The sequence below is a fragment of the Ambystoma mexicanum genome, chromosome 5p (assembly GCF_040938575.1).
Source record: "Ambystoma mexicanum isolate Mex_15411 chromosome 5p, UKY_AmexF1_1, whole genome shotgun sequence".
NCBI classification, from domain to species: Eukaryota; Metazoa; Chordata; class Amphibia; order Caudata; family Ambystomatidae; genus Ambystoma; species Ambystoma mexicanum.
The window spans coordinates 234,475,229-234,619,407 of NC_090930.1; positions in this window are offsets into that span (position 1 = coordinate 234,475,229).

The following is a 144,179-nucleotide window of genomic DNA, read 5'->3' on the forward strand; positions in this document are numbered from 1 at the left end:
CACTGTCTCTAGAGCCGTGGTAAACTCCAGGCAGGACTATTGCAACATCCTCTTTCTAAATCTGCCTGTCTCTACACTTCGACCTTTACAACTCATCCAGAACAGGACTGCAAGACTTGTCCTTGGCCTCAAGCCCAGGGATTGTATCTCTCCAGCTCTGCATTCTCTGCACTGGCTTCCTCGCACTGCATGGATCAAATTCAAGACCCTTTGCATTGTCCACAAGGCTTTCTGGGGCCTGAGACCACACTACCTCCAACTTTCAGTTCCTAAACATCTTCCTTCTCAAGCTCTCTGCTCATCTACCTCCAATTCTCTGAGGGTCAGATGCTTTTCCAAGCATAGAATTGGGGGCAGATCTCTTTCCTCTGCTTGGGTCTCCCTCTGGAACAGCCTCCCTGCCTCTCTCAATCTTGAGCAGAACCATCTCTGGGTCCCGAAGCAACTCAAAACCTTCCTTTTCTGCTTCCGCTTTCTCTCTTCCTCTCCCCTGCTAATGTCCATGATAGCTCTGCACACTGGTCACCCCTGAACACATGCCTAAGCTCCTGCATGCCCAGTTGCCCTTGTACTGCCTCCAGGCTCCCTCAGCACTTAAGGGTCTGTAGATGCAACCCTACAGTCCCTTCTGTTTACACTTCAGAGCCACCCTCAGGCAGCACTTATTGAGTCACCCACACTTCTCCTCACCCTCACACCCCATTGGCACTTCTCCCCTCCCCCCTACATGCGGGATCTGATTGACACAATGCCTAGTAAGATCATTGTTTGTCCTCCTTCTGTTTCCCCTCCTTGTCTTGTCAAGCCTGGAAATACTTGTGTACTGTTACGCTCACCTGATATCCACGGGGACGCCACTCAGCCCTGCCTAGAAGATTAGCACTCTCAAACCCTCTCCCTTGATAGTGTGTTGGATGTGGATAGTGCCTGCAATAGAGGATAACTGGATTTAAAGCTTAGATGTCTCTCCTGTATTGATCACCACCTCCCTCAGCCTCAAATTCCTCCCTTAAGAGTAATCTCTCTCCTCACCTTAATATTAGGTATGGTGTGCTATCCGTCCTCCGTCTCTGTGCAGAGGCGCGTTGGAGGTGTGGGCGTTCTGCGACCAAGTTGCTTCACTAGTGCATTGCCCCGTGTTCGGGTTCAGGCCTGCTGTGACTCTGATTTGCTTGATGAGGTAGGTACTACTGTTTTACAGTCTTTTATCTTGCCCTTTTCCTCCTTGACCTTTTTGTTGTTATGAATGTCTCTAGATTCTTTCCCTCAGATGAGTTGGAGAGTTTTGGTGTTGCGTGCTGTATAGGATGAGAATCCCAGCAAGGCAAGTGAATGCACGGTGCGCAGCGCTTTCTTGACTTTTCTTTTTGCTGAGCTGTGCCTGTGCCTCTTCCTTTGCATGTCGTTATGATGTTCCGGGCCGCTGTGATGTTCCGAGATCAAGGAGAGACTACACCTGGTAAGTGGTTTTCGTTGTCCTTGCGTGGCCGTGAGCGAGCACTCACTAATAATGTCTCATTTTGTCTTTTTCAGGTTGCTGCAGCGTTCCGAAGATGGATGCAGCGTTGTGATGAAGAATCCCCGGATCGCGTGTATTCGGGTGAGCTGCTGGTTGTAGTTTGAAGATGGAAGATTCAAGACCAAAGCCAAGCTGCTACTTAGCGGTAAGCGCTGAATAATGGTGTTATTCTTCTTCCAGATACAGGATTCGGCGTGTGGCAGGATGCAAGAAACACTGGAGATCAGAACTGGACACAGTGAGTGTTACGCTGCTAACTGCAGAATAACGTGATGCATGTGCTGCTGTTTTGGTGTGCTTATATAGCCCAAGTAAAGTAGTTTGAGGTAAAGTAGTCCCTGGTCCCGGTACACCCGAAATACTAGACCACATAGCTCAGTTCTTTGGTACTGAGGTATGTGAGTGCCTCCATGTTAACTGAAGTCCCAATCCAAAGGTTGTCCTTCACATAACAGTATGAGCCTGGCACCAAAGGCACCAGGACTGGCTCCAAGAGAGTCCCTGATGGTGTTTTGTGGCCCTTGACGCCACAATGGAAGTCTGTAATGTGGCCCCAACCGAAAGGCTGGTATGGGCATGATGACCAGGGGCATGAATCGTGACATGTACAGGCATGTTATAAATTACATATCATATCATATCATGTCATATCATTTGCATATATGCTCCAAATGTATAATGGATACTAAGACATGATTGTGGTAGTATTCACCTTTTCACACTCGATAAAAACATGACCATGTACCCATGCAGATGCCAGGGTGGCTGCTTAGTTCCTTGAACAATGTTTTCCAGATTGGGAGTATGCAAAGTGTTGCGATCAGATGATGGACCACACATCACAAATTAGTTATTTTCTGAAGTAGCATCCCTGCTTGGCATTAAGCACAAGCTTTGTTCGGTTGATCACCCCCATGCCAATGGCATTCTGGAATGTCTAAACAGCCTTTTTGAAGGAATGCATTGCAAAATTGCAGGACACTTTAAATATAAATTGGCTGTACTGCCTTCCATGGCTCTCTTTGCCTTATGAAATCAGCCAGGTTCTGACACCCATCTTATGCCCCAAGAAGTGGTGACGGGTAGAAAAATACATGACCCTATTGCTCCTGCCACAAGTGCTCAATCAGATGCAGAAAATTCAGCAACTGTGCTTTATGAAGTATTCCATGCTTATTTGACTGCTATGACTAGATCACTGAACTTTATTTTTTGACAGGTCCAGGAGCAAGAGGGAGGCCCGGCAACAACAACCAAAAATTGACAACAAATAATGGATCCAAATGTTGTAATCTCACCCCTGCAGCTGTTCCCAAATGATCTCATGTATATTCACAATAACATTAAAAAATGGAACAAGCCATGATTTACTGGCCCCTAGTATAGAATATGGCACACCCTCATCTGTAAAATTAAGAGGGCGGAGGACATGCCTGCAAATAACTGACATTAAAATATTCAATGTAACGGCCTTCCCCTGTTAGAAGAAACAGGGGAAGATGAGCAAGAAGAAATGACGGGGCCCCTGACGAGAGCAAGCGCTGACCAGCATTCTTACACGTGATGTCACACCACCGAAGAATGTATTTTGTAAGACCAAAGGACACTGTCTTTTTAATATCTCAACATGTGCCTAAGAAGAGATATTTGGAGCAAATGCACTCTAGAAGCAAAATTATTGCCGCTTTTTTCTTTTCCTTTTGTTTTTTTGGTTTGCATATACTATGGTAGTGAGATTATTTAGTAATGATAGTGTAAATGTAGCTGTTAACAGGAGTGAAGTAATGACATAAGTTAGGAGAGATGTGATTGATGACAAACACCTCCTGAGACACGCATTTGAAGTTTATAGCAAAATAATGAACAACCTGTGGTATCACCACATGGTTAATGTAGGAAGGGAGACATCGGATGAAAATTGCTTTGTATACTATCTCCTTCTGTATGTTTTGAGTTGTTTGTGGCCAAGCAACTACCAGTAAATAGGGCACATTGCGTAACTCATATTGCAATGTTCAAAACTATAGTACAATTCCAGGGAAGTTGAGCTTTCCTCAAATATGAGATGAAAGCATAAACCCTTTATGAATATCATGTTATCAAAGAAAAGAAAATGATGAACAAAGTGATGAAATACACTTTGTCAGGGCCACAACGAGGTGATGTAACAATAAGTGAACATCCATTGCTGGAATGTACTGATCTACAAGGAAATGAGATGCCCCTATGTTGGGACAGACCCCAGTTACACATAATAGGTGAGGCGTTTACCTCTCCAGGTTGGGTGCAAGGGAGGATGGGTCAAAGAGCAGAAGAAGTTAAAGGATCCCTGTGCGGACCTGTAGAAAATGCTAATAAGATTAGCCTGTAAGAATGGATAAAATATGCCAAAAATTTAACATGGGTTGAGAAAGAAGAAGGGTCAGCGCATATAACAAGGATAGTGTATTCATCCCTGTGTTTTAGAAACAATGGGCCTCATTATAACCCTGGCAATGGCCGTGCCTGTAAAACAGGCATGGCTGCCGCCGGAGTTGCATTTTTTCCAGCACCTGTCAATGAGGAATTACCAGATAATTCCGGCATTGCTGGACCCGGTAATTCCTGCATTGTCAGGTGCCGGTGCCTGTTAGTCCCCATTCCCATTTGAGCCCTATAGGGCTCAAAGGGAATGGGGATGTTGAATGCACTGGCAACGTCAATGACGTGCTGGTGCATCCGACATGCTGCTCTCTGAGGTACTGCTCTGCCCGCCAGGCCAGACCTGGCGGGCTGACAGGAGCCCGCGAACACAACTCGTAGTATGGCGGTCCAGGAGCTATGGTACCGGCATGCTTACCGGTAACATAGTTCCCGGACCGCCATGCTTATAATGAGGCCCTATGTGTCAGTGAAAGTAGGGAACACTGAAGGATGTAAACACATCACGGATGTGCCAGGCATGAAAGTAGGCACAGCCATATTAATGGACCACTACTGGCATGTGATACATGGGCCCACATGCAACTCCCCCCAAACTAGGGTGGTATATGTTCACTAGCAGTGTTATTACATGTACTGGTGATTCCAAACACTTGTGTGGTGCAAATAGGAGACTACCCTATGGCAAAAAGTGACCAGAAAGAGAAAAGATGCAAAAAACTAAGATGCACAAAAAGAGACAATTATTTCTCAAAGATATTTAAAGATGCAATAGATGCAATCCCACTGAACTCAGGCTGTTTAGCAAGGCATATATATATATAGCCCATAAATGCCACTGAGAAAGGGCTCAATGTGATAAGGAGGAGCTTAGAGCTATAAGATTGATGACTCCCCAAAACAGGAATGTCCATGGAAGAGTGCTTATGAACAAAAATGGACACAAGTTTCCTTAGATGTATACCACCACACGATTAACAGAATGGGAGCTTGACTGAAGCAATAACTTCCTAGCAAAATTTGAACACAAAGTTGATCCAGGAAAGTAGTGCAGCTGAAGATGAGCACTGGTATGAGGGACTGTTCTCATGGGTGGCTGCCTGGTTTGGTAACACGTTTAAAATGATAATAGCAGTTCAGGAATTAGTACTAACCGGTTTCTGTGTCTTATAGATAATACTAGCATAGAATAGAAAAACAGGGAAAAAGGTTGTAGAGCAGCACATGATGACAGTAACGTTGGGCAATGATAACGTGGTACACGTCCACACTCAAACAGACAAAACTCCTCAGATGCACATCATCGAAAGACCTATTAGAACCCCTGGCTCCAGGTTCATTCCCACTTTCGACCATGACATTTACACACAAAAATGGTTTGATTGTGAAGCAGATAGGGACTGATGCTTTATGACATGTGGGCGAGAGGAGAATGTTGAACAAGGAGGTAGCTTGAGGGGGTGTGTGAAATATGGATACCCAAAAATGGATTTAACAGGATGAAGGAGAATGGAGATGTGTTCAATAAATGGATTGTAGGGGGGAGTGGGATGGTGCAGATGCCAGTGGCACCGGGTCTGAGCATGAACGGAAGTACAAGCTGAGAAACGTTCAGCAAAACACTAATGGTCACACAGCCCCAATGAAGAATATAATAGGCAGAAGTAGGGCGAGAAGAAGTTTGCATTCACGGAAGCAGGGAAAGGTTGCAGAATACCCAGACATTGTTACATAAGCAGTATAGAGATGGGCAGATAGGGAGAGGTTGCAGCATACACGGGCAGGTAATAATGAACAGCGGCATGCAAGACACAAAGAACACTAAAATGGTGGAGAAAGAACTAAAGTACCATCATTACTCAGACTGAGCCTTGCAAGGCCTCAATCTTGAAATAATACAGCTCAACAAAAAATTCTAGGCCTCACTATGCTCAGACAACACCCCAAATACCAATGTTAGTCTGCAAAAGGGAGTTATGCCTAACACTCAATACCGCACCAGATAACATTTTCCAAGGCACAACATATAATCATTAAGTTCATTTGTTTCTATTGGTAATAGCGAGAAAACAGGCATGTCTTTGAATGCCAGGTGCAAGCAGCTGCTGTGCCAAATAATCCCATAATGAATGAACATATAGCGCCCATAGTGGCCACTAAAGAAAGACACACACATGTTAGGATAGTAGAAAATCCAATAAATGGTCAAAAATGATTTTAGCACTGAGGTCCCTCTTCACATGGTCAGAACAGAGACCATTTATTCCATGCCCAAACAGACAGCACACCTCCTAGGCTCATTGCATATCTTGGGAGGGGGACAACACACCAAGGACACAAGCATGTCTGGGAGATAGAAACGGTGCATGGGAACGAGATGAGAGTAATTATCAAAGCTGGTTCACAGAGGTTATCCCTTACCTCCTTCTCCACAACGTACCTTGGCACCACATAACAGAGCCCAAGGCTGGATGAACAAGTAACTAACCAATCAGAACATTCTTCACCTTATTGACTAGTGCAGTAGAATGCCAACCAATGGCAAGTTAGATTCAAATGTATCATTTTTTAGAAGGGGGAACCTACACGTAGTTATTAGTTGTGAAAAAATGTCACTAATAGAAGTTTACTAATATATAACTATATGTTCTATATTCCATTAACCAATTAAATAAGATAATTGAAGTTGTTATGATAAACACTAACCATATCATCAGCTGCAATGTTCTAAGTAAAAATCTTGTTGTTCTTAACACCCTTTTGAGATGGTCTTTTGTACGCTCTCCTGGCCATTAATATCTGAATAAAGTTGGGTTTTCTCATGCACTTGGAGTCACTCTGTTTGTTGAGTTTTTTCTCTTTATTGGTATACTTGGGCCTATCATAGCAACATGGAGAGAGAATCAAGGAGCTGCCCAAGTTCATAGACAAATGGTCCAGTGGGGCCAGGAGGGTGATAGATAGAACATTAAGTGAGTATAATGAGTAAGAGCAATAGTTTGGACGAGGTATGAGGGGATGTGACATTGGGGGCGTGAGCTGTTTAATTGGGAAGAAAATAGGTGCCTGACACCAATGTCTTTGCCCATCAGATAGGGAGAGTGAGAGAAGGAGAGTTTGATGTCATCCAGAGCTGCCAGGGTAGCAGTGTCAGAGGGAGAGATCCAGATCTCATAGACAGCAAGTAAATCAACTGGCAGAGAGCTAGAGTAAAAATAGTCAGTGTCGAAGGAAGTCATTTTGCAAGCAGACTGACCATTCCCAAGTGCAATGTTCAGATGATGCGGCATGTAGGAGTAGAGTAGTTTCGATTCAGAGTAGGAGAGGTGAGGTCGGGTGGCTAGGTAATAGGCACGGATCAATCTGTTGGCTGTTGTTCTTTATTAGAAGTGGGGGTGGTATGGAGATGATTGTAGTGAGAGTGACAAGTTGTGAATATTATAATTGGAATAGGAAAAGTGGAGGATGTGGACTGATTGGAGAAAGCATAAGGAAAGAAAAGCATGATGAGAAGTAGGAGGATAAAGAGAAAATGCATTGTAGTTCAGTAGTAGTCAGGGGTAGCTGGCAAAGTACTTGGTCGTTTTAAGGTATCACTAGGTGCAGCAGGAGAGGAGGTGGTATAAAGACTCATAGGCAAAGAGGCAACAAGACAAAGAGGCTGAGAGATTGTCTTTAGCTGTGGCTAATTCCCCCAAGTAATGAGGAGTAAAGTAGGAGGTATGGTAACGGGTGACGAATGGCAGGAGTAGGGAGGCATAACAGCAGGCAGCAGGTCGGGAGCAGGGTTGAGCTTGATGTTGCTCTCAGTATGGTTGAAGCCTTTTGCAGATGGAAAGGCCATTCAGATATAGCAGTTTTGGGGCCAGAATTCACCTGATCAGCCCCCAAATTGACATAGGATTATTCATCCAGCCTTCTGGCTCTGCAGCTAACACCATAGCGACCTCACAAACAAATGTATTTTGCTGTTAGCAGCAGAGATTTTCTTATGCCTGATAGGACATTGCCAGACAGAATAAAAGCCCCTTTAAAGATTCATTTATAGCCATGATGTCTACTAGCTTGGAATGCAAAAAAGCAGGTCAAATATTCCTGACATCATTCATAACACGAGCTTGAAGTTTGTGGCAAGGAATCTCCATAGTTAATTTAGTGTATTAAACAACTTCTGGTCCAGTGCTTAAACTGTAGAGTGGGTTAACATCCCTGCTCCAGTGTTATCTAAATTGTTTGATGCTGGGCAAAATATGTACTCTCACACTAATTTAACTGCAAATATACGTGATTACCATTACACTATGTAAAAAATGACACCCAACAGTGATGTAGATTTTAGGATTTTAGAGACCAAATGGTGAAACATCAGGTTCCTTTGTTAGTGGCCCAATGCCTTAACCTAGAATTGTAGTATTGTTGCATCGGTCCTCTCTCATTCCCATTTCACTTAATTTGACAAGCAGATACATAGTCTACCCAGCCATTCAGTGCACCAGAGGTTCATGTATAGCGCAGGGACTACATCAAAACTCTGTCTCATCATGCAGTCATGCTTTGACTCTCCATGTGCTCTCTCTCTCTGTGCTGTCACTCTCTCTCTCTGCTGTTACTCTTTGTACCTGTGCTGTAATTCTCTCTCTCACAGCACAGCACTGTCATGCTCATTCTCTCTCACTCATTTCTCATCACTTGAAGATATCCCCTCTTGCACCTTCATTCCATCTCCTCCAACTCTCGCCTTTGCTTGCAGTCCTTACTTTTGCTCTAATCCTTCCTCTGACACCCTTGCTTTTCTCTTAATCTTCCATTGTCTCACATTCTTCCCCCTCTCAATGGCATTCTCCCTTTCTCTAGTCCCCTTCTAATTATTCTCTCAGAGTATGTCCGGAGGTCATGCGTGTTGAATTGGTAGTCGTTTAGATTAAAGTGTTCAAGTGACGCCAGCAAGTTGGGGAGGGTGAGATAGTTATCATCAGTTCAAAGGAAACATATTTACTCTCTCCCCTTCCCATATTGTTTGAAGTGTCCTTGCAAACAAAGTGCAATTATGTCTGGATTAGAAGGTCTAAGGTCAGTCAGAACCTTTAACTGATTATGTTAATATTTAACTATGTTAGGTTGTGATGATCTCACAACCTACCATGGACAAATCCCAAAAGGGGGTGTGCTGTACACACAAGTTGAAGGTGGTAGTTAAGATAATTATGACCAAAATGAACGGGGGAATAGGAGAAGATCGGATTTATTTTGTATATGTTTTGACCAATCATGTGTGGGGCTGGTTTATAATCACATATATGGGAGTGTTCTAACTGTTGCAAAACATTAATGTAATGTATCAACGTGTGTGGTTCATTGAGGCTAGTTTGGCTCTACAGTGTCATCTAGCTCCTCCCTGCTGATTGTACAATAAAGTTGCTTGAGTTGTGAGCCTGCTTTGGGTTAAGGTGATAAGGGGCTCCTCCCCACATTGCATACATATATTTAACTGGCAAACCCTGCTAGCTATCAGATTTGACTTTTCATGGGTTTGAATGCTTTAAATGTGTTTTTTAAGATGAAGTTATGTGCGTGACATGACATTACAAAAAATAGAATGCATTCATGAAGATGTTTATAATGCAATTAGAATTGTTTTTCCAGTGATAATATTAATAATACTCCTATGATATGATATGATATGGTATTTGCAACGCGCCTATACACAAGTGTTTCAAGGCGCGACGAGGCGGGGGGGGGACAAGGGGAGACAGACAACGATCCTACTAGGCCAGGTTTCATTCAGATCGCGCAAGGGTAGGGGGACTGGGAAAAGGGGAGAGGGGAAAGTGCAGTACATGGTTAGTATCCTACTGATAATGATTATCGCAACCAAGATACTTTACCGACAGGCGAAGCCGCAGAGGAGCGAAGGCCAAGAGAAAAGTCCAAGCTCACTCTCTGCAGCTCTGCTGCAAGGCGATCTGCAGCTGAATCCTACCTGAGCTGTTGGTATCATGGACGGTGCACAGGAGTGTTCCAGGAAGCCCGCCGTTCTACTACAACAGCTGAATCGTCCCTCAACTGTCCGGATGTCTGTCGACCCACATGTCAGAGGCCGTTGCACCCATTACATGCCACAAGGTTCGCAGAAATAATAAGATGGCCGCCGCCGTGGTCACCATGGTAACCCAACATCAACATGCCCACACAAGCTGTTCCAATTGGTGTCCCGGCCTGGTCCGTCCCTCCCCTCCTGCCTTTTATGGAAGGAAGGTGCACTGACAGGCGAAGCCGCAGAAGAGTGAAGGCCAGGAGAAAAGGCCAATCTCAATCTCTGCAGCTCTCGGCTGCTCAACATCGCTGACTTGTGATACTTGTACACCTACCCAAGGTAAGGGACAAGCCATATCCTTGCGCACAACTTCACTCGTTTGTAACATCGAGACTATCCCTGAAACCCCCCTCCATTTTACACCTGCGTTAAGGGCCTGGCGTAACACGCCACTTTAATTGCATACCTTCCTGGCGCCTCCCTCTCAGTTTGCTCTGCACGCTCTCAGAGAAATGCCTGACTAGGCACCAGAGGTACTAACCTCAGCTCCCACACCCTGAGCAGCCCGCTTTCACTCACCGACCTCATCTCCTACCCCCACCACTCTGCCTGCATCACTCACCCCTCATGGTACTATTGTAGGGCATGAGACCGGTGTACCAGTTCCTATTCCACGTGTCTCCTTTGTGCCCATGCCGCCTGCCGTCAAGCAGCAGCTGTCCGCACAGTTCAGCCGCTTCATGGCCATGTTGCATGCCGCCACTGTTGCAACTTCGGAGCCGCCTTGGGTGTACATGCTAAACTCGACGTCCCCCAAAGCGGATGCCGGTATTGACCTGGCACCGATGCTCACTTCTGCTTCTCCTCTCCCAGCCAACTTATTATCTGTACTGCCAAGACCCACTACCACTAACGCTGTTGCCACTTCCAGGTCCACGGCTGCTAGCCTAGACCAACATCAGCACTCCCCTGCCAAGGGGGTTGGGCTGATGAAACCACTTTGCCAACTGAACTGCCTCACACCACCACTTCACCTGGGGGACTGCCAGACTCTTATTATGTACATCTGCCCTCCAATGATGCGGGTGAAACTCTAGTGTCTCTACCCCTCAGGGAGCGTTTGCCCCGATAAGGTGCTGATGATGTAGTACTGCCTGTATCCCTTGTTGAACATATGCCCCATATGATGTTAATGATGCTTTATTGCCTGCTTCCCTAGTTAAGCATATGCCCCCACATGATGTTGATGATGCTTTATCGCCTGTGTCCCTCGCTGAACATATGCCCCCACATGATGTTGATGATGTTTTATCACCTGTGTCCCTCGCTGAGCACATGCCATGGCATGGTACTGCTGGTGCTACACCACCCTTGCCAGTTACTCCTGTCCTGCCTGCTGAGATACATGATGCCCAGGCCCGATTGCCTAATGGCCTTCTTAAGTGCGTTTTGGTTAATGTCCGTTCCCACCAGCCCATGCCGTAGACATGCATGACCTTATCATCAGGAACTACCTCGACCTGCTCATACTTAGCGAAACTTGGTTAAATGATACAACTGGCCCGTCCTTCCCCTTGCCATTTCAGCTGTTTTTATACCATTTTCAGGCAAGACCGTACCCTCCACAGAGGTGGAGGGGTAGCCCTTATCGCCAGGGAGTCTATCTCAATTAGGAGGATTGACAGAGAACTAGGCAGCAACTCTGACTACCTCTTGCTCAAAATAAGTCTGAACCCTAATTTTACCATCTCTCTCCACATTGTCTATCGACCTCCTGGTCTAGTTACAGACTTCCATAAAGCCTTGATCCTCTCTCTCTCTGACTCTAACTTGACAAAAAAAACGCCCAAAGTTATGCTCCTGGGAGATCTCAACTAAGGTTCCAATTAACTTTTTGATACCCATGCGGCTGACTTGAACAAAGCCCTATCCACCTTAGGATTTTCTCAAGCAATCTCTCACCGACCCATATGAAAGGTTGCATGCCGGATTGGATCAGCCACCACAACTGCCGACCTTACCCCTCTACCCTGGTCTGATCATCATTACATCCAATTCGACCTTGATAATTCTAAATGTCCTCCCAAGCAGGTGATCCCAATGCCGGCCGCATTCATGCGAAGTGCCCGTCAGCTTACCAAGGAAAAGATCACACCCCACCTTAACGTACTGCCACTCCGGCCACCCTTTCCCAAGGACCTCTGATACAAGTGCATTTAAACTAGCCTTCACCCAAGATGTCGAAGCCATTGCTGCACTCACCAAGAGAAAAGCCAAGAGTGTTAAGCACTCTAACTCATGGTTCACACAGGAGCTTCTTGGTCTTCGGTCGAAATTGAGATTAGCACTCTCGATATGGAAAGCTAACTCCAATGACACTTCTAAACTAGCCTTTCAGGCTACCTCTAAGGAGGACACATCTGCTATAATCAAGGCCAAAGCCGCCACTTTCAACACAAGGATAGGTAATTCAAAATCAGGGACAAAAGACATTTTTGCCATTTTTAGAGAATTGGAAAACCCTGCTACCCCACCTTCCACTATCTGTAAAGATGTAAATTGGTGTAATAAGATTCAATCTGCCATGCTGGATAAACTAAACACCCTGCAAATGAAAATCCTAGCTCATCAACAGGCTCTTACTCATCTAAGCCTTCTCATCTATTAGCCAAACCACATAGCAACCTGTCATCAGGTACCACTGTTGGTGAATTCCCCCCCCTTTGACTTTAAGGACATGAGCAAACCTAAAGTCATTGCCCTTTATAATTCCATTAAACCATTCAATTGCAAGGGGGATGTCTGCCCGGCTCAGCTCATTAAGGACTGAGGGGGTCATTACGACCCTGGCGTTAAGGGTTTAACAGCGCTGTAAAAGGTGTTGGCGCCGTTAAACCCTTAACGCCTGATTACGAGGTCCCTTTGCGGGACCCGACCTTAACGGCTGGTTTTACCAGCCATTAAAGTAGGGTGCCGCAAAGGGACCTCGGTGCTAATTGCGGTACCGCAATTTGCGGTACCGTACTTAGCGCCTTCCCCAGTCCCACTGAGCCCTATGGGGCGAAAATGGGAATGGGGAAGGGCCATGGTGAAATGGGGAAATACCGCCCCGCCAATCTTGGAATGGGGCAGTATTTCCCCATTCCACCATGGCGGACTCGTTACAACACCGGCACCAACCATGGTGTTAATAGCACCGGGGTTGTAATGAGGGCCTGAGCCTCCACCCTTGGCACATTCCTCCCTGCCTTTATCAATTCAACTTTCAAGTCTGGACCCAACTGTCCCGGGGAATTACATACCCATCACCACCGACCGTTTTTTACAAAAAATTCTGCAAAAATCAGCCTACCTGAAATTCCTTGAAGATAACCGTCACCTTGGCATTCGGCAGTCTGGCTTTTGTCCATGACATGGCACCGAAACGGCTCTACTAGACTTGAAAAATAAAATGGATGACCTCAGAGCAAACCTCCGCTCATTGATTTATCCGCCGCATTTGACTTGGTGGACCACAAGACATTATGCCACCATCCTTCTCCTGCGGATAATTCCGCCCCCAAGGCATGTGTTTGGATCACCTTGTTTTTACAGGATAGGGCTATGAAAGTCTTCTCCGGTTCAGCCTCTGCCACTCCCAGTCACTTCAAATTGGGAGTTCCACTGGGATCGTGCATTGCGCCCACCCTCTATAACCTATTCACGAGGCCTCTGTTTAACCTTCTAGATGCAATGAGTATATCATACACCAACTATGCAGATGATACCCAGGTGCGTATCCCCTCTCAGGGGACTACAAGGCCGATTTGAACACCCTCAACTCCATCTACTCTACGACCTAATCCTGGATGGCAGAAAACTGGCTTTGCCTCAACACAGAGAAAACTAAACTTCTTTTAATTGGATCCCCAGTCACCCTGTGTAAACTAGAAAAACAGTACAAATCATTTACCATTGACAATATGCCTATCCTGGTGTCTCAAACAGTCAAGTCTCTTGGCATCTATCTTTATTCCAATCTTACCATGAACAGACAGGTGAATGCCATTGCCTCATCCTCGGTGTACTACTCCAAATTGCATAATGGAGCCAGACCTTTCTTATCTCAACATAACTGCCACACCATTACAAGGGCTATAATTGGCTCAAGATTGGATTACTGCAATGTCCTGTTTATAGGGACCTCGGGCAAGAACATTGTCAAACTGCAAATGGTACAAAACTACGCCCTCAGGGCCGCCACTGGGACCTCTAAAAAAGACCAAATCTCTGAGGTTCGGAGGCAGGTTCAGTGGCTCCCAGATAAAGAGAGAATTGTCTTTAAAACCCTTGCCCTTATGCACAAATGCCTCCATGACCTGGCACCCCCTTACCTGGTCCAAAGAATAGCTAAGTCCACCTTAGCGAGGCCGACCAGGAAAGCCTATGCCAATATGATTTCCCTGCCCAAGACCCGGAGAATTTGTGCAGGAGGAACCAGTTTCCCATCCATGGCTGCACCTCACTGGAATGCCCTTCCATCCCACATTCGGATCATTGACTCACACATAGCCTTCCACAAAGCAATCAAAACCGGGTTATTTGTCTGATAACTGAGCCAGTACTAGCCACCTACCTTAGTTTGCTTTCCTCCATTTGTTTACATCCTGGACTGTACTAACCTGGTATTTCTCTGCTTACTAATGTTGTAACTATCTACTGTAATGTGTAACTAAGAAACCCACTGTTTGGCCCTTCTCAAGGTAACCCTGAACCAAGCTTACTCACAATCACATGTAACAGCGCCTCGATGCCTCTGGGCTGTAGCGAACTCCACAAATTCAAATAAATAAATAAATAAATAGGATTTGCCAACGCCAAGTAACCTCTTTTACAAAAATATCAAAATAATCCCCCAATGGCATCAAATAAGTTAACAACCCAAAGCACTTTTTCTTATAGAATATATTGGGCCTCATCACGAGTTGGGCGGTAAAAACGTGTCAGTAATAGCATGACCGCTGCATTACTGCAACACCTATTTGGGAGTTTGGGGGAACGTTGGAGGATTCACCTCCATGCTGAGATGGGAATAAATCTACCCATTTCTGGAGCAATTACTGCACCGCCATTACTGCCGCAGTAATTGCACCGAAAACACCCCATTGAGTCCAAAGGACGATAAAAAAATGGGAACTTACACCACCGGCGCCACTTGTAATCCAGCAGCAATACCGCCGGATCAAGTGGCAGTAAGTGTAATTGTGTTGGGCAGTATTACAGCAGATTTACCCCCTTGTGACTGTCTTTTTTTAATATAATGGTTTTGTAGCTTATACCGCCCAACTCGTGATGAAGCCAATTGTGTTGTCCAGACTTTTATTATGGAGGGTAACATTCAAAGACAGTACACAATGTACAAGAAAGAAGTGGAACTATGTCCCTCCACCTTTCCTTCCCCTCAGTCACCAAATACAAACCTCGTGCCTGATATACTGGCTTACCTCTACGTCACTGCATTGTAAACAATGAAAGAAATACAGTGAATGAAAATGCATCTTATGATTACCATTACGTTTAGTGACTTTTACCAGCAGCATTTCTAATCACCTTTTAAGAGACGTGCTGCAGACCATAGCCACCGTCGTAAACCACAAAGAAGCTGTACCTGCAACACTCTCTAGGCATGTTGAAATTCACAAGGCACACTGGAGCAGAGCTCTTCTGAGCTTGTCTGCCGCTGCTGGGAACAGCTGATAACACGAAGTCGTATTGTTTTGTAGCTCAGGAATGAGCTTTGTGTCCCAAGTAGGCAATTGGAATCAACTGAAGAGCTACGAGCTATGACACCAGTGAATTACCTGCAGGACACATTTTCAATGTCCAATAGGGGCGGCCATAAACACAAGTATACCTCCACCACAGTCCAAGAATGGTTCTCTGAATGACAAAGTAAGGGAACAATGGGTCATTTCATTGTATCCCTTTAGTTGCAGACCACTTTGCCGATTGATGTTGGAATGCTAAATTGATCTTGGAATGCTAAATTGATCCCTGGATGATCGTTCAATTTAGCTTCGTTCTAATCAGAGGTATTGTTTACATATATACCGCTCAAAAGTGAAGATAACCGTTAGAGCTGTTATGCACTGTAAACAGCAGGGCCCCGATGTATTGAACTTTCCCGTGCATTGTTGATGGAGGTGGTACAGAGGTTTTCCTAGATCTTACACCAATGATCATTAATGCAAAGTGCACCAAATACTTGTATTTCTTGATCAGCAGTTCGACTAATCACACACTCCTGTACTGTCTTCTAACTAACAACTAAGACATTGCTGCCAGTACTGCAATAATAGTTACTTCTTCACTGAGGATAATGGCTAATAGCACCAATGAAATAGTGTTATAGCTAGGCTACCACTTTACTTACACACTATTTGATAATTCATTGATAGCTATATAGCAAACATCCAAAATCGACATGCCACAAGACAAACAAGAATAATTGCCTCATACCAATTAAGGCTAAAGACAGAACGTTTCACCGTTAGTCATTTGGGGGTTTGGGGGTGCTCAGCTAAGTCAGATATACGGGAGACCAAGCATTGTCACAACATCTACATGCTCGTTCGTTTCACGCATGAGAAAGATGAATGCAGGCATGGTAGGCATCATTACTAACCATTCCTGTGGACTGCACCTACCGATTGATTGTCAGGTGAGGAAACAGACCACAACATCAGTCTGAATAATCTCTATCCAATGCAGTTGACCTGGGATACTGCAACATGTCATTCAGATCCATGGGCGATAAAACCTGTGGTACATATTCACTGCCAGAGTTGCTGCTCCCTGTGGGCAATTCTTTCCAGAATCGGGCAGATCAGTTGAAATCAGCAACTATTTCTATATGGATGTTACCCTTTCTGCATCAATTCAAATGAGGCTCCCTATATATCCAAAACATGTCTTCTGATTCTTGGCACACAACCAGCTCATTATATGCCTCAGGCTGCCAGGATGACCAACCTCCTCTTTCTTCACCAGCCTTATTGCCTGGATCATGCTGCTCCAGGACACGCTGGTGCACCTGCCTCCCCATCACTGCATTGTGCAACATGCAGCACAGGCTAGCACTCCTTTCAACATTGCTTGGTTTGTAGATCAGTGCACCACTTAAACGAGGGAGGGGTCAACAATATACGACTGGTTGTACTTGTCCTCCTGTTCGCTTCTGGGCTCTCGGAAGAGGTTTTTCGAGCAATGGCCAGGGTGGGTACCCAGCATCCCATATATGGCAAAATGGCATATGTACATGGAGACACATTCCACTGTCATAGGATCATAATCATCGAGCGTTATACAAGCAGTACAAGTGAGCAGCTTCTATCTTCCAGCACTGATCCCTGTATTTCCATCCACTTAACATTGCTATCATCAAGGCACATGCCAGGAGGGAATGTGTGTGTGTTAATGTGGAATTGGCATTTATTTTACTTTTGTATTTCTAAGTGTGCCGAATGCCCGCAGGCATCCGAGTGCAGAAGAGAAAGAGGTACACAGATCCACAAATTAGATGGAAAATTAGTCAAAAAGAACTGTCTTCAGCCTTTTCCTAAAAACGAAGGCCCTCATTAGGACTCCGGCGGAAAACCATGGTGCTATTAGCACCATGGTCGATGCCGGAGTCCGCCATGTCGGAATGGGGAATTACCACCCCATTCCGAGGTTGGCGGGGCGGTAATTCCCCATGCCACCATGGCCCTTCCCCATTCCCATTTATGCCTCATAGGGCATAATGGGAATGGGAAGGCGGTAAGTACGGCACCGCAAATTGCGGTACCGTACTTACTTCGAGAGTCTCTTTGCGGGCCCCTACTTTAATGGCTAGTCTAGACCAGCCGTTAAGGTCGGGTCCCGCAAAGGAACCTCGTAGTAAGGCGTTAAGGGTTTAACGCCGCCGACACCTTTTACGGCGCCGTTAACCCCTTAACGCCAGGGTCCTAATGAGGGCCGAAGTGTTTTTTTTCAGCAGCTAGGTCTTTTGGGAGACCATTCCACAGATGTGGCCCCTGTACCTGAAAAGATTTCCCCAGACCCTTTAAGTGTCTGATCTCCGGAACTGCCAGCCCAACAATATCACCAGACAGGACATCAGCACATGTGCACCATGTCATGTTACAACGGGTTGTTTATGTTACTGTTTTAGATCCTGAGTTACAATAATGGAACAAGAAAATCATTGTGGTTAAATTGTCACTTCCACATAATTTCGGTTACTTGATAATAATGGAAATCTATGCTGGGAGACACGAAACTCTTACAGTTGTTCCATGTATGAAATTAGAGTTGTGAAGTGACTATTGTGCACACAGAACCATACATGGACACAACTGAGAAGTGAGCTGCCAATCGGAGGGACACATACATAGTTGGAGTCAGTGGTGAATAGCAAGTGATAGAAGACTGAACACTTTCAATCCAACATACATGTAATGCTAGCACATTACTGTTTGCAGACTGCTCAGATAAAACATTCTGTTAAAGGAGGAAGCTGCACTATCGCTTCAATGTCTTCAATCTGTGTATGAATATGACCGTTGACATACAAAGAGGTCTTTTAACTTGGATTGGCTAGGGAGATCGAAACATTCAGTTTTACAGAGCAACGTATGCAATTGCGATTAGTCCTAGTATGGACAGGCGGTTATGATTAGATTAATGGCACAGAGACAAGTTTTAAGCGCTTTCTTTAATAATACAAAATAGCTGCAAGAAAAGAATAAGGGGCACAACACAAAAAGCTTAGATGCAGTCTTTATGCAACAATACAAATAAAAAGGTATGCAAGAAATAGTGAATACTCAACATTTTCCAGCTTCCCGGGAGTACACATTGGCCATCCAGTGAAAAGCAACTTGACACATCAACGTGACTGGTTTGGCAGAAAGTTGTTTCAGGGATAACTGCGCATTGGGCAGGAATCTTTCTTAAATACCAATCAGTCAACCAGATTTGTTTATTTCAGAATGAATACTTCCAGACAACTGTTAACAACGTAAAACAAGATTCAGATAAACCAGTAATACAAATAAAAGAATTGCATGCAGCTCTAGGGTGAAAATAAAAGGTCTTGTGCATTAAGTACACTTTTATTTATATAGTGAAGCCACCCAACACTAAGGGCACCATTCTTTTTTTTAGCAGTTCTTTATTGATGAATTCTGAGTTAACGTTGCCTTATGATTAGACCAGACCCGTAGCCAATGCGTGACTTGTTCTAATCACCATTACTCTTCAAAATAACTTGAGCCTAACTCATAGTGCGTTGCCTAGTTTGGGAAAGATCTTGACAAAGAAGCTTCTTAAGGAAATCTTGTCCCATTATTTGTAAACTAGTAACATTGCAAAAACCCCATAAAGAGGAACCATACTTGACCATTGCTTTTGCCTGTGTGCTATTCGTGTTATGGATCATGTTTAGGGGTTGTCAACTACACCTAGCAATAAAGCCTTTAACTCCCCCCAACTGTTGTTTAATCATTGAGGCTGTTTCATAATATGGCTACTCCCCATTAAATCTGTAGAGAGGTGAACTTCTAAATAATCACATTCAAAAGCCCTTCGAATGGTGCAACCATTCCTTTTAATTTGCGCATTTTGATTGTTTTCTTGCCCCTACAACAAACCATTACTGCAGTTTTGTGTGTATTCATCACCAAATACAGAGGGCCTCAATACCGGGTTCCAGTACCGGGTTCTGTGAATGAGGAATTACTGGGTCATTCTGACCTTGGAGGACCCGGTAATTCCTCATGCACAAAACCATTCCCCATTCCCATTTGAGCCCCAATCGGGCTCAATGGGAATGGTGATGGAGCTAATAATGGGCCTGTTAATAACACGCCCATTATTAGCTCCTTGGTCCCCTTGCAGGACCCAGAAGGGACGTCTGGTTTTACCAGACGTCTGTTTCGGGTCCCGCTAGGGGACCTCGTAATCAGGCATCCTGTAATGAACGGTGCCGGTCCCGTACCGGGACCCTTCATTAGGGGAGCGCCTGCCTCGTAATGAGGCCCAGAGTGTTAAAAAAAACATGTGCATTCATCAATCAATTTTTGTAGGGCCCTTAGTGTACATGTGAAGAGCACTACCTCGTCTGCGTAGGCCAAAACAGGCAAAATTAATAATCCAAGCCTCAGAAAATAAACCTTCAAGTTCACCAAGGAAATGTATAGAACACTAATATAAATTGAACATAATAAGGGGGCTAACACTCATCCCTGTAGTAGTCCAGACATCAGACGGAAATACTGAGTGCAGTGCCTCTGACCACCACTTCAAACACAGGCCTGGATGTTCGAATGAATTACCATCAGTACATTCATTTGATCTGAGGGACAGTCTAAGGCCTGAGCACGTTCCAAAGGTTCATCTTGTTAATGTTAACGCACGCTGTGCTCAGTTCCATCAAAGCCAGGTATATTGACTCTTTTTTGACATAAAGGGAGAATACAGTTCATAAATACAAATTGAAGGTGTCTTCTCCTGTTTCAAGTCCTGGCCGAAAGCTCAGTTTTATATCCATCAGGATATGTTGGGAAGATACCCACTCTTTTATTCTTGTTAACAGTGAGCTTCCAAATGTCTTCAAGCTAGTGTAAAGCAGTAATATTGGCTACAAGAAGATTTCCAAGATGCAGGCATTCTGCCTGTCTTCAAAATGGTATTAAATGTATTAGTTAATAGAGGTGCCCACACTTTCATCAAGTCTTCAATAAAATAAGCAGGAATTCGATCAGGACTAGGAGAGTGATTATAGCACTGACCAAGAAGGACTTCTGACACTTCTTTCACTGATAACTCCAGACAGCTGTGTAATTGTGTGGTCGGCCCTAACTTCCCAGTGCCTACATAAAGTGTTGAGTACATAAAGTGATCTATCCATGCCCTTTCTTTTACATTAGTTTATGGAGCGTTTAGGTTGCATTTGCACATCAGTACATTAGCCACAATATCTCAAAATGCACTGGCATTGTTGTCAAGGGAACATTCCACCAATTCTTCCCAAGTCGTTTGTTCCAGCTCTAATGTCTTATATGTTTCCCTTGCCTTGATGATATCAGTTCTAGATGAAGCAACCTTTCTTACATACACAGCATGGGGTTCAAATGCAGGCCCAAGAAAAAAAAAAGAACTGCATTTGGCTGGTAGAGGCGAAAACGTTCAGAACCTGGAGTGCTCACTGTTGGCAGGCAGACCAAAAGGCCAGCATGGAAATGTCAACACTGTCAAATACACTAACGGTGTGTCAGAAACAGGAAGACTAACATTAGGTGTACCAAATGTGTGAATGACAAAGAATTAAAATCAGAGACCTACCATTCACTACATTATGATACAAATGAAAGGCACTTTTCACAAAAGGAAAGCTGCAATGACTTTTTTTTTCAGAAATAAACACATTCCACGGCTGAGATGGAAAGGTGTGCATTTTGCAGCTTAAAACAATGAGCACATGGAAAACGAATCTGCATTGCCAGTGTAATGTGAATATATTGCAGGAAGTAAAGATGAACATTGATGGCAAGAGGCAATTACATTATATAAAAGTCCTCATGTGTGAAGAAATTGTATCTTTTAACAACACAATTTTCTGTGCATAAAGACATTCTGGGTTAGCCCATTAGACATTCTCCTATAAGTTTCAAAGGTAAGAATTGCCCCCCTTATCCCTACACTTACCTTGCATCTGTTCTTTCTCTGAAAGAAGGTCTCCTTGAAGCTAGCATAGCCAAGACAGTGGGCAGGGTTTGGCCGGACTCAAGGGTTGATGAGGTGCACAGATGGCCGTTTAGATAACCGGAAGTTTCAACTACTAGGAGTAAAAACCTAAAAATACAGGGATTAATTCATGGTGCAGCCCACGACTTAACTGATAAGTAATGGTTTACAAAATGACCTAAGGCCATGAAGGTGTAGCAATCTCGATGCTCTTCAAGATAAGCAACAGATGATCAATTAGCCCTGGAAGAAAGAATGATAATGGATTCGTACCAGGCAAAACAAACAAAGGAAGCAGATGACCAGATCACATGTCCAGTATGGAAACAGAAATGTAATGTGCAAGTGAAGGGAACATATGTATACTATTATTTAGTCTTAGGGTGACATAGAGGATATCACTTTGTTCATTTTCTCTGGAAACATAAGGCACACAGACGTCATTCAAATATCTTTTTTTTAAATTATGTTTTATTGTGATATAATTCAAATTATGAGTAATCATATACACAGAAATGAAAATGGAAGAAAGAAAAGGTTGTCCTAAAATATGAAATATGCATTTTCCTAACCAATCCTCGGACCATATGTACATTTTAACAATTATGCAACATAATGAAACCCAGAGTTTTCAACAGCTTCAATATACTTCAATAGTTAAAAAAAATTCATGACCCGAGAATAGTCTTCTCCACAAATTCTCTGTGTTCAACAAACTAGTTTGATCAACAAAACATTCCAAGTAAAACAACCATAAATTCTGAACTGCAGGACAAGAGATTAAGGTGTATTATAGGGTCTGCCTTACATTTCCACCACATAACGAGCAATCTCCCTTTACTTTAAGCCCCTTGTCCTGCATAGCCATGATTTCCCTGTTGGTGTAAGGTTTAGGCAGAAACACAAAAATTCAGCTGGCCATTTTGAATAAGGAAATTGCTTTAGGTGCGAATGCAGGACACTTCTAGGTTTATCCAGGATGGAAAAACTGTTGTGCAGCTTATAAATGTGGATTCTGTCTATTGTTGTTACCCAATATCTAACTATTGTGGCCCATTTAACACATACCGGGTTAATGTTAATGTTAAAGGATATTTGTACCGCACACTATTACTACCGGAGTGGTCCGCTGGTGCTCTGGTGGATCAGAAAAGGAAAGGGGGTATAAGTGTGTTACTGGGAATGAGCGAGACAAGTGCAAGAGAGCAGTGATGTGCTGTTGCCAGCTTCAGTTTGGTTAACACTGTTTGCTGATCTTGGGGGTGCTTTCCGGTCTGTAGCCGTCATGTGCTGTTGTGCAAAGCTATGTGTGGTTTGTTTTGTTATTGCAGTGTAGTGACGTTTGTGCAGTTTGTTGTGCTTTAGGGTTGTGGTTGTATTTGGTTAGAGTTTGTGAGTTGTACGCAAAGGGGTGAAATTGTTAGTGAGTTGGTGATTGGCCTCTTTCTAGAAGACTGCTCAGATCCATTTATGCCAGCACCATTGTTACACCTACCTCACGGAAAGTGTGGGCTGGTGGCTCCAGCTTCCCCACCTTAGCAGCCAGACATAGGAACGCCCTGCCTCCTCACCTAAGACTCATCGAGTCCGACCTAGCCTTTCGTAAGGCTATCAAAACCAGACTTTTTGTGTAATCTCAATCTGTATCCTCCATTGCTTATATGCCTGCCAATACTGTAACTAAGAGCCTTCTGGCACCTGTATGTAATGTTAAGTCTGTATGTAATCTTAAATCTGTGTATCCTCTGTAACAGCGCCTCAATGCCTTATGGGCTGCAAGTGCGCTTAACAAATGCAAATAAATAAATAAATAAAATAGATGTGCCACATTCATTTCTCCACATTTCTATCTGCATTGGCTAATATTCACAATCTTGTCTACATGTGATGCATGCCAGTATTCACAATTATATCTAAATGTGGCACTGGCCCACCTTCAAAATACTGTTTAAATACGAAGCAAGCTAGCATTAACAATTCTATCTAAATGTGGCATTGGTAATATTCCTAATGCAGTCTAGATGTGGCAATGGCTAGTATTCACTATTCTATCTAGATGTGGCACTGGCCGACATTCACAATCCTGTCTCGATGTTACACAGGCTAATGTTCACAATTCTATCTAAATGTGGCACTTTCTAACAATCACAATTCTATATAAGTGTGGCACTGGCTAACATTCACAATCCTATTTAGATGCAAATCAGGCTAACGTTCACAATTCTATTGAAATGTGGTACTTGCTTTCATTCACAATTCTGTCTGGGTCTCGTGCAGGCTAATGTTCCCAATTCCATCTAAATGTGGTACTTACTAACATTTACAATGCTATCTAAGTGTAGCACAAACTATTGTTCATGATCAGTTATCTAAAATGTCCACCACCATTCCTTCTAACTTGTGGAGAATGGACTATTGCCTTCCTCAAGTGTTACTTTAACATCTTCATACAAAGACTGCTGATAGGGAACCAAAATAGCCCTATACAGTGAAACGAACATCCATTCCAAACTGGACTTAAGTGAACCCAAGCCGAGTTTGTATCACATGCTAGCTAGCGAGAGAGACTGTGGAAGATGTGATACTTGTTTCCACATCCTGCCTTCTAGTCTTGCCCAATTAAGTTTCCAAGATTGAGACTCCACGTCCATCCCATTTAGTTAGGTTGCAACGATGTTGCCCCTATAGAAGTTGATTGCTAGGAGGATGGAGAATCTACTGTAATTACTCAATAGTTTCCTCATCTGACAATTAAGTTGAGAAAGGTTTCCTCAAATCCACTCTACACAAGTGCAGTGCTGGGATAGGATGTGATTTGGAAACCAAGGTAAATAACCTCCTTGCTCTGGATGCTATCGTGGCCAAACAGAGTTCATTTGTAGTTAGCAGCTAAGCCACGAGCAAGCGTTGGAGGCCCTGTCGAGTGTAATCTAAAAGCATGATGTTGTCTGCGTAGGCAATCCAGCTTAATTCTAAGGTTCCCACCTTCGGGCTTGCAAGTGGAAGTGGACTATTATTGATAACAAATGTGAAGGCAGCCCCCATTGTCTAAGCTTGTTCCATAGACACCCTCGATTGATGGTATCAGAAGCTTTTGATAAGTCGCTGAAAACCCCATAGAGAGGGGAACTATCCTTGACCCTGGCCTTCCCTCATGCAACATTAATAATCAAGCCATTCAGAAAGGTGGACCTTCCCTTTCGAAAGCCAATGGGGCTTTATCCAGAAGCCGTTATTCTCAGCCCAGTTTTCCAATTCTCTGAGAACTTCTCCTGCAAACAGCTTACTGTCTGCATCAACAAAGATGATAGGGTGATATTGGCTGGATCTGCCTGCTTGCCCTTCTTATAGATTGGAATTATTATGGCTGTTCTCCAACTTGTTGAAGTGAACAGCATTGGGAGCGAACCACACCATTAAAGTGGGCCAAAAGCACTGTAACCCACAAATCTATATCGGATTGGAAAATTGTGTTTGTCAGGCCATTTGGCCGAGCTGCTCTCAAAGTGGATGATTTCTTTATCAAGGTAATTATATCTTCCCTTGTCAGGTTTAACTTCCATGGGGTGTGATCAGTACATGCCCATTCCTCCCCAACCAGATTCCTATAGAGGTCACTAACGTGAGTGCTCCAGATGTTCTCAGACACTGGTTTACTTTGCAACTGGGATTGAAAGCCACCCTCTTGATTTACCAAAGCCCAGAATATGTGAGGATTTTCTTTTACAAGTGAGCGCATCCTTAACTCTCCCCATCTTTGGCTCTTAAGGAAACAATCTGCTCTAGCCCAATTTTTATATTTCAAGTTAAGCTTCTTTTCTTCCCCCACTGAATTTCAATTGTAGATAAGTGGCCATAGTTCAATGCAAGGATGTTTTTTCTTAGCTCCCTTTTCTGAGCCCAGGTTCCTTGGTCAAAGACATGTTTATGGATATTGTTGATTTTGGTCCCTGTATCTATAGGTATATCCAAGTCCCATATGTAATCTTAGAAATTGGACAGGGCGCAAGCTCGATCGAGACAATCTCCAAACATGGAGTTCACTAAGTCACCCAAGTTTTTATTCAAGTTTTGACCTCCAGCTATGAACTTAGGCATTCTGTTTCCCACTGGATGGACCACAATCTTTGAATTGGGTCTATCCCAGCTATAGATTTGGAAATGTACAATTTTGAAGTTACCATGTTGGCCCTGATTTCCAAGAACCTACTACATTCAAAGATTTCTCTTGACAGAAATAGAACATCTCGAATCAAGCTGGATAGGGCACTTTTGCACATTGTGGCAAGGGGGCTGTCTCCCTCTATTGGCAAGAGCAAATTCCACTTCTGCAAGTACGCCACTCATTTCTCCCTTTCTCCCAGGGCATTTCGCTATTACACAACACAGAATTAGGTAGTAGACAATATGAATTTAGGTTGCCCACCATTATTAATCTTGGAGACCCACCCCTCAAAGATACCTTCAGCAAGCTATCTGATAACCATTCCAAGAAAGATTCCCAGCTGGACCATGAGGGGCTCCAATATAGATTCACTATTGTCAAATTCATCATAACCCGGCTCACTTTGTAGTAGAGTTTAGCTGCTAGGATGCCTTTATGGTTTTTCGAGAGTGGTGCTAAAATCTTTCTCCTATCAAATTTCGGCAGGCAATTATTAAACCTCACAAAGGACGGCCACTGTTATTATGTGTTGCATCCTTTCCAATATAGAAAAATCTGCTATTTTAAGACCTGCCTTTAACCAGGTCTGCAGCAGCAGAATCAAATCATAATTATGAAATATGCCTGCTTTGATGATGTTATTTGTGAAGCTCTTATGGCCTATGGCCTCTTGTGTTCCAACTTAGTACATTGATGTCCCGATCAACTAAAGAGACACATCACGATCCCCCAATTTCTGAAGGACCTGGGAGAGGATCTCCAAGAACCGGGACCACAATTTAGACTTACACTCCTAAGAGGCAGTGTTCGAGTTTGCGCTAACCTCCCTCACAGTTCTACTTTCCACAGCAATCTTTTCACTTAGGTCATTCACCGTTGGATTGACACTGCTTTCCACCCAGTGTTATTACAATCTATTCTGGCAGTTCTTTTCATTTTGGGCTTATTAATCAAAATTGCTTAGCCCAAGTCGGAAAATTGTTTGCGCGTGTCTAAGAAGACTATGGCTCCTAATCAGGACTTTAAACCACCTTCTACAATATTCATGAACTCTTCATAAGGAAAGTGAATGTAATCACTGACTTTGCCCGGATTTTGCGTGGCAAAAATACACTTTGCACGGTTCCATGAATCAGGGTTTGTGTCGGCAGTGCATAGTCAATTTTTTAGAAGTGCTAATTCACTTTGAACCAGGCAATATTCCATGAATCTGGCCCTTAGTATTTTTACTATATAACAACGTAATGAATTCCCCTACAGCTAACATGGGGTGATTTTTTTTGAAATTGTAACTTAACAAAATCGCACCCAGTCTGAATAAAAAATATAGTCTGTTAATGTAAATGAGTATTCCTATTTCTCATTGTCAACCCCAAAATTCCCAAAAATTCACCATTCCTCGGGCCCTGCCTTAAAGGAGAGGGGTGCTGAATGCAAACTGAATATCTGGGTTTTTGTGGTCAGGCAGAAAGTGTCTTGTCAAAATAAAGTAAGGTGAAGTCCCTGATCTGAAAAGCACACTCTCTACATAGGTTGAGAGAATGACTCGTGATAGACGTGAGATTCTTCATTTCATCCTGGTAAAGGAAGAAGGTTTATACACATACAAAAAAATGTTTTGTTTTAAGATGCTGCTGGCATTGCCTAGTGTGCAGGGAGAATAAAAATACAGAGCACTGCATGTGTGATTTTTTTTTTGCAAATATAAAAGACTTGCATATCATTGAAATAAAATGTCATATAAGGTAGAGTGCCACCCTTGTGATCTTGTCATGTTTCAAGGTGCTGCATGTCATTCAAAGTGCACATCCTGCAAAGTTTTGACCGTACATGTTGTGGGGTTAAAGAGTTGGTGATCTGTTTTATCCTTAACCAACTAGTGGTTTCAATTTTTATAAAATGAGAATTGGTAGGGAACAAAAAGCATTTGCACCATGAAGTGAGGTGGCATGATTTTGTATAAATATTAGTTTTTCCTATTCATAAATAAATACATATTCTTTCTGGATGCCGTCCCGGTTCTTGTCTTACCTATTGCTAAGGGCTGAGGGATCTGGTAGCTGTAGAAAAAGTCAAATAGAAAATTACCTGAGGAGAAATTATCACATGTTTATAGTAGAATGTATTCAAAATGTTTGTATATTTGTATTAAAAAATAGGTGGGGTTGGGGTAGGTGTCTCCCCCCACATTATTAAAAAAAAGGGGCAAACACATAAACGTTTATTCTTGTTTTTGATTAATAAAAATGCGGTCAATTCTAATTAGGCATTTTATTTTTGGTTATTTCATGGACATCTGAGGGATATACATGGTTCTATTTAAGTCACAGACAGTGCTAGATTGAACATAAAAGGAATATTGGTTTGGCGCTTTTTGTTTAGGGAGGGAAAGAATTCCCTGTATCGATTGTTGCCACATAAATAGTTTAATTTCCAAAAGCTTGGAATACTGGGCTACTGGAGAGAACCGAATCCAAACACCTTTTAGGAGTCGACATACCAATGGATGTTCTTCCAGGGGAATACCCCCTATTAGGTCATTATAAGTGTATATTGCAGAATGATACAGGTTTACCGTAGTATAATGGGTAGAGCAAGCCAATTCTACTAGAGAATTGTCCATGACTACATGTGCCAGAAGGGGATCCAATCCCCATCCACAACACCAGCGTACCCATGTAGCCCAGGCTGATTTATAAGACAACAGTGCTACTAATACCGGACTATTAGCAGTACTGAGAGGAGGCATGGTTTAAGTGTTGGTGTTGTTGGAGTGCAGACATTTTCCATGGTGAAAACAATGCTGCTACTAATACTACGGCAGGCACAGATCACCACGGAGTGTAGAAGAGTGCTGACAGCACTGCTGACAGGCCTGAGGGGAGGCCAGGGGAGAAAGGATGATTGCCTAAAGTGGAAGTCAGTGAGAAATTGGTCTGCAGGGGCACTCAATATATTTTGATCAAGTGACCAGAATGAAGTGCGTGAGAAGCGTGAACACATCGATTTAAGAGCTCTATTGACATCAGGCCATAGTGCAAATTAATCTTGCTTTAGCATCCCCTCTTGACTCTTCATTAAATGTGATTTAAGACGTGCAAGATGCATCTGTGCCACACAGAGCTAGTTACACTGAGGTACTTGAAGACCAATCTACTGCACAAACATCTTTGTGTGAAAATCCGTTCCTGTCTGTTTCGATGATTCTAGATGCTGAATGCTGTGGCTCCTCGGAATATAATGGGACAACTGTTCCTTCATCACAGGTAGGGGGTGAAAAATTAATGGTTGTGGATGAGACTCAGAGATTTGTACCACAGGACCTGCTCTGCTGCTCCAAGCGAGCCTAGGAAGATGATTTTATTATATTGGATGCATCATTTTTAAAACTGTGGAGAGATGGTGGGGACTGTATAGCTCGGGAGGACTTTGACCACACCTGGGTGCTTCTGTAAACAGGCTACTTCACCCATTAGTGACATTGAAGAGAGGCTGGCATCTTATTTATATGCCTTGGAATGTTCACCTGAGAAGAGATTCCAATATCTTTCCTCAATTAAATTCATTGAGCCCAACTTCAAACTCGGCCCTGCATTTGGTACTGGAATCTATATTGACGTTGTATTACAATATCAAGGACATTACACAGGAGAACGCCGTAAACCTATCAGTGATAGAAGGTAAACTTATTTAACTGTTAGGGCTCCGACCCTGTGCAGAGCACTTTTCTTGGAAGCATGGGTAATTGCCTCCTTCTACCCCATGATCAACAGAGCATGTCATTGAGGAAGTGAATGCTTCCCTGGTCCTGGTTTTGAGCGTAATCAAGCTAATTTGAGCTGTTCTCCAGATCGTTTTCGACACGACTACTCCGGAATGTTGTGTGGTGCTTAATAAAGAATTGTACTTTTCCTTATGCTCTGTTGATCCATCAGCTGTTTTATTGGATGTTGAGTTTAACAATTTGGATATGCTAATTATGAGTGCACAAGCCGAGCGGGATCCAGAAGGAAGTGAGGTCTTTGGCTGTCCGAGACAGATAAAAGCTAAAAAAGTGCAAATAATTAAAAAAAGACTAAAAATAAACAGGGTGTCAATTCTCATATAAAATCCTCTAGGAAGTTCTTAAAGTCTTTGACCCACTTAAATGAAATAATTGACCATAATGAACTGCAGGACACATAGGCTCCTAATGACCCTATTATGTCTTAAACAAAATTTAAGGCCAAAAAAGGTAAGGAAGTGGAGCAAAAGAAAATATCCCAATTATTTTAAAGAATACGTATTCTATTTCCTATTCATCCAGGATACATTAACACCATTTAGATACCAGAAGATTGCACAGTAGATTGGTTGCTCATTACTATTCGAACATGGTGGCTAGAATTGTGCAGGAACAAACAAAAATATTTCGATAAATGGGCTTGACTTGTTAACGTTTGCTAATTCTAAAAGTTTGACTTTGTTTTTGGCAGGTCATTATTTTCCTTTTGAGAATGTGCTACCGTCCAAATTGTCTGTGTTACTCAAACCTACTCTGAGATCTCTCAGTGACCATATATATAATTCTGGGTCCCAGTAGGATGTATTAGTTCCCCCTATGGTGTGGCCTTGGCTAATAGCTAATTCGAATCCATCTACTATGCCGAAGGGCTCTTCAAATAGTCTTTGACATGGATAAATTAAGTTTTTTGCCATGGAACTCTTGTGGTATAACTAAAACCATACAATCTGCCACAAACCACAGTATTTATGTGGTCATGAATCTACTGATGTTTGAGGAAACCATGTCATTAAGCCCACTGTATCTGGAGGGTTTTGAAACTTACTCTGAAATCACACAACAAATAATAAATGGTGCCACACCCTCTAATGTAGATCAAGATGCATGTCCCATTGCAGAATGTTCTTGGGTTGTTTTTCTTGGAAACTCTACACTAAAAAAGAGAATACTTGCACTATCACTTTCCCAAATGATAACTACATGGCCCTCCCAGGTTTTGCTTGGTCCAAAGCGAAAGTTATTGATGCAATACGGAGTTCCAAACCATCTAGTGGGGGGGGGGGGCAATTGTACAGTACAATCTGGAGTTATGTGCTGACATTTTATTCTCAATGTTTGTTGAAGTTGTGCATACGTTTATGTTCTCCCCTTCTTGGAAAATATAATGTTTAATTCTGATTTTTCAAGAAAGGTGATCGGGCCTTCCCTTTCAGTTATTACCCAGTGGCAATAGTAAAGTATAGTTGTGTTCAGAAAGGGCATTAGCAAGGGAGGACGCAGGAATGTCGTTAGGGTCGTTGTACCCCAGGTTAAAGTCACCTAAAATGATGTTTTGTGAGAGAGGCTTAGAGTTCTCGGCTATAAGAGAGGTAATGTCTTCCTCGAAGGTACCTCTGGGACCTGGGGGTCTATATATTAGTTCCACGGTGATAGTACTCTTAGGGGTGGTTTGAATTTTAATGGTGAGGTGCTTGCATGATTTTAGTGGAAGGGAGGTAACAGATCTACACCTCCTCCGCAAGCATTAGGTCTGTCTGCCCTGAGGATAGGGTATTTGTCGGGAACGGCGAGGGTTAGATAGGGACCTGCTGCATCATGTAGCCAGGTTTCTGTAGTGGCAAGGAAGTCGAGATCTGCTGAGAGGATGATGTCAGCGATTTCGGTGGGATGAGCAACAAGGGATCTGACATTAAGTAGAGCACCCTTTAGCGAGGTGTTGTTAGTGGCGTTGATGGTGTTCTTATTAATGGCCTTAGTCATAGATGTTGTAGGCGATTTATTAGGTGAGGTGTGGAGTCTAGAGCCTAGTCTATTGTTGTGGGTAGTGAGGTTAGGGTTGGCCGGTATTCTGGTAGCTTGGGGGGGTTCTGGTTGGTATTGGTGTAGTCATCTTTAGTGGTGTAGGGAGTGTTGGGTAGGAGGTTGTCTAGAGTGGCGCTGACTTTAGCGGTGTGGTATGAGTGGGCGCTGTGGGGGAATGGTGGTGCGGTGGGCAGGAAAGGTGTGGGACAGGGGATGGGGTGGTGCCTTGGGCAGCCAAGTTTTGCTAGTCCGTTGCTGAGCGATGTGTAGCTGTTTCTGCTACATGGCGTATTATTGTGCACGACACAAAAAGGGAACATGATGAGGATGAGCCAGGGGGGCATAATTGTGAATGCAGTGTTGGTTGGGCTGTTAGGCTATGGGGGGTGAGAAATGCTGTGGGTTGGACACATGCAGGTAAGCACAATGGGGAATTGCAGGAATATGGGCGTATGCAGGTGCGACTTAGACTGTAATTTAACAGAGTGGGTAGATTCAATTATGCTAGTGGTCTAACAAGTAGGCTGATACGATTGTAGAGGTGGCATGCAAAGATAAGCAGATTCAATTTTGCTAATGCAGTGCAGAAACAGTGCAAAAACAGGCTGATTCCACTTTGCTAGTATAATGCAACAATAGGCTAGTTCGTTTTTGCTGATAGAATGCACAAATAGGTAGATTTTGCTAATGCAGTGCAAAAACAGGCTAATTTGACTTTGCTAGTATAATGCAACCATAGACTAGTTCGATTTTGCTGATAGAATGCACAAATAGGTAGATTCAATGTTGCTTATGCAGTGCAAAAACAGGCTAATTTGACTTTGCTGATGTAATGCGAGGTTAGGCTAATTCGATTGTGCTAGTGAAGTGCAAGAATAGGTTAGTTTGGATTTGCTAATACACTGCAAAAGTGGGCACGTTCAGTTTTGCTAAAGGAGTACAAGAAGCATTGGGTGTTCATATAATTCACACAGTAGATACCATATGAAGCATAAAGTGTGTGTTGACACAATAGGACAGTTGCAGGCACAATGAGTCGAGAATCGGGAGCAACAAATCAGTGGTGTGCCTAGGCATTTTAATGATCACTAGAAGTGATAATAGAGGGGGCTGTACACACACATTTGGCAATGAGTGGGTGTGTGTTGTGTAAGGGTGATGGAGCGCATGTCTCGAGGCTGGAAACTTGGTAGGAACAATCAAGTAGCATAGGCTAGCATTTCTACTGACAATCGGTCGCACATATATACACAGATCAATAGTTCAGATGTACGAGTTAATCAGCTTTGGTTCGGGCGGTAGCACGTGGATAGAGTGGGGTCACTGTAAGGATATTTGGCGTGTTACAGCACAGAGTACAGCACTAATGCACAGGTAGCAAACAGCACAGAGTACAGCACTACTGCACAGGTAGCAATTTTTTTTTTGCAGCACCACCACAAGGGTGCGGTGCATTGCTATATGTGTTACCAGATTAACAAGGAAAGACAGGCTATTCAGTCAAAAACGATTTTAACATATAAGATGCAAATCTATTTTTAGAGTTAAAAGCACACGTGCACATTCAAAAATGCACACTATTTTTTCACCTGAAATGCCTATGGTGCGAGAGACACATTTGAAAATTAATAACTAACATTACTTATAACTAACCTGACTAATGAAACTGAGGTTAACATAATCCACTAATAAAAATGTGTCTCCACTGCAGAATTACGCCTATTCTGAAAGTGAACTTTTAAACGCACATCCATTTTTTTTTTGTTTTCTCTGCTGCCCTGTCCACATAATTACAGGAAGCAAAAGAGCTCGAAAGAACAGGAAATCAGTTGGTTACAAAGTATTACTATAAAAATGAGCCATTGTGTAGAGAAGGAGGAGATGGCATGATTGATTCTGATTGGAGCAGCGTCATAGCAAGTATCATGCTAGAGGGAGTGATCAGAGTTTTGCTGGGGGGAGTTTGAGGAGGGAGAAGGACAGTCAAGATTTGGCAGAGCTGGGAGAAGGACCTTTTTCCTGGCTGGAGCATTCCTATCTGCAAAAGCTGAGAATTCCAGGCAATGACCCCGGTTTGAGAAGGAAAGGCGCTCCTTTTCACTGGGGTTAATCTTCAAGGGAGCCACATTCAGAAAGATAACAGCTAAAGAAAACTCGACTGAACAGATAAGGTAATTACATAAGTGTGGGAGCTGAGTGTGTACGAGAATATTCAGTCAGAGTAGGAAAGGAGATTCCGGTGCCTTAATCACATGTTAATGTTGCAAATTGTGTTCTGTTCTCCGCCACTCTTTTTTCAGTGTATCACAGACAATGCTGTTACAGTGCTATTTTATTTATTTCTGTAAAGAGTGAGATCGTGTTTAAATGCAACTTTTATAATACAGAAAAATATTTGAAAGCAGACGGGTGGTGTATTTTATATTTACCAATACAGTGCTGATGATGAGGGGAGATTTTTAAACAATGCAATTGTCATTTTCAGACAGATGTGTGCATGATCATATTCAGTATGGACAGTTGAGAGTGATTGTTTGTAGCATAGCTCGTTGGAGGTACATGAGCCAACGGGAAGAGGGACTCTCTGAACATAGTTCCCTACCGTATATAAGGTAGTGGAAATTACCACAAAATTACCACATATAGCTCTCTGTCGTAAATAAGTCAGTGAGATCGCTCATGGTGGCACACTAACACTAACACTGAAAATGTGGTATCCCTAAAATGTAGGTCTGAGGTCTCTCTAGTGATTACACGAAAAATATAAGCAAAGATAAGGAATTCTGGACATTGGGGCCACAAATAAAACAAGGGAATTATGCTCACCAAAATACCACCAACCACGCATACCAACCACGCATACCAAATATGCATGTCTGGGTGCTGAAATAATGCATGTCCACTGTATTATTGTTGCACATGGCCCAATCTGAATACACAGAGTGATTATTGCTAAGTTATTTTTCGGCGGTAATAAAATACCGTCAGGCCCCAAATCTCCACAAAATACCCTACATAGAAACTTGGTAGGAACAATCAAGTAGCATAGGCTAGCATTTCTACTGACAATCTGTCGCACATATATACACAGATCAATAGTTCAGATGTACGAGTTAATCAGCTTTGGTTCGGGCGGTAGCACGTGGATAGAGTGTGGTCACCCAGTGCAATGCGGTGGCTGAGGAGGGTTAGGAATGTTACCTTTAAAAAGAGAGCCAGAGGGTCTGGCAAACGGCAGACACTGCATCAAACAGGCATACAACAGGAGATGGTCTTGATTCCTTGGGCCTTGGAGAATGTGGGCCGGCTTTGCCTGCTGCGACCAATGGCAGTGAAGAAGGCTCAGTAGCCAACTGGCAGAGTGCACTGACTGCTGCTGGGAGCCTGGTTAAACAAAGGAAGCTCCAGGCGAAAATTGGACGGCCATTTTGGAAGGGGTTCGGTACTTCGTGTACCTAAGTGGCGGTAAAAAGCACAAAAATGCTCCTTTCGGCGTAATTATGCTATTTGCTGGTATTTCTTTGCTGGGCTTACACAAACGCCTGTGTGCAATAATGAGAGGCAGAAATTGCACATTTGCATAAAATAGCGCAAAGGTGGCGCCGTTTACCAGAATATATTCATTGATGAATATGCTTTTCCTCTGTAGGCCCGCTACTCCTGCAGGGTCGGGACCTATTCGGTGGAGCTCCTGCTCCTCTGGAGGGGTGTAGAACTGTTAGAAACACAAAGATAACCTTTCATATTGCATCAATTATAAAATAAAACTGTAGTATTGCATTAGGTGTGAAATAGATTTCCCTGCCTTTTCTTGTGCCGCCCCTATTTTCCACCCGCGGCTTTCTCTGTTCCAGTGGTAATCCTGTTTAACGCAAAGCCTTGCATCAAGTAACTTTGATACTGCACCCAAGTCTATGCTCCATAATTACATTTCTTTCCTATCAACCTTCTAGAGCTGCCTCTAAGCCGAAACTGTTGCCATTGGAATAAAGGTTTAAGAGAGGAGATGGCATATTAGGATGGCTACATAAATTGATGCACGGTACCCATCATTACCAACATAAGATGTGTGGGTGGAGACCTCATTGGCAGCACAACCCAGAAAAGCAACCTGTGGCTGGTGGGCTACAATAATGGAGCCTGATAAAAACCCTAAGCAAGCAACAAAAAAAACATACTTGCTGGTAGGAATGTGTGAGAAGTATTGATCAGTGCACAATAGGCTAACCCGCACAGAGGGAGAATTGCTTGTGGGTAGTAGTGCTTTGGAGGTATAGTTCCTGGTCAAGGAGGCTGCCCATGGGTGGAAGTTGAGATCATCTGTGTCTGACATATGCTAAATGTAAGGGTGGAGAAGAACTTGCTGGTAGGAGATCGACAAACAGCAAGTGGGCCCTCAACTCACGATACTTTGAGAGAACTGGAAGGTGTGCTGAGCACTATATAGCTTAGACAGAATATTAGATTAGCGAACCTCAAGGAGACCAGCATTCCTAGAAGATTAGACTTGAAGAAAATCACATGCAGTTTAGATCATTTCCAATGATCCCATAATCCATCATTGTGATCCTCCTCAGCCTTCCTCCTGTGCTTCACTCATATTGGTATGCAATTTAACCATGTACTGGATTGACGTTTGTGCTATGGACTTTTTCCATCTACTGTTCATGCACTGCCTCCCTCTCTTCTCCCCGGCACTTTCAGATCCAAATTCTTTCAAGGCCTGTGATGAAACATATGTCTGTACCATGGGTAGTGTCTCTAGTCTTTGACTAAATTTATGGCCTCCTGGAATGAGACTATTTCTGATAGCCCTATTGACCCTAACGTAATTCGACGATGCACCATTTTTTGTTTTGGCTATTAGGTGGTGCTAAACCCTACCTCTAGGCTGACACTGTTGTTTAGAGTATAGTTAGGAAGAAATGGCACATGAGGAGGGACGGAAAGCTTGTAGATGTGTTTGGTTAATTACCCACCCATTGAATGCCCATAGCCATGCAAGTCCTTATGGTCATTCCAACCTGACATAACGCGCTCTATAAATAAACAAATCAATCAAATCAATCAAATCAACCCACATCTGACTCTCACCGCCCACAACAAAACCTACTGGGATCTCTTAGAGCTAGCTTACCAAGCCACAGCATCAACCATTGCACTGTAAGTGCCTATGTTGTTTCAAACAGTCTTCTTAAAGTTAATGCCTTAATTGGAGCTGTAAACGAGCAGCTGGTGTAATTAAAATGTCTTAAGCCAGTCTTCTTTCAGCCACTTGAATTATACACAGTGTGCATGTCGTACACTGAAGTTCTCTAAAACACAAGTATTAGCAAAATCAACAGTGTTGTTTTGTGTATAGGCATTAGTTAAGCATTAGTTCCTTTATGGCAGTACCTGGAAAACGCCTTTCCCAGGCCTACTCAAAAGACAAAACTGTTGCCATTGCAAGTAGTTAATGCAGCAGAATATATACTTTGAATATCATTTGTCATGTGTACTCACCCGTTTATGCACCTGCTGCAGATATCTGTGTCCAAGCATCATCAACTGTCATTTATTGTTTGATATAGTTAAACATCATGTTAAGCATAATGGGACCAACAGTTATATGCCCACACAAAACAAATACACATTTAATTACAGAAATCAACTTGATAGTTTTGCATAAATATTTACCTTGTAACTGAGAAGTTGGAAATGTAATTAAGATTAATTTTGCAATTAAAGAAAAAAACAACACAGGATCCACAGGATCTAGCTAGATAGGTGTAGGCAGCCTGGTTGAGCAAGTGTGCTACTTCACTTAAGGTGTGAATGGCCCTGCAACTCCTTAGGCCTTTGTGTTTTTCATGGCTGTGGGGCTTACACATTGTCCAAGGCAGGCAAGCAAATTCTGGCCAAGCATCCTGCAGTGAAGCCCTTCAGAATGTCAATCCTTTTGAAGTTGCTGACGCACGTTTATAGCAAAAACCTGGGCTTGCAACCCCTCCCTCCCCCACCACTGGCAAGGATGCCTTGTCTTGTTCAGTTTATGGCTGGATTACTGTAGGAATTGCTCACATCAAATTAAATAAAATCAATTCTGTAAGGTCTCAGTGCTGCACTTCACCATGGAAGAAATATAACATGTTTTTGGGCACAAGCAGTTACCCGGTAATCCAACAATTCTTTTCAAACTACTGGACAGATTTGCACCAAACTAAATCAAAGGAATATATGTGCTGCTGTATGACCAACTTCCAACCTGTTTCTTGTTTGGCGAAAATCTGATCAGAGGTTTTTGCAGTGTGCATGTTCAATTAAGCACCCTGTTCTCTATCGGAAAATGAAAGTGGGCCACAAGTGATAAAGCTATTAGCAACAGAATTTCAAATTAGTTGTATTTTCACCTAAATGTATTACTGCTAAATATATTGCTATTCGACAGTACACATATTGTGATTTGGATGCAATCTATTTTTTTTCAGCCAGGGAATTCTCTGCTTCGCAGTGTTTTCTGTCTTATTTGTCATTCGAATGCATATTTATTAGTCGTTCTTTGCATTATTTATTGCAAGACTTCCTTGGGATTTCAGGAATGTCCTGCATGTGGTGCATTGGTGTGCCAGCCAGGGAGTCACATCGGATGCTCTAAGAACACTCTTTTTTGTTTAATGACAAAGCAATAGCTCTTCCTCCCACATCACATGCATGTCTCTTACACATCACAGCTATTCTAGATAACCGAGCATCGCATACTTATGCATTGTGTACCAAAAATATCTAACATATGTCTGTGCAATATATATGTTATTCCTTTTCATGTTCTTCCTTTTCATTTCCAAGACTTCTTCCATTAAGTAACTAAAACAAATCAGCTTACACATTAACATGCAAAACCTGCTGAATACTGGCATGAAAACGTGACATTATTTATGAAAAGAAAATAGTTTTAAACTCCATCATACCCGTGACAGCATTACAAGCCTCTTACACGATCTGCTATGAGTAAAGTACTACCATTAAAAGGCCATTTGGTTCAACATACAGCTGTTGATAGATTTGACTCGATTTGAGAGTGAAGTGGTGTGAATACTTCTGCTAAACAATGCACTTCCTTTAGTCTGCTAATGTGTTGTGTGTAATAGTGAAATACACGGAAAAACAATCTATTGGTCATCCTCATAGGGCAGATAAAATCAGGAAGATAATGTTGATGTATGATACCAGTTAAGGGGAAACATTTGGCTAGTGTATAATCTTCAAATGCGAATGCTTAATCAAAGGCTGCAGGTATGTGTGTCAATTCAAGCCAAAACACTACAGTGTCGATGATCTGTGACACAACTGTTTAACCTCGTTTTTGTATGTTTTTAAATAGTGTTGTGTATCCTGTTTGTGCGAGACTTTTCTTTGTCCTCGAGCCCTGGGATCGTATCTCTCCGGCCCTGAAATCTCTTCATTGGCTCCCAGTGGCTGCAAGGATTAAATTCAAGTCCCTTTGTATTGTCCACAGGGCTTCCTGGGGCCTGGGTCCCAAATACCTTCAACTCTCCCTCCGTAAATACCTTCAACACTCGAGCTCTTCTCTCCTCCACCTCCAAATCCCTCAGAGTCCGGTGCATGTCCAAGCAACAAGTTGGTGACAGATCTCTTTCCTCAGCAGGGGCCTCCCTCTGGAACAGACTTCCTGCCACTCTGAAACAACTTGAGGAGAACCATCTCTGGTTCCGGAAGCACCTCAAGACCTTCCTCTTTGATTCTACCTTCCCTCCCCCTCTACCCTGCTAATCTGTCTGCTCTGGCACAATGCACCTGGTTTTCCCACTGCTTTCTGGCCCACCTCCATGCCCACCCAGCCACTCACCCACACTGCCCCTGGCAGCACCTGCACTTGAGTCTGTATCTGCTACCCTACTGTTCCCTTACATGCACTTACCAGACACCCCTTGTCTGCGCTCAAAACCTGCACTTGCCACATTGCTGGTATTGAAGTGTTCCAGTTCAATAGTTTCAGTTTACAGCTAAAAGTTTAAATGGAATGAAGTAAAACCATGGTAAAAGTGAACCTCTCTGGTCAGTTGCCCCTCTGGTCCTTGGCAGCTCTGTTGAACTCTCCTCTGGTCTTTGGCTCCCTTGCAGGTGAACCTTTGGTCCATCCCTCCTTTGGTCTTTGGCTCTCTGGTGAGTTGGTGGCAAAAAAAGAAGCAATACGTTTCAATTTTCTGTCAGTCATACAAACAAGTACATTAGCTACCTGAAACGCACATAACCAGTGCTCCACACAGCTGACAAAATATCTAAAATGTTCACTGTGCAGAGCAATATCTTAGAAAATCTGCAAACATTAATGTTGTAACAAAGCAATCTTGGCCTGATCCCTCTGCCACTGGATTAGCCCCTACCCTATCACTTGCAGATTCTGAAGCTGCTAGAAAGTGTGAAAATGGCAGATGGTGTGCAATAAAAAACTCAATATCATAGCATAACAGGACATTGCAGAGTGTGAGGCAGTACTCTGGATGGCACAAGCAACTTCAATGGCTGTGAGCAACAGGGGAGAACATGTAATGTTTGTTCAACCACTGTTAGTCCGCTATGCTAGAAACTCTGGTGCACTGACTGGGTGGTGAGACTGTCTGCCTGTCAAACCAAGTGATTGGAGACGGGGGAGGGCCAGTGCAGCAACCATGCAATGATATGTGACAGTATTGGAGCCACTAGCAGAGAAGCATCAGGGTACACCAATTTGTCCCAACACATATTAAAACTGTCCTATTGTAAGGACGAACCATAATCACTGTTAAGAACTCCAATTTTTGCAGTTGAAGTCAGAGTGAGATTGCTTTATTTGCCCAGCATCACATGCTTATGCTAAACAGCGAAGCAGGGATTTTAACCCACTCTCCAATTTAGGCACAACCACCTTCTTCCATGCTTTACTTGGAAGAAATAATACAGTTTTGGGAGTCAAAACATTATGACAAGCATTATGACAACATAAATCCAAATAGCAGCATGTTGAGATAAAATAATATCAGAGTACCTTTATTTTCCACATCCTGAATTCAAAACTATAAGACACAAAAGGCAAACTATGTATTCACCCACATTATTTTCAGTGCTTTTAGACGCACAATAAAAGAAGTTGTGTAGTAAACTCACTTAGGTTTGGAGATTTGTCACAAACCTCCACCGTGTTATTTATGGTTTTAAGACCATCAACTAAGGACATCAATGCAAACTTTAATTTTTTAGCAAATCAAGCTATTAGACATTATGTATATGAACAAATATTTCAAAGGGTGCTTTATTGTGTTGCTTGCTTTAAGTGTCACAGATTAGCAAGGTGAATGGCGATTAGCTCAATGACATTGGGCGTGTGGTGCCTTGTATATTATTACTTCAGACTTTATTGCCAGACACACTATGCTTACTTCTCAGCTCCTCTGAAGTGCTTGCTTGCCTGCCTGTTGGAATCTCTCAGCGCCGCAGCCCAGTTCTCCTTTGCATGCAGTGGCGCTGCCAATCCAAAGATATTGGTAGCGGGTGTGCCGCGCACGGGCTGGCACAGGTTTGTCAGGGGTAAATGCTAGTCGCACCATGGTAGGGGCCCTCAGCCATACTCCCAATTCACCTCTGCAGGGTCTCGCGGTTTTGGCACGTGCCGTGTCTTCTTCTATCTCCTTCTGGTGAATTATTCCTCAGCTCACCACTTATGCTGGCTTTGGGTCAGTTCTGCCTCTTCACCACCAGTTACGGTCAGACCCCTGCTGCCATTGCTGACCCCCCCAGAAAGCGCCCAGGATCACTGTCTGTAGGCATCAAGACAGTCTCAATGCAGGGGGGTGCCCGCATTTGCTGTGCCCACTCAGGGCATGTATGTATGGCTTCACCCTGAAAACTGTTCCGATCTTGTGAGGTGATCAGTTCCCTCTCCCAGCGCCCCTCTAACTTTTGCGGTGTCCTGCTTACCTCCTTGATTGAGTAAGCATCACCAGGTGGGTGTGGATGTAACTTTCTCTGCTTCCATTCTATGATGAGTGGGCTGCAGCCTTGCAGTGCAGGCAGCACACAGTGCCCCCGCTAGAAGCTCCATACGATTGGGTCATACCAGTTCCAGAAATCCATTTTTGGAGGATATTTTAGAGAGAGACAGTGTAATATGCTGTAGCCTGAATGTTGTAGCACAGTCCTGGAGAGCTACATGCGGTTCCTGAATGGGTGTATTCTCTAAGCTCTGGATCCCATTCATACATTTTCTGACCTCTTTCTCAGGAGGTCGCTCCTCTCAGTGTGCGTGATAAATAGCCCCTGTGGAACGGGAGCCCACACCTGACTCCTCCCCCATCGTGCTGTGCCTTCCATGGGTAGAATTCCACGTACAGGACTCTGCGTGCCGCTCTACAGGTCAGTGGGCCCCTGCCATACGTTTTGCTCTCTGGCGGTAGCTTCAGAGCCTGATAGCGGTCCCAGGACAGCCTGCTGCATACCCCGTCACAGAGCTGGAGCTTCTAGTCTGTCCCCAGAGTCGGACATCGGGTGCCAGCAGCAATAACCCCTGACCCTCCTTTCAGTGCTGACCAAAATTCTGCTTGCACCCTCGGGTCGTGGGGCACTCTCCTCTCTGACCCTCCATAGATGGAGCGCTGCAGCTGTTGAGTGGGTCCTCAGCGCCTGGCTGCCATTTTGTCGAGTACAGGCCGAAGATTTTTGGCGGGCAGTTCTCGCTGGTCCGTCAACCAATATGAACAAGATTTATAGGCCAGCCATATTCTTAGGCACCACCTCTAATTATTTTTCCATAAGTGCGGGAATGGTTAGCTTTTGTGCGCACTCTATTTTCCATGTGCGCAACTGAATAACGAGGTAAGCCACTTTGTGAGCATCCTTATCAGTGAGCCACCATCTCCGAAGAGTTTGGAAGGGTATTTCCCCTTCCCAACCACTGCAATTCTTTACAAATCAGTGTAAAAGGTGCATCTTACAATTATGTCAAACATATATAGGCTAAAAGAAATATTTATATGTGATTATATGGAGAGCTCATCACCCAGTTCAAGACTTCAAGATATGCCATAGTACCTACTAAAAGTACTCCAGTGCAGAAAAACAAATGTGCATGCACCAACAAAGCTTTGTATACTCAGGATAAACAATAGGTTTAGTTGTGGCTATTAGTTTGTTGATAATGCTCAGAGACAATGCAGAAAGTGCTTAAAGCCTTTGAAATAAAACACTCATGTTTTTTTACCAAAAACAAATATTGTTTATCACGGATGTGGTTGTCAAGTAATTCAGATAGAAAATTGAATAATGGCAGCTAAAAGGAATGTGTAAGAAAACATGCCAATAGGGAGTTCATGTGCCACTTTCATGAAGTAATTCAAGGACCAGGAGAACATGCCTCTATTTGTGCATGCCGATAATTGCATCAGAATAACTGCACCACAGAATATGATCAGATTTCCAGGGTCTCTGCTTACTATCCACATTACATTGTCCTGTGAGTTGTGACAATATTTACTCAAAACAATGAATTTTTACTCTCTAATAACAGGAAACCATCAATATATAGGAGCCTTCCCCTTGCTTCTATCAACAAGGTTCTACTGATATTTCTTTCGATTCAGGCACCAGCAGAGCAGTGGAATAAGTAGGAGCTTAATGTTTGCAGGCATATATTAGCCATATCTTCTGTTCATGAAACCACTTTTTCATAGTTGTTTTTAACCTCATGTATGTGTGTTCTATTTTCTTCATTTTTAGGTTTTTAAGGTTATGCTTGCATAGTAGGGCAATCAAAATAGGCTGGACCAGAATAACAAGACTAGTTAGTCCAATTTAGCTTTATTTTATGAGAATCTGCTGTGTCTTGTGCCTTATTCAATCTTTATAAATTAGTGTGATTTGCTTGTGTGCGCTGCTAAAATTCTTCTGAGCGGCACCCAGAAGGAAGCTGGGCAAGCGCACATGCGCACAGCTTAGAGTGAACATTGGGCACCTTCATTTTTAGATGGAATCTGGCATTTTTCAGGGGTTTGAATGGGGTCAGATCCATGCAGCCTGACGAGGAAACCTGGCAATAAACACAGCCTGGCTGGAAGCTCGAGCCAAATCAGAAATGCAAGCATCCAGCCTCAGTCTGTGTTTATTTCTGGGTCCTCCTCCGGCCCTGACTACAGACCGTCGCAAGCAGTGGGTTGCAGCAAAAAAGCAGAAAAAAATACTTTTATTTGCATAGAACTGGGCATATTATTGTCCATGAACAGTTCAGTATGAAAAATATATCTTTTTTTGTTGTTGCTTTTTCACGGGGTGGCCGATCGGGGTCAGCATTTTTATAATGGTGGCCGTGGCCCCCACCCTGGCCACCCCTTGCCAGTGCCCCTGGAAGGGTCATGCAAAAGGAAGTGGGTAGGCAGTACCATCATTGACTGGACCACACGTAAGGTTTGTCCATGGTCGGTGCTAGAATATATAGTGCATTGGGAAAAGAAACACGGCGCTGCCACCTCAACCCCTTTCTTAGGTTATGTGGCCAAATGGGTAAGTAGGTGCTGTTGGCTCCTTATTCTGGTGCCAACCATTGACATTTGCATACCTCAAAACATTTGGGAACCCCGGTTAAAAGTCTCAAAGCACATAAATACCCCCGCACACTCTGGGACAGAAAATAAAATGGTTTATATGTCGCTTTGCGGACACTTTTTTTAAGATTATTTTTCTATGAAGAAATTACTTTGAAAAAACTCAGCCCCCCTTTCCCTATACTATTACATCTCCCCCAAACCCCTTCCCACCTCTTTTAACCTCTGACCCCACCACTTTATATTTCAATGAGTTTTCCAAAGTAATTGTTTCATTGAATATTTCTTTGAAAAACAAGTGTCGCGATTCCGATAAAAGGTTTTGTAATAAATTGGGCCTCATTACAGGTCGGGTGGGCGGAATTAACAGTGGCGGTAAACCCGCCGCCACTGTTAATTCCAGACCACCCGATCCTAAGTCCTGCAGGCGGGAGGTGATGTTCCCGCCAGGTCTGACTTGGCGGGTTTAACACCGCCCGCCTGCAGGCGGACGTGGAAACACCAGCACCATCACGAGATGGTGCCGGTGTTTCCACTTCCCCATTCCCATTGAGTCCTATGGGAATGTCCTATGGAACTCAATGGGAATGGGGATTTACCAAATTCCGCCTCCAGAATTCCCGGGACACCAGGGTCGTAATGCCCTGGTATTTCCAGGAGTCACGGAGGCGGAATGGTAATACGAGTCCAGCGGTACCAGGCGGTTTTACCGCCTCGGTTACCGTCAGACTTGTAATGAGGAACATTATGTTTTATATTATAATCAAAGTCTTTCAAAATATGTATGAGAGCCATCCACATAAGGCTAGATAATAAGTTTCATTATATAAAAACAACAGTTTATACTGTGTAAGCTGCCAGCAGCCTTACATTTTTATTTTTGCATTTATTTATTTATTGGATATTTATAAGGCGGTTATACAACAAGACAGTGTTTCAAAGTGCCACAAGGCACAAGGGAAGGGAGCAAGGCAGAAAATAAACAATGAAATTGGCAATGAATAAATAGAAATGGACAGCGGTCCTACTAGGCCTTGTGACATTCTGAGCGTGCAAGTGCAGATAAAGAAAAAGGGAAAAAAAGTTGGAGGTGTGGTGGGGTAAGTGCTATTGGAGTTTGCAAGGGGGGGAGGAAGGGCCAGAGGTGGCTGATGGGGAGGCAACAGGTAAGTGCATGGGCAGAGACATTTCAGGAGGAGAGTGAGGTCTACCACCCACCATGTAGTGCAGAGCAGAGGCAAAGCACCCGACAGGTGGGTCTGGTCCCAGAGGGCAGTGCAAGAGGTTGTGCAGGGGGCCTTTGGGCAGCAGGCCAGGACCCTATTGGACTCTTGAGAGACCAGGACCCTAATCTCAGTGACAGAGGGGATGGCTAGCATGGGAGAGGGAGAGTGAAGGAGGAGGAAAAGATAAAGGTCTTGAGTTTTTTTAGGAACTTGAGGAGGTCTGTTTCAAGACGTAGAGAGAGAGGGAGGCTGTTCCGTAGGAGGAAGCCTGCTGAGGAAAGAGATCTACCCCCAGCTCTCTGCTTGGAGATTTTTCTAATCAGCAGAGAGTTGGAGATAGAAGATTGAAGGGATCTGGAAGGAGAGTATTTAGGTGCAGGTAGCGTGGTCCCAGGCCCCAGACAGCCTTGTGGATGATGAAAAGTTCCTTGAATCTGATCCTTGCAGCAACCATGAGCGAGTGGAGAGATTTAAGAGCTGGAGAGATATGGTCCCAGGGCTTCAAGCCAAGGATAAGTCTTGAAGAAGAGGCTGTAACAGTATTCTATCCTGGAGAGGACCAGAGCTCTAGAGACATTGTGCTTCTGAGGGAAGGGAGGAAAGGGAGAATGTCCCAAAGGAGGTGAAGTTGAAAGTAGGCAAGGTCTGAGATGTGAAGAGTAAAGGATAGGGAACAGTTGAAGATGGCCCCATGGTTTCTAGCCTCAGTGGAAGGAGAGGGACTCACAGAGAATGGCCAGAGTGCAAGAGCGAAACACTAAGCAAGTGCCCTGATAGGAAGGATCCCGGTCTTACTGATATTAAGACATACATCATTGGAGGTGCACCAAGACTGAATAGCAGACAAGCATCCGGGATGATAGAGGAGGAAGAGGAAGAGGGGAGCCTGAAGAAGGGTTGTGTGTCATCTGGGTAACACTGGAAATGAGGAGAGAAGGAAGATATCTGAAGAGCAAGAGATGCAAGGTAGATGATGAAAAGCCAAGGCGAAAGGATAGAGCCCTGGGGAACACCACAAGTAAAGAGAGTGGTGCAGGAGCTGAAGGAGCCCAGAAGCTAATGGGAAGGACAGTCAGTGAGGAAGGAAGTCAACCAATCCATTGCCCGGTCTGAGATACCAAGAGTATCTTGGAGCCGCTTTATGAGGATAGAATGGTTGACTGTGTCAAAGGCAGAAGAGAGGTCAAGGAGAATGAGAACAGTAGAAGAGTTAAAGTCATAGCATGGGAAGGAAATATAGCATGAGAAGGAAACTTATGTTGGAAACTTACATGTATTGTAAAAAGATGTACTTTTATAGCAACAGTAAGGTATTTTCCCAAATCAGAGGATTATGAAGGGCCATTTTGAATAATTGTGTTCTCAGTTGTTTTTTTTTATATCAAAATAATGTATTGGTGGATACAGAAATAGAATTAAATCAGTTTATAATTGTTACGTTTACAAAATGAGTGTATGGTTAATGCAATGGTCAACTGTATGCAATACATAGGGGTAATTCATAGAATTTAGCGCAGAAGTGGCGTACGCGGCTGGAGCACAGTGTGCGCGAGCGAATCTCTGCGCCAGCCGCGTGCGCTAAAATCCATTTCCGTGCACAGCGTATTCATGGATTTCAGCTACCAAAACCAGCCGTGGCACACAGTGGCGCAGCGACCCTGCAGCAGCGCCAGTTACGCCCCTAAGAATGCCCCTTGCGTAGGGAAAAGCCATCAAAATCCCCAATCCAGCGCAAAGGGCTGCGCTAACCCTGTACCAGCACGGCAAGCGGGGTACGTGTATTACTGGGGTTCACAGGAAGTTTCACACGCGATTGGCCCTGTGCGAGCGGGGTACGTGTATTACAGGGGTGCGTGGGAAGTTTCACATGCGATTTCAGCAGGGTACGTGTATTTCAGGGGTGCGCGGGAAGTTTCACACGCAATTTCAGCAGGGTATGTGTATTTCAGGGGTGCATGGGACGTTTCACACGCAATTTCAGCAGGGTACGTGTATTTCAGGGGTGCGCGGGTAGTTTCACACACGATTTCAGCAGGGTACGTGTATTACTGGGGTTTGCGGGAAGTTTCACATGCGATTGGCCCTGTGCGAACGGGGTACGTGTATTTCAGGGGTTCGCGGGAAGTTTCACACGTGATTGGCCCTGTGTGAGCGGGGTACGTGTATATCAGGGGTTCGCAGGAAGTTTCACATGCAATTGGCCTTGTGCGAGCGGGGTACGTGTATATCATGGGTGCGCGGGAAGTTTCACATGTGATTTCAGCAGGGTACGTGTATTACTGGGGTTCGCGGGAAGTTTCACACGCGATTTCAGCAGGGTACGTGTATTTCAGGAGTGCGCAGGAAGTTTCACACGCGATTTCAGCAGGATACGTGTATTTCAGGGGTGCGTGGGAAGTTTCACACGCAATTTCAGCAGGGTATGTGTATTTCAGGGGTGCGCGGGAAGTTTCACACGCGATTTCAGCAGGGAACATGTATTACTGGGGTTCGCGGGAAGTTTCACATGCAATTGGCCCTGTGCGAGCGGGGTACGTGTATTTCATAGGTGCGTGGGAAGTTTCACACGCAATTTCAGCAGGGTACGTGTGATTCAGGGGTACGCGGGAAGTTTCACACGCGATTTCAGCAGGGTTCGAGTATTACTGGGGTTCGCAGGAAGTTTCACACGCGATTGGCCCTGTGCGAGCGGGGTACGTGTATTTCAGGGGTTCGCGGGAAGTTTCACAAACGATTTCAGCAGGGTACGTGTATTTCAGGGGTGAGCGGGAAGTTTCACATGCGATTTCAGCAGGGTATGTGTATTTCGGGGGTGCCGGGGAGTCCTACACGTGATTTGGCAGTGTGGGTCCTCCCAGGTGTTCCCTGTACACCCTCCATGGCCCCTGCAGGCAGCCCACACCCCAGGGGACTACCCTGCACCCCTGGTCATGTCCCGCAGGCAGCCCACCCAACATGGGCATGCCCCCCAGCAAAGGCACATGTCTCCTTGCACTGCTGATCACCAACTCATGTCCCCTTGCACACCCACCCCCCAGCAGTGCAGGGCACCTGCCAGCAGGCCCCCACTCATCTCCCACTCATGTCCCCTTGCACCCCCACCCCCCAGCAGTGCGGGGCACCTGCCAGCAGGCCCCCACTCATGTCCCCTTGCACACCCACCCCCCAGCAGTGCAGGGCACCTGCCAGCAGGCCCCCACTCATGTCCCACTCATGTCCTCTTGCACCCCCACCCCCCAGCAGTGCGGAGCACCTGCCAGCAGGCCCCCACTCATGTCCCCTTGCACCCCCACCCCCCAGCAGTGCAGGGCACCTGCCAGCAGGCCCCCACTCATGTCCCACTCATGTCCCCTTGCACCCCTACGCCCCAGCAGTGCAGGGCACCTGCCAGCAGGCCACCACTCATGTCCCCTTGCACACCCACCCTCCAGCAGTGCAGGTCACCTGCCAGCAGGCCCCCACTCATGTCCCACTCATGTCCCCTTGCACCCCCACCCCCCAGCAGTGCGGGGCACCTGCCAGCAGGCCCCCACTCATGTCCCCTTGCACCCCCACCTCCCAGCAGTGCAGGGCACCTGCCAGCAGGCCCCCACTCATGTCCCCTTGCACACCCACCCCCCAGCAGTGCAGGGCACCTGCCAGCAGGCCCCGACACATGTCCCCCAGTCAACACGTCATCACAATCTAGATCCCTGGCCCTTATGGGCAGCCTCCACATGCCAAACACCCATCCAAGTATTGCATCCACCCACTTAGAAATGCCAATTACATGATACAACCCCAATGGCAAGTATATAAATGAACACATGTCCGTCACATACACACAATGGGTGCAAGTGAAAGTCAAAACCCATATCATGACATGCATGAAACCAATGAGATGATACCACACATCGAAGTTTGATGAAAAAAATGTATTAAAAGCAACATGAATGGAATTAAAATCAAACAAACGTCAATGGAAATTAAAAAAGAAAAGCTGCATGTCTGTAAAATAATGAAAACCAACAAATCATAATCCAAAGGAAAGGTGTCCAAAGTCACAGTTCCAAAAATGAAATCCAAGGGCGAAATCCAAATAAAAAAGTAGAATCCAACAGTGAACAGTATATACAGATGAACAATCCAGGGTCCTTGATCCCAACTGAAGAAATGAAACCTATCAAAAACTCCTACCTAATAAAAAAAATGATATACAAAAATGTGGTCCATTGTCCTAAAGGACCAAAATAAAGAAAAAAACCAAAGGAAACCTAACACTATGTAACTATTTACAAGGGCAGCGGGCTAGTCTGACGGCACACTTTTGTATGTCCCGGGCCAGGGCATCATCGAACTCCTGCTCAATGCCCCGGAATCGGTCCTCTTCCATGGCCACAAGGGTTCGCAGGGACGATGACATCTGGAACTCCAGGTCCCTGCGAATGGCCTCGAGGCATTCGGCCCGCCTCAGGGCCATACGCATGGAGTTCTCCGCCCTGACCATCGTGAGCCGTGCCTCTTCCGTCTGCTGCTGCTCCGCATCTATCGCATGGCCCAACCGCTGCCACACGGAAGACACTTCCCGTCCAGGGTCCTCCTGCCCTCTGGCCGATGCCTGTCCCTCCGATGATGAAGGCCCCGAGCCATCATGGCTCCCACCTTGTTGCTGCTGCTGCTGTGCTGCTGCCTGTGCCCTGGCTCCTGCTGCCTGCACATCCTCCTCCAGCTGGGGTGCAGTTGTGGAGATGGCCACCCCTGCTGGACGTCCGACTCCCGACTGTGGCAGGGATCTGTTGTCCACCAGCCTGGACGCAGGATCAGAGGCAGCTCCACAGGGCACCCAGGCGATACATGGGTGGGAAGATGGCATGGAGGACGACTGGGGCATAGGGGGTTCAGTTGAGGAGCTGGTCAGAACAAGGTCCAGGAAACGGAGGAATCCGGCCCTGGTGAGCTGTCCCAATGGGTCACCGCGGTCAATGAGCCATGCGAGAAGACGTGCAGTCTCCTCATGAAAAGACTGCAGGTCACCTCGCATGGCATGTTGACCCAATGCCATCCCACCCAGGACAGGCTCAACCTGGTGCCGTATAGCCACATCCGCAGGGAGAGGAAGGCCAGTTGGTGTAAGCCAATCCCCTCCCTGAGAACGGGTCTGGACGTAGGCATCCCTGCTGGTGCAAGATGATGCAGTGACAGGATCAGGGACATGATTGCACACAGGCACCTCCGCAGCAGCCTGTGCTGCCTCCTGTCCCTGGTCCTGCACTGCACCACTAGCACCAGTGGAATCCCCACCTCCAGACCCTGTTTCTGTCCCTTGCACGGCCGCCTCCTCCACCAAACCCCCCACCAACCTGGATGACTCCATGGCATCTTCCTCTGTTGGGCCCTGTGGGGTCTCAGCTGCCCCTTCTGCTGCCGAGGAGTCCAACTCTGACCTCTGCCTCTTGGACCTCCCCTGGGCAGCTGCTGCCTGGGACGCGGCACCGGACTCCTCACTCCCCGACGAGATGACAACCTGGGAGGGGAGCCGGGCCTTGCGTCTCCGGCTGGCGGTGCGATCCCTGCCGCTGTGCTCCACAGCACCTTCTCCGCCCTCTTCATCAGTTGACGCTGCAGACAGGGAGACATAAAACACAGGCATCAGGGCACTGTACAATGGACTCATACACACATGACAGTTCCACATGAGTGGCATTGTCAAACTTCAGACATGGCATCACAATCACCAACACACATGTCATTTTGACTCACACACATGAGCTATTCCACAGCCATATTGCAACAGCAAGCACCATCCATACACATACAACAGCATGAGCAGCCAAAGGTGAGCCAGACATCACATGAAACACACGGAGTGCACTACACATGCACACATGCCACCACACTTACATGCATGTGTACACCTCCGCCAACTGTCGCAGTCTTGACATTGGCATCCATATGCAAATCAGTTTTCCACATATCAGGGTCGCATGCATCCATGTTGCATCACTATTGCACCCTTGTCAAATAGACACACATGCACATTTACACGGTGCACATACATGCAGCTGGAACCAACATCCATGTGTGACACCACAACCATGCCAACTGACATACACAGTAATCCAAACATGTGTGCTCACACATCTGCATTTGACTTGCATGCTTACCCACACATACACCATCCATGTGTCTCACACATGAAAGGACTTGCATGTGTCTGCCTCACAGCCCTGTACATACACATCCATACATGGCCCTAGAAAAACACATGTACAACCTGCACACTACTGGCACACCACCACACGCACAGCTTCCAATCAGTATGCATGTACACTTACTGCACGAATCCAGACGGGTCTGCCTCTCAAGGACCTGGATGTGGAGCGCTGGGCATATGCGTTCCAGGACCCTCATCTGATGTTCTGAGAGGTCGCCCCGGCGCCCCTTAGCATCCGCTGCCTTCAAGAGGCGCCAGGCCTTGTTGAGGGTCCTGGACCTGAAGTCCTCCCAGCGCTTCTTGACATGTTGGAAGTAGCGGACTGCCACCCCTCCACGTTGATGGCAGTCACGATGTCCGTCCAGATCCAAGTCCGTCCTTCCTTGTCGGCGCGGGAACTTCCGAAGAGGGCATCATACTGCCCCAGGACTTGCTCCACCAGGACACCAACTTTGGTGGCAGTGAAGCTGGTGTCCCTCTGCCTCTCTGGCTGGGGGTTGCCAGTGGTGCCAGATGGTGTAGTGCCCGACATGGCAACCCCAGAGGCAGGAGTGGGTGGTCAACTGGGTCCTGGGGCTGGGCTGTGGAGCAATGGTATCCCAGTTGGGAGTCTTCTGTTCCAGCAGGGGTGGTCACAGCAACTGCACCCCTGGCTGATGTGCAGGCAGCAAATAGCAGGGCACATGGGCAGCAGGCAGTCAGGCAGCAGCAGATGGCAGGTGGGAGCGTGCTCGGGGCTCTGGGGACAGTGATTCAGCCTTTTGGGCAGGAGCGTGGTCTTCCGTGTGTGAACGCGTGGCCAGCTTGATACGGAGTGATTTGACACGTGAAAAATGTGCACGTCAGCGTGTGATTTGAGGAAAGGCCCCTAGTGCGTAAGCGCGTCAGCACTCGTACGCGCTTTAATTGGACCAAAGGCCCTTCAAAGGTAAGCGCCTCTGTGACTTGATGCGCACGGGCGTGCGCGGCCGTTTCACGGATGAAAAACTGCACATCGGCGTGTGAATGCGTGTAATCCGAGGAAAGGGCCATGCGCGTAAGTGACATGACGTGACGCGCGCGTTTCCCTCAGCACGGGTTAAAGGTGAGCGGGGGCAGCAGTTCGCTGTGTGTGCCTTTCGTGGAGACCAACGTGTGTTGCTGCTTCCTGTTGTTTCGTGCGCCATCACAACTTGACAGCTATCAAGGACGTATCTCTTCTTTTGGCGGGGGTATTGGCTACGCGTGTTTTTCTGCATCGCGCTAGTCAGACAGTGAGTCGCACACGCTATTTTTCCCACTGCGGGTGCCCCTGTGTATCGCACCCATTTTTGAGGTCATAGTAACCTGTGTGTCCCACTCATACGCGTTATTAGTGTTACTGGGTGCCACCGCGTACTGCGGGAGGTTGATTCCACGGACGTAGGCTGCAGGGTTGCGTGCACGGTTTTACAGCAGTTTTGGGGTGCCTGAGCATTGCGTGACCCGTCACTACATCACCGGGGTCACATACAGCCTTGCAGGGGCAGGGGGGCTGTTAACATCTTGCTTCCCACCCCCTTCACCCCAATTGCCCAGGTCAATTGTGCTGTACACCTCCCATTGGCACTACTCCATCTGTGCCGGCACTACTCCATCTGTGCCATGGTTGGGAGGCCAGCAAAGGTGAGGGGTGTCTCAGCTGGGCATACTCCTCGTGGCGGGCGTGGTCGGGGACGTGAACAGGGAGTAGGGGGACTCCAGGGTGTCCAGGGCGGCCACAGAGGGGGAAGAGGCAGGGGTGCGCCACTTGAGCACAATGTTGTACCATGTGTCGGTGCAGTCATGCCACCACCCCCTGTGGTTCCGGGAGATGCAGCTTCTGCATCTGGCACTGGCGCCCGTGTGACCCGGCAGTCCGTTCCATCGACTGCCACGGGCCCAAGGGTAGTGTTAGCTGCAGGTGCAGCTGTGGACACCGCCACCCAGGCTCAGGGTCTGCCAGCGCAGGCTGCGTTGGCACTTGAGGAGCCCTTGGAAGATTTACAACACGCCAGGAGGGATACCGTAGGGGCATGCAGGGCTGCTCTGACCAAGACACATGTCCCTGGGACAGTTATGTCATCTGCTGCCCCGAACAGCCGGGTGTTGACAAGTGCAGGGGCAGATGCACCCAACAACACCCCGGTTGTGAGTCTGCCAACCAGGACCGTTGCGGTCAATGACCCTGCCACAGCGGATGTTGCTGCGCAGGGTCCATTAGAGTGCACCCAGCTGCCACTGACACAAGTCAGGCCTTTGGTCGTCCCTCCACCTGCCACTCCCTTGGCTCAATCCACCGAACCCACTGGCCATACTGGTCAGGGCGGCATTAGCCATCCAGGGTCTGCGTCACAGTCCAAGAGGAGGAAGGTTGCACCTGCAGCACAGGCTGGGACCCCACACAAAGCCACAACCTCCTGCACGTCGAGGAAGAAGCCTTTCTGTAAGCAGGAACTGGACTTCCTTGTGGACACCGTGCGGGGCCACAGCCGTGACATGATAGTGGGAGCCAATAGTCAGACTACGGCTGCCCACTGTGACACCCACTGGAAGCATGTTGCGGAACATGTCAGTTCATTTGGCCATGAGGTGCGCACGGCGCAAGAGTGCAAAAAGTGTTGGAATTACCTCAAAAGCAGCGCTAAGGCTAAGCGTGCCTCAAATTACAACTTGACTGTGGTAACTGGCGGTGGGCCTGCACCAAAGGAGGAAGAGCTCGCTCCGCATGAGTCACTCATTGGGGAGTTCATACCACCTGAATCGGTTGAAGGAGTGGGAGAGATGCTGGACTTTGATGCCCAGTCCAATGAGTGTTGATGCGTGTTTGTTGAGGACGTGTGCGTTTTACTTGTGGGATGTGTTGTGCATGATTGCCACTACATGTGACGTGTACATGGTTCTGATGTGTAAGTAATGCAATGCTTCAATGATGCATGTCTGCTCTGCTGGATGGTGGACATGTGGAGCAGACGGGGACTGTCCGCATCAACACTATTGCACCCTACTCACATGCTGGTTACCAGTATACCCCTCCGGTCCATGTTCCAGCTCACTGGCCCTTCTGCATGTGGTGTGGGGTGACCTTCCTCTCAGCCCAGGCACAATGTCATAGCATGACTGACCTGCATGTATCCTCCTCCTGCATGCGGGTACTCCATGTAGGCATGCTCCCTTGCCCCTCCTCCGCCACTCTACACCCCAGTTCCACCTTTGCACTGGCCTGCTTCAATCTTGCCATTGTGTACTTTCCAGTTCATGTGTCCTGAGTACATGCTAACGTCCAGCGTACAATCGTACAGACATATGCTGTGTGGTACAGCCTTAGTACTTGATGCAGGGTATCTCACTTGTACTGTGCATAGGTCAGATGCCCCGCAGGGACATGAGTGCCCATTCATGCTCCATGTGCATTGCGCGCATGCCCCTATGTGTCCTTGACTGTATGCTCACTGTAATACAAGTCCTGGGTGACATACATTGTATGGCATCTCATCAGCATTCCCATGTCAACTGTGGCTCAGTACTGCGTTGCACACATGTTTAGGGTCTGACAATCTGTGTGGGTCACAGGCCTCTGCCTGTTTAATGGCCAATGACTCTGTCCGGATGTTGTAGTGTCTTCTTCACACGTGGGCGGCCTGCAGAGTTTTCATCATGTGTCCTGCTTACTGTCCCATCATCATTTGCAGTGTTGTCACTTGAATCAACATTAAGCTGTTGATGCCAGTCAACACTGCCTGTCAATAGACAGGTCTATGGTCAGCCTTTTGATACCATGCTAGGCATCTCTGCTTTTCTACTTGGGTGGAGGGGTGCTTTGCTTGTAGATATGCTACCCATTGAATGCACAGTGCAAGTGATGCCTGAATTTGACCTTGCACTGCCTTCACATTTCCTGACACACACCATGGAGTCCTTGTACATGTAGGTAGTGAGTGACATACATATTTGCTGCACTGCATAGACCCACTTCTATGCAAACTTCCACCTTTCAACAGGTCTGATCACAGAAGCAATTCAAAGTTGACCCAGCATGCATGCCAGGTTCTATTTTGTGTGTCACATGTCTGCCTGATGTATTTGTTGTTGGTGTGTGTGTGTGTTGTGTGCTTCTGACATGTGTAGTGACCTTTTTTCTCTCTATTTTTCAGGTGATGACGCAATGGAGGCAGAGGATGGTGTTGTCATGCCAGACACAGGGTTGTTACCACTACATCAACCCTGCACAAGTGGGGGTCGTGGGGTGGTAGGCCACAAAAACCCCAAAGTGCTACAGTCCATCTTGTCTCTGGCTGCCTATGAGTCCGGCCCTGATGACGACTCTGACGTCCATGTCGAGTTGGATGAGCATCAAGTCCATATGTCAGGGGTGAGTGATTCTGATGTGGACACTCCTCTGTCCGCGACACCTGCACTGAGGGGTCAGACAGTCTTGGTTCCTCCGCCTGTGGTGGATCGGGACGCAGGGTCACCCTCCACACCAGTCACTGATGTGCCTGGGCCATCACGTCGATGGGGGCATGTAGTCGTGCAGCCGCGGGCGGTGCCAACACAGCAAGGACACCCGGTCCTTGGGTCCCGCCGGGGTCAAGCCCAGCAACGCGGTAGCCGCACGCAACCGCAGTATACTGAGTGGGAGCAAGACATGACTGCCAATTCAGAACGGCAGGGGGCAGCAATGGAGAACATCGCTGACAGCATGGAGCGTGTGGCCCGATCTGTGCTCCCCCCTGCTAGGCAGGTGCTTCTCCAGCAGCAGGCGGTACGGTCCACGGCCCGCTCACTCAGGCTGGGCATGACGGCCTCAGACAGGGCACGCCAGGCTGAAATGATGTCTCTGCATCAAGCAATTGCTGCTCACGCAGAGGCGCACATGGATGCCCTGAGGGAGGAGTATGCTTCCCTCAAATCCACTCTGGGTGTCCTTATGATGTCCCAGAGGCAGCGGGCAGAGGAGAGGTTTGCACAGCTTGAGCGTACCATCTCGGCTGAGCTACAGGCTTGCCGGGAGGTGCAGCGGTTGTCCATCCAGGCGTTGCAGGAGGAACTCCATGTTACACGTGCTACCTTGCAAGAGGAAGCATGTGTATCAGTGAGGTTCTGCATGCAGACCTACGTCACATCGTCACACAGAACCAGGCTCACCCGTCCGGCAGACTTGCTGCCGTCGAGGGGCAAGCTGCAGCTAGGCGTGGCCAGGCTACTGTGCCACGTCCTCCTTTCCAGGATGAGCCAGACTCGGATGACCATCTATCTCCCACATAGGTCGGGATGTGCAGGCGTTGAGCCCATGGAGGTTTTTTTTTTGGCTCAGCATCATCGCATGTGGGTGTTGAGCAGCACCCTGTACCTCCCCCCTCCTGGGTGCCTCCCCTCCCCCCCAGGTCGTATGTGGCCATTTTTGATTTTTCTTTTAGTTTAGTTAGTTAAGTTTCTGTTTGATAGTTAGTTTAATTAGGTAATGTAGGTTTTTCATAGTTAGTGTAATTAGTTAATATAGTTTAAAATCTCTTGTCTAGTGTGCTTTCATGTGATGGTGCGGTGTTTTGTGGCTTTTGAAAGACTCCACTGTCTGTTCCAGCTGGGCCCTTCAGGCTTGTCTTGTGTATGTGTTTGCTGCTTGGGGTCCTTGACTCACATATGCCACTCCTGCCTCCCTTATCCATGGGCTCGCAAGGATGGTTCGGTGTAACAGCCTATTACACAAGGGCTTTGGACTGTAATATCTGTGGCATGTCTGGTGCTGTGTAACTTGTGTTAACACCCCTAGTGGGGATGATTGCAGTGTTATTGAACACTGTTCTGCTTTTGGTAGATGGGGTGTTTCATGATTAATGTATACATTCATTGCTATGCATTGTGTAGTATGTTTCTTATCTTTACTGTACACGTGCTTGTTGCAATTCATGCCGTAGATAGTGTGTTCCACACTTTGGATGTGAATCACGGACTGATGGTGTGATTTCTGATGTATGTCATTGACATGGTCCAGTAATGAGATGCCTGAAGAGACACACACAGATGACTCTAAAGCATTAATCATGTGTTTCATGCCCTTTCTGCAGGGGGATGAGCCTCCAGTCCACCTTTTCCAGCAGACATGGCCCATTGGACTTCTGGATTCTGGACACGTTTGTTGGTGCCCACATGCGCATATGTACGCAAGCAGAGGCACAGGGATTGCAGACATACATCCTAGAACTGCTGACGTGTTCCAAGGAATTCCAGGCAAGGTGAGCAGCACAGGGGGGCCACAACACAGCAAAGCTTCCACCAGGCCAGTTGAACATGCAGGCTTAGTAGCAGCACTAAGGGTGAGCTTGGACGAATATTCAAGTTGAAGCACACAATACAGCTCAGATGTGTTGGTGGACTGATGGCTAGTTGATTGTAAGGTTGTCTGGGGCACCTGCAGGGGCAGTGGCACATACCCTCTGGTCCACCATGGCCTATTGAGGCACTTGTATCACCCAGGCTGCCATCCGAGACATGGAAAGGAGCAGCTCACAGGGACATACAGCAAGGGACAGACTCGGGTGTAGTGCATTTCATTTCCATGTACATTTTGAAACATGCACTGCCTATTTTTTTACGGTCATGGTGGGACATGGTGCTATATGCGTCTGTCTGCTTACCCAGGGAACATTGCATGTTGTGTGAATCGTTACACATTGGTGTTCCATTTGCCGCGCACCGACCGGCGCCTGACTTACTGCATTGACTGTGTATGGACCATCACAGGGGGAATGTTACGTATGGGTACTAAGCATCCACACCAGATTGTCTGTTTGTATAGTAGTTTTTTGCTATGGGGCATATTTGGTGGTGTGTTTGTGTGTTATGGGCATGCACAGATTATTAACTGTGGCTCTCTTTGCAGCATTGAAGTGCTCCTGTAACCGGACCTGAGAGTGCGCAGGCAGGAGGCCAGCACTCAAAACCAGAGCTGAGTGTCTTGTTGTTTTTCTTTCAAACTGCTCTAGATAGGCTTGCTGGGGGGTGCACTGTTGCATGGATGAATGTGTAATTCAATTTGGTATTTTTTTTTTCCATAATCACCCTGAGTCGTATCCAATTCTAAACCCTGTACCCTCTACCCGGTGTTCCTGCTTCCCATACCTATCCAACCAACATTCCCTAACCCTCTTTCCCCGCTGGGGTTGCGGATGCCTGTGTAAGCCCAAGCTTGCAGGTGCCAAAACTCTAGAGGGGGTGGTTGGTTCTTGCCACTCCTGCGTCTGGACTCCTGAAGGCCCTGACAATGATGTACAAGTTTGTTATGATGATGTATGTGTTAATGCAAGCACTCTATTTTAGTGCATTCCCTACTTTCACGTGTCATTCATACTCCACTCTTCTGCCCCTCATTCCAGTTATCCAGTATGCCAACGGCTGTCCCAACTGCATATCCCTGACCCTCCTTCCCCACCAGGGTCTGAGAGGCCTGTGTGAGTTTGACCTTGCAGGCACCCAGGCGACGGTGGGTTGGTTGTTTCGTGCCACTCCTGCGCCTGTACACGGGAGCTGTGACAGTACACATCCATTCGTGGTGCATCATTGTATGTTATGTACCACACATGGCTCACATCCTGTTGTGACATTGTTTTACTGTGCTACCTTGGTTGTTACATCATTGTGGTAGTACTTGGACTTTGTGAGGTACTTCTACTTCAAGTCATCTACTGGAGGCTGTTCAGGTTCATTTTTCTGCCTTGGATTTGGTGTCTTTGCAAATGAAGGTAAACTCTGAGGGTGCAGGCAACTTTTGACACACAAGGTGTTAGATGGCGATGAAGGGGAATGGTGATCCTGTGGCCAGGTGAAATTGAGGGTTGCAGGCTCCATGACCCAGGTGCAGTTGTTCAGTGGGTCATGGTCATTTGTGAGCGAGGGGGGGGTGTTTTGTTGTTGATAGTTGCCTTGCCCTGCAGTGTGATGGGAACCCTGACATTGTATTTGTGGTATCCTATTTACATGATGTGTTCTGCTGATCAATGCATGTTCATGTGTTGTATTTACCTGTCAGGTGTGAGGGGATCGTTGTGGTTTGACATGCTGGGGTGTACACATGGTGAATGTTCACATGTGATGTGTAGAGGACACTGATGGTCAATTGATTGCACATGCATATGTTGAGTGCATGTCCTTGCTGACCCGCACACTCGCACTATGATGCACTACATGTACAACCACCCTTCGATATCCACATGTACACTCTGTTTGCCTTCTGCTGCCCACTGTGTCCCTGTAGCACATGTTCTGAGACCAATTATGGATCCTGTACATGCCTATTTTGCGTTTTGATGTGGTTTGTCGCTTAGATGTGATGTTCAGGGTGTGCATCACACACAATGGCTGTTGCTGTGCGCTGGGCAGTGTGTTGCAGGAGTTGGACACAGCACACAGAAGCTGCAGTGTTGATTTTGCAATGCACAATGTGCATGTAGACAGGGATTCTTTGTTATGTTGCGGCTACTACTTTAGTGATGCATTTGGGAATGACTTATTTTTGGTGGGAGGTTGTTGGTCAGTCATTTCATCTGATTCCATGTCAGGCATCATTGTCTGATGCCAATTTACATTTTTCACATGGCAATGTGTACCTTATTGGTACTGTGTTGGTGTATGGCTATTGCTTGCCATGTCATGTTGTGGTTTGAGAGGGTTTGAGTGACATAACAGTGATGGTCATGGCCTGTTTTGCAGGTGTGTGTGATTCACACCTTGCATGTCAGGGTAAGCCGCTTCTCGGAGCAACAAGCTGGGGGTAGATCTCTCTCCGCAGCAGGGGCCTCACTCTGGAACGGCCTTCCTGCCTCCCTGTAACTTGAGGAGATCCATCTCCACTTCAGGAAGCACCTCAACACCTTCCTCTTTGCTTCTGCTTTCTCTCTCCCTCCCCCTTGCTAATTTCTTCACTGAAACTGCACTGAATCTGCATCTGGGCCACTCTCACCGACCTCGGTCCCTGGCCCAGCCACTCTCCACTTGCACTGCCTCCCTGGCAACCCCTGCACTGTGGGACTGTCTTTGTATACCTACAGCCCCCCCTTTACAGCACTTGTCTGCACTTACCTTTGCACTTGCCACCAGCTGGCCTATTTATTTTTTATTCTACTTACCCTGTACTGCACTCCCCCCCTCACCTTCCCCTTGCACTTTTCCCTTTTAACTACCCCTGCACTTGCGCAATCTAAATGACACCTGGCCTTGTAGGATTGTTGTCTGTCTTCCCTTGTTCCCCCCTCCCTGTCTCATTGCGTCTTGCAACACTTGTGTATAGGCGTGTTACAAATGCCATGTCATATCATATCATATATCATATGTGTGCCTTTTGGTCACACAGGATAGCTTTGTTTAAGTAGCTAGGGATGCACACAATGTGGCACTTCCATGGCAACAATCTCAGGGTGGTAAGGTTGTGACAGTTGACTGTCTCTTTGTCATCATCGATTGTCACCTGGTATGTGCCAGGCCTGTGTGCACTCCGCAGGGGTGGGAGTTTAGGTGAAAAATGTGGCCACAAGCTGGGTCTGGGCTTCCTCGCCACGTGCCCTATCCCCTCCCATGGGCAGCACCTGTGCCTGTGGTTGGAGATGTGGGGGCACCACCGTGTCCACCGATACGCCCTGCCGTGTTGCAACATTGTGCAGGACACATGCTGCCACAATGATCCTGAACACTTCTGGGGGTGCATATAGTAGCTGCCCGCCAGAGCGGTCAAGGGAGCGGAAGCGTGACTTGAGCACTCCAAATGTACACTCCACTATGGCCCTGGTTGCAATATGGGCCGTGTTGTATCTTCCTGGGGTGGTGTGGTGGGGTTCCGGATTGGCGTCATCATGTGGTTGCTCAGACGGTAGGCACTGTCCCCTGGGGAGGTGATAATAGTTGAGATTATTAGGGTTTGGGTATTTGTCTGTGTGTGACTTGCATGCATGTGCACAGGCATTTGTACTCACCTAGGAGCCATGTGTCACCATGCTGCCCAACTTCCAGGGCCTGGCTCAGGGCGGACATTCTGTATATGAAACTGTCATGGGTGGAGCCAGGGTAGTTTGCATAGACAGAGGTGATGATTCCCTTTGCATCGCATACCACCTGTACATTGATGGAATGCCAGTGCTTGCGGTTTCGGTAGATGTGCTCTGTGGCCCTAGGTGGACGTAGGGCCATATGGGTGCAATCTATGGCACCGAGCACTTTGGGGAAGTGTGAAACCCTGTAAAAACCCAGGACCACGGCCTGCCTTTCTGCGGGTGTTTTGGGCATGTATATGTGCCTGTGGACTGAGGGGTGCGCTGTCATGATTGCCAAGACCTGGTGTAGGCAGCGTGACTGCGTGGCCTGTGAGACCCCCCCCACTATGGCAGTGGTCCGCTGAAATGACCCAGTGGCCAAAAAATGCAGGACATTGAGCACCTTCTCCAAGGGGCTCAATGCTTGGGAGAAAAGGGTGGGTGATGTAAGGTCATCTTCCCACTCCCTGACCAGGTCTAGGATGATGTGGGGTGGAAACCTATACCTGCCGTAGACCTGGTCATCAGGCATCCCAAAAAGGCTTGTCCGTGGTGAGAATATGCATGCCCTGGCTAGTCTCCTCCTCCTGCGGTGTCCCAGAATCAGTGCTGCGACAAATGGGGCATTCATCGTAGCTGTATATGCGTGTTTGTTGTTTGCGCGCACTTTTGTACTGTGCACGGGGACGCTTCCGCCTGCCTTCGTGTGGCGGACGCATTGGTGCATGTGCGCGTCTTTTGCTGTGCGCAGGTTTCCCGTATTCGAATCCATGAATACGGGTTGTTCGCGTGCGTGTGGGCGTTCCGTGTAGTTCCCTGCAGTACTTCCCCAGTTACGCCTTCTTTTTCATGCGTTGATCCCCATTCAGCGTGTTACGCCCACTGTTCCGCCCACTTTTGTTGTGTGCGCCACGCTATGTGCGCGCCTTTTGATGACGTGTGTGCCCGTGTGCGACATGCATGGATTTGGCGCACGACCAGCGGGAAACTTGCGCAGCGGCTTCCTTGTTACGCACGCGTGCGGGTGCACTTGATTTCTCACGCTTGCGCCTCCTTGCGCCTGCTTGCGCTGGGATTTTCGGCGCACGTTTGTTCCATGAATCAACCCCATAGTCTCTGGGCTGTATTTCTTAGAGCATATTATTTACTATTATGTGTTATGAATTACTTGTCAAATAACGTGGCTGGAACTTAAAATAGGAGAACATTTTCTATGATGCCTAAAACAGTATTGGCGCCCAGTGGAGAAGGTGCCAACCAATCCTTATGTCAAGAACATTGCTAAATCTAATGGTATGAGGAAGCATTTCATTCTGAGGCTATCACATTTCCCTGAGTCTGACATGTTTTGCTACCCCCCGCAACATTTGCCCAGCACCTACTACTGCCTACTCTGTCTCCCACCCTCCCTCACCATTTCACCATCATTCCCTCCTTCTGGGAATCCTTAACCTCCCTCCACAAAACAACACTGGCTCCTTGGTAAAAGACACGAAAAATGGGCTGCAACTGGAGACCATCTTCTATTTCTATAACCTTGATCCAGAAGCTAACAACTCGGATTGGATCTACTAGTAATGGCTACAGGGACCGGCTTTAAAGCCCTCACTTTGCTTGGACCAATAACTTGGACCTATACCTTACTCCCATTACTGATAAACAGCATGAGTTGTATCGATGAAACTGTATTTACATGTTATTTATATCTTTCACAGATGTATTACGTCGTGTAATTCAATTTATAATTTGGAATAACAAGTAGCCACACAGATGCTGATGTATCCTTGCTCCAGCAATGGCAGGAAGCAGTTAATTTATAAATATATTCCACAAAAGCAAATATACTCTGCATTACGTGTTTATAAAGATATTTAAACATGATTGGGCACTATCAATGTACCTGCTACCCTCAGTTCAGGGAGGAAGTCTTTGTGGTGCTACTGTATAGGCCTATTTCCCTCTATCCTGGTATCATTTTGAGTACCTGCAATACTGAAAGATATGCCTGGTCTCGGTAAAGGAACATGTGCCCTGGATAGATGGAGGTCCTCAGCTTGTGAATCCTGACCAATGGTATGTTTCCTTGTTTTCTTTTCCCTTCTATTTACATTATGTTATACATAAAGTGGAGCACTGTCCCCATAAGGGCAAAGAAAAGTGCTTGTCTGGTGTTTGGCAGTTAATCATGGTTACTGCCTGAAGCAAGTTCCCCTGGAGGTAGCAGTTAATAGGCCCTCATTTATGAATGAAAGGCTAGCATGGGTTACAAAGTTTGAAGTATTTGGACGTGCTGCCTGGAGTCTCAAAGGGTGGGAGAGTGTAATGTGCATAGAATGCCCCAAACAAACCCCTCACATACAACTCATAGGCCCCTGACCACAGAAGGGACAGATGCCAAAGGCCAAATCACATATTTCCCCTTCTATGGGACACAAACATACCTAATGTTCCTACTTTGACTTGCTAAATGGCGGAACAGACACAGAGATACATAGTGAGGACGGTGACAGGAAAAGGAAGGAGAAAATGAAGTATAGAGTGTGAAACACAAGGTGTATTTGTGTATGTGCAGCGTTCTATACAGTATGAATTTAGCTGTGAAGGAACAGAGTGCTGTACAATGATCGAATGCAGTAGTACAGTTCAACAATCAGGTTATAGTGTCTAGGATAGACTATTATGGTTTTAGAATGACATGTATAGAGAAGCTATGGATGGCAACAGGCAGGGGATATAGATAAGGGAATGAAGGGTGGATCCAAGTGTATTAATCTGTTGGAAGATGCACAGCTATGCTCCTACTGAAGCTATATGCCTATGATTCATAAACAATCAGGCCTTCCAAACTGTGTTGCTGAGTTCCTTGGTCTGCATCTATAATGTCCTCCCTTGCCTTCTTTTGCTATGGGAGAGCAAGCATTGTGTTGTCCCTATTAATCCCTGCAGATTATACCAGACTTGCAACTTCTGACACATTGTTCCCAACTTTTCCTACCTTTTCCTAGCTCAACCCTTACGATAACATCTCCTCTCCTATTTGTCCTTCATTTTTTATGATAGCATTTTTCTGTCTTTAGAAAACAATGTTTAATTAAATATATGTTGTGTTTCCTTCCGTGATTTCACACTTCCCATTACATTATGTTTTCGGACTGCCATCTAGTATTTTGGGACATGCAAATTGGTATGATTTGGTTAGTCAAAGCAGAGGGATGAGAACAAGATTACTTCAAGATTATGTCTACTGTGCTAATATGTGAAGATCATAAAGTAATATGCTAAGCATCCAAGTGTGCCCTGAGCGCACCCTTAGTTGGATATGCGCAATTCAGTTGACCACATGCATTTGCAGTTAGAGAAATCATAAGCATTTCACAAGTTGTAAGAAGCAGCTCAACCTGGCTTGACCGACATTGGGTGTGGATGGATAATCACATGGGCTGCAAGTCTGATAATGGATATGTTGTTCACTTGTCATTACACATCACAAATCAGGATACACTCCTGCACACTTTCAATGTTCTCTGTTTGCTGTCTAATTGTAAAAGTGTCACTAACATGCTATCATTTTACTGCTGAAGAAAACCTTGTGATTGGCTAGCAGCTACATGCATTTCAAAGGTGAATTTCATTTTTTAAATGGTTGTATTAATCATGTGCTAAATTAATACTATGACTTTTCACATGTGGCCAAAGAAAAAAAATTGGAACATTAACTTCTAACAGCACAAAATTACCATCCTATACCAATAAAAACAAATTCATCAGTAAAAGTGCTAACCAGTACCGGAACATGTAATTTTATATGATCATTCAATGTGATAAAACCTAAAACATGTAATAACTTCAGAGATTCCATGCTTAAAAAGGAGTCATGACCACAGGACAATCTTTGCTCAACCAGTGTTTCTTATTTTCAACCCGCTCGAGATGCAGTACCCTTATTTCATATGTCGCCAAACATTTGATCAGTCTATGTCATAGTGTCTGAGTAGTCTCTTCCTTACCAAGAGAACTTTTTTCCTTTATTCTGTGGTCTTTGGATCAAATCGCCAATACTGACAGGCAAAATCTCAGGAACTCCATTCTCCACTGGTGTCTGGAAATATGTTCAAGAATGAAGGCAACAGCCCACCCAGGTTTGTCTAGAACGGAGAAGCAGTTATGCAGTTCACATTTTATACATGTGCTAATGTGCTGAGAATAACTAGTGCTGATTTAAATAGAAATCCAATCAGATCCCGTCTTGCACCTAAGTTTCAAAAGAGTATAATGAAAGATGATAGTGTTTTCTATTATTGCCAACTCAATTCAAACATTCTCATTTGCCATTGACTTTATTCAATGTTAGGATTTTCTAAGAAGGACATTTTTAGAGTAATTTTTGGAATCCACAATATCAAACATAATATAATCAAAATTAATAACAAAAGCATTATTCCGCTCACATTTTCTCTTGAATCAGGGCATTTCCCTTTGTGGAAAATCTGAATCCTTTTATTATGTGATTTCTAGGACGTACCCTCACGCTGAGGATATAATTTGTCTTGTGTTGTAGCAAACAATAGAGATTATACATTCTGAAAAGTGTCTATGATCACTGCCTCCCCTTCTTGCATACCAGTGTCCACGTAGAACAGACACTTCTCGTACAGTGTTCTCACCAATGCAGGCAGATGGATTCTAAACACTGTTACATAACCATGACTTTTAATATGCATGATAGGAAACAGTGATGTTCCCAATCATGTGCTGATGCACCAATATTCTTTCATCATTACTGCCATAACACTGGATTAAAACTTGCTAAGCCTGCTGACTTCACATTCTTTTCTTACTTACCTGTTTATGAATATTAGTTCTACAAAGAGCATTCTTGAAGTAGGCAATTAGTAAGAAATTAGGAAGTTTACAAGGCATGGGTAATTGTCGTATTCTAGAGAATGAAAGCTGCTCCTTTTATGGAATGGAACCGACCTCCAAGTGGTCTTGATGACAGCCCCCATAGCCCAGAAGGCAATCCAGTGTTTTGCCTGAATACCATGTGGTGTTGTTGAGAGGAGCACAGTGTCGTCCATGAAGAGGAGTGCTGGGAACATTTCTGAAACCAATTTGGGTGAGTCCCAACCCTCCCTAAGCAGAGTGTTGATAACTTCCTCAATATAAATACAGAATAACAGCAGAGCAAGGACACACCCCTCCCTTCCCCGCTTAGTTAACTCAAACAGTGAGGTGAACTCTCCTGCAAGCCTTTAGGCCTCAGTATGAAGGCCCACCAAATCCGACTGAAACACGTGTCAACAACATTTTGTTGCAGAATAGATAGACACACCTGTATACGCATGGGGTGTAGGGAAATCTTGGAACAATTGTTAAATGGTGTGTATATTACAATGCTGATACACAAGATGTACAGTGGAGCAGTACGAGATATGTATGTATGAGTGAGTGTGTTTGATGAAGAATTTTGAATGGAGTATGAGTCATTATAGACATTTGTACTATTTGCTTTTTATTGTCTAAGTTTGTTCAGTATCACTAAATATTTGCCATGTATGGAAATAAATTGTGATTTTTGTGAAATTGGACGAATAGTTGCTTTCTATCCTCTTGCTCCCGGTCCATTTTTTCTTTTATTTAGCTATCCAGGAAAAAGACATATGTCAGCCAATCTTCATATTCTCCTAGTGGGCTAGTTATGGCCTCCATCTTGGGATGTAGGCCTGACAATTGAATTATCGCTTCTGTGATTCTCCCATTCTCTCCATTGTGAGAGGGCATGTATGTGCAGCAATATAATCCTATCTTTGTGCACAGGCCTCCTTCCATGGCTTTGAGGAGAATCAAAAAGTATCTGTTTTGTAGGGTCATGTATCAGATAGCTCTCAGTTCTGACGTGATAGCACTGAGCCCCTTCACTGTGGAATTTATTGTCTGCAACAGTTCCCATCTTGAAATTTGGAGCCACTTGGCATTCAAGTTGGCTTGAACACCTGGAACAACTGACGCAAAAAAACATTTCAGTTGTACTGAACAGTCTGTGCTCGGTGGTATTGCATCCAGGGCTTTTTCCTTCTTTGTCAATATAAAGTGTCCTCTCTTTACTCTTGTCAGCTCCATGGATATCTTCTTCCTGTGGTGTGTAAACATTTTGGAGACCCCATCTAGTTGTATGTCCTTTTCAGGCACCACTAATGCTGGTGTATTCAGCTGTACTAGGGAGTTTATCACTCCCCAGTTCAGTGGTAGTTGCATGCACATCTTGGAACCACAGACCCAATAGTGCTCCATTATTACTGCTGTACCACACTCCATACCTTGTATCTTTTATGTGTGTTTTCATCCTTTCTCAACCCAACCTTTACTGGTATGTGTTGGGATGGAAATGAGCCTATCCCATCCTACTAGGCGCTTTCTGGTAAGGCAAACACCACATGAGGTGATATAACGTACAAGGGGGGATTAATCTGCACTCAACATGTAGAGGCTCTGTAGCGCTCAGAAGCAGAGTCATGGTACTAGAAAACCCACAGCCCTTGACTAAATTTTGTATTAGGCACAAAAGGGATAAGCTGCAGGCTCACGCTATTCACTTTTTCTGCTCACTAAGCCTAATTCCTGCAAAACAGATTGACTCTGCAGAGATCTGTTCCCATGGAAGTCCACTTTCCGCTTGTTCCTCCAGTGTTGCTAATATTTAGTATCTTCCAAAGGAATGCATCCTGCTAGAGATTGAGACAACACCATGCTCTATGCCGCGCCTATTCATCTCCACCAAACTGCCATTAGGCATCTTACCCCACCCAACCAGGCCGGAGACAGCCCCACACCACTGACTTGACCCCCACAACTTTGCATTCCCTGATAAGTGAAGCAACCCCCCTGTCTAAACACAAATCAAGTGTCCCCCGAAGATCTAAATAGGCGCAGCTGTACTTCTTTCATACATTAAAACATATCCCTTGTAACACAAGGTACAGGGAGGAATAAATTAAAGAACACAGCCCCAGGTGGAGACCTTAAGTGCGGGAACTGTGGTATCAATGAAGCACTGAATGTGTGGGTTAGCATGACTGTATTTTATCCTCCCTTACCCCTGGCATCATTTCCTGTGCCACCCAGGTGCCTGTCACAATATGTTAATATTCAGGCTTTGCATGTTCAGTTTAGACAGGAAAAATGTATTAATGTGTGACCCAACCTTCACCGCGAGGATGAGGCCAGCTGACCCATGTGGATTCAGACCGACGCAAGACCTTCATGCTCCATGGAAGATTTTGGAACCTTTACTACAATGTAATATGACTGCTACAGACTTACCTATCTTGGTGAGGCCTCCATAGTTGGCAGATTGGTCAGTGATTATTTCTTCTACTTTTGCCCAGGGGATCTGTGCATCGAAGAACAGCCCCATGACTTTCTCCAGGAACTCTGATCCGCGCCTCAACTCTGCAGCCCGGTATCTCCACAATGTGCGACAAACAAACTTCATTGCAACAAATTACACTGTTGATCTAGCCCTCTGGGTGCGGCTTTACTGACTGATGCCATATATTATTGCTCCCACTTTGCCCACTGCTTTGCAGCTTGTCAACCGTGCCAGGCACAGGAGGTAAGGGGTAGTCATTTCACAGTGTTGCTGTCTTTGCCTGACTTTACATTTCGTAATTCTACACTTGTTTGGCTAACATATGATTCTTAACAAAGTACAGTCAAGCATCTCGATGCCTGACTTCACAACACGGCTCCCTTCATCTGCCTGTGGTGGCCCATGTTTCCCACCTCACCCACCTCCTATTGCCTATTAACGTAAATTGTACTATCAATCACCCAAGTTCAGCATCGACTTTGCTTTTGTTTCGAGGGACGATTCAACTCAGATGTGTCCTGCAACTATGTTTTTACCTCTTAAACCTACCTGTGGTGTCCCTTTCTGCCTGTCCTGCTCTATCCCATCCTAAAAAGCAATGATTGCTAATGCACTCACTCCTGAGCTGCTTTTTAAATCTAAATTCTACATTTTTAAGACCGTTCATTCAACAGCCTACCAGATTTGTCCTGTATCTCACCTATTTTGCAACCTACATAACATGCAACCTGCCATAACACCTTATCAAGGTTTAGATATCCAATATGCTTACATCCTTTTTTTATCTGACACATTCTATAATATTGAATATGCATCTAACTTGACAGCAACCTACTTGATTTATCTCTCTATGGCTGTATACCTGGTTTAGCCCCCGTACCATGAGGCGTAGCTCTGTCAACGTATGCCCCCAACTGATTTTCTTTGTATAGATGTATATCTGATGTAGTCCCCTGTACCATGAGGCATGGCTTTGCCAGTTTATGCATCTACCTGATTGCATTTGTATAGCTGTATATCTGATCTAGCCCTTGTACCATGAGAGGTGGCTTTTCCAGTCGTTACACTTACCTGATTGTGTCCTTTGCATATCTGTATACCTGATGTAGCCCCCAGTACCATGAAGTGAGGCTTTCCCAGGCTGTAAACCTGTAATCACTGGATTGACATTCTCAAGCCTGTGCTGTATTCCTACCTTTAACTTCCAGATTGACATTCTCAATTCCAGAATGCAGGCAGCAGAGGCAGCAGCATAATCCTGTAGCTCCTGGCCCCCTCCTGCTACTGATTATATTAGATTATGAACACCAAGAAAAAGATTGAAGTTGCCGATAACCCCATACCAAAGAAATCTAAGTCAACATCTGAGATGAGTGAAGTACCAAGCACTCAGGACATCTATTCTCTGTTGCTCAAAATGGCTCAGGACTTGGGGAAAGTGGTCCAAGATGTGGGCGATGTCAAGACTTCAATGGATGGCAGTCTTGGAAAATGGATCTAATTCAATGTCCTCAGAAATTGCCGGGAGCTTCAGAGCCTACAATACCCTAAGGGAGGATATACAGAAAGGTAGAGAAAAAGGACTGGAATTGGACTTGAGGATCAGGAATAAGAATCTGAGACTTGTTGGATTGGAAGAAAATCCTAATGAAGATTTGCTGCAGCTGGTGTTGGATGTGCTGAAAGTTGGCTATGGCTGTGATCAAATAACTCCTGGTGATGTGGACAATGTGTACAGATTGGGGAAAAATGCTGGTCCAAAGGCAAGGCAAATTCTGGTTACCCTGATGAACACCAGGACAAAGGAAGCTATTCTGGGAGCAGCAAGGAGGAAAGGGAATACATATTTCAGGGGCCATCAGATATTTGTTTATCCAGACTATCCAAAGGAGACACTATTGATTAGAAAGTCGTTTAAAGAGGCTAAGGATTTGGCAAGGATGGTGGGCGTCAAAGCGGTGCTTAACAGAGCAAACTTGCTCACTTTGGTCCTGCCTGAAGGCGAGAGGTCCACTTCAGACCCCAGTGAGGCTTTGTCATGGTTGGAGCCTATGAGGGTGAAATGTGCGTGCTTAAAACTGCTTGAATTCGTATTTCTAAAGTGCGTCAGAATGCATTTATTTTTTCTAGTTAGATTACATTATTCAAAATGGCGCTGCCGCCTCTACACCATTGATGGTTTGGAACTCTATACATTTTAAATGATTACTCACTCTCGTGTCTCCGCTTTCATTGTTCCGTATTGTGGCCTGCGGTTCCGAGTAAAGCACCTTGCAACGTGCCTCACGTAGGAAACTTCAGTGCATTTTTCCGCATTACGCTTCCAGGGCACCGTCTCCGTTGAGGTGGGTATCAGCAATGTCAACACTGGAAAGAAGGAAACTGCGATATGCTGGAGAATCTAACTGGTGTGAGGATAATACATGACTGGTTCTGCGACGAAGGATTGGAAATGGCAGTAGGTCCTCACAGCTTTGATGGCCGATTGCAGTGTGTTTTTTTTATTTTATTTTATTTTATTTTTATTTTTTTGGGCAGCTTCGGGGTCGCACACCGGATGCCAGTGTATTGGGAGGGGACAAGTGCTACATGGGTTGTTTTCTGGATATGGTGGATTAAGCATCATGGGCTCACGAATCTGCACGCATTCCATCTACAATCTTTTGCTTACTTCAACTTCACGTGCCCTTGGTCTTCGCAACATTCAATGGATTGGATTAGGATGTCGGACTCCTTTAACTTTTTTGATTGCTATAGGGTCATGTGGAATCGAGGGGCAAAATGACAAGCACCAAACCGACTTTTCAGTGCCGTGCCAAGTGCTTAGGAGAGTGATTCGAATGTACCGGTCTAACAAGATTGGAGGAAGTGTATGGTTCCAGAAACACTCATTGATCACGGATAGTGTCTTTTTGTCTTATAACGGAGCCTGTTCAGGGATGGTGGCCCGGTGTGACTTGTAGTGCCCTATCTTACCTGTACCTTATTTAGGCCTGCCGTGATTCACATCTGGTGCCGGCCTTGCACTGTGCTATACATGTATGTCAGCAGTGACATTTCAATAACATTATTATTGTTGTTTCAGTTGAGTAGTTCAATGGGTGGGTCTGCACAGGATATTAATTGGAGCTGTCTGTCAGTGTGGATTACATAATGAGCTCATTAGGGGCTGAGTAATTGGGCCTTGGAACCAACAACAACAACACAGCCTCTGATGATGGGGTTGATGGTTCAATATGTTGGGGGATGAATGATGGGGATTGTTTCCTTATACATAATGAATTATATTATATTAATTAGGCAATTCATGGTTGGAACATATGTCTGCATATTAGGAAACTGCCCTTATGTTACAATTGGGAGTTCTAGACTATTTGGCTAGGTGGTATGTATTGAATGTATTATTGATGAGCGTGATAGCATTAGGATTTTGGGATATTTCTTTTTGGGTTCGTGGAGAGAGTATATGCCTCCCCATCTTGACTTAATCACTCTGTTGTTTTACTTGTGCCTTATCTTCCACTCATTTATTGATTCTTTCCGGGTCTATGTCTCGGTGGACATTTTAGTGTGGGGGCAGTGTAAGTTAGTGGTCGCTATTTTATTGACAAATGGCCTGGTCTTGTATTCCCAATTGATAAATCTTCGCTTGGGGGCTAATGAATGTGATAGTGTTCTGGGTGGGCCTGGGTTTATTTGGATATGACTTTCCAGGATCAGGGGGGATGGTAACATGTGTATTGTTAAATGTCCAGTTGTGAGCACTCAGGCTGGATAATGTCAAGCTTCCATTCTGGGTGCTAACTACTGTATTCGGATCTGCACGCCACTCTCATTGTGATGCTTGGGGGGATTCTGAAGGGGACTCATATTTTTGAACATGTTTATCTACTTCAATTTTTATGGTTGCACCTTTAGATTACCAATTTTCTAAATTTGATTACTATTACACAGACATGTCCTTGATCTTCATACCTATATAAATTTGACTATGTTGATTGGGAATTGGGAGTGGTCCTAACGTGTTTAGAATGTATTGTTGTATAGTCATTTGTGTTGTGGCATTCTCAATTGGCTGATTTGTTCATTCTTTCACTGAGGGGTTCCTTTACCTTTATTTTGGAGTGGTGAATTATCTACCAAGTCAAGCATGGGTGGGTAGGATTATATACGTTGTTAATACTTACCTATGCATGTTTAATTGATATGGGTGATAGTTGTTATGTTCATTGGGAGTGATGGGAGTTATTTTTTGTCAAGATGCATGGACATGCTTTTACAGTTTCTCAAGGGAATTTATATGGTGGTGCTTGATGTGCAATGCTTGATGGTAGAGGTGTGATTATTGATGTGAGATGGGAGTTTGTTTAATGAGTGAAACTATCGAGATGAGTGTCTTGGCGGCATTGCTTATACATGGGTTGATGTTTGACTTGATAGAAAATGTTGGGGGTTTTGTTCTTCATGGTGGTGTTTATAGGCTTATAGGAGGGGTGTCCAGGACACTGGACTACTTAGTATGTTATTTCTAGTGTACTATATTTATCTGCTGTTGCTAACTTGATGCATATGCCAATTTATCTGTGTCTATGACCCCAGAAAACATGCCTCCCAACGGTTCGGATATGCCACCCTCGACCATCAATGTCACCCCTGAACCGCACCTCAAATGTGCCCTCATCAATGCCCGCTCCATCAATGCGCATGCACTAGACATCCACGACCTTATTACCACCCTAGATCTAGATCTTCTAATGGTCACCGAAACTTGGCTACATGAAGCCTCAGGCCCCGCCCTATCCCTCGCTCTCCCACCTGGCTATGCCATCACAAGACAAAATCGCATGACCACTGGAGGCGGTGTCGCACTCATAGCCAAAGACTCAATCACCATCAGAAAGGCTGACAAAACTATCAACAATAACAGCGACTACCTTCAACTAAAACTCACCATCTCGCACCAATGCACCATCACCCTACACCTCATCTATCGACCACCAGGCCCCCTAGTAGACTTCCAGGCCTCCATCACCCACCTCCTGGCGGACAACCTCAAAAAGTCATCCAAAGCCATTCTTCTTGGAGACATCAACCTTGGCCTGAATGACGCCAAAGACCCTACAGCCAAAGCACTTGACACAGCTCTAGCCACCCTAGGATTCGTCAACACCATCAACAACCGCACACACGCCCTAGGCAGATCACTAGACTGGATCGCCCACCACAATTGCCCCATCACAGTCACGGGCAACACCCCCACCCCATGGTCCGACCACCACACCATCACCTTTAACATCCCCACCACTACAACCACATCCCACCCCCCTCCTCCCTTGCCTCCTGCCCTTACAAGGGGTGCCCGTCAACTGACCAAAGAAAGACTCCTACCCTTCTTACAGGGACCTGCCTTCACAGCCCCATTCTCCAACGACCCGGAAACTCTGGCAAAAAATTATGATACGGCCATCACAGCAGTAATCAATACCATCGCCCCACTTAAACTTCGGAAAACCAAACCCACTAGACACGCTAATGCGTGGTTCACCCAAGACCTTCTAAAACTACGCTCCGACAAACGGGCAGCATTAGCTCTTTGGCAAACATCACGGGATGAGAAAGACAAACTCAACTTCAAATCCCTTGCAATTAATTACAAGAAAGCCATCATTAAAGCCAAAGCTAAATCCTCCGAAGAGAGAATTACTAAGGCCAAGTTGAACACCAAGGAAATGTTTGCCATTTTCAGGGAACTTGAGAACCCCACACCCACCCCCCAAAACCTCACTAAGGACAAAGAATGGTGTGACAACATCCAAACAGCCATGCGCAATAAGATCAGCTCTCTCCAAGCCAAAATCTTGAACACCAAACTAACACTCTCCACCCACACTATACCCTCCCCACCACCACTGCCCCCATCACCCACTGAGGCCCCACCCACCTTCTCGTTTAAAACCATCCAAGAAAACAACATGATCAACATTATGAAAAACATAAAACCCTCCAATTGCAAAGGCGACCCCTGTCCTGTCTCCATCATCAAAGACTGCGCAGACACCTTGGCCCCTTTTCTAACAGCCTTCGTCAATGCCTCCTTCACCACAGGGAGAGTCCCCGCCTGCCTAAAGGAAGCATGGGTCCGACCCCTCATAAAGAAACCCACACTTGACCCCACCTCCCCTAATAACTACCGCCCCATCACCACTGTCCCTTCCTCCTCAAGATTCTAGACAAAGCAGCCTACCTGCAGGTCCAGCACTTCCTCGAAGAACAGAACCTCCTTGGACTGAGACAATCCGGCTTTCGCCCTAGGCATGGGACAGAGACCGCCCTACTCGACCTAAAAAACCAAATGGACGACGCAAGGGACCAAGGCAAACCTGTCTTGCTCCTTCTCCTGGATCTGTCGGCAGCTTTTGATCTTGTAGACCACGACATCCTCTGCCACCACCTCTCCTCCACAGCCAACTTCTCTCAAGAAGCCATTACATGGATCACCTCCTTCCTCCAAGGCAGGACCATGCAGGTCTTCTCTGACCTAGCCACTGCATCACCCTCTATCATGCTATGTGGGGTGCCCCAAGGCTCCTGCCTCTCCCCCACCCTCTACAACATCTTCACCCGCCCCCTCTTCCTCATCCTTGACGCCATGGGCATCTCTTACACCAACTACGCCGACGACACACAGATCCTTCTCACTCTGACAGGCGACTATGACACGGACTCTGCTACCCTCAACAACATCTACAACACAATTCAAATGTGGATGGCTATCAACGGCCTCTGCCTTAACTCCGACAAAACTGAGCTCCTACTCGTAGGCTCCCCTGACACCATCAAGAAACTTGACGCTCAGTTCAGCCATTTCACCATTGACTCAATCATGATCCCAGTACTTGACACGGTAAAAACACTAGGCGTCTACTTAGACTCCAATCTATCCATGACCAGACAAGTAAACGCCATTGCCTCCTCGGCCGCTTACCATGCAAAACTCCTTAACGCAATCAGACCTTATCTGTCAAAAGACACTTGCACTAACATAGCCAGGGCCATAACCGGCTCGCGACTTGATTACTGCAATATTCTTTTCCTTGGGACCTCCAACAAAAATCTTGAGAAGCTACAAGTAATACAGAACAATGCCCTACGCGCTGCACAAGGGCATTGCCAAGAGAGAACACATCACCGCTGCCAGAAAAGCTTCCCACTGGCTCCCCATAAAGGAGAGGATCTTATTCAAGGCTCTAAGCATCACCCACAAATGTGTCCATCTTGCCGCCCCAATATACCTTTCCCAGAGGATCCACCTGGTCTCCTCCACAAGACCCACTAGATCACCCTATGCCAGCATGCTCTCAGTACCCAGGGTAAAAAGGACCAGAGCAGGGGGCTCCAGTTTCCCGTACCTCGCTGCCGTACACTGGAATACCCTCCCTAGCTCCCTGCGCTCTGAACCCTCACTGACCGCCTTTCGGAAAACCCTGAAAACAACCCTGTTCATCTAACAATTACATGGCCTAGCCCTCATAATTGTACTGAATGATATATTATGTGGTATATCTGATCACAGGTCACTGCCTCACTGTAACCCAAGGCACAACCTGCACACATTGTAACTAAGTCTTCCTTGCAAGTAACAGTGCCACAATGCCCCTGGGCTGCCTGCGCGCTATATAAATTTAATAAATAAATAAATAAATAAATACATAAATAAATAAATAAACTTGCTTCTATTTCAGAGGGGGGGTGTTTGTTCACATTTCATGGTTGCCTGTTGAGATTTCCTACTGTAGTGGAGGATTTTGTTTTGGATGATTTTGGCATTGACAAGGGGACTGTGAAAATGGCTGGTGATTTACGAGTTCTAACGTGGAATGTAAATGGACTAAATAATTCTAAGAAAAGGCTGAAGATTATGAATCATATGAAGGGGCTGAATTGTGACATTTGTTTTATTCAGGAGACTCACTTGCTTAAAGAAGAGGTTGATAGCCTGAAGAAAGGTTGGGTTGGTAGGGTTTATAGCTCATGTTTTTTCACTCGGTCACGGGGAGTGGCAATTTTGATCAGGAGGAATTCTTCATTGAAGGTTATACGCGTAGTGTCAGATGGTGAGGGCAGGCTGGTGGCTCTGCTGGTCAATATTCAGGGTTTTCTTGTGACGGTTTGTAATGTTTATGCCCCTTCAGTGGATGATGGTTGGTTCTTTAGAAAGGTGGCTCAAACGCTTCAGGATTTGGGTTCGGATAACATCATTCTGGGTGGTGACTTTAATACTGTCTTGGACAAGGATTTAGATAGGAGTGTGCCGTGTAATTATAGACATAGTGACCGTCACTTTGATTCTCTTAAAAAGTTATTAGAGAAACACGCTTTGTGAGATTGTTGGAGGTTGCAACATCCGCATACTAGAGAGTACAGTTTTTACTCAGATGCACATTCGGTTTACTCCAGATTAGACATGTTGTTGACAGCTGGTCTGATGACCAAGAATTTTATGTCAGGGGAGATTGGCCAGATCTTATTGACGGACCATGCTCACGTGAGGATGAACATTGACTTGGGAAATTCTGTGCGGAGAACGTATACGTGGAGAATAGATACTGCGTATTTAAAGATGGAAAAGGAGGTTGATAAGTTGAAGGCAGAAATTGATTTTTTTGTTTTAGTAAATCATACTGGTGATGTCCGGCCGGATGTTGTGTGTGAAGCTTTAAAATGCACTATGAGGGGTTATCTGATTAATTTGACGTGCGGATTGAGAAAGAAAACTGCAAATAGACAGAAGGAACTTTAAATTAGGGTTGATGCTTTATCCAAAACAGTTATGGCTGACCCTTCTGACAGGGATACTAATTCTGAGTTGAGGGTGCTGAAAAGGGAACTTAATGCCATAATTGAGGAGAAGACAGAAAGAATATATTGTAACGTGCAATGTGCATATTTTGGGAAGGGTGAGAAGTGTGATAAATGGTTGGCGTATAGATTGAAAATGAGGGAGGCTGAAAGATCAATTGCATCTATTCAAGATATGGATGGCCAAATCACTTTTATGCCGAAGGAAATTAACAATGTTTTTCGAGATTATTACATGCACTTATATAAGAGTGAAATTATTGCGCCTGCCGGGAATATTTACTTTCTGGAGAGTGTGAATCTTGCTATTGTTCCGGAATGTAACTCACAGTTATTGGAGGAGGATCTGACGTTAGATGAGATTAAGGAGGCTATTAGCAAACTAAATGTGGGGAAATCGCCGGGGCCTGATGGCCTCCTGGTAGAATTCTACAAGATCTTGCCGGATTCAGCCCTGAATCTTCTTAAGGATATGTATGTGTCTTCTCTGGCTGAGGGTATACTGCCGACTTCGACTAGACACGCTATGATATCTGTTTTTCCGAAGAAGGGCAAGGATGAGACGCTTCCTGGAAGTTATCGACCGATTAGTATGATTAACACGGACAACAAAATCTTGGCTAAGATCATGGCTAATAGGTTGGAAGGTCTATTACTTGCCGCTGGTTCCTGGATGTAACAGAAAATTTGTCACTGATCTAGGGTTTCGTTGGTGTCGAGATAAGATGTTGTATTTGGGGATTTGGATCACTCTGAAGATTTGTGACATGGTAAGAGTGAACATGAATGTGATTGCTGTGGCCTTTAAATCTGATTTAGAACAATGGGGGTTACTGAAGCTCTCGCTTTGGGGGAAGGTGAACGCATAAAAAATGATGTTGGCCCCTAAAATTAACTATATTTTAAGTATGATCACTTTGAATGTTGATGAATCTTATTGGAAAGAATTGGACAGGCTTATGCAAGGTTTCTTGTGGGACAATAAACCAGCAAGATTGAGTTTGTGGAAATTACAATTGCCTTTTGAGAAGGGTGGTTTAGGTGTACCAAACTTAAGGGCCTATCATCTGGCCTTCAGTTGCGCTTTTTTGGTGGATTTCATGGTAATGAGTCCTAGTGTATGGGCTGCGGCGGAGGCAAGTGCAAATGGTCCATTTTCCCCTAGGGCATTATTAACCACTGTATCGAAGGGAGTAAAGGATATATTGACTACATCACTGAGAGATTCCTGGAAGAACTTGAATGACTTATTGGGTGTGAACACACACAGGGATCCCAATGCGTCTCTTTGGATGAATCCGTCTATTAAATTGAATGGCAAATCTTTATTCTGGCCTGAATGGTTTTTAGGGGGTGTCAAATGGATTGCTGATCTCTTCAGTGATGGTGTGTGGAAAAGTGCACGAGAATTGCAAAGAGAGTTCAGTATTGATGGATTCAGATTATCGGATTACAGGAAATTGAAGTTAGCAATTGGTATAATTGATTTTCAGAATGGTCTAAACCTGGAATTTCTGATGAGGAATTCAATGGTGAATGAGGGCGGTTTGACGAGCCGGGTGTACAGGCAGATTGTTCATACCTATAAAAAGAATGATGGCCTAAGAATAGAATGGGGTCGGAGAATTGAGGCGGACATTACTGAGCAAAGTTGGAAACGGATGTGTGAGAATGTCTAATTGTGTTCCTTGGGACTGACTGAACGAGCAAGACAAATTAAGATCTTGAATAGGGTGTTTTGGACCCCGGAAAACTGTGGAGGAGAGGTTTGAAAGATGGTCCAGAATGTTGGGCATGCGTTCAGGAGGATGGTACTATGGAACATATGATGTGGGACTGTGTGAAGGTCTGTGGGTTTTGGAATGATATTGGTGGAATTTGTGATAGAATCTTGGATGTGAATATTGATTTTAATTTTGAGACGTTAATTCTAGGGAATGATTCCATTTTGGAAGATCTTACTCAGTGCCAGAAAAGATGGTTCTTCAGAGGAGCGGCAATGGGTAAAATGATTATTCTGAGAAATTGGAAGTCGATTGCTACACTAGACAAAAAGCTGTGGCTGACTGAAATGGGGAATTTGGCTGCTTTGGAGGAACGACTGTATAGAAAACAAGGCAAAATGGGTTTGTTTCACAGATTTGGGGAACTTTTTGGGAATTGTGTTGAAATTATCTTGTAGGTAACGAGATGTGAACTGGGGGTTGGGCGGGTTTGGGTCCTGAATTTTGCTATTTTTTACTGATTTCTGTGATTTTGTATATAAGGTAATTGTATTTTGCGTTGGTGTTTTCTTGATTGTATTGTAAATAAATTGACAAAAAAAATAATAGATTGACATTCTCAGCTCTGTGCTGTATGTTGCACTTAACCTACCTGTAACCACTGGATTGACACTCTCAGCCCTGCGCAGTACAACCTATTTGAACCTCCCTAGTCGATGTAGCCCCCCATACCATGAGGTGAGGCTATCCTGATTTTGTGCTCCCATCCTAATGTTGCATTTTACCTATTTTACCTGCATATTACCATGGGGCATGCCTCTGCCAAAGCATCCTTCCTTTAACTTGACAATATGGACGTAACACTGCTATAAATGCTACAATAAATAAATAATAAATAAATAAACAGCACCGCACTTAAGCCACCTCCTTCACTCCCTTGCACGTATTGTTACTGAAATTGCAAGATCCAAGTGTCTCATGGACTAGTTGGACCATGTTGTTATTTGTTTTGTTATTCTTCTGTTCTGTTTTGTACTTCTTATTACTGAATGTCACAAGGCCTAGTTGGACCGTTTTTGTTATTCTTCAGCCCTGTTCCCCAGCCGCCCCCTAATGAATGAATATGATAGCCAACATAGTTTAGAAAGCCTCAGTCAGAGGTGAGAGCAAGACATTTGTTGCATAATGGGCAAAGAGACAATTAATCAGTTCTGGTTAAATACCCTATAGAATAACATACCTGGTATTTACACTTCTCCCAAATATATTCCAAATCCAAAGATATACATTTTTACCATCCGATCCAGTCAGGCAGAGGCAGTGGTATCTTATGGATGAGGATGAAGATGTAAAGGAATTAATGATTCAAGCAAAATATTCTTGAGCGGCCGGGACCTGATGGGCTCTAAAACATGGGGCCTCATTACGAGGCTGGCGGTAGCCGTTGCTGTAATACAAACACAGCTGCCGTCGGTATTCAATTTTTACGGCGCCCAGAAATGGGCAATTACTGGGTCATTACGGCTTTGTCGGAGCCGGTATTTGCCCATTCCTGGGCACCAGAAAAGATTCTTCCCCATTCCCATTGAGCCCCATAAGGGGAGGTCAAATGCACCGTCACCGCTTATAACGGTGCTGGTGCATCCGACATGCTTTGCTCGCGGGTGCCTTTCATCCCGCCAGGTCAGACCTGTTGGAATGAAAGGCACCCACAAGCACAACTCAGAGTTTGCTGGTCCGGATACAATGGTACTGGCATGCTTACTGGTACCGTTGTATCCAGACCGGCAAGCTCCTAATGAGGCTCATGGTCCTAAATACATCCCTCAACCTATGGACAAGGATACTTACTGAATTGTTTAAGCAAATCATTTGTAGCCAAATGCTACCTAGGTCTTGATCTGAAGCAATAGTGGTCCCAATTTTAAAAAGACACTTGAATAGCTTCAATTATTTTAAAAGAGCTACTTAGCTGCTGGGACACTGCCTTGGGCAGATTCGCCCATGAACAATTTGGAATGTGGGATGTCAATTGAATGATTACTTGTATGCTTACAGAAGCAGGTGTTGCACAGAGAAAATCCTGACATATATACTGCAAGCATTGATCTTTCAGCCATATTTGATCATATAAATAGGGTTTGCTTGTGTACTGCGAGAAACCTGAGGGTATTATCCCAAGTAGACTTTGGGAATCCCTTATTCTGGTGGCCAGGGAAGGGCTGGCACTCTCAGATCCCAACCCTGGGGGTGGACGAGTGAGGGAGGATCACCTGCCTAGGGGACCCCCGGGTTATGCTCAAGGGAATGTCACAGGTGAGACGCGATACTATACGGAAGAAAGACGAGGTCCTCAAGGCGTTTGTGGACTGTATCAACTCGACCTCCCTCCCACCCAATGAATCTCCGTTTCTTGAATCCTCCATCCCTTCCACATCTGGTGGATCCATTAGACACCCTGTTGCACTTAGAAACCACATATCCCAGAATCCCTGTTTCCCTGTTTCCTACATGCATACTCCCAGTCATTCTTCTTCAATCCCCTTGATTATTCTTTCCAGCTTGACAAAATCGTACCGTCCCTCTGATTATCGCTCTCACAAATTCCCCTGTTTATTTTCCCCCAATAATCCTAGTCATTCCAGTTTGTTCCACACACCCTACAAATCTCACCCTTCCGAACTTACCCAAACCCCTAGCAAGAGAACTGTAATCACATACAACACCTCTTCCTCCCCATCCTACCACATTAGGATATTCCAAAACACTACCCCGCTTTTCCCAACACCAACACTTTTGCACAACACAGAAGACAACAAACACCAGAGCCGTTTACCTCACATGTCCCAATACAAGGGTCAGGCAAAGTCAGGCATATGACCAGAATAACACACTCCTGAGGCCCTTTCCCTTCCCCACAGGGATAAAAGGTGGAGCACAAGAGCACAAGACGAGCAAGGCAGACTGCACGATGTGAGAGCTAACTCATCAAGGCAGTTCAAGAGGAGGCAAAGAAGCGAAATACCGAGAGGTTGACAAGTAGAGAAGTAACCTTGCCCTTTCTGATCAAGGCCGGTGAAACCTCTGCAGATGGAAACATAAGACTACCAACAATAGCCAGCGTGTGTTGCAGAAGAAATCTATGGTACGCAAGACCCTCCTCCACTGATAACCAAGCCGGGGAAAGTGACTTGTCTCAGTGGTACTAACCTTGACTCCAAGGATAAAGAAAGGCAAATGTTAATCATAGCCAGTGAGTCGAGGGGAGAATCGATAAGAAACCAAACTGTGTTGAATGAAAAGTAGCTAACGGCTAAATTGAACTTTGAAAGGCAAAAAGATACGAGTGAGGAACAAAGGGAAAAACCAGCAATAGAGGAGGCCGGCACCACATGGGTTGGACCTGGCGGGCAGAGCGGCACCCACGAGAACAGCATTTTGGATGCACCGGCACCGTTTATAATGGTGCTGGTGCATCCAACCTCCCCATTCCTATTTGAGCCCAATGGGGCTCAAATAGGAATGGGGAGCTTTCTGTTCCGGCGCCCACATAATGAACCTGTAAATGCCCATTGGCGGGCACTGGCAGTTATGGGAAGTTTGGCTGCAGCCTGCCGTCTTAATAAATATTGCTGATTCCGTTGTATGTTTTAAATTTACACATTGAAAATGAGCACTCGATTTTCAAATGTAAGTAGATATACATGTATTCATTGTTGTACATCATATTAGTGTGTTGTACTTCTTTTATGATAATTTACATGTATTCATACATAGGATTGCTGATTTGGCTTAAAGACCAAAGCTGCTCCTCACTAATGAGGCCCAACAAGGCTGAAACATTCTTGGGGTCTCGTACAGAAGGGAGGTGAACAAGCAGTTTGGTTTGGACTGGGTGGGACCAAGCTTGATTTGCATATGGTCTTTCCCCTTTTGTAATGGATTGGCAGGTGAAGAACGTTAGTCTGGAGGGTTTCTCAGAGCAATGCCAGAGGTTAGTATTAATTCTAAACCTTCCAGCAATCACCTCTTTTGTTTTGGCTTGATATCTCACATTAGTACCCTGGGTGGGGGAGTCAGCCAATCACGTGGCTAGGACCATGGGCTGACAGCACCAGTGAAAGCCGGTGTTCCTAGCCACCTGATTTTTGGCTCATCTGCCAGCCATCTTCCCCTGCCAACCCTATTTATTTTGTTCCCTCTCCCTCATCATCCAACTTACCTGATTGCGGCGGCGGGTATCCACCACTGCAGCTCCTTTCCCTGTGTGGCCATCATGCAAATGGAAGAGGGCATCTGTATGGAGCCCCGCCTTCCAATTCCCTGGCATCTATGTTGGCATAGTATTTTCTCTCAGATAATGGGACGCTGCAAGGCATTCTGTTCAAGGAAAGAAAACACTTTTTTTAAAAAAACATTTCGCACCTGTGTAGCGCACTACACAGGTGCTAATGGCGATATCCCCCTCAGTGACTCGGTGGCTCAGTGGATGGGCCCACTCTGTAGATAACAGCCCACCACCTTCCTTAAGGGACCCTCACTTCTCCCGGGCTCTTAACTTGGGTGGCGGGCCGTTAGCTACAGGGGGGGCTCCATCTCAGGGCATATTACCTCATTAAGGTTCACAATTGAATTAGTTAACACTGACCACAAGATGGTTGGTGACCAAACCGGTGTGTAGTAGTTCTTCTATGCTTATGCAAATATGTAATATTTATAAGTATGCTGACATTGCATAATATCTCTGAGGTGTATAAAGACATGAATGCACATTAATGTCATAATGGTTATATGCAACACTGGTGTGTTGTAGTTCCCTTGTGATGCTTCCAACATATGATCGTTTGCATGGATTAGCCAATATTGTGTGATATCTCATGTTGAGGTTCACAATGAGCATTTGTTCTGTTATCTCCTTTCTATACTTGAGTGTAACTTTCCAAAATTGGGTTTGGCTGTACTCATGTGTGGTCATCCTCATATGATGGTTCCAAGACGTAAACTCATGCATTGATTCACTTAATACAGGCTAATACAGTCAATCTAATATGATTCTTCCAACATGTGATCTCATACATTAATTCATTAATACAGGCTAATATGTCTCATTGAGTTTCAAAGTTGAGTGGATTCACACTAGTTTCAAATTGGTCACAGTTAGAGTTACTGAATCTTGGTAAGTGTACATAAAATCTTCATATAGTTTTCTAGATGATTTTTCAGTGGTCTGACCGGTTACATTTTAGTATACACTACACATAGAAGTTCCAATACAATTCAGATGGCATTCATTTTAAGTTATTTACCATCATGTATTGCCATAACTCAATGACATGTGTCAGTGTCAGTTTCACGCAGTGTCAGTTTCACATTCGTTTAAAAGGTCACTGTTAGAGTTAGTCAATCTTGATAAGTGTGCAAAAAATGATTTTCTCTGTGATTTTTCAGTGGTCTGACTTGTTTGATTTTGGTGTACATTACAAATTGAAGTTCCAAAACAATATGGATAGTGTTAATTTTAAGTGTCAGTTTCAGTACACTTTGCAGTTCTGAGATAATTTTAATTCTTTGACCCTATAATTTCACAACCCATGTTCATGCTTGTTTTGCTAATCCCAGCAGTTTTTGCACATTCCTGTCATTGAGAAGATATTCATAGTTTTCTGTATTATCACATCGTTACATGATTTGGTGCCCAAATATATACACACAGTAGTCTCTCAAATTGTGTACATGACCCCTTTCTATGAATCATGCCAATTTGCTTTCCTCGTGCGTCCCGCTTTGGTGCAAGGAGTTCAAATGGTCTACCCAATAGGTTTCACTTTGATCTAAAAGTTTTGAGATGTTACATCCCCCTTGTCTTTTCTCACCTACTTCAGTCATTTGAAATCTCATTTGCGAGACTTGATGTTTGGCTTCTTGAAAGCACCAGGTGACGGGATATCTTATATTTCATGTACCTAAGTTTGAGCAGTGTTCGTTCCACAGGACTTTCTTTTTTCACGTTGAATGTCGGACATAGGGGGTCATTCCGACCCTGGCGGTAAGGGGTTAACGGCGCCGGTAAAGGTGCCGGAGACGTCAACCCCTTACCGCCTCATTACGAGGTCTACTCGCGGGACCTGCTAAGGACGCCTGGTTTACCAGTCGGCATTAGCGGGTCCCGCGAGCAGCCCAGCATGCTAACAACGGGCCCGTTGTTAGCATGGTCCCCATTCCCATTGAGCCCTATGGGGGCTCGAATGGGAATGGGGATGGGTTCCTTGAATGAGGAATTACTGGGCCCTCCAAGGTCGGAATGGCCCGGTAATTCCTCATTCAAGGAACCCGGTACCCAGTTAGTGGGTAGCCATTCCGCTAATTGTGACATGGTTACCTCCTACCTCGTAATGACCCATATAGTATTTGCCCTAAGTGCACTTAATATTGTATATTATATTGTTACTATTGCAAGTGCCAGAGCATTTGAAGTACATCTTTCTCCCAGCATAGGGATGACATACTACATTGCCCTTTTTCTACAAGGCTACACTTCATGCATTGTAGACATAGGAAGGTGATGCCATTTTGAGATTTTTTGAGGGGTCTGTTGCTATCACTCCTGACCAGCATGCCTTTTATATTCCTGCTTCTTGTGTCGGCAATACTGGTGGATGTTTGTATAATTTACCCAGTGTTCTGTCTTGGGATAAAAAGTGCCAGTGTTTGTTCAGAATGTTCTTGATTCTAGGGCTCTGCGTTGAGTACTTTGTGACATAGATCAGTGGTGGTTGTGTCTTAACATCATTCTCTTGTGTCAGAATAGCTTCACTGATGATACTTCCTACTTTGTTAAGTGAGCTCATAATCTCTGTGTCTTAGTATCCCCTGCCCCATCTACCATGTCCCTTAGATGTTGTTCACAGTCTGCCTCATCTTGTGCAATCATTTTCACACTCTCAATGTGTCTGACTGTGATGTATAGAAATTCTACAGAGTCTCTGTGTGTGTAGTGGTAAATTGCATTATTTTGTCAATGTTGTTCAAGTAAGTGGTAAATAGTGTGAATTCTTCCTCTGTCCCTGTCCATATTCCGAAACTTTCATCTATGTATCTGCCCCAATATCTGACCTAGTTTTTCCACATCTGGTGTTGCATTATGTGCTCACTTCCAAATTGTTACATAAATGTGTTGGCATAACTTGGGGCCATGGTGGCACCCATGAATGTCCCTCATCCCTAAATATAATACTGTTTTTTTTAATCAAAAATATGAATTTTGTGATTTAAACTCTAATAATGACAGGAAAAGGAATTATTTGGATGCTTTCAGATCACACGCTATGAGTAATAGCCATTCTACTGTTTCCTGTCCTTTGTTATGATAATGATGTATTAGTTATATAGAGCCTTAATCCAAAGTGCTTTAGAGAGAACATATTTACATACAATATCACCCATCCAAAATTGGTGCTCATTTATCAACCTTGGAAGCATGAAAGGCTGAGTTGGCTTTGCTGGGATTCGAACCTGCAAGCTGCAGATCATGCTCAGATGCGAGCAGCGATCGCTCAACCCTCTGAGCTATTTTACCAGCCTAAGTGGTTATGCTGTCTGGAGGTATATAAACTCCATACATCTGCAGTAATGTCTATGTAATTACAGCTCATATTTAGTGTGTTGAGGATGTTAAACAATGGGTGGCATCTTTGATGTAAGTGTCGGTTCGTTGGATAAGTGGTTTTAAAAAGGAGTCAAGATATGTCCCTAGTGTTAGCAGAATGCTGTTTGTTTCTGGTACTATACTATGGGGCGTCCCGGTGGTTATAATTCGTGTTTGTGAATTTCGAGTAGAGCATAAAAGATAGGTGTACTGGGATATGGCGCTGTAAGGTAGTATCATGTTCTGTCTGAAATCCAACCTCCCTCTTCTGTTTTCATAAGCATGATATTGAGGTTGTTTTAGATTTCTGGTGTGGGGTCTGTGTCAATTGGGGCATATGTGTTCCTGTCAAGGAATTGTGGAATTGTGTCTCACACTCCCTTTCGTAATCTTCTGTGCTGAAGGCTTGAATGTCAGTGTGGTGTCTGAAAACACAGAGTTGATTATATCTAGTTTTCTGTGGCTGAAGTTGCTATGTTTGTGTCATATGTAGCACAGTTTTGAAATAAGCCTAGATTGGTATAAGGACTAGGTGTAATGGAGGTACTGCATGGTGCAAATTCAATGAATTCAGGTTCCTCCATGGAATCACCAGTGGTTTGAAAATTCTGGTAGGCAAAGAAAGCTTTCAACCTCAGTTTTCAGTTTTCTTGTACATTTAAACTGTTCCACTTTGTTTTAAAAAAACATTTGAGCTATATGTGGGGACAATGTTGAATCCATTTTGTAATAGAGTGAGTTTGAGTTGTGTAAACTGTCTCTTAGATGGATCAGCCACTAAGTTTTACTGGAGTTCTGTCATGTCGATGGATGCCTTACTTCTCTTCCTAGGTCCCTTTGTGGACCTTTGTCACTTCCTCCCATTCCTAAAAAACACTTGGGGCCTGATCACGACTTTGGCGATAATGCCAGCGGTATTACTGCCGGTGGTATTAGCCCTACCACCAAACTCCCCGGTGCTAATACCGCCGGATCACGAGTTCGGCGGTAATGTTAATCCCCATTCCCCATTGAGCCCATTCGGGAATGCCCCATTCCCCATTGGGCTCAATGGGGAATTTTCACGCTCTTATCACAAGCGGATTTCCCGCCGGCGGTAACAGCGCAAATTTTCGGAGGATTTCCCCCCAGCTCAGAGTTGGGGCAAAATCCGCCGAAGTCCTGATTTGGCGGATGCTTAAATCTGGCGGTAATAGCGCTATCGCCAGATTTAAGGGTTAAAGCCAAACTCGTGATCAGGTACTTGGTGTAGTTCTTGAGCATCCTATCGTGGTATATAATGTGATATGATATGAAATGGCTTTTATAACGTGCCTATACAGAAGTATTTCAAGGCGCGATGAGGCAAGGGAGGGGGAACAGAGGGAAGACAGACAACAATCCTACTAGGCCAGGTGACATTCAGATCGCGCAAGTGCATAGGAAGGGGGAAGCGAAAAGTGCAAGGGGAAGTGTGGTACAAGCGATAATAGAATAAATAACAATAAGTAAAGTACGGCCAGCAGCTGGCAAGGGTAAAGGGTAAGGGCAGGTATCAAGTGTCAAGTGCTGGTAAAGGGACTGTAGGGATACAGAAAAAAGTCCCCAAGTGTGGTGTTGCAAGGAATGCAGTGCAGGTGTGCAACTGGCTGGGGAGGAGAATGGGCCCAAGATCAGAGGGTGGCCAGATAGCCAGTGCAGTGTCAGTTTCAGCCAGGAAATCAACAGGGGAGAGGAGGAGAGAAAGCGGAAGCAAAGAGAAAGGTTGTGAGGTGCTTCCGGAACCAGAGATGATCCTCCTCAAGCTTCAGGGGGCAGGAAGGCTGTTCCAGAGGGAGGCCCCAGCTGAAGAAAGAGATCTATAACCAACTTGTTGCTTGGAGAAGCGACTGGCCCTAAGGGAGTTGGAGGTGGAAGCGCGAAGAGCTCGAGAAGGAAGATATTTAGGAAGATCGAGTTGAAGGTATTGAGGCCCAAGGTCCCAGAAGGCCTTGTGGACAATGCACAGGGTTCTGACCTTAATCCGTGCAGCCACTGGGAGCCAGTGCATAGATTTTTGTCCTGGAGAGATACAAGTCTTGGAGTCCTGTTCTAGATGAGTTGCAGAGGGCGGAGGGTGGAAGCAGGCAGATTTAGAAGAAGGCTGTTGCAATAGCCCTGCCTAGAGAGAACCAGAGCTCTGGCAACAATGAGCTTCTGGGGGAAGGACAGAAAAGGAAGAATACCTCTAAGGAGGTGCAGCTGGTAGTGTGACCTCTTAGAGACGTCGGGGATGTGAGGAGAGAAGGAGTGTGCGGAGTCGAAGATGACCCCAAGGTTTTTTGCCTCACAGTTGGGAGGAGGAAGAGGGCCAAGAGAGGTTAGCCAGAGAGTGACAGGAAAGGAGGGTGTGGGTGTACTGATGAGGAGAATCTCGGTCTTACTGGCATTAAGGCAGACATCATTGGTGGCACACCACTCCTGGATGATGGACAGTCAGAAATGAGAGAGGGGGAGGAGGTGGCTGAGGGTAGCCTGAAAATGAGCTGAGTGTCATCTGCATTGCACTGGAAGTTGGGGCAGAGCACGGCAATGCGGCAGGCAAGAAGAAAGACCAGGGAGAGAGGTTAGACCCCTGGGGTCACCACAGGTAGAGATAGAGATAGAGGAGAGGAAGGACCCAAGTTGAACCTGGGAGGGTCGATCAGAGAGAAAATAAGTCAGCCACGCCAGGGCCTGACCGGTGATCCCCAGGTTATCATGGAGATGGTTTAGCAGGATGTCATGGTTGACCATGTCGAAGCCAGAAGAGAGATCAAGCAAGATGAGGACACAACGGGTGTTGGAATCAAGGTTGGAGAGCAGGTCTTCACGGATGTTCAGGAGAGCAGTTTCCATGTTCCTGCCAGCTCTGAAGCCAGACTGATGATCATGGAGACAACCAACAGATTCAGTGTGAAGATTGAGCTGGGAGTTGGCCAACTTTTCCAAGAGTTTGCCCAGGAAAGGAATAATGGAGATTGGGCGATAGTTAGCTGGACAGGATGGGTCGGCGGAGGGTTTCTTAAGAAGGGGATGCACAAAGGAGTGCTTCAGAGGGGAAGGGAATACTCCAGTGGCGAAAGCGTGGTTGCAGAAGTCGGCCAGGGCAGGGGCCAGGGAGTCAATGTGGTTGTTGATAGTTTTGGAGGAAAAGGTGAACCTGTTTTGCCAAGATATTCATTGATCGGACTTGTCTAGAAACCTTGTTTGGGGAGAAAAGGGGAAAGGCTGAGAAGGGGGAAGGAGAGGAGGCCGAAAAAAGGCCAGAGGAAGAGCAAGCAGTAAAAGAAGGAAGGGGAGAGGAGGAGAGAGAGGACAGGATGTCCTGAGTTTTAGAGATGAAATGAGAAGCCAGTGCCGTGCAGAGGTCCTGGGAAGGGACAGGAGAGGTAAAGACTGTGGCAGGATTGGCCAGTTCCTTGCATATTTTAAAGAGTTCAGTTGTTGGATGCCACAGAGACACAGCCTTGTATGGGTGCGGACAGAGAGCCGGTATTGCCTTTGGAGAAGGTGGCAGGCCAGTTTGTCAGAGGATGAAAATGAAGCATGCCATTCCTCTCAGCCATCCTGCACTTGTGTTTAAGGGTGACAAGGTCTGAGTCATACCAGGAGTTGCACTTGGCCTTGGCATTCAGACAGATCATCATGATAGGGGCGAGAACATCGAGAGTCTCAGATATAGCAGAGTAGAGCATAGAAAGGGCTGTGTCAGGGTGTGAGTCAGCCAAAGGGGGGAAGGGAGGGGGAAAGTGGTGGCGAAAGCCTCAACAGACATGCGCTTCATGGGTCGAATGACCGAGGTGGGTGGCAGTGATGGAGTCAGCTTGGCCTGAGGGGTAGAGAGGGTGAGCTGGGAGGAAAGGAGAAAGTGATCGCTCCAGGAGAGAGGAGTGGTCAGAGGGATAGAGAGGGGGGGGGGTTCTGAGGACATCAGAACATCCAGAATGTGCCCTGCAGAGTGAGTCGGACCAGAGGGAAGTATAGAGAGTGAGAGAGAGTCACAGAGGTTACGAAAGAGTCCTGAGGAGAGACAGGAAGCATCCAGGTGGATATTGAAGTCTCCCAGCAGGAGGAGTTGAGTGGTCGAGACCAGGATGGAAGAGGAAATGTCCGCTCACTCAGGGAGGAAGGGGGAGGTCTGACCAGATGGCCGATAGAGAGTAGCCACAATAAGGGAGTGGCTAGGAGAGATAGAGAGCCTGCAGACGAGGCACTCAAAGGAGGAGTAGGACTGTGTAGGAATGACAGAGGCAGGAATACACTCGGGGAAGATCAGGGCTACACCCCCTCCAGTGCGGTTGTACCTGGGCGCAGAGAGGATCTTGTAGCCATCAGGGAGGAGAGTGTCAAAGCTTTTGACAGAGCTGGCCATGAAGCAAGTTTCGGTGAGACCGAGGACATCAAGGTCATGTTCCTCAAGAAGGCGGCATATGTCAGAGGAGTGTTTGACAGCTGAGTGAGAGATAAGCGTGGCAATATGGAGAAGGTTGCCATCCTTGAAAGACTCCCGGTGTGGGGTACACATCAGAGGTACGCCCTGTGGAGGTGTAGAAGAAGCTAGTGGGGGGAAGAAAGGGAAAGAGGAGAGGGTAAGGTAGCCAAGGAGGAGTCAGGAGGGGGAGCCGAGGAGGCTGTAGAGGGGACAGCAGGAGAAGGGAGGAAATTGATGAGGCGCGGGAAGCATCTATCGAAGAGGAGGAGGCTGGCCTGTGGGCCTTGCACCAAGACAATGCCATTCACATAAACATTAATGATGACCGGAGTGGAAGGAGGCCGGGAGGACCTCCCACCGGGTGCACCATTAATGGGAGATGAATAGAAAGGAGAGAGCACAAAGACCATATGTAGGTTCCATAGGTCTGGAGAGGGAACGACAAAGAGGATGTTAGTGAAAGTTTGCCTGTAGGAGGCACAGGTATACATGTCAGTGATAGGGAGGCCTAGGTTGGAGACCAGGATGTCCTTTTTAAACTTCTTCCTACCAGATTTAGTGAGGAGAGCAGGATAGTCGATAGAGAAGCTGTTAGAGAAAATAGGAGAGACAGAGAGCACAATAGAGTAGGTAATGAGGGAAGAGAAGAGGAAAGGGAGGGAAGGGGAGAACACATGGGAAGGACACTAGGGAGGGTGCAAGCAGACAGGGCAGAGAGGCGACACAAGTTGAACAATTGGACAGGACGAAGGACACTCAGATTTAAAAGACTATCACAATGCAATTTTAAGATAAGAGAAAAGACCCATCTAAGTTTGAGAGTTCAGAATAGTGGGAAAAAGGCCTAGGTTTCATAGTGCAATTTTGAGTGACAGTAGTGCGTGCTCTTTCTGAAGTCTTGGATTTGTTGTTTGTCGATTCCGAATCTGTACTGTCTGGATCTGAGGAACATGTTGTGCCATGGCTGCGGGGTGGGGTGTTATCTATATTTATCCATCCATGTATAGACTACATAAACTTACCAAGTGAAAAAACAGACACTGATCTTACAGGAATAAGCTATTTCTTAGACTGTACAGATGCAGTAGCGAAAAATTCCAATCCTGAAACAGAGATTATATGAAACTAACAAACAAATAAAAATATCTTATTTTTACCATCTTTATTTATCCATCTTTACGTCATAACACTTTTTTGTTTTCACATCCGCATGATGTCATTACAGTGCATGTTATATTATGCTTTAAAGAAAAAGCTTACATGTTAGTTAACACACAAGATATGGCGTTCACTGTAGACCGTCTGGTAGATTTTTTACTTGTGGTGCTTGATCTGGCCATTTAAGTAACACAAAATAATATCTTTATTTCAAATAACATATATTGTATATCTTGATGCCTTCACGCAAACCGTGGCTGTTTCAATTAGAATGAATTGTTTCTTATTTTAGAGCTTCCTTTACTTATGATTGTACATGGGAAATGCCTTTAGGACAGCTGTGCTACCCCATAGAATCCCATTCGTTTCCCTATGGGAGGTAAGTCCTGTTTCGTCTAGTCAGATCTATGTATCATCCATTTACTAATTGATTAATGGACCTATTCGTTATGCTTGACATTACAGAATCTACTCATTCTCTTTTGAAGAAGAAATATAATTACTAAAAGAAAATGCCAAATCACCCCAATGTCTAGAGCATATTTGCCTCTACTATAAAGATATATAAAGTCTTCTTTTGAAAGATGAATTGACTTGCATGACCACAGCAGCTTAATTTATTTTAAATTGTACAGCAAATACTTACATTTCCTTCCAAAGAACATGACTTTCTATCATGTTTCTCTATTTGCTCTTCATTTAAAAATGTGAAAGTTGTGCCCCCGCTGAGGGTCTGCACTGTCCCAAAACGTGTTGAGCTGGAACATTCTGCATTACATGCACTTGAATAAATGTACTTTTTGTTTGATCACCTACTTACAAATGTTGGATGATATTGTTTTGAAGAGCATATACTATAAATGTGTCTAAACCTCTTACCTCACATATGTTGATTGTAATTCAAGATTATCTAAAACATTTTTCATTTTATTACCTCTGAATTTATCTGGAAAATGTATGTCCCCTTAAATATTTGGCTGGAACAGCCTATGCATGCGATGGACATATCCTCCACCATAAGAAACTTTTCTTTACTTGTTCACTTCTATGGACAGCCCATTGACTTGTTCGATTGACTATGGAACGTTTAACTTATCCTGAACTCTCCTAAAGTATTTGTATTTTTATGTGTTTCTTTATTGACTTGCGCTTCACATTAATTAATGGGTTGGTACAATGAGCGAAATGATGACAATATAAAGCAAGATAGAATAGAAGAAATAGACAAAAGAACGCCAACAAGAAATAAATGGTTTGATGATTTAAAAAAATACATGGTAAAGTTAAAATGTAAGCACAATTGAGAAAGTGGAAGACAAAACAAGCCACTTGCCAAACAGAAAACGATAATGGGGGAGGAGCACATTATAAACATCCATTGGTGTAATCACTTGCTCCTGCACATGTTCCTGTGTATACAAAAGCTTAAGGACTTTACATGTAGGTCTAAATGCTCTGCACCTCTCCCATTGAGAATGCAGTATCACACTATAGTTAATATTGGTCACTGTGGAAATATGTTTTCGTAAAGTGAATTGTAAATGTAAATGTTGCTAAAATGTTTGTTTTGGAAGCGGTCGGCTCTGGCTTTGAACTGTGTTCCACCCTCTATCACTATTTTTAAATTGTGATATGTGAATTTGGATTACCTTACTAGCAAGTCCCAGAGGGACAGAATGAATATGTAGCGCTGAGCTTGCCCTTAGGGATTTCTTTACTATTTCTCACTATGCTTTAAAATGCCTGGTTCTCTTTTTTTCTATCCCTATGCCTATATGTGTTTGATGCTAACAGCTGGAACCCGGACCTACCATATGAGACTGGGGATAGTTGTTTCTTTAGGAGAGTGTAAACACGTGTGCAAGCCTTAGGAGATTTTTCCTGATTTATAAGGCTGTCTGGTTGACTTGCTCTCCCTACTTTGGTTATTTTCATGCTTGGTGCCTGTGATAGTGGGTTCACATAGAAGTATTGGGGTGTGAATAGTTCTCAAAGACATTTACTGGTTTTATAATATACTGGGCATCATTACGACCCTGGCGGTACGGAGTGAATGGCGCTATAAAAGGTGCCGGCGTAGCTCACCCCGTACCGCCGCATTACGAGTTCCCCTCGCGTGACACGGTAAGCACGCCTGGTTCCTTGGAGGTAGGAATTACCGGGCCTTCCGAACTCGGAATGGCCCGGTAAGTCCTCATTCCGAGGACCCGGACCCCGACGCGATTTCGGCGGCAGCCATGACGCCAATAGCGGAATGGTTACCGCCAAACTCGTAATGAGGGCCACTGTGTATAATTGATGCTGTTTGCTTAGTCCTAAGTGCTTATTTGATCAGATAAAGATGTATATGTGTACCACAATAAAGTTATACATTTTTCAGTACATCAGTACATCAGTGGGATGTATTTCCTGTAGATAACTGTGTTGGCTAAATGTACCTTTGTGTAAGCCTGCTACCACAGCTGAGATTTCAGCTGTGTCATTTTGTTCACATTATCTCCATTTAAGAGAGGTTTGAATTCCCTTTCTTGTCAGGTGTGTTAGCCCCCCCACCCACCCCGATTGAGATCAGGGTTGTACAGAAGAAGTTGCCTCAACACAACCCAACACTCATAGGCTGAAAACAAACTGTTTTATAATAATGTGTTTTATCATTTCCACACTTGGAGGCACTCAAAATTGAAATTTGATTTCAGTGTTTAAATACAAAAGCGCATACAATTAAACTATACCATGGATCACTGTGTCCATGTTAAATTGTAATGCAAACAACATTAGAGTGATTGACATTAAAGGTTGACAGTAGAATTGACTGCTGGCAATGGCTGCAAGCAAACTCCAGCAGGTACAGCAGAATCCCATGCCACACACGTGCGAGGTGCCCGGGATTAATCCCATTGATTTGGAGAGAACAACTTTGAGGACTTTGAAAAGGAAAGGAACGGCTACGACCTTGCCACTATCCAATACAACCTAAATGGAATGCGACAGTATCTAAGCCTTGAAGACGACTTAGTTTCGAAACACATGTCACCTGTTAACGAAAAACAAACCTGGATTAGAATAAATTCTCCTTTTTGCAAATCATGTTCTGTACATAGGAATTTGTTAAACACATTGAGAATCATCAGTTAATCGCCAACTGGTACAATCAACTAGCTCTTACACGACCCCTGGAGGTTTAGGGTACAACCCAAATTACTGGAGATGCGGCTCACCACACTCTAAGTATAAGGGCCTGAGCACACTCATAAACGGTTATACCATTGCCTACTTGTTTTTTAAGATGCTGGTTGTGTGTTTTTCATTATTCTTTTAATGTTGTTGTACATTTATTAAACATTCATAATAAACGACATACAATACAATAAAAAAAGGGTTCTTCCTTCCCTTATGACTGATCTCTATCTCTTTCTAATTTACTGGGAGTACTTCAGCCACACTGCCAACATCAATTCTGCACTCTCTATCTTTCCCTTATTCGTGCTACATTGCAGTATTAATGATATTTTCAAGTTTCAATTAATAATCGGTTGCACCTATTCTGGTTTGAATTTACTTCGGGTTGTTATTTTGTGAGAAAATGTATAAGAACTACGGGTCTGATTTTTCCTTGGTTTTAGTTGTTTATCAGCATCACTAATCAAGGCTTTTGTGGTTTTGGATACACCACTGTGAATGTGCAAAGTGTCTTTGGATCTCTTGGTTACTAGCACCAAACGTGTTGGCTTGTGGAGTGCTAGCTCCACAATTTGCAATGCAATACTGTGAGTTTTAGAACTACAACACCAATACCAAGGCCTTAGGAGTGCAAGAAGGAGAACTTCCAGAATGCAGTGCATCTTTGGTTCTCTTGGCTTGGTCAGTGCCATTGTTCTAGAATTTTGGAGTGATAATATAACAGCCCACAGTATGCAATTCACTATAGGAATTTCTTTCAGCTCCTTTCATCAAATGCCACAGCTCCTGAACAATAGTTTGTTACTTCTTCTTTTCATCTTGTTTTGTATTCGCTCTGTCCGTCACTTCCTATATTTAAAGTGCTCTGTGAATGGCTCCTCTTCTTCACTCCCAGATTTCAAAGGGGTATCTCACTGCAACATTTTTATTTGCAATGCTCTTCTGATTCTCTGATTTCCGTCACCTTTCTTTAAGGATACCCATGCACTTGAAAGCATTAACGTCCTTGTTTGTGTCACTGGATAAACTGAGTACCGGTCTCTCTGTCCCTTAACACTGTTGGTGGATCTCTGCATCCGAGTATATATGTGTTCTTCATCATGTACTTGTGATGCCTTGTGGCATGGCTATAAACTCTGGGTCCTTTTCTTCACTATTCCTCACATCCACAAGTATTTACCATTTTCTCTTGCTGTATTATGCGTTTTCATTAAGAGCCTTCACTTGCTTGGTTAACTGTTATTAGACTTCAAAGCAAAGGCCATGTTCTCCCGGTTTTCGGTGATAATTGGGGCTACTTCATCACAACAAACTGTGGGAATAGTGATTGTGGCAAACAAGGACATGCAGTTCTAACCCTGGTGCGACAATGCTACAGCTAGTGTGTCATGCACAAACACACAGCTCTGCACAGTTCAAGCCTGTAGTCATGCTATGCGATCACTTGGCATGATCATGGCAAATGGCCTGTCAACAACATCCTGAGGGAACTTTTATGAAGAGTAATATTCTGAGAATATATTCATTCTCAGTAGAAAACACTCAAAGGGGAAGTCTGCATGACATGTCCAGCATTTACTTTGAGATTGGATGATGACACAGGTGAATTTAACTATGATATTGATCATATCACATGCTTTGGTGAACGTGACATGTTTTTCTTGCTAATTATAGCTTACATATTTCGTTTTGTTGACCGGGAGGACCTCCCACCGGGTGCACCATTAATGGGAGATGAATAGAAAGGAGAGAGCACAAAGACCATATGTAGGTTCCATAGGTCTGGAAAGGGAACGACAAAGAGGATGTTAGTGAAAGTTTGCCTGTAGGAGGCACAGGTATACATGTCAGTGATAGGGAGGCCTAGGTTGGAGACCAGGATGTCCTTTTTAAACTTCTTCCTACCAGATTTAGTGAGGAGAGCAGGATAGTCGATAGAGAAGCTGTTAGAGAAAATAGGAGAGACAGAGAGCACAATAGAGTAGGTAATGAGGGAAGAGAAGAGGAAAGGGAGGGAAGGGGAGAACACATGGGAAGGACACTAGGGAGGGTGCAAGCAGACAGGGCAGAGAGGCGACACAAGTTGAACAATTGGACAGGACGAAGGACACTCAGATTTAAAAGACTATCACAATGCAATTTTAAGATAAGAGAAAAGACCCATCTAAGTTTGAGAGTTCAGAATAGTGGGAAAAAGGCCTAGGTTTCATAGTGCAATTTTGAGTGACACTAGTGCGTGCTCTTTCTGAAGTCTTGGATTTGTTGTTTGTCGATTCCGAATCTGTACTGTCTGGATCTGAGGAACATGTTGTGCCATGGCTGCGGGGTGGGGTGTTATCTATATTTATCCATCCATGTATAGACTACATAAACTTACCAAGTGAAAAAACAGACACTGATCTTACAGGAATAAGCTATTTCTTAGACTGTACAGATGCAGTAGCGAAAAATTCCAATCCTGAAACAGAGATTATATGAAACTAACAAACAAATAAAAATATCTTATTTTTACCATCTTTATTTATCCATCTTTACGTCATAACACTTTTTTGTTTTCACATCCGCATGATGTCATTACAGTGCATGTTATATTATGCTTTAAAGAAAAAGCTTACATGTTAGTTAACACACAAGATATGGCGTTCACTGTAGACCGTCTGGTAGATTTTTTACTTGTGGTGCTTGATCTGGCCATTTAAGTAACACAAAATAATATCTTTATTTCAAATAACATATATTGTATATCTTGATGCCTTCACGCAAACCGTGGCTGTTTCAATTAGAATGAATTGTTTCTTATTTTAGAGCTTCCTTTACTTATGATTGTACATGGGAAATGCCTTTAGGACAGCTGTGCTACCCCATAGAATCCCATTCGTTTCCCTATGGGAGGTAAGTCCTGTTTCGTCTAGTCAGATCTATGTATCATCCATTTACTAATTGATTAATGGACCTATTCGTTATGCTTGACATTACAGAATCTACTCATTCTCTTTTGAAGAAGAAATATAATTACTAAAAGAAAATGCCAAATCACCCCAATGTCTAGAGCATATTTGCCTCTACTATAAAGATATATAAAGTCTTCTTTTGAAAGATGAATTGACTTGCATGACCACAGCAGCTTAATTTATTTTAAATTGTACAGCAAATACTTACATTTCCTTCCAAAGAACATGACTTTCTATCATGTTTCTCTATTTGCTCTTCATTTAAAAATGTGAAAGTTGTGCCCCCGCTGAGGGTCTGCACTGTCCCAAAACGTGTTGAGCTGGAACATTCTGCATTACATCCACTTGAATAAATGTACTTTTTGTTTGATCACCTACTTACAAATGTTGGATGATATTGTTTTGAAGAGCATATACTATAAATGTGTCTAAACCTCTTACCTCACATATGTTGATTGTAATTCAAGATTATCTAAAACATTTTTCATTTTATTACCTCTGAACTTATCTGGAAAATGTATGTCCCCTTAAATATTTGGCTGGAACAGCCTATGCATGCGATGGACATATCCTCCACCATAAGAAACTTTTCTTTACTTGTTCACTTCTATGGACAGCCCATTGACTTGTTCGATTGACTATGGAACGTTTAACTTATCCTGAACTCTCCTAAAGTATTTGTATTTTTATGTGTTTCTTTATTGACTTGCGCTTCACATTAATTAATGGGTTGGTACAATGAGCGAAATGATGACAATATAAAGCAAGATAGAATAGAAGAAATAGACAAAAGAACCCCAACAAGAAATAAATGGTTTGATGATTTAAAAAAATACATGGTAAAGTTAAAATGTAAGCACAATTGAGAAAGTGGAAGACAAAACAAGCCACTTGCCAAACAGAAAACGATAATGGGGGAGGAGCACATTATAAACATCCATTGGTGTAATCACTTGCTCCTGCACATGTTCCTGTGTATACAAAAGCTTAAGGACTTTACATGTAGGTCTAAATGCTCTGCACCTCTCCCATTGAGAATGCAGTATCACACTATAGTTAATATTGGTCACTGTGGAAATATGTTTTCGTAAAGTGAATTGTAAATGTAAATGTTGCTAAAATGTTTGTTTTGGAAGCGGTCGGCTCTGGCTTTGAACTGTGTTCCACCCTCTATCACTATTTTTAAATTGTGATATGTGAATTTGGATTACCTTATTAGCAAGTCCCAGAGGGACAGAATGAATATGTAGCGTTGAGCTTGCCCTTAGGGATTTCTTTACTATTTCTCACTATGCTTTAAAATGCCTGGTTCTCTTTTTTTCTATCCCTATGCCTATATGTGTTTGATGCTAACAACTGGAACCCGGACCTACCATATGAGACTGGGGATAGTTGTTTCTTTAGGAGAGTGTAAACACGTGTGCAAGCCTTAGGAGATTTTTCCTGATTTATAAGGCTGTCTGGTTGACTTGCTCTCCCTACTTTGGTTATTTTCATGCTTGGTGCCTGTGATAGTGGGTTCACATAGAAGTATTGGGGTGTGAATAGTTCTCAAAGACATTTACTGGTTTTATAATATACTGGGCATCATTACGACCCTGGCGGTACGGAGTGAATGGCGCTGTAAAAGGTGCCGGCGTAGCTCACCCCGTACCGCCGCATTACGAGTTCCCCTCGCGTGACACGGTAAGCACGCCTGGTTCCTTGGAGGTAGGAATTACCGGGCCTTCCGAACTCGGAATGGCCCGGTAAGTCCTCATTCCGAGGACCCGGACCCCGACGCGATTTCGGCGGCAGCCATGACGCCAATAGCGGAATGGTTACCGCCAAACTCGTAATGAGGGCCACTGTGTATAATTGATGCTGTTTGCTTAGTCCTAAGTGCTTATTTGATCAGATAAAGATGTATATGTGTACCACAATAAAGTTATACATTTTTCAGTACATCAGTACATCAGTGGGATGTATTTCCTGTAGATAACTGTGTTGGCTAAATGTACCTTTGTGTAAGCCTGCTACCACAGCTGAGATTTCAGCTGTGTCATTTTGTTCACATTATCTCCATTTAAGAGAGGTTTGAATTCCCTTTCTTGTCAGGTGTGTTAGCCCCCGCACCCACCCCGATTGAGATCAGGGTTGTACAGAAGAAGTTGCCTCAACACAACCCAACACTCATAGGCTGAAAACAAACTGTTTTATAATAATGTGTTTTATCATTTCCACACTTGGAGGCACTCAAAATTGAAATTTGATTTCAGTGTTTAAATACAAAAGCGCATACAATTAAACTATACCATGGATCACTGTGTCCATGTTAAATTGTAATGCAAACAACATTAGAGTGATTGACATTAAAGGTTGACAGTAGAATTGACTGCTGGCAATGGCTGCAAGCAAACTCCAGCAGGTACAGCAGAATCCCATGCCACACACGTGCGAGGTGCCCGGGATTAATCCCATTGATTTGGAGAGAACAACTTTGAGGACTTTGAAAAGGAAAGGAACGGCTACGACCTTGCCACTATCCAATACAACCTAAATGGAATGAGACAGTATCTAAGCCTTGAAGACGACTTAGTTTCGAAACACATGTCACCTGTTAACGAAAAACAAACCTGGATTAGAATAAATTCTCCTTTTTGCAAATCATGTTCTGTACATAGGAATTTGTTAAACACATTGAGAATCATCAGTTAATCGCCAACTGGTACAATCAACTAGCTCTTACACAACCCCTGGAGGTTTAGGGTACAACCCAAATTACTGGAGATGCGGCTCACCACACTCTAAGTATAAGGGCCTGAGCACACTCATAAACGGTTATACCATTGCCTACTTGTTTTTTAAGATGCTGGTTGTGTGTTTTTCATTATTCTTTTAATGTTGTTGTACATTTATTAAACATTCATAATAAACGACATACAATACAATAAAAAAAGGGTTCTTCCTTCCCTTATGACTGATCTCTATCTCTTTCTAATTTACTGGGAGTACTTCAGCCACACTGCCAACATCAATTCTGCACTCTCTATCTTTCCCTTATTCGTGCTACATTGCAGTATTGATGATATTTTCAAGTTTCAATTAATAATCGGTTGCACCTATTCTGGTTTGAATTTACTTCGGGTTGTTATTTTGTGAGAAAATGTATAAGAACTACGGGTCTGATTTTTCCTTGGTTTTAGTTGTTTATCAGCATCACTAATCAAGGCTTTTGTGGTTTTGGATACACCACTGTGAATGTGCAAAGTGTCTTTGGATCTCTTGGTTACTAGCACCAAACGTGTTGGCTTGTGGAGTGCTAGCTCCACAATTTGCAATGCAATACTGTGAGTTTTAGAACTACAACACCAATACCAAGGCCTTAGGAGTGCAAGAAGGAGAACTTCCAGAATGCAGTGCATCTTTGGTTCTCTTGGCTTGGTCAGTGCCATTGTTCTAGAATTTTGGAGTGATAATATAACAGCCCACAGTATGCAATTCACTATAGGAATTTCTTTCAGCTCCTTTCATCAAATGCCACAGCTCCTGAACAATAGTTTGTTACTTCTTCTTTTCATCTTGTTTTGTATTCGCTCTGTCCGTCACTTCCTATATTTAAAGTGCTCTGTGAATGGCTCCTCTTCTTCACTCCCAGATTTCAAAGGGGTATCTCACTGCAACATTTTTATTTGCAATGCTCTTCTGATTCTCTGATTTCCGTCACCTTTCTTTAAGGATACCCATGCACTTGAAAGCATTAACGTCCTTGTTTGTGTCACTGGATAAACTGAGTACCGGTCTCTCTGTCCCTTAACACTGTTGGTGGATCTCTGCATCAGAGTATATATGTGTTCTTCATCATGTACTTGTGATGCCTTGTGGCATGGCTATAAACTCTGGGTCCTTTTCTTCACTATTCCTCACATCCACAAGTATTTACCCTTTTCTCTTGCTGTATTATGCGTTTTCATTAAGAGCCTTCACCTGCTTGGTTAACTGTTATTAGACTTCAAAGCAAAGGCCATGTTCTCCCGGTTTTCGGTGATAATTGGGGCTACTTCATCACAACAAACTGTGGGAATAGTGATTGTGGCAAACAAGGACATGCAGTTCTAACCCTGGTGCGACAATGCTACAGCTAGTGTGTCATGCACAAACACACAGCTCTGCACAGTTCAAGCCTGTAGTCATGCTATGCGATCACTTGGCATGATCATGGCAAATGGCCTGTCAACAACATCCTGAGGGAACTTTTATGAAGAGTAATATTCTGAGAATATATTCATTCTCAGTAGAAAACACTCAAAGGGGAAGTCTGCATGACATGTCCAGCATTTACTTTGAGATTGGATGATGACACAGGTGAATTTAACTATGATATTGATCATATCACATGCTTTGGTGAACGTGACATGTTTTTCTTGCTAATTATAGCTTACATATTTCGTTTTGTTGACCGGGAGGACCTCCCACCGGGTGCACCATTAATGGGAGATGAATAGAAAGGAGAGAGCACAAAGACCATATGTAGGTTCCATAGGTCTGGAAAGGGAACGACAAAGAGGATGTTAGTGAAAGTTTGCCTGTAGGAGGCACAGGTATACATGTCAGTGATAGGGAGGCCTAGGTTGGAGACCAGGATGTCCTTTTTAAACTTCTTCCTACCAGATTTAGTGAGGAGAGCAGGATAGTCGATAGAGAAGCTGTTAGAGAAAATAGGAGAGACAGAGAGCACAATAGAGTAGGTAATGAGGGAAGAGAAGAGGAAAGGGAGGGAAGGGGAGAACACATGGGAAGGACACTAGGGAGGGTGCAAGCAGACAGGGCAGAGAGGCGACACAAGTTGAACAATTGGACAGGACGAAGGACACTCAGATTTAAAAGACTATCACAATGCAATTTTAAGATAAGAGAAAAGACCCATCTAAGTTTGAGAGTTCAGAATAGTGGGAAAAAGGCCTAGGTTTCATAGTGCAATTTTGAGTGACACTAGTGCGTGCTCTTTCTGAAGTCTTGGATTTGTTGTTTGTCGATTCCGAATCTGTACTGTCTGGATCTGAGGAACATGTTGTGCCATGGCTGCGGGGTGGGGTGTTATCTATATTTATCCATCCATGAATAGACTACATAAAATTACCAAGTGAAAAAACAGACACTGATCTTACAGGAATAAGCTATTTCTTAGACTGTACAGATGCAGTAGCGAAAAATTCCAATCCTGAAACAGAGATTATATGAAACTAACAAACAAATAAAAATATCTTATTTTTACCATCTTTATTTATCCATCTTTACGTCATAACACTTTTTTGTTTTCACATCCGCATGATGTCATTACAGTGCATGTTATATTATGCTTTAAAGAAAAAGCTTACATGTTAGTTAACACACAAGATATGGCGTTCACTGTAGACCGTCTGGTAGATTTTTTACTTGTGGTGCTTGATCTGGCCATTTAAGTAACACAAAATAATATCTTTATTTCAAATAACATATATTGTATATCTTGATGCCTTCACGCAAACCGTGGCTGTTTCAATTAGAATGAATTGTTTCTTATTTTAGAGCTTCCTTTACTTATGATTGTACATGGGAAATGCCTTTAGGACAGCTGTGCTACCCCATAGAATCCCATTCGTTTCCCTATGGGAGGTAAGTCCTGTTTCGTCTAGTCAGATCTATGTATCATCCATTTACTAATTGATTAATGGACCTATTCGTTATGCTTGACATTACAGAATCTACTCATTCTCTTTTGAAGAAGAAATATAATTACTAAAAGAAAATGCCAAATCACCCCAATGTCTAGAGCATATTTGCCTCTACTATAAAGATATATAAAGTCTTCTTTTGAAAGATGAATTGACTTGCATGACCACAGCAGCTTAATTTATTTTAAATTGTACAGCAAATACTTACATTTCCTTCCAAAGAACATGACTTTCTATCATGTTTCTCTATTTGCTCTTCATTTAAAAATGTGAAAGTTGTGCCCCCGCTGAGGGTCTGCACTGTCCCAAAACGTGTTGAGCTGGAACATTCTGCATTACATGCACTTGAATAAATGTACTTTTTGTTTGATCACCTACTTACAAATGTTGGATGATATTGTTTTGAAGAGCATATACTATAAATGTGTCTAAACCTCTTACCTCACATATGTTGATTGTAATTCAAGATTATCTAAAACATTTTTCATTTTATTACCTCTGAACTTATCTGGAAAATGTATGTCCCCTTAAATATTTGGCTGGAACAGCCTATGCATGCGATGGACATATCCTCCACCATAAGAAACTTTTCTTTACTTGTTCACTTCTATGGACAGCCCATTGACTTGTTCGATTGACTATGGAACGTTTAACTTATCCTGAACTCTCCTAAAGTATTTGTATTTTTATGTGTTTCTTTATTGACTTGCGCTTCACATTAATTAATGGGTTGGTACAATGAGCGAAATGATGACAATATAAAGCAAGATAGAATAGAAGAAATAGACAAAAGAACGCCAACAAGAAATAAATGGTTTGATGATTTAAAAAAATACATGGTAAAGTTAAAATGTAAGCACAATTGAGAAAGTGGAAGACAAAACAAGCCACTTGCCAAACAGAAAACGATAATGGGGGAGGAGCACATTATAAACATCCATTGGTGTAATCACTTGCTCCTGCACATGTTCCTGTGTATACAAAAGCTTAAGGACTTTACATGTAGGTCTAAATGCTCTGCACCTCTCCCATTGAGAATGCAGTATCACACTATAGTTAATATTGGTCACTGTGGAAATATGTTTTCGTAAAGTGAATTGTAAATGTAAATGTTGCTAAAATGTTTGTTTTGGAAGCGGTCGGCTCTGGCTTTGAACTGTGTTCCACCCTCTATCACTATTTTTAAATTGTGAAATGTGAATTTGGATTACCTTACTAGCAAGTCCCAGAGGGACAGAATGAATATGTAGCGTTGAGCTTGCCCTTAGGGATTTCTTTACTATTTCTCACTATGCTTTAAAATGCCTGGTTCTCTTTTTTTCTATCCCTATGCCTATATGTGTTTGATGCTAACAACTGGAACCCGGACCTACCATATGAGACTGGGGATAGTTGTTTCTTTAGGAGAGTGTAAACACGTGTGCAAGCCTTAGGAGATTTTTCCTGATTTATAAGGCTGTCTGGTTGACTTGCTCTCCCTACTTTGGTTATTTTCATGCTTGGTGCCTGTGATAGTGGGTTCACATAGAAGTATTGGGGTGTGAATAGTTCTCAAAGACATTTACTGGTTTTATAATATACTGGGCATCATTACGACCCTGGCGGTACGGAGTGAATGGCGCTGTAAAAGGTGCCGGCGTAGCTCACCCCGTACCGCCGCATTACGAGTTCCCCTCGCTTGACACGGTAAGCACGCCTGGTTCCTTGGAGGTAGGAATTACCGGGCCTTCCGAACTCGGAATGGCCCGGTAAGTCCTCATTCTGAGGACCCGGACCCCGACGCGATTTCGGCGGCAGCCATGACGCCAATAGCGGAATGGTTACCGCCAAACTCGTAATGAGGGCCACTGTGTATAATTGATGCTGTTTGCTTAGTCCTAAGTGCTTATTTGATCAGATAAAGATGTATATGTGTACCACAATAAAGTTATACATTTTTCAGTACATCAGTACATCAGTGGGATGTATTTCCTGTAGATAACTGTGTTGGCTAAATGTACCTTTGTGTAAGCCTGCTACCACAGCTGAGATTTCAGCTGTGTCATTTTGTTCACATTATCTCCATTTAAGAGAGGTTTGAATTCCCTTTCTTGTCAGGTGTGTTAGCCCCCCCACCCACCCCGATTGAGATCAGGGTTGTACAGAAGAAGTTGCCTCAACACAACCCAACACTCATAGGCTGAAAACAAACTGTTTTATAATAATGTGTTTTATCATTTCCACACTTGGAGGCACTCAAAATTGAAATTTGATTTCAGTGTTTAAATACAAAAGCGCATACAATTAAACTATACCATGGATCACTGTGTCCATGTTAAATTGTAATGCAAACAACATTAGAGTGATTGACATTAAAGGTTGACAATAGAATTGACTGCTGGCAATGGCTGCAAGCAAACTCCAGCAGGTACAGCAGAATCCCATGCCACACACGTGCGAGGTGCCCGGGATTAATCCCATTGATTTGGAGAGAACAACTTTGAGGACTTTGAAAAGGAAAGGAACGGCTACGACCTTGCCACTATCCAATACAACCTAAATGGAATGAGACAGTATCTAAGCCTTGAAGACGACTTAGTTTCGAAACACATGTCACCTGTTAACGAAAAACAAACCTGGATTAGAATAAATTCTCCTTTTTGCAAATCATGTTCTGTACATAGGAATTTGTTAAACACATTGAGAATCATCAGTTAATCGCCAACTGGTACAATCAACTAGCTCTTACACAACCCCTGGAGGTTTAGGGTACAACCCAAATTACTGGAGATGCGGCTCACCACACTCTAAGTATAAGGGCCTGAGCACACTCATAAACGGTTATACCATTGCCTACTTGTTTTTTAAGATGCTGGTTGTGTGTTTTTCATTATTCTTTTAATGTTGTTGTACATTTATTAAACATTCATAATAAACGACATACAATACAATAAAAAAAGGGTTCTTCCTTCCCTTATGACTGATCTCTATCTCTTTCTAATTTACTGGGAGTACTTCAGCCACACTGCCAACATCAATTCTGCACTCTCTATCTTTCCCTTATTCGTGCTACATTGCAGTATTGATGATATTTTCAAGTTTCAATTAATAATCGGTTGCACCTATTCTGGTTTGAATTTACTTCGGGTTGTTATTTTGTGAGAAAATGTATAAGAACTACGGGTCTGATTTTTCCTTGGTTTTAGTTGTTTATCAGCATCACTAATCAAGGCTTTTGTGGTTTTGGATACACCACTGTGAATGTGCAAAGTGTCTTTGGATCTCTTGGTTACTAGCACCAAACGTGTTGGCTTGTGGAGTGCTAGCTCCACAATTTGCAATGCAATACTGTGAGTTTTAGAACTACAACACCAATACCAAGGCCTTAGGAGTGCAAGAAGGAGAACTTCCAGAATGCAGTGCATCTTTGGTTCTCTTGGCTTGGTCAGTGCCATTGTTCTAGAATTTTGGAGTGATAATATAACAGCCCACAGTATGCAATTCACTATAGGAATTTCTTTCAGCTCCTTTCATCAAATGCCACAGCTCCTGAACAATTGTTTGTTACTTCTGCTTTTCATCTTGTTTTGTATTCGCTCTGTCCGTCACTTCCTATATTTAAAGTGCTCTGTGAATGGCTCCTCTTCTTCACTCCCAGATTTCAAAGGGGTATCTCACTGCAACATTTTTATTTGCAATGCTCTTCTGATTCTCTGATTTCCGTCACCTTTCTTTAAGGATACCCATGCACTTGAAAGCATTAACGTCCTTGTTTGTGTCACTGGATAAACTGAGTACCGGTCTCTCTGTCCCTTAACACTGTTGGTGGATCTCTGCATCCGAGTATATATGTGTTCTTCATCATGTACTTGTGATGCCTTGTGGCATGGCTATAAACTCTGGGTCCTTTTCTTCACTATTCCTCACATCCACAAGTATTTACCCTTTTCTCTTGCTGTATTATGCGTTTTCATTAAGAGCCTTCACCTGCTTGGTTAACTGTTATTAGACTTCAAAGCAAAGGCCATGTTCTCCCGGTTTCCGGTGATAATTGGGGCTACTTCATCACAACAAACTGTGGGAATAGTGATTGTGGCAAACAAGGACATGCAGTTCTAACCCTGGTGCGACAATGCTACAGCTAGTGTGTCATGCACAAACACGCAGCTCTGCACAGTTCAAGCCTGTAGTCATGCTATGCGATCACTTGGCATGATCATGGCAAATGACCTGTCAACAACATCCTGAGGGAACTTTTATGAAGAGTAATATTCTGAGAATATATTCATTCTCAGTAGATAACACTCAAAGGGGAAGTCTGCATGACATGTCCAGCATTTACTTTGAGATTGGATGATGACACAGGTGAATTTAACTATGATATTGATCATATCACATGCTTTGGTGAACGTGACATGTTTTTCTTGCTAATTATAGCTTACATATTTCGTTTTGTTTAAATTCGAATTGGAATGACGTCATGGTTATTTTTAACTCGCAGAAACCTACAAAATTCCGGGGATCTATTTTAAGGGAACTTCGGTTTGAGTGCCAATAACAAAAAACGGACACATTCCATAGTTTTGATTCCAAAAGTAATCATTACTTTACCAGTGGCAAGCTGCTCCTGAAGTTTTGCATTGCGCTTACAGATATGTTTAGTGAGCTATTCTAAATAATAGTTAGAGTTCAATTGGGTTTGTTTTGCACTGCCCACCAAAGCAAATTAAATGTGAGCATAACTAATCTGCGGGGGTCCTTTCTGCTCCTCATGGCTCATAAGAAAAGTGTCATTGGGCCTGGCATTTAGCATGGCATCATGAGTAGTGCATAACAGTGGCTGACTTATGCTTGCTTTATGTAAATGTGTGAGGTTTTCTTTTTCTGTGTTACAACCGTAACATCCCTTTAACTGAAGATTTTTCACTAACTTTCAAACAAACATAAACATAAATTCCCTTCAAGAAATGAATTTTCACTACATTTTTGGGTTTTAATGACATACACAAACATACCAAAAATGTCAAATGGGCACAGCATACAGCCACTCTCAGTGGCATTGTCTTAAGCTATGCCCCAGGTTCTCCAATAACTCCAGTGCCCACTGCAGATATCCAATGGTTCATCCTAGTCACCCAATGTGACCAATCAGCATGCACTACAGCCATGCCCATTACCCACATTGCTGGAAATCGTGTCTCTGCGACATGTTTTGTGCACATGCAGGACACGTTGAGTGCCATGAGGCATGTTTTTCAGCAATGTCCATTTGACAATTTGACCAGAGAATTGCTTGAACAATTCTCTCTGCATCACCACGTTACACAATCGATCCACAATGCCTGTCTTTGCTCTTTCCATAGGCCGAATCAAGCATCCAAATGAAGGGCTGAGGCCCCATGTGGTGAACTTTGCCATTGTAATGGCCTTTGGTGAACCTTCATTGGTGTCAATTTTTTTTTAATTAATCGCTGGACACTTTTTCACCAGACCAAGTGAAGATTGTGAATACGACAAGCTACCAGATTCGCTCCACAACTTTGGTATACATTTGGTGTTAACAAGGGACATGTACATTCTTACAAAAAAATGTTGGTGAATGTTTTTTTTTTTTTTTCTGGACATTTCAAGCAGTTTACACATCTAGAAATGAATCTTCCTATGGGGAGTCCAACTTAACCAATGATCTAAAGATTAACTGAGATTAGCATCTACAACATTACAACATTTTTAGACTTTGCTTTTAACATGGTATAACCGTGTCTACTTGTATAAACTAATTAAACTCATCTTTTTATATTATATTCACAATTATTGCGTTGTTTGCAAAGAGATCTTAAATACAGCAAGTCAACAAATTAAATCAACACTGACAATGGCAGAAATCCTTTGAATTGTTTTACAGAAAAACAACATTTAGGTTAAGAAAAAACATGTTCACAATCGGCTCCACAATATTATGATAGAATGCAATAAACGGTAGGCAGCATCCAACCAACATTTGATCATTCCTTGCCATATATTGGATAAGCAGATCATCAATGTACATATAACATGACACATCAGTATCTACCAACTTATTGTGTTCCCAGAGTCTTACCTACACAGTAGAAAAAGGTAATGATAGTTTACATGTTGTACTTTTCGAATCAGCTTACAGCTTGTTAGTCATCATTTACACACATTCCAATCAACAACTCGATCAACTGTTCAATAGTGTCAGAATGAAAAAGACCCCATTGAGTTTAATAACTCAACAATCCAATATAAAGGAAAACAAATAGTTGAATCCTCAATAGATAAGACTAAAATGTCAGTAGCAAAAGAAGATGGCAATAGTGACATAATGTTTTAAAAAAAGAAAAAAACTGTAGACATAGTCATACACTGTAGCATATGTGCCCTTTTCAAATAGAACAGTAAACCGTGTAAATGTTTGTTAATGGCATTGTTGAAAGTCAGAGCACTTTGTGTTTTCAAGTCTGTTCAGTGTAAGTACAGGGTGCCTCTATTATTGTTGTCAGTAGTGTAGTTAGAAGTGGACGTGGTTTCCTAGTTATAAATACATGTTTTCTCTTTTGATAATGTAGTAAAGTAGACTGTGACTAATCCAAGAATACTAACAGTCCAACACCAGGTGAACAAGCACAATTATTTAGTTTTGTTAAGCACTAAGGGCAGTATTCATAGAAAATGTCTGCATTAACTACTTTGCGCTATAAAGAACATTGCGTGTACTTGAACGTACAAAAAGTTTAGTGCTGGGTGCTGATTCATGGATTCCAAAGCACGTCTATCCTGCAGTGCAAAAAATAAAGTGGTGTGCCTGGAATGCACACAACTCGTCAACACACAAGCAAACACTAATGCTATCACACAAGCTTTGAGTCGGGAAAATGTAAATAAATAAGCAAGGAATGCCAACAAGTAAGTAGCATTACACCATTAACACCACCATCCAGCACCACAGAGAAACTGTGCATCATTCCCCGTAACTCAAAGCAACACCCCGGTGAAACTGTGGCCATTACCCCCAACAGAAACCAGCACCCTAGCAAAACCTTGCATCACCCGCGCCCCCTAACTCAAACCAACACCCTTGTGAAACTGTGCATCGTATCCACTAAGTCAAACCTTTCCCCTCCTTCCTTAATGTCCCTTTTCCTCCCCTGCATCCTAAGGTACCCCAAAGGCCCCTGGGTCCCATGAAAGTGGGTGTGCCTAACCTGTATGCCTGCCATCAATACACTGGCTTGTGCCCATAGACCAAGGCAGAAAAACCTGTGTGCCCAGTGTGCCTAACATACTATGCCGACAATGTGTTAACTTCTCTGCCAGTAATTTACTTGTTCCTGAGATCTGATTTTGGTGTCTTCTTTGGTGCTCACACTCTTTGGTGTAACCTGCCTGTTTTTTCCCGAGGGGGGACCCAGTCAGGTCTGCACATAAAAATCACCCTCACTGTTATTTATGTATTTAGATCTGTAGAGCGCACTGCAGCCCTTAGGCATCAAGGCGCTAAAAGAGGAGCTTAAAAAGGCCTGATTCTGGGTTACATGAATGCTGCCCATGGAAAGGTTCTTAGACAAGGTACATGGTAATACAACTTACTTGTGACAGGGTTACATAGTCACTGGTGCTGCGATAGTCAAAGCAGGTAGTCAAAGCAGGTTTAGTACAGACATATCAGACAAAGAGCAGAGTTTTGACAGCCTTACGGAAGGCTGCATGAGAGTCAATCAATCTGATGTGCGGCGGTAAGGGGTTCCAGTTGTGAGCAGCCTGAGTAGGGAAGCTACTTCCGGCTGCACACATTTTGAGAGTTTTGGGAACTGTGATCATGTTGGTGTAGGGCGTTCTGGATGGCCTGGAGGAGAAGGGTTTGCAGATCCTCTGCACAAGGTAAGGGGTAGCCAGGTCGTAGAGACACTTGTGGGTAAGTGCAAGGGTCTTGAAAATAATTCTCTCCTTGACTGGGAACCAGCAAACTTGTCTCCTGAGTCCTGATATGTGTTCTCTGCATGAGAGACCTGTGGCGGCCCTGAGGGCGTTGTTTTGAGCAACTTGTAATTTAGCTATGTTTTTTGCTGAGGTTCCAACAAAAGGGCTTTGCAGTAATCCAATCTTGAGCCAATTATTGCCCTCGCGATGGTGAGACAATTTTGCTGGCACAGGAACGGCCTAACTGAGTTGATAAATTTAGAATGATAGGCCGAGGAGGATGCAATGGCGTTAACCAGCCTTTCCATGGTTAGGGTGGGTTCAAGGTAAACGCCTAGGGTATTGATCGCCTGGGACACAGTGATGGGAATATTGTCAACAGAGAAGCATTTGTATTGCTTGTCCGGCTTACCCAAGGTGTACGGGGATCCAATCAGCAGAAGTTCAGTTTTCTCACTATTGAGGCATAACCAGTTATCTGCCATCCAGGATTGGATTTTGGAGTGGATTGAATTTAGGGTGTTCGAATCTGATGCGTAATCGCCCGATAGGGGTATGAGTACCTGAGTCTCATCCACATACTTTGTGTACGAGATGCCCAGGGGTTCCAGGATTTTGAACAGGGGTCTGGTAAAAAGGTTGTACAGGGTGGGAGCAATGCATGCACCCTGGGGAACACCGCATTTAATGATGCTAGGTGTGTCACATGAGGATTCAGGGAATACCTTCATTGCTCTCTCCTGAAGGAAGGAGTTTATCCGATTGCAGGCACTAGGCGAGAAGTTGGCAGCGGTAGTGAGATGGTGGCACAAAGTCTTGTGATCTAACAGGTCAAAAGAGGCCGATAGGTCCAGTAGGAGAAGGAGCGTTGGTTTGCCAGCATCTCTGAGCTCATCCATTTGGTTCTTAAGGTCGAGGATGGTCGTTTCAGTGCCATGTCGTGGCCGAATGCCTGACTGAGGGAGACCAAGGAGGTGGTTGTCTTCTAAGAATGTTTACACTTGCAGATAAGCTGCTCTGTCAAGTATTTTAAGTAGGAAGGGGACGGTGGTGATGGGCCTATAGTTCCCTGGGACCGACGGGTCAAGGGTAGGTTTGTTTAGGAGCAGACAAACCCACGCTTCTTTGAGTCCAGTTGGGACGTGGCCTGACTGGAAGGAGGCATTAATGAATGCCTTAATGAGAGGGGCAAGGGAGGCAGAGCAGTCCTTAATGACTTGTGCTGGGCATGCGTCTCCTTTCCAGTTGGACGGTTTGATGGATTTAAGGAGTGTGATGACTTCAGGGACAGTCACGTCTTTGAATTCAAACATCCGAGAGTGAGACAGGGTGGTTGGTGGGGGAAGGCTGCTATGGCTGTTGGCTATAAAATTAGAGATTGCTCGTTGGTGGGCAAGGATTTGCGCGTGCAGTGTGTCAAGTTTATCCAACATGGCTGACTGAATATTGTTACACCATGATTAATCTTTTAGGACTGTACGGGGTGGAGGAGCGGGGTTCTCCAGCTCCCTGAAGATGGCAAGTATTTCTTTAGTTCCTGACTTGGAATTAGAGATTCAGGTGTTGTAGGAAGCGTCTTTGGCTTTGATGATGGGAGTGGGTGTTAATCCCTGTTCCAAAACAGTGGCTCTGCCTGGGGTCTCTCACACAGCCTTTCCCATTTTGGTGTGTCTCCCACACCCACAGGCTGATGTGTTGAGCAATTGGCTTCCACCTGCCTTGGAACTGTCAGCTCACTGGTGTTCACATCAGAGTGACAGGGTTGGTTGGTGTTAGCCCCAGTGGGAGCCCCTTTTGACATGCTATTCACCCTTCTCCACTGAGCATGTATGTGCAGCGGTTCAGAACAACCATTATGTGGGGTACAAAACCCCCCTGTCACCACAGCAGTGCATGTAGTTATGCATTCTACTTTCATTTGTGGCTAAACCCAGCCTCTCCCCTTCCACCAGCACCTCAGGAGCAGGCTGGCCTGCCGGTGCCCATGTGGTTGAACTGTCCACACCCATCTGTTGGGTGAGTGCAGGCTCTGTTGCTTCTGTCCTTCAGATAGCCCCACGTGTTTGAAGATAAGCCTGACGTGGGTGCAAGTCCCCCCCCGCCCATTGCAACCCTCCAGCTGGTGCAGCTACTGGGTAGATCCTGCTAATGGCATATTTTTGTTTCAAATATTGAGCCATATACGTGTTTATACACATGGTCAGTACAGGGACATTGCAAATGGCTCATTGATTTAGTGATGTTCCCTTTGATGGATGCATCTGTTACTAGGATTACTGTGGTGAAAGTACAGAAAAGGCAAACACTGACCTCCTGGGATGCGTGCATTAATGAGGCCTGGACCAATATGGCATAGCACTGCTGCTTTGGTGACTGTAGCTACACTTGGTCAGTTTGCACTTCCCCGTAACTGCAAACATACATTGAGATGTCTGCCCTGTCAACTTCATGTGCCTACAAGGAAATAAGCAGGCATGCACATTACACATCGCAATTTGGAGAGGTAGTGACTTACATTAATACCACATGACTCTTTCAAGGCCCTGTGATTGGAATGTGTACACTTCAAATACTTTAAGGGCCTGGTGGTAAAATCCATGGTCATTCCAGCTCCAAATAAGTATGTTACATTCGCTGCACTTTAAATTGATCATAGTTGGATTTTGTGATTGAGCTGGTGGTCTAGCACGAGGCACACAAATGCCTGTCCCAGCCATGGCCACCATTGCCATGTGAAGGCCTGTCACACTGCTACAGAAGACAGCAGGCAGACTTAACGGGATGTGCAAGGGAACCCATTTGTTATGTTCCATAATGTTCTTTTGCGCTCCCAAGTTGGGATGCTAAAAAGGGCATGAGTCCATCTTGCCATGCGGGTAGGACATTTGAAAATGCCTCCCTCAGCCTCTCCTACAATGGCAGGTTCAGGCCGACATCTGGGAGCATTACCTATGTAGTGGGGCACCACAACTGGGTCCAGGTCCGCTGGGAATTCCCTGTGGAGCAGTTGGCTCTACACTCTGGTGAAAAGTGTTGCTGACCCCTGGCTACAATTTCAATGTGCCTACGTGGCCAAGGGAGATAGACCACCAGCACACCCTCCTCTGGCAACCATCCCATAGTTTCTCAGGAGTCACTGGGGTAGATACAGAGGACGTAGCCCCCTGCTCCCACTGTGACTGTTTACCGGGGTGGACTGTCCTCTGTGTAACCCGACCATGTTGCATCGCCAGGCGTGGTGTCCCGCAAAAGGCACTAGGGGTCTGCGTGATGTCAGTTACCCATCCAACCCATCTTGTAACACAGACCTACATATACGAGTCAGTGGAACTATAAAGGTAATGGCTGGCATAGACCAGCTGAGATTTGATCACATTGTACTGTGAACACCACCATCACCCCTCGTCCACTATATAAGGGAGGTTTTGCATTAGAGTGTTGTGATAGCACCTGAGACATGCTGTAGAATGCCTTGGCAGGGTGAAGTCAGGGGGCACCGTGGTTGGATGCCAATAGTGGTCCTGCCATGCTAATCGAGTGTCCGCCCTGGGTATAGAGGCAGATGATCAATCGAACCATATAGTGTCTGGTTCACTCTGACATTTCACTCAGGATAGCTGGTCCTCAGATATTCCAGTCTACTCTGGTAAGGCAGATGATTTGAGGTCTTGGGGACAAATCAATCTCAAACTATTCTCAGTCTATATAGGGCCAACTGCAGGATTATGACTGAATGCCTTTTAGTCAGTATCCCTCCTAATCTTTGACAGCAACACAGCACTGCGTACACTCAGCTGGCCGAAGATAGCCATCCTGTCTGCCAGTGTACAGGGCTGCTTACCTCAGGACTCAAGCGTGGACATAGGGGGGGCAACCTCTCACATCCATAGTGCCACACATGTTTGTGGTTAATATGGTGCATAATCATGTGTAAATTACCTGATTCTGGCTCAGGGGTTTGTGAGTTGAGGGGCAGCTACCTCACTGCAATCTATTTGGAGTCATCCTCTGAGGCACACTTTTGTCAAATGTGCTGCTGTTGTCCCACTAGGGTCTGTAGTGCTCCTCCTCCTGCTGCTCCACAGTGTGCATGGGAAACTCCCACCACCCACGGTGCACCTGTTGGGATGCGGGCTGTCCGGTGAGCACTCTTATCCCTCTCTGGTGAGCATAGCAGACCAGATGGACTTCGCCCAGCCATCAGCAGAGTGACATAATTCAGCCCATAGGTGTCATGGTTGTGGAAGGGAGTTTAAGCCCCAGACCCTGGACGGTGGCTTTAAGGCAGGCATGATCTCAATGCCACACAACCATGTGTTTGGGGAGACTTAATCGCGGGCCATCTGGGACTTCGCCTGGACCCACCTTGCCATATGGTTGCAGTGGTAGTATGAGATGGTCTGAGTTGTAGCTGGTACGGCTGTCTCCTACATTTGTCTTGGATGAGAGTAGGTGGGTAGGTTCTCCCTGTGGGACAGATGTATGTCACAGGAGCTGGACAGGTTCCTCCATCCTTGCATTGGGTTCCCAGAGCAGGCGTGGACCAACATGCCTGGCCACGGAGGAAAAGGCTAATCAATGCCACCAGTTGAAGGCCCAGGTGGGGTCACAGGGTACAGTGTTATTGGTGGCAGGGATGTTTTCACTGTGTTGGGTGAATTCATGTGTGTTGGCCAGAGGTGAGCAGATCCAGCAGCATTGGTCCAGAGGAAGACATGATGAAGATGTTATCCCGGTGAGTCATTTCTTCCACTTGTTGCATGGCACACATGGGAGCATGTTGTATGGTGATGATGTGGTGCATTGGCCTAAAATGAGCAGTTCCAGCTGCAATGGTGTGGAGGAAGACATGAGGAAGATGGGAGGCACGTGAGTAATTTCTTGGATGTTTTGCATGGTACTCAGGGGAACACACGGTATGGCATAATTGAGTGCAGGGATGTTTTATCTGCTCTAACCTTGTAATTTCCTTTCTTCTGCGGCATTCCACAATGGGAGATGAATGCTTCTGAGCAAAGTGACAGGGCTGTGGAATGCCTGCACACCATACCTCAGACAGTCTGTGTTCATTTCATCTCCTCAACAGAAATACATTGCTACATGACCAAGGACACATGGAGCAGGCTCTCAAGGGCAATATCTGTCATGTGATGAGGACATTGTTCAACGCAAATTGCACTTTTGTCTGTTCCTTATATGAACATATGTTTTCTGAGATGTATTATTGGCAGAGAATGGAGTAGCCACTCCACCTGTATATTAGGATGAGACAAAGCAGACCTCACAGGTGTTGGATCCTGGTTATATTATATGCTCTGGCTTTCTACATCTGGTCTCCTGTGTCTTATTGTGTGTCTGAGTGCAAAATTATTGGTGGGAAGCAGGAAAACTGGTAACAGGATGTTTTGATTGTGTTGTTTGATTTTGTATCAGCAACTAAGATACTGTACTTTCCACTTGCTATGTCTGTCTTGGTGCTTTGTGCACTTGATTTGATGTATATGAACACACAGAGTTTGCCTCTCCCAGACGCACATCTTAGGGTGTTGCTTTGGGCAAGGTGGATCAGCTCTATATCATCATTGAAGGGCATCAGGAATGTTGCTTCACTGTGTGTGCTTTACGGGGGCTGCAATTCTGATGAAGTATGTTTGTATGACCTGATTGCGTGTCTCATGTCCCTGTGCCCTTTGTTTTGCCAATGGGATGGGTGGTGCCTGTAGATGAGGGTGTTGCCCTTCTTGCAACTCTATTGTTGTGCCATTACGTGTGGCAATATTGTGCAGGACACAACATGATGATCTGGCATATTACTGACAGGGCATATAGCAGAACACTGCATTAGTGGTCAATGAAGCGGAGCCTTGACTTAAGCACCCAGCAAGTACGCTCCACTATGCTCCTGGTGGTTATGTGTGCTGCATAATATCTTACCTCACCTGGAGTGGCAGGATTCCTGAAGGGTGTGTGCAGGAATGGTGGGAGCGGGTAGGCACTATCCCCTGAAAAGGTGAACATGGTGGTTGTTATTATTGATTGTTATGGCTTGTTTTTCTGTTTGTTTTTCTGTGTGTGCGTGCATGTGCGTGGTAGTTGAATACTCACTGATGAGCAAGATGTTTCCAAAGGGTCCCGATGCCAGGGCCTGATTCCCGGGTAAATGGCAGTGACATGCATGATATAGCCATTGGCATCATAGATGACCTGTGCCATAATGGCTTGCCAATGTTTCCAGGTGTGGAATTTGTGCACAATCTCTCGGGGAGGGGGCTGCTGGGGTGCTACATGGGTGCAGTCGAGGGATACCAGGACCTGTGGAAACTGTGCAATGGCATAGAACTCCTGGCACACTCTGTGCCTTGCCTGCAGTTTGTGTGGCATGTGCATGTGCCTAAACACAGGTGCTATTATGCAGCACAATACCAGGAATAGGCACTGGGATTGCATGGGCTGCAATATTTCACCCACAATGGCTGAGGTGCACAGGAATGATCCTGTTGCGAGGAAATGCAGGGCTGTTAGCAACTTATCCATGGGTGTCAATGCACGAGAGCAGATGGTGGGTGATGCATAGTCATTCTCCCACTCCCTTACCAGGTTGAGGATGACATGGGGAGGAAATCTGCATCTTGCATACACCTCCTCATCTAGCACTGCAAATAATGATGTTTGAAGGTGAAATATTTGGGCCGTCCTCATCATCCTCCTCCTTCTTCCATGATGTATGATCAGTGCCGCTAAAGCATGCTCCACCTTAAGTGGTGGTCCTATTTTGAATGGGCTGACATTTCGTGTTTTTATACTTACGTTTTGTTTGCCCTTTGTACTTTGCAAAACGTATCATGTAGCAGTAAGATCGCTAGATGTGCGTTCTCCTTTGGACTCCGGGCACTTGTGCAATGAAATCCATGAATAGGGTTTTCTTTTGTGCTTGATAAGGCGTGTTTGGTGCTTGAGTGGTGCTTCCCTCAACATGCCAACGTTATTGCTCATTCTTCCCCATTTAGCACAAAGAATGGGGAATATACATGTTCTGTCCCCATTTTATTTCTTTGTGCTGGCCATTGCCACACTTTGCACTGTGTGCCGTGCAGTGCCCTCAGCACAGCACAAAGTAGGTAAAGACCAGCACAAATTAGGTAGAGACCAGAGCAAAGTCTGATCCATGAATCGGCAAAATATGCTGTGCTTGAAGCAAAATCAACGTTTTCCCTTTGTGCCATGCAAAACAATATATGATTGTTTGTGTTGCCACCAAGGTGAGAACAGATCCTATGTAATGTCTCATTTTTGAGTTACAAATATAGCAACTGGGCAACCTAACCCTCGTAATGAGCAACCGAAGCCTTTAAATATGTAAAAGGCCCAATATCTCGAACTTGACTCTACTTTATATAACAAATCACTAGACAACCTACACAAACCTCCAACCCACACCCAAGGTATCTTTCTCAATGTCATATTCCTATTGTCCACCCTGGTCTCTTCTTCTTCCACAAATGGCACCCCTGTCTCTGAACAATGTCGTTTTAACGCCACTATCTCCATTCCTACTTCACTCTCCTATTCCCCTCCCTCAACAATCACCAAACATAATTCAAGCGTGACTGCCTGGCAGACACAGCCAACTTACTCTATGCGAGCATTCTGCAAACCACCAGTGACCCACTAGGCCATGCTTTCACCCCGTAAGAATCATGCTGCTTCCTCCTATGCTTCTTGAATGACTTTGGTTCCTAGTTCTCTGCTAAAATCATCAAATCACAAGACACCATCGCCACCCTTCTATTTTTCCCACCCCTTTGATTTGGATTTCTCCCCCTGAACCATCCTCTCCATAGTCTTAGCTATTCCCACTTCTTGCCCACACTTAACTTTTACCCATCCTTCTCACTGCTAAAGCATCCGGCCCTCCCATTGACCACCTTGCACCACCATTGATGAGAACATTGTGCCTGCCACCTCTGCTCAACTCTCCACATTGTAAGCCTCTTACCCTCAATTAGTATTGTTCTAGTATGTTAAAAAAAAAGACAAACTGATACCTCTCTTAAAGAAAGTGCTGACCCAGGGGCGTAGCCAGGATTGTCTAACAAGTAGGGCCTGAAGTTAATTGAGTTGGGACCACCAGAATGACATAAACATATCTAAATGCCCACACAGTGCTGCTGAGTGGCCATTTGCAGGTTTTGTGTGGGCCATGCTCGCTCAGGCCCTACCTTGTCTACGCCTCTTTGCTGAGCCAAAGAACCTATCATTCTAGAGCCCTTTCCTCTACCTCCCTGCCACTCTAAAATCATTGAGAGGGCTGTCCTTAATTGGGGTTGGTGGAATTACCAACTGCAAAAGGAAATAGTGAAATTCCTTCCATGTCTATTTTGGCAGAAAACGATTGTATACCTGATTCAGCATATTTCAAGGCACATTTTGTTTTCCATGAACATCGTTTTTTTTCATCGTTTCATTGATTTGGTCCCTGAAATAACCACATATCAAGGACATAATGACATTTCATTATTCATTATATTCATTTCATCAGTGCTTCAAAATATGGTTGGTAGTTTGGAGCCACTCTAGTGGACTGTGCTGATTGGGTCAAGTGGTCGGGGGATTGGGGCCATCAAAAGGCAGGTAGAATTTTTCTCTCACCTGAACTGTATTTTTTTAAAATTCTGATATAGCCCATGCTGTGAGCTTATTCAGAAAGGAAGCCTGGGAGCAGGACGTAAAGTGTGACTACATAATTGACTCTCCACAATGTTGAGGCCAGTCAAGATCAGACACGGCTCTACTGAAGATATATGTCATGAGTGCTGCACCACCACTCTACAGGACTTCATATGGTAAAACACACGTGGAGCAAACGATATAGCATCTAACTTGGCGTGAAAGAAGCAGTGGACGATTCTCCACCAAGGTCTCAATGACTGGAGTTTGCACCAGGATGTTTGGATCCAGTTGCTGTTCTACAGAGAATGCATGGAGTACTCTGGTGGGGTGCACGCTGCCATGGATCGGGAGGCCAGTGCATTCTAGGGTGCCAATAATACGACCAAAATGTGATATTCATAAACATTTCAACATATGACTGAAACACACAAAGCCCAAAGCGTTTGGTACTAACTAGCACTCCTCGGAAAGATTAAAACATTCATCACATCTGAGGATTTCAGAACCACAGGACAGTCTTGGTAATCACACACCTTGATGGAGAGAATGGTCCATGCATGGGTTTATTGGCCACACAACTGCCCGCTATCAGCCCTATTCATCATGCCACTGCATGCCAAATAAAGGTAACTTAGAAACGTAAGCACAGCTCTCCTATTTTAAGAGAATTACACTGGCTAGCTAGACAGGATAACCTTCAAAACTGACTGCATCACATATAAGGCAACTACTACACAAACACTAGCCTACCTATCAACATAACATGTGGGCTCAGGCGGAACAAGCTTCACTATGAGCCAGAGATGTGAGGTTTCTGACTAAACTGGCATGAAAATAAAAATCATTAGCAGGCATTCCCTTGCTATTCCCAATCCTACTGGAGCTCCATTCCATTGCAAACAGAACTGATCCAATGTTCCTGAGGTTTTTGACGAACCTCAATACTCTGCTGTTCAGGGAAACCTATGGGTAACTCCTAGTTATATATCTCTCCTATAGTATCGACATATCTATGTCATGATAACTTTTCCCCACTTCCACCGGCCTCTTCTACTTTCAAATTTTTTGTGCAGCTCCCTGTTGCTGTTGTGCTATGTAATCACAAATACAAATACATCAATAAGATATTAACAAGGTAAGGTCTGCAGGATCCCCCCTGAGTTAACCCGCCTGAGGTGTCAGGCACTAGGGTACCTCCCCGACAGGGACACATTGAAGAATCCACCAAGAAGGTACTGGTGTTTACTCTTGAGATTCAAAACATTATCATTGATATTGGCTTACCTCCTCTTTTTTGCCTCATAGGCTAATCTCTTCCTTCCTTTCAGCAGGATTCATGCCCTGCCTTCTCCTAGCCATGCCTTTCCAGATCGTGGTGGCCTGATACATGCACGTTCTCTCATGGCTCCCTGTAAGACTTTTGGCCTAGGGTTAGTGTTCATCCACTGTTGTTATAGTTTAGTGTGCCATGCGTTTTGGGCTCCTCTATACGGGTCATTCCCTCCTTAGCCTTACCCTGAGCAGCTTATGAGGAAAGGGCTGGTGCATTATATTTCTTTGATTCATCCCTCCAATGGGCCATTTGGAAAAAAATGTATGATCTAAAAGAAGGTGCATACATCATACTTGTGTTTTCTCTCCAGCGTCTCACATTCCAGCATTGCTTTTGGTAATGTTTTGATGCCCTAATCAATAAATGATGATTGTATTGAATCATGTACCTATGCTATTGCTTGTAACCTAACCTGCTTTACTACTATGGGGCCTATTGGAAGCAAAGGAGTGGATGCATTATGAACTAATAGCAGACTCCCGTTCTGTTCAGATGAATCTGCCCTCCAGCTCTTTCTCTATTTCTGTAGTTTAAATGTGGTCCTTTATGAAACGTTAATATTAGGAAGTAAGCAATCAGGTTCTCCGCTAGATTGCTGTACCATTCATATTTTCAGAGAACGAGCCAAAAGTAATCCTGCAACCAAGAAGCTAAGAACGTTATTACATGACTCTTTCCTAAGTCTTTCCTAGGTAGCAATTAGAGCTTTCGAAAAAAAAATGTTCTCACCACAGCACTGCAAAAAAGATGCAAATAGGTCCTATAGATTTATCAAATGTATCAACCCATATTTAATATGCTGTTCTTAGTGGTGTTGCTGTAGATTTCAGACAGAACACACTGTGTTGGTGCAGTCAGGTTTCCAACTACAACACAGTACTCAGTCACTAATCAGTTTCATTCTGGGTGACCTTAGGTGGGCACATGGCTCTCGAGGTGCTGCAGCACTGAGGCCCTTCGATTTTTCAGCAGAGTTCAACACTGCTAATCACTCCCTTCTTCTGACGCACCTTCGGCGCCTGCGCATCAGAGCACTTGACTGTACACCTTGCTGTGCACGACACACCATCAACAAAAGACAAATATTGTAGCTGTCTGCATTGATGTGGAATTGTCATTGTACTCCTTGTTAACATTTGCTTGGTAAATTCAGGCTATGATGGAGACACATTTAGGCTATGCTATTCGCATTTATCTATATAAGATATATAACATGTAAAATTCAGCATCATGAAAGCTACTCAGACTGGGTAGATTTGTGTCAGTTTCACTGGCAAGCCACTTAATACACTAGTTGTAGCTCGAGTTAAATGCAAGGCTTTTGTTTGGTGGAGTCTGCTATCCAAAGGTTTAGACCCTTTACTGGGATAACAAATGTCCATCTGTACCAATGAAACTAACTTTTGATGTCTGCAAATGCTAACTTCCTGGTTCCGCGAAAAAGTTAAATATAGTCAGAACAAGAGGCTGCACCTTATCCTACTCTGCTGCTAATTTATGTCTTTCTATACTAAACAATCTGCCAAATAAATTCAGGAGCAACTACTCATTAGGAACAATCGAATAGGCTTTCAATGTAAACATATTTGGGTCACCCTTATTTCAGTATCAGGAATTTTTGCTTACATTATAAAAAGTGCTTAGATAGCCTCAGAACCATGAGGCTATGTCACGTGGCGAGAGAGTGTCATATAAGACACACATATATATTAACTAACAAAAATATTGTTAATGCAGAATGCAGTGACATTTGGGACAAAAAGTTGAGTAGGCTAGAAGATCTAATGTGCCGTCTAAATCAAGCCTCTCCGGCCACAGTAGAAAGAGAATCCCAGACTCAAGGGTCCTTTGTGTCTCGAGATTTAGCACCGATCTTCAAAAAGAAAACAGAAAAATATTCTCAAACTATCGGAACAATGTCTGACCAACAACAAACGAGCGAAGCATCGGAAATGATAACATCCGCAACAAAAAGCAAACCATTGTTGGAAATTTCAAGAACCATTGAACTGAATGAAAATGGAGAACAAATAGTGTCGGCTCTGGACCGCTTGACGGTAAAGAGAAATAAACAAAAGGAACCAAAAAAAGCAACTAAGAGCTCACACGTGCAAAACGAGAATCTAAACAACTCAGTAATTTGCACGTCTTCCTCTCTGAGATCGGTCGACGAGTTCATAGTGCAAAGCTCATTAATGGATCTTAGTCAGCATCTAGAGACAGCCAAAGAGGGCCCAATGAACTCTATGAACACGAATGGCCCGCATATCCAAACCACAAATTCTACCAGAGTACCCGACACTCGGGCACAAGAAAATAAAAAATCACCAGAAAGAAATGACTCAAGCCAGGCTACAGGCTCAACACCCTGTGACCCTCAAAGACAATGTGATGAACCTGCTCCGAAGTCCCTTTGTGGAAAGACTCCACTGAGAAGCGTGAGGGATGAGCATATGAGACAGAGGGGCCTGTCTGTATAGAAGACACGCCTTTTTAAGATTGAACAAACACCTTCAGTTGACCAGTACATGGTACTAAACCGGAATACGGTGCTGAAAATTCTCAAAAAGTCCAAAATTTTGCGAAATTTAAAATCGGATGATTTTACACTAATCGAGCCATATCACAGAAAACAACTAGCAAAGGCCTACCTGCATATTAAACGGAACGCCCTGAAGGAACTCTCGTGTGATGTCTACTCGGAACTAGCTTATATGGGATTTAATCTAGTCGAGATCTCCACCGCAAAACCTAAAGATGATACCAGATACATCTACAATACCTCCTCAAAAAAGAACTATAGGTATAAATCTAGAACCGAAGACCTATATAGATCTGGCAAAAGAGGGCAAAGCCCAGTGACAGTACCTTATTGGCCACCAAAGTCAAGAACTGACGAAAGTTCTGAATACAGACAAGAGAGGAGACAAAACTATAAATCTCTTCGAGACAAAAAAACAGATACATCTCTGTCCTGCCGTGATCAAGAACGCGGAGCTCCACTGACGGAGATTCCATCACCAAGAAAACCCACTAATACAACTAATGGTGAAACAGAAAAAGTATCAAAGAAAGATAAATGGACTTGGTTTCGCAGCATCTTATTACCAGGGCGAGGAAAATAGCAATCATCGGGAGTGGAATACCCAAGGATGTCTGCAACAGACTGGTCAACGACATTTTCAGAAAATGACATTCTAAGTATAGCATCTTGGAACACCAGGGGACACGTACACCTTACCAACTCCGAGAGCCATGATCTCAGCCGTTATGACATCATATGCCTCCAAGAGACTTGGCTATGTGAAAAACCAGCACTCGACGGTTACTGTATTGAACTATCCCCGGCCCACAATGGACCACTTGGCCGCCCATCATCAGGCCTACTTACAGCAATCCGGATTGGCTCGGGGGTTGAAATCTTAACGGTGATAAAGAGGACGTACGAAATTTTGGCAATTCTGACTACATGGGATTCTAGAACACCAAAGAACAAGCCTGGAACACAAGATCCGGTAGCTATAATAAACTTGTATTGGAACCCCCAAAAGACTTCAACAGAAAATATGTGTAAAGAAATAACAAACACAATTGATGAAATTGCCATTAACTACAAATCTTTCGATATTATCATCTGTGGTGATCTCAATGCCAACTGTGCAGCGCCCAGTACGAACCAAATAAACCCATCTACTATCTCGAATGTGATAAATAGGGGTGTGACATGGAACAGAATCATGAAATCTCGTAACATGTATAATTCGGCCTCAGTGACAAATTCCGAAACTTTGCTTCCAACTTGGGAACACGACGCATCTGTGGCAACCCTGGATTATATTTTCGTCTCCGACTTTTTTCATCGTAACATTGTCTCTTTCAGTGTTACTAAAACTAAGCAGAGCGATCATAACCTACTACATCTAAAACTCAAAAATAAGGCGATTACATCGCAATTTTACATTCCAGAAATTGAAACAAACTCACAAAATACCCGTTTACGAATGATTGCTTCAGATGTCTCCAAACTGAAAGTTCAGTTTACAACCCTAATCTTGGATCGGACAGTGCAAGATGACGTGGCCAGATCAAGCTACATTCCTCTTCTCGTGGCCTTCAAGAAACCAAGAAAACCACTGAATTTGCACTCGACTCAGCACACTCATGAATATAACGCAACGCTGGTCTTAAAGCGTAGAGCTATACGGAAAAAAGAAGAGAAGCTAAAATCTTAAATCTCCCATCACTGTCGGATATCCTAAAAGTGGAAACCAGAAGTTACAAACAATGGTTGAAACACTCAAGAAACCTGCTATATCAAGCTGACGCAGAGGAGATGTTGAAGGCATTAGCTAACAAAAAGTCTCGTGACTTCTGGTCATTGATAAATAGATCAAACAAGACATCAAATTCACACATGATAAATCCAGTTCCAGAGGTAACCTGGAACGCACACTTCTCGATGCTGTTCCGAAAACCGGAAGGAAACAAGGATGCGTTTATTAGAATGGTGGATGCACCATGGGTGGATTTATCTGACGCGAGTGACATCAAACTCACGATAATGAAATTAAATTCATCAAGAGCTGCGGGACCGGATGGCCTAGCAAATTGCAACTTAAAGGAACATCCAGACGATTGGTCTAACCTCATCAGCGCAATTTTTAATCTATGCAGAGAAAAAAGAACAGTGCCAGATTCATGGTCTAAAGCTTTGATCGTTCCTATTTTCAAAAAAGGATCAAGAGCGGACCCTGCGAACTACAGGCCAATAGCTCTCTTGGACGTCATTGGAAAGATCTTCGCCTCCATGCTTTTGTCTCACTTTCGGAAATGGGCGCTCTCAGCGACTTGTTTTGATCCTTTACAGACTGGTTTCCAGAAGTATGCAAGCACCAGTGCAAATATTATGTGTTTGAAGTTACTCAAAGAAAAAGTTTTGACTGGTGGTCCCCGAATTTTTCTTGCCTTTGTCGACCTATCTCAGGCCTTTGATCGAGTGGATAGGCAGAAACTCTGGGCAAAATTGAAGTCCTGGGACTGTCCAAACGAAATCTTGGAACCCATAGTTAGCCTCCATACCGACACATGTATAAGAGTTCGCCTAAACAACGTAGGCCTCCTATCTAAATCCATCCCAACATGTCGTGGAGTTAAGCAAGGCTGCCCTCTGGCCCCAGCGTTATTTATATCATTCTTGGGAGACTTTAAGGACAGTCAAGGTAACATCAGAATATTTCCGCCTAAGATAGGTGTGACACCGATCCCAAGATTGCTGTACGCTGATGACCTAATTCTACTTGATCATACCCAGGTGGGTCTTCAGCGCCAACTGGATAATCTGTCAACAAACTTTCAAGAAAATAATCTGGAGATCAATAAAGCAAAAACTAAGATTTTGATTCTACAAAAAACTGCCACCAAAAAAAAGGAGAGGTTTCACTGGCATCTCAATGGAACACAAATTGAAGTGGTCGACTCATTTAAATATCTGGGTGTCCATCTGGATACCTCGAAGAAATCTGGAACTATGCAAGCCAGCTTATGGGCGATAACTAAAAATCTCACAGCACAGTTAAGAATGGTCGATCGGAAATATGGAAAGTTTTCACTTCAACCCGCTATAAACTATTATAAAGCTAAGATTGTTCCATCACTGACTTACGGCATGGATGCCATACCCTCCTTTCCGCCTTCAACCTGGCAAAAATTGGAAGGCCATATATGGAGAGCCGTCCTGGGTCTTCCAAACTCAACGCCGATTGCTCCAATCAGGCGGGAGCTGGGTCTACTCTCTCTGAAGGCCGTAGTGGATCATAGTTCTCTGCAACTATATAGGAAAATCATTCACCCTGAGAGTCTCAAAATCTACCAAATAATGGCAGCAGAACTGGAAAAAGGCTCAAATCAGTCTATGAATCAATGGGCCGCAGATCAAAAACAAAAACTACGGCAAATAGCATGTACTGAAGCAGAACTTAAAGAAAATCCAACAAGGATAAAAAAAAAACTTGAATGTTGGGACTGGATCAATACGACTGATTTAGCTTCAGCGTGCAAACTCCTAGTTCACCTTCCCTTGAATCCCAACAAACTAAAAGAACCGATGGCGTACTGTAAAAAATACCCCGACAAGCGACTGATGAGAATCCTTTTAAGAGCCCGTCTAAATGCCTTACCGACCGGAGAAATCTTAGCGATAAGAGCAGGTTTGGAGAAACCACCCTGCAGACTATGTGCAGATCCAGATGACTTTGAATCTATAAAACATCTATTGATGAGATGTCCAGCTCTTCACCAGGCCAGGAGCACCTACTTCACCCCCCTGACGGCTACATCATTTGTAGGGAATGAAGATATTTGGTGGAATCGCCTAATCACAGGCGAAAAGACTCGATGGCACACGGCGACTGCTAAACTTTTAAACCTGGCCTTGGAAAGAATAAAACTTACTCCGGAAACTAGGATCTAGATGTACTGATAAGGAAGCAAAACGTAAGGCTTGAATCATCCACCAAGCAACATTAGAAAGGTTTGCATTCAGTCCAGAAAGCGCTCTTGTAAAAATCTTTTTAAGATTAAATACAAGTAATAATAAAAAAAAAAATTTAAAAAATTAACTAACAAAAATATTGTTAAAGGGACGTTATGGTTAAGTTGCGCTATGAAAAACCGATCCCCTTTCAAACTATGCTAACAGAAGGTTCTGTTCAGAGCCCTATTAAAAATCTAACAAATTCAGCGAAAAAATGTTGGTAAATGGACGTTGTGCTCCAATTGCCCCAACAACAATTTAGCAAATTCAGTGCAAAAACTTTTGTTACAGGGATGTTACAGTTATTTTGCACTAACAACAACCTATCCATACTATGGTTACAAGAAAAACCGAAAAAAACTAGAAATTTGCCAGTTTTGGTAAGCTAAGCAACCATAACTCGCGCCACCACTGTGCACTGCTAAGACTAACACCATTGACATCAAAGATGACATCACAAATTACATCACACATGTCATAAAAAGGCACAAATAGACTTCTTCACAATTTACTGCGCTTTCTCTATTTCCGGACCAAATGAAAAATAACATAGCCACATCTATGTCTGCGTAATGAGATAAACAATTATGCAGGAGATCAGAAACAGACGCCTGACCCACAGTCACATCTCCTCCTTCATTGTATACAGCACTGAAACTCGTGTAACATGTTGTGAAATTTTCCCTCCACAATGAAGAACAATAATGTTGGTATGATCGCTCGTCTCCTGAGTTTCACAAAGACAAACCAAAATCAGTCACTTCATTGCAGGTACTCCATAGCAGTACAAATCCACATGATCACATCCAAAATGAGCAGCCATTGCACATTGTTTTCCATTCACTTTCAATCAATGTATTCAGTGCCCTCCAATAAACGTACAATGTGGCTCGGGAAACACACAGCCATAACCACGTCTTCTGCATTTCTGTCAACAAATACACTGTGTACCACAGTCTGTGCGTACAAACCACACCCAGAAACCTTATTGAGCAATCCCGCAACCTCCACAGGCTCATTTCTATGGCCATCATCTACAAAAGGGCAGCATGTGACATGTGAAACCCCACAACTATCGCAATGTCTGCTGACTTTTCGTGCACGCGGGAGTGGGGCAATACATTTCAACCAGGGTAGGGGACTTCGTTAGTAGTGGTGGCTCCGAAAAGAGACTTTTTTTTTTAAAGGTGCTTCCATAGAAACACCTTTTTTCCGGTTTGTATACGTATTTTTGTGTTCTGTAGTCCAGCTCACATTCTTACAATAGGGTGTTCAGTGAAGCCTGTAGGTTGTAAAACAAAATATCATTGCCACTGGTCGACAAAGAAATGACATTTGCATTGAAAAGGTGTATATGTTGAGAACATCCCAGCAGGACGCAAGAAGTCACATATGCTTCTGTTAATAAGATCCCTTCCGAACTCTGGCTGGCGAAAACAATCATTGGAATAGTCCTGTACTATTCTTGGTGGTATACATGAGAAAAGCACCTTGGCAGTGGGAAAAATGTGCTTCACTGCTTTCATCAACTTCTTCAGTTGACGGTGCACATGGGAACATGCCAATGGACCCAAATGCAACGCTCCATACTGCACAACTACACCATGTACAGTTAGAAAAAGTGGCTATTCATTGACATTCTGCAAGCACAACGCCAAAACTACACACATCACCACAGCACCCCAAAGCCTACACTCCCTCCAAATCTAAATTGCAATAAAAGCCTTTTTCAACGGCATACTGGAACAGATCTCCCACAAAGGCCAGCCACCCTCACTACACAGAGTAATGAAAAAAGATATTGCCGCCATTTCCTGTGACTCACTCCTGAACACCAGATTGCACAACCCCCACAGTCCCAGTGCCATTAGCCACCATGGTGAGAAGCGCAGAATGTGGCAGGTGCGCTTTCCCAAGTACCACGAGGGCCACGACACAGTAAAGCAGGAGCAGTCCTTCTTCCCTGTCCACTATTTTTTGTCCATCACTACCTCATTGGGTACTGTTCAATAGTCGCACACACATCCACCAATGGCATCGAAGACGTTAGCATCTAACACTGTCACTTTTGTATAACACTTTATATGTACCATTGCACATTAAGCCTCCAAGTGTCGTGTCATTGGAGAGCACATCCAGTAGAAAGTTCAGTCAAAGAATGCAAATTTGTGCATCAACATTTATCCACATGAACACTCATAACCACAAAGTGGAGGTATGAAAACTTTTTCTGCAGTATGTTTGCAACTACTTTATAAGTGACTGTGCGCACAGTATCTTCCTGTGAATGTCCATTACGTTCTTAGAAAGGTTACTGTTTTTTTCTCCCATCCACTACCATCAAGTGGCACTGCAATTGTATATGCTTGCAACCCATATCAGCCATTGTAATATCGAAAAAAGTGAACTCTCTTATTTCCTTCCGACAATACTACAAATTTTGTTTCCCCACTAACGCATCTCCTACATAAATCGTTAAAATATGACACCAAAACCAGCACTGAATGTATGTTACCAACCTAAAGCAACGTCCGAAAAGCTCACTGTCTCCACAGCCATGGATCTTCCTAGGCTAGACTATTGCAACAAGCTTGTTGTAAATCTGCGGAATCCTCAGAGTTATCGTGCTAGGAAGGGGGGTGGTGGGGTCGGTGGGGGAAAGAAGTGTGAAACAGGTTAGGGGATTGGGTCTTTATTGATGCTCAGAAAAGATGTTTTTTTTGTGTGATTTTTTATGTGCTTACAAAAAACCTTTTTTGTTTTTGCTCTTTATCTGAGTTTCTCTTTTGTTTGCCTCCTTACACTGTCACAGAATTGTCTGCAGCACTTTTTGCACAGTGTAAAACAAAATAGCATTGCCAATGTTGGTTAAAAAAATGCCATTTGCATGGAACCAGTGCAAATTATGCTCATTGAAGACGCCATAGTCGGTGGAGAACATCCCAGCAGTGACACATGCTTCTGTTAATGAAACACCTTCCATCCTCTGGCTGGGGACTAATTACACCGGTATGGTCCCTTGCTCCTCTTGGTGGTATGCATGAGAAAACGACCTTGGCAGCAGAAAAATATGCATCACTTCTTCCATCAACATCTTTAGACGATGGAGCAAACGTCCACACGACATGTACCCCAAATGTAGAGCTCCATAATGCAGTACAACAACATCAACAGTACCGACAAAGGCCACACATCTGAAAAGTTCAAATATACCACCGAAACTGCCCTCATAGACAGTGCACCAGAAAGCCTCCACTCCTTTCAATCCAAAATTAGCAGCCATGCCTCTTTGCGCAGCATACCTGTACAGATCTTGCACAAAGGTTACACCTGCTATTAGGACTTTGTGTATCTCCATCACTGCCTGCCACCCTCACTACACAGACTGATGGGGAACAATAGTACAGGCTCTTCCTCTGAGGCACACCCTCGACCACTAATTGGCAAATTTCCACAGTTCTATTTCCATGCGCACCATGCTTAAAAGTTCAGGATGTGGCCTGTGTGCTTTCCCAGCTAATGTGAGGGCCACGCCCCAGTAAAGCAGGGACTGTCCTTCGTCCCTTTCCACTCCAGCCATGCATCCAACGTGCTAGGCCCTCACCACAGAGAACACACCATAGTACACCTTATGTTTAAATGCTCATGTCATGTGCAATGCACTCCCCATCTGCAATTGACCCTGCCACCTTTCATCCAGGCCATATATGAGCAAGTATGGCTGCATAACTTGTGTTGGGTGTGCGGAATGATAGGAATGATATATAGGTGACTGTGTACATTGGCCATATTTTACATGTGTGCTGGGCCATATTTTACATGTGTGCTGCTGAGCATTTCCTTTCATGTCACGATATCTTAAAGCACTTCCTAAAGCAAGGGTCTTATAAGGGCCTAACCACAGCAAACACAAATGGTCACATGTGGCTCACTATTGTGCAACAGGTGCAATGATCTACACCATGTGCTGAATTACACATAGCAGCTCACTTCTGCTGTTCTACCAAGTCTACAATGTCCTCCACAACCATTGTGTAAAAGTCACCAACTTCAAATACATGCAAAGTTACAACTGCATGGCTGCATTATGTTATGGTGGCTGTGGTGAAGGCCTAGGCTGTTGGGAGCATGGCCTATGTGCTACGGCCTTTGGCCAGACACCCAACAGTCTAGGCCTTGCCCACACACACCACAACATAACAGAGCCATGCAGGGGAAAATGTAGCTAGGTTCTAGAATTCACAAAGGCAACATAGGCACCAGCACTTCTGCCCAACCGCCGACCCATAATACAGTGTTGCATGCAAACATGTTCCAGTTACCATAATCCACAAACATACCACACTGCTTTGCACCCCTACCCACTTCCATTCACAAAGCATTACATTACTGCCAACCAAACAACAACATCTTGACAACACTGGTCCTGCTCCCAACACTCTAGTAAGTGCATAGAACCAATACTGCATAGTGCACAACAACACTTACTATCTGCACAATGCAGACTACCTAAGCACATATAAGAACCAGTTCAACCGTACCCTCTTCTAGATGGACACTATTCCAACACTGCACCCATTGGACACATTGGCTTAACAGGGGCCCCTGCAGCCCCTGTGGGATGAGGGCCCCGCTAGCAAATGTCCTGGAAGGGGGCCACACTTGAAAAAAAAATGAAAAGAAATATTTTTTCTAAATCTTTTTCTTTTTACATTTCTTTTTGAAATCACTCTGCCTTCATAAAGACATTATTTCTGTAGCAGAAATAATGCCTTTATGAAGGCAGAGTGACTTTAAAGAGAAACTTTCTTTTTTAAGGGCTCCCCCCACCCCATGGCATGGAAGACCCCAGGCTCGAGGCCTGCATGTCATGGGGTGGAGGAGCCCTATGACTTCAAAAAGAAATATTTTATTTTTGAAGTCACTCTGCCTTCATAAAGAAAATATGTCCGTTATGGTTTGGTCCTTAACAGAAATCATTTCTTTATGAAGTCAGAGTGATTTCAAAAAGAAACAATTTCTTTTGAAGTAATAGGGCTCCCCTCAGCCCCATGACGTGTGTGAGTGTATTGTGAAAGGGTGTACACTTAAATATGTAGGTGGCTGCCTGTGTGAGTGTATGGTGAAAGGGTGCACACTAATGTATGGGTGGCTGGGTGTGCGTGTGTAGGTGTACAGTGAAAGGGTGAACACTTAAATGTATGGGTGGCTGCCTGGATGTGTCTGCATGGTAAAAGGGTGCACCCTTAAATGTATAGGCGGCTGCCTGTGGGAGTGTATGGTGAAAGGGTGCACACCTAAATGTATAGATGGGAGCCTGGGTGTGTGTGACTGTATGGTGAAAGGGTGCACACTTAAATATATGGATAGCTGCCTGGGTGGGCCTGTATGGTGAAAGAGTGCACACCTAAATGAATGGATTGCTGGGTGTGCATGTATATGGTGAATGGTGTGTGTGCTTGTGTTTAGGGGGGCTCCCCTGAACCTACTTCAACCTACTTACTTCAACCTACCCTCAACCTACTTTTCGGGGGGCTGATCCTTCAAATCTTGGGAGGCGCGCAAACTTCATTGGCTGTGGGGGAGGTACAATCTCTTTTGTGTGGGGGCATCTAACATTTTTACGCATTTTAATGAGACTATTTTAGTACAGATGCAATGGTACAAGCAGTTAACTCTTTCCTTTAAGTGTGACAGCACACACTTATGAACTGCTGTGAGAATGAACGGTCTGCTGTTCCCTTTCTACCCTTCCAATCACTTCCCTGGCATTGAAGTACTAAACCCACATCACAATTTAAATTGTCTGAAAATGTTGCCATTTGAATGCAGGTGCTAACAGTAAAATGCTTTATGCTAGTAATTGCTGGGCCCTTGTTAACAGCAAAACCCAGGTGCCATTTAACATCTGTGTCCTGTTCTGTCCGGCAACTGCTCAGATGTTCAACCAGGTTGAATCAACTTAGCCCAACATTTCTGGGGAGTGAGTGCTGCAGCCCAGTCAACTCAATATTGTTAAGCCCTACTTGTATTGAATGCCTTCATTACTTATTGGTAATCATCATTACTCCTAGCCCTATTCTTCCTTGTCCCTGTACTTTTGTATTGTATTGTATTGTGTATGAGCCATACACAATTACTGGGATGAGGTAGAGGTACATGCAGAGTGTTAGGAAGAATTCTCTGTTTAGGCTGAATTTCCTAACCTATTGAGTCCCCCAGCAGCTTTGCTGGATTTTTGGGGTTTATTTTTTTCTCCTGCCAAGAGTGAGACTCTTTTACCCTCACTCTTGGACATGACTTGAGAGTGTTTCTGTGACTTGCTATGTGCTTATGGGCTAGGGGGTAATTTTCCCCTTAGGCCATCATTGGTTTTTTGAATATGTGTTACACCGCACCCTCAGTGCAGTAGCACAGGGGTGTCCTAGAGACCCCCAACCATAGACTCCACACCCTGGGACTGACTACTGTCTCCCTGGGTCTGTAAAGTTACCATTGACTTTACTAGTCTTAACTTAGGAACTTAACCAGTACAAACCATCGTACTGTGGAAGTACTGGTAGGGGCAATTAGATTGCCCCTGGGTCTGTTGTCGAGGGGGTACTGTCCCGTCCCCCCTCGCCGAGTTCTGGCTGGTGGCAGTGGATACCACGGAAATATTCCACCAGAATATTTCCCAATGGGATTTCCCATTGTTTTTAATGCACCACTTTTTGGTGCAACGTTAAAGATACCGCCGGGTTATTTAATTAATATAAATTCACCGGTTGGGATTTTTTGCCATAACTCGCCGCCAAAATGGCGTCTAGGTTCACTTCAGTAACCCTGAACCCAAGTCGAGCCTTTGTTCCACTTTTGGCGGGCTTCTGCACAGAAGCCCGCCAAAGTGGTGCCATTCTGTCTGGGTACCACAGGGGGTGTGGGAGGGGGTTTAGGCACCCTGGACTGAGTTGCCTTGCCAACTCATGTCACACTCTAGTGTGATTGGCCCAAGTGGTGAGCCACCCCGCTCACCACTTAGCATGTTTGAGTGACAGCTAGGCTGTATGAATGGGGGTTTGCTGCATAAAAGCAGGGTTTTTGGGACTGGTTCTTCAGAAGTCGCCACAGGACCTAAGAAGCCAAAGAGGGAGAAGCCGAGCCGACCTGCCAAGACGACACCACCGGTGAAGCCCTGCAGAACCGTCTCACCACTTTTCCCGACGACAGAGGAGATCTCCCGCCGGAGAGTCTTCTTCCCTTAACTGGTGGGGACAACCAGTTGCTGCCTTCTTTTCGCCGTCCCGAAGTATCTCGTGGCCGCCTTGCCTGTGCCAAGCACCCCAGCAACCGGGATACCACTTTTTACCTCAACCGCGAAAGAGGGGTAAAAATCCTTTATGACCGGAGAACTCCACGGCTGGCCTCATCCCTGGTAGTGCAACGACCTGCAGCCTTCCTCCCCGTCAAGATCACCTCTTCCTCGGGACGACGCAGTGACTTGCACCCACTACCAGGAACGACTACCACCGCTGGAGGAATCTTTCCACTTTTGAAGGTACTGTGTTCCGCCCGGCCTCCCTTGCCACCGATTGTACGGGGTAGATTTAGCCCTCGGCTCTCGAACCTGGGTAGGCCTGGGACACCCTAACTAAACTTTTCAGAACCGTAGTAAAACCTTTTCTCTCACCTGCAAAGACTGATGACATTGTGTGATCTTGGGCACATTTTTCGCCTGGCTCCCTCTACAGCGGGCCCCGAACTAATTCTCCTTGTTCCACCATTGACTGTCTTTGCTAACCTTATGTGAAAAGTGTTTTACCTTACTGCTCTCTTTATTTCTGCCTTTTCCCTCCCTTTTGGTAATACTTGTTGGAGTACCATCTAATGTTAAGCGCTCACCTCTGGTTGGAAATAAGTGGGGTTAACTTAGAATTGTCCAACAAATGATTAGGGATGTACATATGAGTAATAGTAACTGTGTTTGACTTTCTTATCTTTTCTATTGTGCTAGTGTCATTTATGAGTGTACCTTTAATAAATAAGTTTATACTTTTACACCTAGCCCTGGTCAGTGTTTGCTTGTGCTACTGTGCCTCTGTACCTATTATGTATTCTCTGTATACTGCCTAACTCTTCTTGAGGAAAGTCTGACTGCTCAGCCACAGCTACCACAGTGAATCTGTGTGGTGCAGACTGCTACCAAGTGGGTTTACTGCCAACACCTGTAGACTTAAATCTTTTGCAGTGGTCCCACAGGGAACTGCACAGGTTTCTGCCTAACACTGGTGTACAGCGGTGGGATCTGTATTGAGTATACACTTTAGAGTACTCTTGAGATACTTAGTGCAACTAACCACAGAGCTTTAGCACGAGAAAGAAAAAGTCATTTTTAACCTGTCTACTATGAAAAGTTATAGTCAAGAGTCCCTTGCTACAAAAACTGCTGATTGTCTAAGACTTCTCTGTAAGCATAAGAATCTCATGACTAAAGGAAAGAAAATAGAGCTAATAGAAAGGTTGTTAGAAGACCAAAGTCTGGAGGATGGCCCAGAGGAACCTATCACTCCAGCAAATGTAGAAAGCAGCAATGATCTCGATATGGAGCAAAGTATTGATGATCTTGGGTCAGAACCAGAAGAGGAGGATGAAACTGTTGTAGATAGTCCCTCTAGGCCTCTGTCGGCTCTACCAGCTGTACCTACTGGACCTTTGCCAGGTCCCACATTTAGCCCTCAATACTTTGAACTAGAGAAAATGAAACTTGAATTAGAGTACAAGAAACTTAATGCTCAAACTGACAAAGAACTAAGGCTAAGGGAAATGGAGCTCAAGTATGAGCTAGAAATGAAGAAATTGTCTGTTGAGAATGCTTCTCTCTCTGGCTCCTCTAGAAGTTCCAGTCCTAAAAGACCCCGGATGCCTAAGGAATTGATTGGTATGTATGAGCCTAAGTTGGATGTGTTGGATTGGTTGTCTATGTTTGAGTATAATCATGGGCTCCAGAACATCACAGGTAATGAGTTACTCACCTGGTTGTTCTCTAGGCTTCCCCCTGTTGCAACTGATGTGGTAATGGAGTTGGGGGAGGAGGATAGGAAAGAGTATGAATGTGTGAAACTAGCTTTGATAGCTAGATTTGGGAAGACCCCTTCCCAGTATCTTAAGAGGTTTAGGAGCCTCAAAAAGCATGATGGTACCCCTTGGGCTACCTGGGTGTGTGAAGGGTTGAAAAACTTAGAGGGATGGATTAAGGGTTACAAGGTGAACACTTATGAAGGAATGAGAAATCTTGTAATGATAGAGTCAATTTATGATGCCTGCTCTCCTGAGCTCAGACAGCACTTGGCTGATTCACAGGAATTAGATCCTAGGAAACTAGCTAAGGCTGCTGACTTGTGGGTTGCCAACAGGGCTACTCACAAGGATTCTGGGGTAACTCAGAAGAAGGATGAGGGAAGACAGCCTAAGAAAGACTCCAAAGAGAATTCTAATAATCCTAATTCCAAAGAGGGCCCCAAACAAAACCATAAGGGTAAGCCACCTGGGAAACCACAGCAGAGTAGTATACCTTCTGGTGCTAAACCAGAAGGAGGTCAGAACAAGCCTCCATTCCAAAGGACCTTTGGGGCCTGTTATGTTTGTAAGGCTACTGACCATGTGAAAGGAGATCCCAGATGTAAGGGTAAACCTTCAGGGGTCCAACTTGTCTCCTTAGCCTTCGCTCCAGAGGAGGAAATCACTATGGCAAGTGGAAACTTTCTACTACTGGCGGATGAACCCACTGGAGTCTCCGCCAGTGTTTCTTTAGTCTCTCTGGGGTTGTGGGAACAGCAGAATTTAGATGTATATAATTCTATCCCAGATAATACTAAAGAGTATTATAAGGACAGTGTCCACGTGAATGGTCAGGAGACTCCTGCCATCAGGGACACTGGGGCCAGCATAACTGTGGTGGATGAATCATTTTTCAAGGCAGAGGATGTTGCTAAGGCACCCAAATGCCTCACCAAGTTAGCTGGAGGGCCTGTGCAGATGTGTCCCCAGTTACCAGTTCTCATCCAGTGTAATGATATGGCTGTGAAGATACCTGTCAGCATACAATGTGAAGTGCCAGGAAGAGTTCTGCTAGGAAATGACCTGAAAGCTCTGGGAGTTGTGTCACATACCCCCAGACCTCCTAGTAAAAGGTTACAGGAGCTCACCAAATCTGCAAGAGAGAAAACCCTGCGAGGTTTATCTCAGGAGATGATGACAGAAATCACTCCTCTCCCACTGGAACAACTTACTGCAGTAACTACCCGATCAGGAGCAAAGGGGCAACCCAAGACTCCTAGGAAAAAGCCTACAGCAAGCACTCCAGTGCTTCCAACCAGGACTTCCCCGAGGTTGTCCAAAGTTACACCTGTAACTCCACCTCCATCTGAGGCTAAGAGGGAGGTACAACCCTGTTTGGTTGAACTAGACTCTGAAGAAGAGCTAGTAGGAGGCCCAGAACTTATTGGAGACCTGGACCCGGCTGACAATCCTGAGCTGCAGTCTTTACTGGCAGAAGGTGGACCCAGCAGGACAGCTTTTCGTAAGGGACAAAGAGAATGTCCAACTCTGGAGGGCCTTCGCCAGCAGGCAGCTTCTCAGGCTGATGGGCAAGAGCCTGGGAAGTATAGGTTACACTGGGAAGATGGCCTCTTCTACAGTGAACCAACGGAATCTGAACCTGGAGCCTACCAACGCCTGGTAGTGCCCCAGGCGAACAGACAACAGTTCTTGCAACTAGCCCACGAGATTCCTTTGGCTGGTCACTTCAGTTTCAAGAAGACCAAGGAAAGGCTCTCTCTCTACTTTTATTGGCCAAAGATGGGGGCTGAAGTAGATAGATATTGCAGGAGCTGCCATACCTGCCAGACTTCTGGTAAGGTTGGTTCCAAGAATGTGGCACCTTTAGTGCCTCTCCCAGTTGTGGGAGTCCCATTTGAGAGGGTAGGGATTGACATTGTTGGTCCCCTTGATCCCCCAACCTCCTCAGGCAACAGGTTTATCCTTGTTGTAGTAGACCATGCTACTAGGTACCCTGAGGCAATTCCTATGAGGACTGTTACAGCTCAGGCTGTGGCTAAGGCCCTCCTTGGTATCTTTACCAGGGTTGGGTTTCCTAAGGAGGTGATCTCTGACAGGGGGACAAATTTTATGTCCAACTACATGAAAGCCATGTGGAAAACCTGCGGAGTTACCTACAAGTTCTCAACCGCCTACCACCCTCAGACAAACGGGTTGGTAGAAAGATTTAACAGAACCATGAAGAGCTCAGCCACAGCTACCACAGTGAATCTGTGTGGTGCAGACTGCTACCAAGTGGGTTTACTGCCAACACCTGTAGACTTAAATCTTTTGCAGTGGTCCCAGAGGGAACTGCACAGGTTTCTGCCTAACACAGGTAATGCCTGATTTAGCTACCTTTATCTTCATTACTCCTAATCCCACTCTTCCTCATCCCAGTACTTACCTATGAGGCAAGTAGCCTCAAATGTAAGCTCTGGGACGAGGATGAAGGACGTTAAGGTAATTCTGGCCCAAAGAGCTGACTTTGAATGTTGGGGTAGGGCATGGGAGGGAGAGGGGATGTGTGGGGTGGGCAGGATTTTGCAATAAATCATAACACTTGTCCATGTCCATGCTAAGCAGGCATGATATGTGGTATTAGTGGTGAGAGAGGCATTTTGGTGCAGCCAGTCTAGTTAATCCTCCGTTTGGTATGACTTTTTTTTTTTAACTGCGCATTTCTGATAAAGAAATCCTGCTGTGTAATTACGTGGCTAGACTGACGTTTGGATGCTGCCAGTCTAGCCGTTTCTTACTGCGGCATTGTATATGTTTTTGCGCATCTGTGATAAAATGATATGATATAAGTCTATTATAACCCGCCTGTACACAAGTGTTTCTAGGCGCGACAAGCAAGGGTAGGAAGATGGAGGGAGGACAAGACAAATGATCTTACTAGCCTTGTGTCAGTCAGATTGTTGCAATGTGAGAACGAGAAATCCAAGGTTAAAGGGAGGGGGGATGTGCAAGGAAGAAGGGATGGGAAAACAGGGCAGTAATGCTCTGAGTAAGTGCAGCCAGGGCAATGCAGCTCTGGGTAATAGAAGGAGACCAAGGTACTGTAGGGTTACAGTTACAGCCCCTAAGTGTGTGATAGGCCGGAGGCCGTGCAAGAGTGACTGATCAAGAAAGAGCATGGACTCAGTGAGACTCTGAAGATAGACAAGCAAGCAGTCGGTACAGGAGACAGGTTGCCCAGGTAGATCAACAGGGGATGAAGAGAGCAAAAGCAGAGGAAAAGAGGAAAGTTTTGAGCTGCTTCCTGAACATCACGTGGTCTGCTCAAGTTTGAGAGGGGAAGAGAGGCCATTCCAGAGGGAGGCATCTGCAGAGGAGAGAGATCTACCCCCCACTGCCGTAAAGAATGTTTTCCAGGCTCTTTAGCCACCGCATTGTCCTCAGATACAACATGCCGGCATTATCGAAAACCTATGACGCACATCACATTTGTACCGAGAGACCCCCGGCCGGCCCAAAGAGTCGGGGTTTGCTCTTCAGCACTTTAAGATGAGATAGCTGCACCTCGAGATGGATGGGGGTGCAGGGTATTTTACTCCAACACCAATCAATGAGGACAACTCAATGGTTTGGCAAAGGGGAGTCTGTTTAATGACAAGTACAAAAAAATGGCTTAACATGGAAATCGACAGCAGTGCGACAGCCCGCCTTGCTTCAACTCCCTCGAATTTCATACAAAACATAACTTTTATACTCAAAACGCATCATAATCCGACGTGCAACACTCAAAAGTTAACTTGCAATTCTATTGGTTGGAAAAAGTTAACTTTAATATAGGTGCTATATCTGTATATGATAACGGAGTAAGTGAATTGGGTAAATACTGTCAGGTGGGCATCTAAGCCCTTCCTTCATAAATGACTACTGTAAACGTGACTAAAAGTATGACGTCTCATTGGTTCTACTAACTATAGGACCCTAGATTATTTGGTCCACTATGATTGGGTTGTGATTAACCCCATGCATAACTCTCCACTTTGCCTAGCAGAACACAGAATGGTCAACCATGTGCAGGGTGCCCCCTCAGCTACCCGGCCTTCCTCCAATTAAGGTTACAATCAATCACTTCTACAACTATGTGTCAATTATGTTACTGTGGTTGGCCTCGAAACTGCATCTTCTGTCTGGAAAGTTTTGATATCTTTGTCTGGTCGGATGCCAGGCGTAGGTGTGAACTTGTGCCTCCTCTCGCTCGGCTGGTAACGTGCTAGTGAATCATGGATTTGCCTCGTTTCTCTCCATTTGTGCATTTGATTTTCATTTCACCCTGCCACCTGTCTTCGCTTTCTTATCTCGATTCTTCAGAGGCAGGATATTCTGTTCTTTGATTTAATTAAAGTCGCTACTGTCTACAGCTTCTATCTATGTGACCTTGCCTTCCCTGGCACGAGCTGCCTCTGCTATGTTTCGATTCAGCCTTTTTCCTCTTGATGCTAGAATATGGAACATCTTGCATTTGGCCTGTAATAACCTGAGTTGGTTCTTCTTCTTATGCAAAGTGGACCCGCACTTATAATATTGTGCTTCATTTTGAGGTACATTATACACAATGGCGCTTGCCGCTCTATTCTTCTACTTAGCATAGCAAGCTGCACTGTTCTCTTTAGCTTCTTGCAGTTCCAAGTATATGAACAATTGTAAACTGATCGGCTGTCTTTATTTTGCTTAAAGCTCAACTCTCTTACGCTTTGATAGCTTTCTATCACTTTAAGCTCACAATCTCTTTTCTCAGGGCGTTTCGTCTCTTTGTGTCATTCTGGTTCCTCATTTGACCGGGCTCCCGTGATGTCACCATTCGCCCTCCATTAAGTATTTTGTGGTTTCTTCCTGTACAGTACTTAAACAATCTTAATTTTGTCTCATTTGCTGGTAGGCTTTTCTCAATGGGTACCTTACTGCCCATGAGTGTCTGGTTATTGGTACTTCAATAGGTATCGTTCTTCTAATAGGTACTGGGCAGAGCCCTACTGCAGCTCTCTGCTGGTTTATTTGCTCATTATATGTCACATATCTCGGTGTGAATGTTCCTGGTACTTCAAAATGGGCGACTGGAGTGCAGGCTATATTTGGGAACTCCTCTACACATTACTGTACACTGCAGTGCAATCACATTTTTGCCCGCACAGCGAACAGGGAAATGGGACGCCGGATTGGAACCAGATATGACTAATGTTAGTGACCACACTGTAACGTACAAGAGCCCCAGCCATGCATACAATGCCTTATGGACTTGGCAAACACACCACAACACTATCCTCGGGAACCAAACTGGAAACTTAATGATGCTTGATCATGCACCTATGTGTTTAATGTGAGCTCCATGTATGTGTGGGATAAGGGATAAATATGTCTGTTCTGAAAAATAATTACATTGAAAAGTTCTGGTCTGATTATTAATTTTCCTTAGTGAAAGTAGGAGAAGAGGAATATGGCCTGTTGGCAGTTATTCTAGTAGATGCAATAGCCCACATCATGTGTGAGCAAAAGTATTGAGGAAACAAGAATACATACAAAATTGTCAAGTGACTACAATCAAGCAATCCCACTAAGTCAGTGCCTCGTCTGAGACGCCCAAGGGAAGCCCTTATTTATATATTTTTATGACAAGTTATACTCTGGATGATAAACCCTGATATAACGCCCCTCTCTTTGAATCCCCCTGACCTCACTGAGCCAAGAAGTAGGTTTGTTTTGCAATTTAAAAGATGTATTGGAAAAATTAAACAATATATATATATTACACTTTTATAATAAATTAATATTTGATATCACACTTAAGAATATGACAGTGATCAACACTGGGTGATGTTCCATTAGCACACTGATTTAATTACTTAAGAGTTAGTATAGGGAGGAAAAGGTAACTGAGAATGCTTTTATGGTTTCAAGGAAAAAC